Genomic DNA, 144,179 nt, shown 5'->3' with positions numbered 1-144,179 from the left:
AAGACAAATCGAAATGTGTCAGGGAGAAATAAATGCTGTAAGCTCCATACTTGATAAAATTGAACTTTGGATTTCTGAAAGTATTATATGTGTAAACAGTTATGATGCTCATGGTATATTCCATAATGGTTAGAAGGAATTTTGAAATTACAAAAAGAAGACTGCAAGACTACAATTCTGAACTGTACCTAATTTTTTAAGCTCAATGGATTAAGTCAAACATATGCTACTGGGTTTTACTTACTTTTGCCCCTAAATGATAACCCTGGGCCAAAGTGGAGGCAAGGTCCTCACTGGTGGTTCACAAACTCTAAGGTGCATCAAAAACCTCACGGGAGCTTGCCAAAAATATGCCAGAGTGTTAGCTGCATGTATACAAAAAAAAAAAAAAAAAAGGTCATTAGTTCCAACATGTGTAACTACATCAACAAAAGCAAACATAATAATATATTACACACCCTCAGTAGCAAACCAGTACATTAACATATAACTAAAGACTACTATGCCATGCTGTTTAAATGCTACAAAGTTACAATGTGATTAGAATTTACACTGCAACATACACATACACAAAGACAATGAAGTTTTCTGACCGTTTTGTTTACCTGGCACATCACCTCGCCCAGAGCTGAGCAAACAGTCATCCTTTTATTTCCTTTGGTCTGACTAACAGGAACTAGTATTATTCTTTGAGGTAAGTGTACAATTTCTCCTTACTAAAAATAAAAACACAAACAAATACTTGATTTTTCAAAGAAAAACAAAAAGCATACAATTATTTCCTTTTATTGATTGATTTATTTAAAACACAACCCCATCACTTAATTAATCTTGCTTCTTTGGGTACAATTTTACATTTGTTTTTACTGTTCAAAAAAATTTTTTTAAAAGTACAGATTGCTTATTTGTTTTATATTATTTTCTCCCACTGCAAGTTGAGCTGTGCAGCGCCAAGCAAACTGTGATTAAGAAAACGAGTTTTGCTTTTAATCAATTAAATGAAAAAGTTGGCACATGAAGCTTGTAACTCCTTAAAATAATGACTAAATAAAGAAGAGATAGTTTAATATTTAGCACAGTGAGACAATAATCAGAAAGTAATACAAATAGACATCTTTAAATAGATAAAAGTGGCAAACCTATATAATGCATAGAGTTGATTCCAATAACATCCAAAATTAATACCTCATGGAAGAAAGAGTGCAAATCACTGCACCTTATTCAGTGTTCAGATTGAAACTGCCGTCTGACTATAAAGCTATCATTGCAGAGGTATTTATATCCTCAGCAAACAAAGATTATTCAGTGTGAAGATAAACACACATGAAAAAAGCAAACATGTCCATATTTCACATGAAAAAGTATTTATTAAATCAAAAAAATAAAGAAGAGTTCAAATATGTTGAGTCCTATGGTCACTGAAAAATTCCTATCTCAATTCAGATCATTCTTGATCATTCCCAGTGCCTAATTTTCTAGTCAGAGAAGTCTGACCTTGTCTGTAAATTCTACTACTATAGTAATTGGATTATCCTTGACATAAGAATTCCCCTACTCCACCAGGGAACATTGTCTTCTTCAACTACCCAGCATATATTTGAGAAGGAACTTGAGAATCCACCATGGAATTTAGGAATGAATTGTCTCACCCACTCAATATCACATCTGGCTACTTGGGTTCACAATTAGCAACTGATCATGATTCCTTTCCACTAATATTCAAATATCCACACAATCCTAATATAGCTTCATCTTCCAGTTGCCCCATAATCCACCCATTACACATGAACGATGTCAACTGAATCCATGCAGCATACCACAGTGAAATTGTAGAAATTCACTGAGAGTGCTCTTTCAGACTGCAGTGTGGATAAGAAAAAAATCAACAAAATACAAAAAAGTGACCATGGCGGTTGTTGGTTAATGGTGTTGATCTTTATACAGGATCTCATTCCATTTTCAAATAAATGTTCAATAGGGAAGGTACTGGGTCAGTGAATCATGTTCCTCTTCCTGTCTGATGCCACTGCAAAAGTCCAAGAGATAGTGCTTCTTCTGCACTACAGCAGTTAACTCCTGAATGGCTTCTGCTTTCCAGTTTTGCCCCTTTTCTTTTCATCCTCCATACTATTGACAAAATTACCTTCCTAAAAACTTTTAACTTTTGCTAACTCTTTATTGAATACAAAACAAAATCCAAAAACTCCTTTGAAAAGTGTATAGAAAAGAGCCTTAATGATGTGACCCCAACTTCTTGTTCAGACTACTCCTCGCTCCACTGTCTCCTGCTTTTTCATGTGTCTGTACCTCAGAGGAAAAAGCTTGTGTTAAGATGTTCATGATGTTCTACTTGTCCGACACAAAAGCTCTATGTGTCGGCTTTGTCCATCCAGTGATTAACATGGTACCTGACACATACTAGACACTAAAAAACGAGATTCCACATTCAAGATATTTGATGAAAACTTTCAACATCCTTCCGTTCAAAATCACAGGGAGAAAAAAAAATAAAGGTAAAAATAAGTCCGTGGCGGCACTGGAAACACAGGAAGAGTGCAACTGGCAATTGAGCTCAGTAAGCAATTTGAGGAAGATACTATAAACATTGGTGTGTAAAATTCAATACAGCTGAGGAGTCTGTGACTCAATATGTTAAAAGAAAAGCTCCTGTAAATTTTCATGATTTCCAATTATTTAAGAAAAATTTTTTTTAGCATGGATAAAACTGATGAACAAATTAGTGACCTGGAAGATCAATTAAAGTGATTCTCTCATAATTCACTGAAAGGCTGAAGATATGGAAAGTGTGAGGAAACCGTTAGGGAAGCTAAAGAAAAATTCAGAAGTTTCCATTTCTATTTAATAGGAATTCCAGTAAAAGGGAATGAAGAACATGCAAGGTTGAATAATTAAAAAATAATAAAAGAAAATTCCCCTAGCTAGAAAAAAAGGATGCAAATCTTTCATTTGAAAAAGGGTATCAATTGTCAAGCTGGAATGTTCTCTATTTAGTGAAAATTCAGCTTCAAAGATAAAGAGAAAATCATGAAACCTGAAATCACAAAAACATGAAAAGAGTCTCTTCCAGCTTCAAAGGAATGGAGATAAAATGAAAATACAGATATATTATCTGCAAATCTTGGTGCTAGAATGGAAAATTTTTTCTCAGATTCTGAGATTAAATTATTTTGCACTTATAATTCTATATGCAGAAAAATTATTAATCAAGTATTAAAGCAAAACTTTTAGGGGCATAAGAAAACTCAGACAGCTTAAAATCACAAACTCTTTCTATACGAATTACTCAATGTAATACTCAAACAAAGCAAAATATAATGTATATCATAAAAAGAAAAGTATAGGATAAAAGAAAACATAGCAAAAAAGAAAGCAGTTGAACTCTTGATATAGTTTAAGCAATCATTATTAACTAAAACATTTTTAAAAGTGCTGCAATTTTCATACTCTAGAAATTCCTAAAGTCCTAAGTAAAATAGCAACAAAGCAAAAATTTAAAAACAGCAAATGAAAAAACACAAAATAAAAGAATACTATATTATGTACTTCTTTATATCAACATTTTGGTAAATCTAGAAATCTAGACTCTAGAACCCTGTAGTCTAGAGTCTCATAGGTGCATAATCTTGGATGGTAAAATAAATTATATCTTTATGTCCACTAACCTCTAACTGAAATCTAGCATCACCTTTAATTATTACTCTTGGCAATAAACATAATGGTATTAGTAATTCCTTTGACTTTCACCAGTACATATCACAGAAATGTTTCAATTACTTTTCAATTGGTGCACATATGTGAAAATACCACTTATGATAGTCATTAGATCAGCCTGTACATTGCACACACTCTCCCAGTTCCTGTCTATAGATGTTCCTGAAAATGAGGTGACCACTCCCTTAGGCACTCTTGCTTTGGTGATTCCTCCACCCATTTTACTTTCTAATATTCTTATCTACCTCTGTGTATCAGTACTTGAAAAAAGGTGAGCTTTTTCCTTTACTTGTTAAAGGCTTGTGACACTGGACAGCTGAAAGAATTTTTAGCTCTCCATAAGACAGTAGGGTGCTTTGTAATACAGATAACTGAGTGAGCTACAAGTATAAGCCTTGCAAGTTCAAACAAATCACATGATTGAGATAAATGTTGAAGTATTATTTAAAGTAACTTATTAGTATTCAAAGATTGTGCAGTGATACAGGCCATGCATGTTACAAGTTCTGAGTAACAGAGATCTTTTCTTTATTTGGTTTCTTCTTCAATTCCTGTTTTGTACACCGTGTTATAAGGTACAGGCAAGCACGCATTGTATATTACACAAGCAGGTTTTGTGCATTTTTATTCCATAAGAATATTGAGCATATGGAAAATAACATTGTGAGAACACCATAAACATAATCAGGGAAGAAAAAAAAACCCACACACATTGTTCGCAGAAAGGCACAGAAAGTCATGTGACTCCACTCACAATAAGAGTCAAATTCCAGGAAGGACATTTAAAAAAAATAATTCTAAGAAGTGGTCCAATAGACTTCATTAATTGTTAAAGGGGTTCATGAATTGAAAAAAAATAAAATAAAAAAGTAAAGAATCCCTGATCTAGATCAAGTAGATGTTTTCTAAGATAAAAATTATCAGAATTAATTCAGGAAGTGGGAAAAACGGAAATAGACCAATGATTATGAGAAAAACTGAAGGGCAATCGAAGATTTAAAGACATACATACCCCATCACCCTTACCACTATCAAAGACTTCTGTCAAAAATGCTCCTACCAAACTTTCAAAGAACAGATCAGTTATTTAAATCCTTGAACACTTAGAAAAAGGGAAAAAAAAAAAAAAAGCAAGTGCCCTAATTAATACTACAAATCAAGTAAAATAACCCTGATATGAAGACTAAGAAAACTATACAAGGAAAACCATTCAAGCAATATTACTTACAAATATGTACAAAATTCCTAAATGAAATAATATCAAAGCAAATAAATTTTCTCCAGTGTAGCAAGGAAGAAGAAAAGATACGCAGTTGAGGAGGTTTGTAAATTGGTATGTGTGAGTTGAAACTTCAATTTTCTCTAAGTTAGGAGACACCACCACGCTCTGAGAAGAAAGCTGGAGAAAACTTGGAGAATCTGACATCTGAAGGAAATGGAGGGAGTTTAAAATAACTGTGGCAGAAAGTGGGAGGATGATTTTTTAACCAGAGAAATTATTGGAATTGCTAGGTAATGCTGTACATCTATTTGAGAGGGGATATCGCTGTCCTCTGGCAAAATTTTCTTCAGCAGAGTTTGTCTGCTTGGTTACAGGGCATAGAGAGCTGTGGTTTTGCAGATAGGAGCAAAAAAAGAGAAAGAGCCTAATGAAATGATAACTAAGATGAAAAAGGTGAAAAGTGAAGAGCAGAGCAAATCAGTCCATAATCTAGTGATCCTGCTGATGGAACAGAATGGTAAGGTTGAGAGTAATTGATAAGGAAAATTATTACATATTTTTATCATGGACTACTATACAGCAATTTGAAAGGATGAAGTAGATTCACATGCATTAAAATGTAAAACTCCCCAAGATATACTTTTGAATATGTTGAATAAAACTTAACACACGTAAGTTGTGTGTTGTGTGTGTATCTGTGTGTGTTTGTGTGTGTGTGTGTTCTACCAGATGATGCAATTGCAAGGAATAAGGCTTACAATCATTTTCCCCCCTATGGTTTGAGTTTTCTACACCTAATATACATTTGAATTAAAAAAAAAAATTTAAATAAAGCTATTTCCATTTGGAAAAAAAATGGTGTGCATAATTCCATCATGTAGAGCTACTGCTGTTAACATTTCTGTTTGTTTTGATCCAATATTTTTATGGAAATATCTTTTTTTTAACAGAAGGGAATCATATTGTACATACTGTTTTTAATCAGTTTTTTCCACCTTTTCTATGGCATTAAATATTTCTCTAGTATTATTTTTAGTGGCTAAAGAAAGCCTTGTTAAACATTTATGTTTTATTCCCTTCTTGTTTCTACCAAAAACACTTCCATAATAATCTTGTAGCTATAATTTTGCAAACACCTATGACTATTTTCTTAGCATGAATCCCCCAAAGTAAAAATGCTGGTTTAAAGACTTTATGCAAAATTATGAGGAATTCAATACAAATGGCCAAACTGTTTTCCAGAAAGATTTTAAAAATTTACACCCTCACCAATAGCATATGACAATGCCTTTTTCCATGCCATTTTGCCAACACTGAGATTATAATTTTTTTAATCTAGTTTTTAATATCAGTTCCCTAAAACTAGATTTATCGTGAAATTAAAGATTTTCCCATTCTAACTCTATAATAAATTGTATTTTCAAACTCAAATAGCATAGTGATAATGACCTGAAAGCAGTTTGATTCCGTGGCATACAGAAATCAAGACAATTATTTATGTACCTCTTACAGACTGTTTCTTCCTAAGCTTTCCTTCTTTACCAATCAGTTACATGAAAAGATTGAGGACTAAGTTTTGAGAGTCTGATTCTAATTGACTCCAACGAGTAAAATTAAAATTTAAATATAACTTTAAAAACTGTGCACTGGACCTTTGTGCCATTGAAAAAGGTCAAGTTCAAGCCCCTTATTTAAAAACCTCTCCCTGAGAGATCACAAAAAGAAGCCTATTAACATTACATCTTTCTCTTTTCTGTTCCTCTTTGTTCATTTTAAAACAAAGCGAATGCTGACTGAAAGCTAAAATTGGAGAAAACAGTCACGACTTATGCTACATTGATGCGATGCGGCATCAAAATTGAGTATGCTCCCACGGAAATCATGGGACACAATTCCTAGTGGAAATTCTTGGTGAATTATCCCCGTAAACAAAGCCTGGCCTAGCTATTTTGTTTTCTAAACAATACCGTAAAGGACTCATTGCAATTCGCCAACTTAGGCATTTTGTGGTTTTATTTTCAAACAAGAAATTCAGTTTGGTATGGTTGGAGTTTGGTTACTAACCATTTTCTTATTCCTATAAAAGACAGTGATAAGTTTTCCAACAGAAATGCTGTATGAAATGCTTCAACACTAAACTTCAAGACTGTGAAATGGTCTAAAATTTAAAAATGATTTATTTTGGAAAGGAAAGAAGACATTTGCTTGCTGTTGCTGCAGTTGCTGTATCCAAGCAAATAAAATAATAATCTACTGAGAAAAAGATGAAGATGGTCGCAAATGATTTTATTGTGTAGACACAGACATATTCTTCAAATTAATTATAATGACAGTAACTTTTGTTGTTCATTCTCGTATAAAAATTGCAAAAATGCTACAATGCTGAAAAAAAGCATTGATCAAAGAAGATCAAAAACAGTTGAAACCTCTGGTATCTTAACAATTATCAGAGGAAATCCCACACCTCTCAAGACATCCAATATTTATTTATTTCATTAAAAAACATACAGTTGAAGTCAAAAAAGAAAAAAAGATACCATAGTAAAATACTATTATTTTTCTCTGCAGTTTTACTGAGGATCTCTTCGGATATGTGAAAGCCTACACACCTTATTTACAAAATAATAACAAACCCTATAACTAACCTTTTGATGTATCTACTGCTTACCTAACCACTGACCTATTTCTTTCATTGCCAAGCTCCAGTTATAAAAGGTCCACATTAACCATGTCTATTTCATTTATTCCCAGAATAACTTTTTGTAATATAAGTCTCTGATCCCACCCCCCACACAAGAATGCAGGATATGGTGAAGCCAAAAAGGAACACCAAAGGAGCCATGGATAGGGGGTTCATATCATTATAGTCTCGCTGGTGGCTGGGTTGAAGACACAGGAAGCAGGAGCCACACGATCCATAATCTGCTGTCCATTTCTCTGCCAACCAACCAAACTACCAACCCATCAACCTAGCCACGGCAGTTACATAAGTGGCTAATGGCTAACTGGTTACAGCTGATGGCCAACTAGTCATAGCTGATGGCCATATACTACCCGAGCCAGCACCTTTCCACGTGAGGTCAAGAGCCTGGAAACTGCTCTCTGGGACTCTTTCCCCACATATATCATCTCTATCTAAATATTAAATTGGTAATTTCAGTTGAGTTACCACATTAGAATAGCACCATGTGACAAAGGAGGTATTAGACCATATGAAAATTTATAAAAAAGATGTGCTAAAACTTGATTAGAGATTTCCTGGAACCCCTCATTCACCTCAAGGTTATAAAGAGCTCAGGTTTGGGAGATGAAAGAGGAATTTGCTAGGGGGATAATTTTAAAGAGAACTGCTCTTGAGTCCGGTCCACAGAGGACAGAGAGAGACACCACCAGTATACCCTGCCCCAAACTTAATGAGAGGGGCTTCAATAAGACTCCTTAGGCTGCTCCTTGACATGTGTTCCTTGCAAGTAAGGGACACAGAAGACCTTTGCTTATCTCCTAGATGAGAAAGCTAAAGGAGCTTGCGCAGTGCAAAATGAGGGGACATTGCTGTTCTGGGAGGTACTGTGTTTCCCCGAAAATAAGACCTAACTGGAAAATAAGCCCTAGCATGATTTTTCAGGATGACATCCCTTGAACATAAGCCCTAATGTGTCTTTTGGAGCAAAAATGAATATAAGACCCTGTCTTATTTTCGGGAAAACACTGTAATTGCATTTCCTTCTGACAACAGGTAAAAGATGCATAAATCCCAGAGTAGCTGAGTCATATTGGAGAAAAATTCTTCCCAGGAGGACCCCAGAGAGTCTGTGTGAACTGTCAGAGAACCAGGGGCTGCAGCGGGGGAGGGGTGCCACCGAAGGAGATATTACCACATCAAGAGAGTTTCAGTCAGAGAGGTTCAGCAGAGGAAACTCTAAAGAACCTCCCAAAATGTCTGTAAGAGAAAGTGTACAGTTGTAAATGTCTGCCAGGCACAAAGAGGGTATCAACATTCGAAAATGGTAGCAGCTGAGTGGATTTTCTTCTCTTTCTCCTCCTTCAGCCTCATTGCTCCAACTCCTGGCAGGGTCTAAATTGCAATTAGCAAGCTAGAAGAAAAGGAGTGGGGAAAGAAAGAAGAGTTAACTTTAAATTAACTGGATCCGTATCAGAACCAGATACTCTAATTTCTGAGAGGAGATTGTGGCTAAAAGTGACATAGGAATTTTCTGTTATATGAGAATGACCAGAAGAATCAATGAGCCTCTCCAGAACTGCAACCAGGAGCAGAGAAAGGCTACCACCTGCTCTGTTTAAAGGGCATGTGGAAAACAAGCATCAATTGTTTATTGTGGTTTTATCCCATGAGTCCCAAATGCTCTATTGCTCTTTGAAACCATTTTCTTAAAAATTGCCAATAATCTTACAAAGGCTATGTAATATGGTGACAAAATGAATGAATTTGTAATCATGAGATCTGAAATCGAATTCTATTCATAGCTAAAGAGTTTAGAGGCCTTGTGTGGGGACAGAGCCCCAGAGAGCAGTTTCCAGGCTCCCGACCTCATGTTGGGAGGTGGGAGGTGCTGAGTCAGGTAGTAGATGACCATAAGTTGTGGCTAGTTGGCTGTCAGCTGTCACCAGTTAGACAATCGGCCCCTGATATAGCTGCTGCGGCTGTGCTGGTTGGGGAGTCAAGAGTTGAGCTGAGGGGAGTCGTTGGTCAGTTGGCAGAAAAGCAGACAGCAGGTCGCACGTCGTGTGACTCTAGCCTCCAGTGAGACTATAGTGGTCTGACTCCCTTACCTATGGCTCCGTGGGTGTTCCTTTTTGGCCTCACCATATGCTGTGTTCTTGTGTGGGAAGCGGGAGCAGAGACCCCGCAGGCCACCCCGCGTGACACCTTGGCTAAGTCATTTAGCCTTTTTGGACCTCATATGTTTTTAATCTATAAATTTAAGAGGTTGGAATAGTTAATCTCTACACTTCTTTTCTATTCTTGAGGCTGTTTGTCTTGATTTGGGTTCTCCAGAATTAGACCTCTAGACAAACATTCTAGTGCAACTTGGGAGGTAATCCCAGTGTGGGGACAGAGTCCCAGAGAGCAGTTTCCAGGCTCTCAGCCTCACGTGGAAAGGTGCTGGCTCGGTTATTAGATGGCCATCAGCTGTAATCAGATGGCCATCTGCTGCGGCTGGGTGGCCATCAGCTGTTACTGGTTAGCCATTAGCCACTAATATAACTGCCGTGGCTACGCTGGGGATTGGTTGGTTGGTAGAGAAGCGGATGGCAGACTGAGGCTAGCAAATGGGGTTAGCAAGTGCAGATGGCGGATTATGGATTACGTGGCTCCTACTTCTTGTGTCTCTCCTGGCCGCCAGTGAGATTAGGGTGCAGGAAGACCCCTTGTTGGGGTACTGGCAGATGTTTGCTTTTGTGTCTCCACCAGCCGCCATCAAGAGTATAGTGGTATGACTCCCCTATCTACAGCTCCGTTGTTGTTCCTTTTTGGCCTCACCTTGTCCTGTATTCTTGTGCGGAGAGCAGGACCAGAGAACCTGCATTACACCCAGGAAACTCAGTGGAGGAGCAGGAAAATGGAACAGGAAAGGAAGTCAATAAAGTGGGTGTTATCAAGCCAGTTACCCCTGAAGGCAATAGGCGTTCAATCCGTCTATGGGCCCCAGAGAGACTGTAGATTAGCACTATCCAATACAAATGCAACACACGCCAAACCAGAACTTTCAAATTTTCCAGTAGCCACATTAAAAAAGGTAAAAAGAAACAGAAGATATAAATTTTAATAATTTATTCAACCCATTGAATCCAAACTCTTACGGTTCAACATGTAAAAATTATTCATTAGGTATTTAAATTTTTTTTGACTTTTCAAAATCGGGTGATGTTTTATACTTATAGAACAACTCGATTTGGAGACTAAACTGTCGTCTTGATGTGTATTTAGATTTTGTAAAATTGACAGTTGGAAAAGTAGATTCACATACCCAAGTTTTTCCAAATACACTTAAAGGTTTTCCAATAACTGAAGAGTATATTTTTAAAGTTAATTAAAATCACATCAAATGAAAAATTTGGTTCCTCAGTCACGTTAGCCACATTTTATATGCTCAATAGCCACATGTAGCTAGTGGCTATTGTATTAGAGAACATGCCTCAGAGATATTCTACCTGAAAGGCAGAAAAGCTGGGAACTTTACCCATCTCATGGGCCATCATTGGTTAATGGCTGTTTTGAGGGCCGTTGGCAGCTGTGCTCAGGACTGAGCTTGCTTACCACTTGAACAAAGCTTCTTGCAGAGAGATGCAGGTGTTCATAGTAAGAAACCTTCTGCATGTAGAGGTGCATGCCAAGGGGATGTGGGCAGAGACTTCTTGCACTATATAACCTCTATTTTGTCACATATTGTCATTTTAATCAAGTCTCTTCTTGATCTCTTGGAAGACTGTGACAAATCAATTATTTGTTTCAAATGTGTCTCGAAGTCAACTTTTTCCACTGCCGTTAATGGTGTACTGTGTGTCAGAGGCCCAGCATTACCTAACATAGTTGGCCATATTTGCAACAATTCCCTTATAGTTTGTGTGCAGTAATTCAGGCATGAAGGTGGATGATGCCATATTTGGGGGGCTATTATCTTTATTATGTGGCTAGTCCCATCCTAGTCTCCAGAACCAAATCTGATTTTAGGTAGAAAGAACTTAAGATCCAACCTAATACTCTAGAACTTAGCATGTAAATATCTTTACACCTAATTCAGCTAAAAGTTTGATCCTAAGACCTTTGTATCCATGAGACCCATTCAAGCTTGTACCAAAGTTTGCATGTTTGATTCTCTGGTCTCTTCCTGTGAGCCCCGGCTGGCTATTGTCTCTATTTCCTAATCTCAGGCAGAATGCAGTGCAGCCAGCCAATCTCCCTAGTAACTGTGTCCTACCTGCTTGCCACATAGGCCTCTAGAGGCCTTGTGGCTCTGTCTCCTCCCCCTTTATTCCTCAGTGCTCCTTGGTCTCTGTTGCTCAATGCTTTCTGGGTTGCATGAGGTTAAACCTTCTGGAAACTGTGTTCTGTCTGCTAGACTGGATCTCCTCCCACATTCTCCCTCCTAGCCTGTGCCACCTACCTGGCAGAATTTTATTCCAGATCCCTGCCTCTACCACCCTATCCCACAACACTGTACCTAACCAGCTTACATAATATTACAGCCCCCAAACAGGATAACATCTGCCTTTAAGCCTAAATATAAGCTATTATCATTCCTCTTTCTTTCTAATCTATTCTGCACTATTAAGTCAGATTCATTTCTTAAAATTCTGTACTTGACATGCCAAAATTTGCTAAGGAAAATCCATAACTGTCCTAGATAAAATCAGGTGGTGGGAAGACAAAAGAAGTATGTCACAATGTTCCTGACTTCAAGTATTTTTCAAGCAAATTTGAGAGGCAAGATTCATATGTATGACAGCAGAATTAGGAAATAGTGTAGAACAGAGATTGGCAAACTTCATCTGTTTTAAAGGGTCAGAAAGTTAACATTTCAGTTCATTCATTGTGGGCCACATGTTCTTTGTTGCAACTACTCAACTCTATCTTTGTTGCCTGAAAGCAGCCATATATAACATACAAATAAATGGGCATGGCTGTGTTCCAAAACAAATTTATTAGGACTCTGAAGGAGACATTATTGTTTGAATTGCATAAATTTGTCATGCCATGAAATAGTCATCTTTTGATTTTTTCCAACCATTCTTAGCTTATAAAAACAGGCAGTGTGGGCAGGATGTATTTAGCTGTCATAGTTTCCCAACTCTTGGTGTAGAGTATAATTAAGTATTTAGTTAAGTAGTTCAGATTCAGTGATACAGAAATTTAAGGAAGAAAGAGAATCATTGAGATCCCTTTAGAAAAGTCAAAACTTACACTGAATCTAGAAGGTAGTAAAATAATTTGGACAATGAAGAAAGAAGACATTTCCAGTTAGCAACACATACTCCAAGAGAGATAAGTTGAGGGTGGTACTAAATTACAAACTTCATTCTGATTTCAGCAGTTTTCTTTTTTTGTCCTTTCTCCATTCCAAGGTCCAATCCATGATTCCACATGGTATTTAACTGTATCTCCTTCCATGACAGTTCCCCAATTTATCATTATCTTTTATGACATTGACACTCTGGTCAGGTATTTTGTAAAATATCCTCCAATTTGCATTTGTTTTGTGGTTTCTCATGATCAGATTGAGGTTGCGCATTAATGGCAACAATATCACAGAGGTGAAGTGCCCTTCTCAGTGGGTGATATTAGGGATACATGTGTTATTACTGGGGATGTTAATCTTGATCACTTGGCGAAGGTGTTATCTACCATGGTTTTCATTACTGTTACTCCTTCTCCTTTTGTAAATAATAAATATTTTGGAAGCAATACTTAGAGGCCATGAAAATATTCATTTTAAACTTTTGCCCATTGATTTTAGCATTCATAGGTGGATACTTCCTATAGCAATTTTTATTAATGCTCTAACAATGACTTGTTATTTCCTTTTACTTTTATTAGTTGGAATGCTTCTGGAAGAAGAATTTTCCTTTTTTCGTCATTTATTTATTTACTTAATCATTTATTTATATCAGCATGGCCTTTTGAGTATTTATTTTATTGTTTCATAATCTAATATTTTATTTTGTTGATGAAATTGTTCCAGCTTTGGCCATTGAGAGCTCCTTCAGGTTGGCTCTTTTGTCCTTTCAACCTGCCCCGTCCTTAGTACTTCCTTCCTTTTTTGGTACTCCAAAACTTCCAGGCTCATCTTATATTATCCCTGCCCAGCCCTGGAATCCATCACTTCTCCAAGAACCTATCTCGGTGTTTTAAACCATAGGAATGGGTAGTGTAGAACCCTCTACTCACATCCAGGGAAAAAGAACCAAGTCAGAAAAGAAGCTGGAAAGACCTTGGAGAAGCTTCAGAGATTGAGTAGAGAAAGGGATAGGGAGCCAACAAAGGAGACAGAGAGGAACTGTCAGAGAAGTGGGAAGAAACTAGAGCATGGTGTCAGAGAAGCCAAGAAAAGACATTCCTCGGTTTTAACTTTAGGGTCCTCCAGAAAGCCTTCTACCTCTTCCCCACTACCTTACCTAGATATTGCCTCTTCAGAAAGGCAGGAATCTTCCAGCCAGATGTCCTTATTGCCCTGGGCTACCCAAATCCCTGACTCTGACCAAAATTAAGTAAACATAGCCACAACTAACAAATTCAGCCCTGTAGATTTTAGACTTCCATGCCTCTAACTGAAATCCCAAATGCCACTCATTTTAAGTTAGGGCAAGTGGCATCTTTTCGTTGAATCTTTTCCCACTCAGCCTTTTATCATTTGCTTTATATAAATAGCATGCATGGTTCTTCTCCCTTCAGTTAATTTAATGTTTGAATTATATTCTTTTTTTTTTTTTTTCTATTTGTTTCATATTTATTTCCCAACAATACTGTAGCTCCTTTAGGTCAGAGGCCATACCTCATGGTCTGGTCTGCTCAGTAGGTTAGTAATATCTAAATGCCTAATAGACCTTTAATAAATGTATGTCAGTTTAGCACTCATATCAACAAATCAACCACTACAGTGAGTCATCAAAGAAATAGTTGAGCACTGAGAAGATTCCAGGACCTATCTTATCTATGCAGGAATGTTAAAAACTACTCCTTAAGATACAAAGTTAGGATAGCTATGCAAATTGCTTATGGCTTTGATTGTATTCCAAGAAAATGTAACCCTGAGCCAGGGCAATTTTCTTATTTCTCACCAGGAAATAATTCATAAGGATATTTCTGGCTTATTTATTAATAAAGTACATCACTATAATTTTGTACATGACCCTTTCTAGCTTTGTTTTAGAACAACTATCTGATCTAGTTCCATTTTTAAAATCAACTACCTAAAATTGTTAATATTTAAAGCTATCAGATTTTCAAAGGAAAAATGGGAGAGTCAATAGAATTAATTGATATTTTAAAAATATAAATATCATTGTTTTTCCTTATTAAAAACAATACATACTTGTTGGAAAATATAAATAAACAAAAAATAAATAGTCCCATAATCCCAACATCCAGAAACATATACTGTTAACGTATTTTTCCATCTTTATTGAGATATAATTGATTCATTAACACTTTATTATATAACATACCATATGTATATATACATATATGGAAGTTATGTGTGTGTGATCATTTTATATAAATTGTTATCTAACTTTTTTCACTTAAGGTTTCATATTTCTCATATCATTAAATATGTTCTAAATTATGTCTTTGTGACTGTAAATGGAATTTTATAGACTGGTGACTATGTTTGGACATTAGGGTGTTTCTAATTTTCCCCCAATAAATGCCATGCCACAATGCTTAGTTGTGAACTTAAATTTCCTTAGCATAAATTTCTAAAAGTAAATATCTCTGTATGGATTCTTATACACAGTTTAAGTTTTTGTTTCTATTTTTTAAAGGCCATTGCCCAACTATTATACCAGTTTACTATCTCAGTCAGTGGTAGTTAAAGCAACTTTCAAACAATCATTTTATATTTTTAAGGGAACCACGCTCACCTTTAGAGATGATGAAACAAAGCTACATTTTCTTCTTCTTCTTTTTGATCAATTTTTTTAATATTTTGCTTCCTGATATAAAAAAATGCAAAACAACACACATTATTTAGTGAGTTGCAAAGAAAGCACAAGGTCATTTACAATAAAAAAAGTCCAAGGGAACATAGCTGCAGCTAAGAAAAACAACAATGAAACTTATTAATTATGCTCTTATTTTAAAATCGCTTGTCAAGAACAATTATTTTTTTAAGTATGTTCTCTTGCTTTCTTTGGTATTATCAGTATATTTGCATGCAAGATAATATTTTGCACTTTTATTTCAGATTCACCGGTTTCTCTTATTAAAAAAAAAAAAAAAATCAGTCTTAGCCAAAACTTGTGTGTGCACAAACAATTGAAAGTTGTTGTTACATGTAAAATAAATTTCCCAGTAGAATTCTGATCATTAGTTATTTAAATGTACTTACTTATACACTCACTTCTGCTCAAAGAATTTATGAGTATGTTTATATTTTAACGACAAAAATAATAAATAAAATAATAAAATTAAAAACAAGCCAATAGGTCCAAGAAAAAGGGAAATACAAATGTATTAACAGCTCTCCTTGAACTTAAAATTTGGTTTCATGAATTGTTCTTTTCTGTTTAAGACATGTCTTTGTTGTTAAGACACATATCAGATTTATCTCATGTGAAACATTAAAATGACGATTCAGTAATTTCTAATTATTAATATTCATTTCAAGACAAAAATGAATACAAGTACTTAAAGAAGTAGCTGATACATACACTTTCCCATTTCTGAAGGCAAAAATCAGAAGAGCAATGTAGGCTAAGATTACTTTCAAACAATCGAACAGTTTTAAAAAACAGTCCCTTTTCCCCTTCAAAGATCTAAAAGGCAGAGGATAAAATCAACCTACATTTTTTTCTACACACCTAACATCAATCAGGGTGGCTAAATCTCTGCCAAGTTGCTTTAAACGGAATAGTCCTTTAAGCTAATACTGTATTCTTGAAGTATTCTTAAATTAACATTGTATTCTTAAAATATGAGATGAAGTTGGCATGTCTGTTGATCCCCAAAGAGATATTAAGAAAGCCAAAGATCACATAAGCAGTCTGTTTGGCAGTGGCGATAGTGCAAGAAAAGCTATTCCTAAAGAGAACTGTCCCATCAGGATGCAGGAATCACACAGGATCTCATTTTGCTATTTGCAATATTATTTATGTTTTTTGCAAATAGGATAATATATATCAGTAAGACAAGCAACATTGCTTCTTAAACAAAGAAATAGTGGGTAAAAGAACTGATAATTGATTAACAAAGTCAGGTCTACTTCAGTTAAGTATATCGCAATATTTATAAATCACGTGTAAGATTGCCATAGTGCCTAAAGGACGACTGAGCAAGTCTTCTAGAAAAATGCCTCATGGTTTAAAAACTGAGAGAGTGGTGCTGTAAATGCATGTCATACCTTGAAAGCTTCTAATAATGTGGGGGTGAAAACACACACATATATATGCAGCATGCTTGATTCTCATTATAATGTCCCAAATTCTAAAAATGTATGTTTTTCAACTGGCATGAGTTGTCTCTATGATACAAGCAAATTACCTGGTTTTCTAGCTTAAAATTTTGGAAGAGCTTTTTTGTAGGTTAAGAGTAAATAGATTATTTTCCAGAAACCATAATCATTAGAAATTTTTGGAGGAGGAAAGAGATTCATGTAAATCAACACTATATAGCTCAGGAATTCTGAGAGCTTTAGTTCCTGCTTAATAGAAAATGTTGAATTTTTCTTTCTAGTGGAAGAGTATGACTAAATACAGTGACTCTTATTTCGGGCTTCAAGTTAAATTACAAAAACAGCTTCTTCACTTAAAGTCCAGTGAACGCCTGGAAAGTCCATCTTTCACTCCATCTCAATGTGTGCAATGTCATATTTTGATTAATGCATTTCGTCTTTGTTTACCTTGTTTATTAGATTTCCTTTCTTACAAATGTATTGTTGCTTTTCCTATGTGTTTTTAAGCCTCTGGCCAGTAAATACTTTTCTTATGTTTACTATGCTGAGGGAAGAGGAACTACTTCAGAAAGGGCCCTCCACTTTTGCTACTTAGAGACCAGCAGCAAGACATCATCTGGGAACTTGTCAGAAAATCAAAATATGGGTCCCCACCCCAAACCTACTGCATCAGAATCTGCATTTTAACAAGATCCCCAAGAGATGCGAAGACCAATTAAAGTTTAAGAAGCGTTACCCTAAAGCACATTTGCCCTTCCTTATTCATGGGTTCTTCTCCCTGGCTATTCTTCCATTTAGAAAGAGACATAAGTATGTGAACAGTGGCTCATTTTCAGATAGGCATGAAATAAAGGTAATATTTTAAATTTATATTAATCTACTTTGTATGTATATGACCTCCTTCATTGTCTAAAGACATTCACTTTCAGGGTAGGGGAATTAGTTTTGTTAAAGGAAAATTGTAAAGAAAAAGGAAAAGAAAGAATTAATGTTTAGCCTACAACATTCAAAATAAAAGTTTTTATTCTGCAAAAGATAAAAGACTTGAAAAGCCAGGCTTTGTTAGGAGAAAAAGATTTTCTACCATCCCTAGCTTTCCCCTTTTTATCATATTATGAAGCAGATGGATATAGATCATAAGTTTTTTTCCCCATAGAATAGAAAAAATATATATCTATTTCACTTATTACTTAGGCCATGAATTCTTTTCCTTCATTAGTTTTATTTTGAAATAATTGCATATTTACAGAACTGCAAATATAGTTCAGAGAGCTTTTATATAGCCTCGCCTAGCTTCGCAGAATGTTAACATTTTACATAACCATGATACAATAATAGAAATTAAGAAATTAACATCAGTACGGTTCTCAGACTTTATTTGAATATCCTCAGTTTTTCTACTATTTTTCTTTCTTTTCCAAGGTTAAATCCATGATACCCCATCGAATCTAGTGCATTAGTCTCCTCCAAGCTGTGATATTTCTTGGTCTTTCCTTGTCTTTCATGATCTTGATATTTTTGAAGAGGATTGGAAAGATATTTTGTAGAACATTCCTCAATTTGAGTTCATCTCATGTTTCTCATGATTAGACTAAATTTATAGGTTTGGGGGAAGAATATCAGAGGGTGGTATTAGGCCATGAATGTTTATCCTTACTGTATAAAGAAGGATAAGCTGTGGAAGAAATTAAAAGGTAGAGGATTGCTCCTGCTGGTCCCAAGAGATGGTAGAGAGAGAAGGGAGACAGAAGTAGGACAAGATGATATTCAGGCTCTAGTTGTCAATTTACCACACATAACTTTGGAGGGCTAATATTCAGGGATAGGGAAGCTTTGTAACATCTAGATAAGTAAAGGGTGACCAGAGGCTCACTTGGGTTAGTGGCTCACTTTCCCAGATTTAGTCTCTAAGCAGTGGTGTGCTGATAAATGTTTAACAACTCATCTTGGTGAGGTGGAGGTGGAGGAGGATGGAGCCCTGATTTATGTTTGCTTATTTCCATGGTATCAATATTCTTACTGTGGCTCACTTGAAGCTATCAACTGACATCATTGAACAGAGTTGGGAAGAGCTGTGCAGAAGTACACTGTTCTGTAGTATTTACTCCACACAAATATAATAACATAGATAATAGTAACATGTAATAAAATAAATAGCAAGTGATTTGGGGTATTAATTATATTTGCTTTTAATGTAATTCATTTAAATGTATGTTTAAATTATTTTACTTCTAATAATAACTGTGTTTACCAACTGGTATGCAAAATTTCTGAAAAATTAACAATTAGCTAAGTTACGAGCTCCCTCTAGCACTGCACTGCTTCTAGGGGATTCTGACAGTTTAGCTCAGCAGCACCATATCCCATGTGACTCAGAAGCAATGGTACAGAGGCAGCAACAGAAGATGGGTAGATACAGAAGACTCAGAAAGCGTTCCTGTCTCATCATGACCTATGTGTGGGAAGCAGGAGTCTCAGAGTTTCTTACTTCCCCAGTGGGACTGTTGGGGGACTAACTGAGGTCTAGGAGCAGCATGGAATGAGGCCATGGGGGTAGGGGAATTTTTGGTACTAGGGGAAGTATTCAGGGTTATGGCAACAGTAGTGAAGGCCAGCAGACATCCCAAAAGATCAGATGGGACCTAGTAACATTTCAGTGGTCCCAATTCCAGAAAGAAGATGAATCCAGCCCCTCTAAAGGGGAGATCATTGAGTGTCCAGAAGACAGTGCATGATCCAAGGATGGCACAAGGATAAAATAACACACACACACACACACACACACACACACACACACACACACACGCATGCCCATATAACCTAATGCTATCTTGGGAAAGAGAAGGAAAAAGGAGGTAGAGACTCGCAGAAAGATCAAGTTATCTAAAACAATGTTACTCAAAATGTGGTCCCCAGGCCATTGAGAGTCCACAAGCTATTACTGGTCTGAGGTGAGATAAATCGACATTGCTGTGGCATCGTAGCATGTGATCAGTGGACTCGTCTTGTCGAACAGGATATAGACCAGTTTAGGTGTGTTGAACTGGCATGGTGAGTTACTTGGAACACAAGGTGCACACCGGTCATACGCAGGAAGGCCATGTATTTGATCCATGTTTGATTGGGAAAATCAAACAATTTGAGAAACATTAAGAGACTTTTGAAACCATCACATTTGGATGGAAATAAAATGCTGAATAGTTTGAATCAGAAGTTGTCAAAGTGTGTTCCTTGGACCTTGATATCAGCATTCCCTGGAAACTCCTTAGAAATGCAAACTCTAAGTTCCCACCTGATTTCTGATTAATCCTGGGGGGAGGAGGGCAGGACTCTGTGTTTCAACATGTCCCCTAGGTGACTGCTGCGTATTTGAGTTTAAGAACCACTGGTTAGAATGTTTAAAGTGAAAAAATTACATTCAAGCTGAAAGAAAATGAAATACTACTAATTAAGTGCAAATTATCTCTGCTAGACTGCAGAGCTGGAGCCTGTGAAGGTGGACCAGGTAGAGAAAAAGGAGGGAAACAACTTTCTTTGTATATCTCAGTGATATGCAAGCCAGTGAGGCCAAGATGCTCAAGCGAAATACTTTTAGTGGGCTTTACATCATTTTTCATGTTTCCCTACAAGCTTACCCATAGTGCTGTGGCTCCACATTTCCAAGCATAACTCATGTCCCAGCCCACATTAGCCTGTTTTTACTCAAACAGGGTCACAGTAATAGGATCAGAAAAGTATTTCTATAGCTTTACTTTCACCACACAATTGCTGGATTTCTCGTTGCCCTCACATTCCCTACAACTACTACAATTAATACTAGTTCAGGGGGCACCACTTGGCTACTTTATGTCATTTGTCCTTTAATACATAATCTTCCCAGTGCTTCTGTTCCTTTCCAGGCAAGGTTGATATGGTTTTGGCTTAGAGTCTGGCCAACCTGGTCATTAGCCATATCGTAGCCAGAAATTCTCTCTGCTTTCTATCAGTGTTACATTTTCTTACTGAGGGATGCCACCGAGGGCTCATGGGATCTTCTAAGGCCGTCTTTCTCAACCTGATATGTGGACAAATCAGCTGGGGCTCTTGTTCTCCTGCAGGTCTAGGGTGGCCCGATGAGTTACATTTCTAACAAATTCCCAGGTGATGTTCATATCGCCAGTCTGCAGACAATATTTTGAGAATGTTTAGAGCAGTGATTTTTCTGCTTTCACCATATCTTCTCCCCAGGTCTTCAACACAAGTCAGGGAACATAGTCTTAGGGAGACCAACTGTTCTGGTTTGACAGGGATTGTCCTGAATATCCTGTGTTTGGGGAAATTCAGCAGTGCTGGACAAACCCAGTGATTGGTCATCCCAGCAGTCCCAAACTACTCTGAACAGCCCTTATCCTGTTTCCTCCTACTCTATCCCCTACTGGCCCTGTGTCTTTGCTTCTTGACTCTTCTTTCTCTTAATATAAATGTTTTCCACTGAGGGTCTTTATTTCTCCTTCACACAATGCCCTCTCCTTTGGCAGACATGTTTCCACCAGACCTTTGAGACAGCTAAATTTGCCGTCTGTGTAGAGTTAGCCCAGTTTTAGGAAAAGTTGACCATTTAACTAGCTTTGGAAGGTTCCATTTAATGTTTCCCCTCAGTTGGTCAGGACTAAGAGGCCTCTGAGATTGGGTGGGCCCATATTTGACAGTCACTCATGTACTTTCACATAAGCATGAGTGAACTGTCAAATCCCACCAGGTCTCTGCAGACCAAGCAGGTCTCCCCATACCTGGCAGCAATGCCTGCTCTGCTTTGCCTCTTAGGTGGTGATGTGAATATTATATGTAATTAGGAAAAACCAAAATCTTCAACTCTAGGGCTTGGCAAATACAATATGTTTTCCGGTATTTTCAATCGTTCTTCCTATGTTAAAGCCACAAATTCTTGTAGGCACAATTTCATGCCTTATCATCCTAAAAAGTATATCTCTGATTATGTCCATCCATAGCTAAAACCTTCATTGACAGTAAATTTACAGCAGACAATTTCCAAATTCCCCACATTAGTACAGAGTTATGGTTCTCAAAACTTTACTAGGCATCAGAATGTCCCAGAGGGATTGCTAAAACAGATTGCTGGCCCCACCCCTGCGTTTCAGATTCAGTAGATGGGCAGGAGCCCCAATATGTGCATTACTAACAAGTTCCCAGGTAATACTGATGCTGCAGGTCCACAGACCACTCTGAGAACCACTGGCCCACTACATCTAGCCACAGGTTATATTTTTAAAATCAGCTACAGAGCATGTTTTAAAAGACAATCGTTTATTCCCTGTTTCTATGTATTCTTACTCTGTGCTTTTGTTTTGTTTCATTCATGTATTCACTCACTCGTTGTCTTAGTCTGCTCTATCAAAACACCACAGACTGGGTGGATTAAACAATAGACATTTATTTCTCACAGTTCTGGAGGCTGGGAAGTCCAACATCAAGGTGCCAGTAGATTTGGTTCTTGGTGAGGGCCCTCTTCTTGGCTTTTGGATGGCCATCTTCTCATTGTATCCTCACATCGTGGAGAGAGGAAGTGCTGGGTCTCTTCCTCCCCTTGTAAGGGCACTAATTCCATCATGGGGCTCTCATGAGTTCATCTAAACCAAATTACTTCCCAAAGGCCCCACCTCTTAATACTGCCATATTGGGGCTGGGAGCTTCAACATATGAATTTTGGGTAGACAGACATTCAGTTCATACTACTCTGGATTCAGTTATTTGATCAATGGCTCATTATTTCATCAAATTTTGATTCCAGCTTTCTTGAAGTATAATTGACAAAAATTATAAATAATTAAGGTTTACAATGTACTTTTTTAATATACTTCATCGAACTTTTTTTTAAAGACCAACCTAACTGGCTTTGTCAGGTGCCATCATGAAGTTTATAATACAAGGGAGGTGAGAAAAAATTTACCCTTTACATTTACAGATTGGTTTCATGGTTTTCAAATGTTTAAGTTCCTATTGGTCTTCTCCAGAGCCACGAAAAACCAAGAGGGCAGAGATGACAGATATTTTATAGATAAAGAAATTGAAGGCCAGGAAGGAGAAGTGATTCATCCAAGGTAATGTCAACCCAGGTCTTTCCTGTTCCAGGTCAACATTTTTCCCACCCAATCACATTACTTCAGTCTTGGCTCATTGTATCCCCTCTGTCCCTGCTGTCCAAACTGTATCCCTTCTTTGAAACCCAACCCAACACTTCCCCCTTCATGAAGCCTTCCCTGATAACCCAGTTAAAATAATTTCTCCATCTTATAAGCTAAGACAATACCTTATTTTGTCTCTCTACTGGCATTAAAAAAATACACAGCCTCCCTTTCTAGACCCCAATCTCCTTAAGTATAGGATCAATACTTTACTCTCCCTTGTATCCCATGCCACTCAGTTCTTAGCTGGTAGTATATGCACTGAGAAATGAATAATGGAATGAAGGATGGAGAGATGAAAATTTCACCTATTCTGAGTCAATGATTATATTCATAAGATAATCCATGAAGACTATATTCGAAGATGAAAGCAGAGTTGGGTGTTATTTCTGCTTTCTGGCTCTATAAATGGAGGTGGGGAAGACTAATATTAATTAAGTGATTGCTGGGTACCAGGTCTTTTATGTTATGACATTTGCCTTCATAACCTAATAGAAAAATACTATTGCTTTTATTTTTAAGTAGAGATAATGGAGCCCAGAACTGTTTAGAAACTTGCCCAAGTTCAGACATTGATGGCATGTTAGAAAGGAGACCACACCCAATTCTATTTAACTTCATGTGACAAAATGAACACATGAAATCACCTCCAATTATAGTATGACGATAAGAAATTGTCCAGCATTTATCTACATAAGAAATTAGTTCATTGTATAGTAATAATCTTGAGATCATCTTTTAGTAGCGTGGTCTCTCACCTTATTATTGACTTGTCTTTGATTCACTATTTCCTGGTTGAATCCTTTGATCCATTTTTTTCCAAAAGGAGAAATGAATTTTACTATTACCATATTCTTTCCCTACTCTTCATGTGACCAGTCATCACAAATTGTGGAATGCTAGCCTGTGATTTAGGCACTAAGTCTTGTCTTAACAAATGGTATTGTGTTAGAATATGCCTATTAGAAAAGAGACTATGAAAGGTTGCGGGTAAATCCTGGAACAAAGTCGGGATGGGGGTGGATAAACCCAGAAATATTTTCATGGATAACCTCAAAAGAAGTCATAACGTTAGCAAAAATGGAAAACTCAGACATTAAAGTAACTTGTTAGATATTTACCATATTATAGAGCTGAGAATTGTTAGGGAGTTGAACCAAACAACATTGCCAATGAATGTCACAGAACCTTGATAAAGGCAGGTAAGAGATAGACAGTGTTAAGGAAATGGCTAACTCACCAGGAAGGGTTCATGCATTGGTTCTGCAGTTCAAGTCTTACAAGAGCAGAAGCTTGCACCATCCTAAAAACCAAATAGACACATCAAAGGTAACTGTTCTCACAAATGTATGAAATAACAATTTGTATCCTTTCCTCTTATAGGTACTACAATATTCTACCTGGTAAACACCTGTCAATTTAATTGGCAGAGGTTATTACAAGGTCTTATCATGTCATTAGCCATTAAGACAGCTAATAATAAATCTTGGCATCTTAACAGACTTGTTTTTATTTTTACAATTTCAATGAAACTGTTTTAAGTAATGAGGAAATTCTACCCAAATCTTCCAAACTCTTTGGATCTGCCAGGTGGAAAAAAGTAAAGCTTGTTTTCAGGCTTTTTGGGGTGTTCAATTCAGAAAATTAAAATCACAACAAGTACCCTTTCCTTAAACAGCTTTCTGTTGTTATCTAGCCTCTAAGATCAGAGAGCTTGTAAAAAGTCACGCAATTAGAGAAGGGTGAAAATTGGGGAAGTAGATATTTTTTTCTAATTCAGTCCTGATGATGTTAATGTAATATTGGCTTCAGTGGGCATTTTCAATCACTTATGTACATGTCCTCAGAGATGTGACACAAGCAGAGATATTGAGCTTCTGGAAAATAAAAAACATATCAGACCTTTGATTTTTGTCACTGCTTCTCAAAAAGAGTTCAGCAGTGACCCCTCAACCGATGGTAGGTAGGTTTCTAGAAATCTCTGCATTGGGGAATTCATGGGGAGGGGGAGTAAGATCTCTATATAAAAACAAAACTTGTTAATAATGAGTGTCCTATCTGCAGACTTGCTGAAGGGAATTGTCACTTTCTCTGGTCACTAAGGGGCTCGAAAACAATGAAGCTTGTTTGTAAAATAATAACAATACTAGATCATGCTTATATATTTTCTGTGTTACAGACACTGCTCTAAATACACTTTAAGCATATTTAATCCTCAAAGTCCCCTATGAGGTAGGTACTATAATTATACTCATTTTACAGGATAAACTTAGAAACAAAAGTTCAACAACTTGCCCAAGGTCATACACCTAATAAGTGGTGACACAGGCAGTCTGGTTCCAGAGCCCATTCTATTACCCAATATATTCTACTGCTTTTTTATATTTAGATAATGGTTTCTTCAATGTAAGGAACACATATTATTATAATTTTGAGAAAATGAGAAATGGAAGAAAAGAAACTATAGTGCTTCTGACCTCAAATAATTGTTGCTAGTTTTGGGAGATATTTGCTTTCAATCATATTTATATGCATATTTTTCAATTCATTGTAGTTCTATAATTTTGATTTTTTTCTCTGAACATTATATCAGAAGTATTTCTCATGTTGCTAAAAGTGTTCATGATGCTCAATTTTAAAAATGGCTTAACACTAAATAGGTTAGGTATAGTGTACTTACTTAGCAAGTCTCAAGTTGTTGGCTATTTAGGTAGCTTCCTAGAGCAGGTTCAAATGTAGGCTGTGGTGCCCACATCGTGGTTCAAATCCTTGCTCTTCTACTCACCAGCTATATAATCTTGAGTAAGTGATTTGACCTCTCAATGTATCAGCTTTCTCATATGTAAAATGAGGCTATTAATATTAACTACCTCCATCTCATTGGGTTTTTGTGAGGATTAACTGCATTACTCGAGGTAAAGCACTTAAAACATTGTCCGTATGTAGTTATTACTATCTTGTCTGTAGTAAACATCTTCATATATAAAGCAACTCATATAAAAAAAAAAGTATTTCCTTATGATACATTTCCAGGCATGAGATTATTGGGTTAATAGATATACACCTGTGGTTTTTTTCATGTCTACTATCTGATTTATGTTACCAAAGTATTTCAAAAAAGTGTTATATAGATCTACATGCCACCAGTTATACAGGTAGAAATAATTTTTCAATGTACTCTTGCTGACTTTGGGTATTAACATTAAATTTTCCATTGTTTTGTCTTCCAGTTCATCAAACCATTCTTCACGTTTTTTTAAGCTGATCTTAAACCCATCTGTTGAGATTTTAATTTCTCTCGGTTTATTTCTCAGTCCTGGAATTTCCATTTGATTTTTATCATAGTTTCCAATAATCTGCTGAAATTATCTTCTCATCTAAAGTTTGTTACTCCTACATCGAGATCTTCTGTAGGTCTGTTTTTTATCATTTTCTCTTGTCTGCTGGTACGTCTGGTAATTTTATTGAAATGCTAGACATTCTATATAAAAAATTGTAGAGCTAATTTGAGCCTCTGGATGATCATATCCCTGTCAAGTAATATTTTACTTTAGCTTCCGACAGGCAATTAGGATGAGATTTTCTTGGATTTCCTGCTCTCTGGGTTCTTGACCTTTCAAGCCCTCTTCACCTTGAAGCTCTCTGATACCTTTGGACAAATATTTGCTAAATATTTTACAAGCTTTTTTACTTGCTCTCCAGGACTTTATCTAAAGGAAAATAATCTCTAACAGCTGGGGCTGTAAGTCATTGACACTAATTTAAAAATAATGGGTTAAACCTAAATATAACTTATTTTTGTTTTAATATATAGTCATTTGATTATTAGTAAAGCTAAATGCTTATATATGTTTGCAAATGTGTTATATTTCATCTTTTATGAAATGTAATTTTAGTCTTACTCATATGTTGGTTAAATGTGATTCTATTCTTATTTCATGTCTTAGTTCTCAGTTGCAGTGTTATGCGTTTGTATGAGCTTCTGTGTAATAATCAAATTAACCCTTTCTGTTATTATGTCTAAATAATTGTACTTAGGCTACTGTTGCTTGTTTTATTATTATTTTAAGGTAATCAAACCTATTTTATCTTTTATATGTAGTTACAGTATTCTAAGCTTATAAAAACAAGTCCCTTTAGTCTTCTTGAGTTTTGCTAATTTATTATATGTGTATGGTGAGTGTGTAAATTGATTTTTTCTAAACTGTTGATCAGTCCATGTATGGCAAAATGTTTTCCCTCTCCATTGATTTATGTCCTGCTATTATCAAATATTTCATTCATATATAAAATATAATTTATTTTGATCACATATTTTGCCTCATTAATCTATTTTGGTGGCAGTACCACATGGTTTTAATTATTATAATTTTATAATATATCTTAATATTTGATAAGACTAATCTCTCTTGATTACTCTTCTCAAAACTGATTTTTGTTTGCTATTCTTGTATATTTTCTTTTCCAGATTTATGACAAAATCGAATTTCCATCACCATTACCTTAAAATGTGAAAAACAAAAGAGAAATTGTTATTAGACTTCCATTAAATCTATACTCCAGAAAGAAATAACAGTTAAAAAATACAGTTATCTTTTAAAAAGAAGCTAGTCTTTTGATTACTTAACATAACATTTTTATAGCTCCCCAAAAGTTTTTCTTCTACATCCTGATTTCTGTTTCTGCAAAACAAAATTTTCACCTACTGAATTTTTTATTTAGTCACAATCTATTCTTATTTTTTACCTGTTCTTGTTTAATTAAAAACAATATAGTCTGTCCTGCTATATTGTTATAATTGCATTTCTAAGAAACCTCATGTTATCAAAAGGTTATTATAAAAACAACTATTTGAAGAAGAAAAGGGGCTAGGAGCTAAAAAGTTTCAACTATACAATAAGATAATTTTTACTACAATAATTTCAATAATAAATGTGTTTCTATATCTCTATGTTTTTAACTCACATAACTATTAGTCTATCAAAAACAGTAAATACAATTCTCAACATTACCAATCAAGTAATGTAAGACTTACAAAGTGAGTCTTAGACAAAGAGCTTCTAGGACCATAAAATAAATTATATTAGAGTTTGCAATTCTCCAAGGTAAAGAAAAGATTGCATCAATTAAGCAATCAACCAGCCATTCAAACCAATCTATTCCAAATATTTTTTTATGGAATAATTTTGTTTCTGCATGTATAACTTTAGTTCTAAATATGCCGTTATGTTAAAACTAATAATAGCCAGTGCAATGCAAATGATGTATTTCAATGTATCAATGATGTTATTTCCAATTCCAGCTATAATACCATGGAGATAGGAGAAATGGTTGAAGTCTCACGTGCAAGAAACTAGAGTTCATGGTACACTTCATCTTTGGGATATGCTCATTGCTCCATCTCCAAAAACCGCAAGGAGACTCAACAAAATGGGGACCCCCATGCCTTAAATGTACTTGCACAAAATTCCCCTTTTCCTATACGCTTGCAAAGTCAGCGTCTCACACTCACAATGAGAGCAAAGGAAAAAACAAAACAAAACAAAGGAAAGCATTTTTTTTGATGCCCGTATATTTCAAGTCACTGGTGCACAAGGCCTGAGAAGCCATCAAAGGGAAGTTTTTTATGTTTGACCATTAAAATGCAGAAATGCAATTCTGGCCAGGATTAACTTTCATCTACTAGCATAGGAAACAACCAAGGTGTGTCTGGGCCAGTGATATACAAGGCCACACAGACGCCTGTTAGAAAACAAATTGGATTGATGAAGCAGACCCTTCATTCTTTTCAATATCTGGAATATGCTTGTTTCCTATATTTTTTGTTGCTAAATAAAATTCTTTTTCAGGTGGTTCTAAAGCTTTTTAAAAATTAATTCGGTGGAAGTGTTCATGTACTGCAACTCATTTGGTGTCTTCCCAGAAGTCCCCCAAATCGAAATCTGAAAATATGCACACTGGGATGAAAACACAGCTTAAAAACAGTTTTGTTAAATGTCTGTTTTTTTAATTCACTGAATGATTTTAAAAATTAGCTTCATTGTTTTTTAATTTACCATCTGTTAACTCAATAAATATGAGTTCTTAAAGTTAACCTAATTGTCTTGGAATTTGCTGTTTTTGAAGCTGATTGAAGTTATTTAAATTAATTTTATGTATATTCAGACTGGAATAAAGCATGTCTGCATTTGGATAGATATTGGCTAATAATTTACAAATAAATATGTCCATTTTTAAAATGGACTAATTTTGTTTATGGTCCTTAATAATATATCAGTCAACCTGTAAAGAGTTACAGATGCTGATATTAGATAATCAAAGAGGTAGTGTATCAATACATCAAAATTGTAGCCATTAAAACCTGCGACCATGTACAAAATTTTCATCAGCTCCAGTCTAATGAAGAAGAAATGCAGAGTGAACATAAACTGGAATGCAATTTCTTTTCATTCTACATTCTCATTGATAAAAGGAGCTGCTATGTTTCTTTAAATATTGTTCTGTCTCTCGTCACAGTTTATTGGACTAACAGAGGTACCTGGATCCAAGTGGACCAATCAGGTTTTTCCCTGAGAATTGTGAAAGACAGAAAGATGGGTCTTTCTCTGGTGGCTTGACCAGAACAGTTGTGGTTCCACAAAAACTGGCAACCATGATCTGTTACGTAATTAAGGAGATGAGAGAGCTGGACTGCTTTGAAGAAGAAAGACAAAGAAGAGAGATGAAGAGACAGGGTTGATTGGGTTCTCTCTAGCACTTGACTACTACCTTTTTTCCTGAGGCCCCATTGCACTGACTTCGAACCATAAAGCCCCAGTGTGCTCTTCCCTTTTTGCTTAAGCTCACAGAGTCAGCGTCTATCACTCACAAGTCAAAATATCTTGAACTATTGCACAAGAGCGGGAATCCTTCTGGGTGTTAATGATTGTTTAATCAGGGATTTTTTAGGCTTTATTCCTCACTCTGCTTTCCTTTAGATGAGTTTTTAATATTAACATGTAATTTTGTTTGTTTGTTTGTTTGTTTTATGGTTATTGCTTTTATAGCTTTTCTAAGAAACCTTTTTCTATTCTTGAGTTACATTATCCTTTCCTCTAAAAGCTTTATAGTTTTAGCTTCTACATTTAGAACTATAATCCACTTCCAATGACTTTTGTATATGGTGTGAGACAGGGATCAAGTTTTTGTTGTTGTGTTCTTTTGTTTCTATATGATATCTAGTTATTCTAGCACCATTTATTGAAAATACTTTCTTTTGTTCATTGGGTTGTATTGGTGGAGGTGAAAGGGATGGGGGTGGAGAGGCCATCTGAAACTAAACTAATGACTTAATACTAAAATAAAGAGGTATTTTATTACTTTATTAATGAGTTTAAGAAAATGGTAGTAGGTTCTTCACTTAACAAAGGAATGGGTTAATAATTCATTCATCAGGATTCACTTCTTCCATAAACTCCCATGTAATTCACCTAAAACATATTTGGCAACTAGTAGTCAACTCAGTTTTCTGTTTCATGCTGTTGCCAGCTTATCTCTTTCCATTGTCTGTATAATGTGCACCCATTTATGCTCCAAACATTAAAAGGAGCCATGCATGCTGAGATACAGGCTGGGACTGTATACATTGGATGGAACAGACTACGCTGGCCCAAAAATGTTAAATAAAACCAAACTGATAACCAAATCAAAGCAGGATTCAACTGCTGGTCTTGTTTTTTGTCCCACTTTGACCATGATAGGAGCTTCTGTTGTTGTCCTTTAAATTGTATGAACCAGTTTTCAAGTTATCTCATGAAGAACCCAGAGTAATAATATTATTGTATGTTTGAGATGACCTCAAAATATGAATGATTCTCAAAATCCATTGATTCCCAATGCACAAATCACCGATATCTTGCATATAAATCATCTATGTGGCACACATAGAAAATGCCTAATATTTGCCCAAAGCTTTGGGGTAAATGAATGAGGCAACTGGCTCAGGGACTTTGACCATCCTAGGCCCTTCTCAGGCCTTGCTGTGTCACCTTGAAGTCCGAAGGCTCAATATCTTGGCACACTGGCTATCCTTTTGTAACACAGCAGTTGCCTTGTTCACATCTAAGTATGTCTTTAAAAATGTACAGTAATGGGTGAAAATCTATAGTTTTGGCTAATAAACATCCATTTTCCCTATGTCTTGAAAAATTACCTCCAATTTATCGGGAGAACCATTCCTCCCCGACTCCAAATCTAAATGATTTTGGTGGCTGCACTCTGAAATACAAGGTGGGCATTTGACTGAAGCCTGGTGAGTTAAAGAACCACAGCCTTTGACCAGGGAATGAGTGCAGGTATGGGTACATGATAGAATTTGATTTAGTCACAGTCAGGTGTAGTTTTTTTGCTGGAAACTTTGAGAACGAGGAATGCTCTTTTTCTTAGGTTTCTATATCAGTAGAAGCCTGGAAGGACTTACTCTGGTAAAGGGAAAACCAGACTAAGAATGAAGTTAAAACAGAAGTTAGTACAAAGGAAAGCAGAACCAAGAGATAGCTGGTGACATTATTTGAGCAGCTAGATCTCGTTATACCTGAAGTCGTCCTTACACTGTATTTTCCAGTTTATATGTATGTTCGGTTAGGGGTGGAGGAATAACAAGTGAAACAACACCAAAAACAAAACCTTCATTTTTGAGTTGGATTTCTGCCCCTTACAACCCAAGTTCCCCGAATCCATGTGGATTGCTGGATCCCACCTTGTTTCTACTAAACCCGAATTTATGGACATGGAGTCAATGGATCTGTTTTTCTAATAAGCATTCCATTTAATTCTTACTCACACTAAAGTCTGAGGTCTAACGATTTAACCCCCTTATTTTTATAGCCGAGGAAACTGAGACTAATGAAGAGTAGGTGCCTTTCTCAAGGTCATCCAACCATACATATCTATTCTAGGGATGTGGGAATTATAAGTGGAAAGAACTGCTTTCATAGACATCAACAAACTAGCTGGTTAGTTATAGAATCAGAACTAGAATTCAGTTCTGCTCTTGTCTTCTTGGTGACTTGATTTCCCCAAGGTCATGTTGGAATACTTTTCTTCTCGACTCCAACACGTTTGGTCTGAAATGTGAATTTTTACTAAAGGCCAAGATTCTACATTTGGACAGCATTCATAGCATATTAAAATAGGAGGTGGTTTAACAATTTTAAGGTAAATATTACTACTGTGTATGGTCTGGAATTTGAAACATTTCCACCAAAGCAACAGAGGAGAGAAAGCAGCAGAAGGAAGTGAAAGCAGTACCGAGGCTTCCCCTCAAAGTCTCCGGTAGCCACACAGTCTTTGAGGATTTGTTTTTGGTTAAAAAGTCATGCAAAATGTTACATTAAATTCCATTGTATGTATAACCGTTTAAATAGAAAAATAACTTCTTCCAAAATCTTTAACTAAAATATAAATATTCCAGAAATAGAGGCCATAATTATTCTCTGGCTTTGTGTACCCCTGGCACACCAGCAAGTAACTCAGGCGGTACTTGTTTTTACACTACTTACATTCTAGTCAATTCACTTTCTTTTCTTGTGTAGATCCCAGGATTTCTTTACTATTAGAATACTAATGACAACAATAACATTAACAACAACAACAAAAAAACCCAATTGTTCGTCCTTATTGAGTACTATCTCTGTTGAAACACTATGCATCTATTAACACCAGGAGGCGGGTACAACTATTATCCCCACCATATGGATGAGTAAATTGAGGCAGAAAATTAGGAGACTTGCTCAAGGTCATGCAGGTAGTAACTAGTTTAACCAGGATTAGAATCCAGGCAGTCTGACAGCTAAGGTTTCTTTGCCTATATATATTAATTTACTCTGAAGTTCACTTAAAATATTGCAATTTGCCCATGCTGCTCCTTTGTATTCAAAACTCATGGAACACATAAAATGGGTGAATTTTACTGTATATAAATTATACGTCTAGAAAGTTGAATAAAAAATTTATAATTTGTAGAGCCGAGCTATTGAGAATTTCAAGACTTGCTTGTTCAGTGAATTGAATGGCTTTAAAATATGGATGTACCCATGGGAACATAACCTGCAAGAAACCAGGCAGCACACCTTATGAAAGGAGACCTAATGTTTCTACCATTTTATGGGAGTTTATGAGAGAGTGTGGGGTGTTCTTGCAGATCACACAGCCTGTGGAGTGGGTGGCAAGTATGGTTTCAAAGCAAGAGAGGAACTGAGAAGAATTAAGAGTTTAGTGAACTCAGTTTTTTTAAAAATTGAAAAGTTAAACATCATAAAGGCAGTGTTAGGCACGTGGCTATAAGAGAGACTGTGCTATAATATAGTCTGATGGGGAGTCGTAAAGAGTTTGGCCTTTATTAGAAACACACATAAACTATACAAATGGGTCTGGTGTAGTGTGGCAGCCTGAGAGAACAGTGTTTCAGAGCCTGGTACAAGATCCATCTGGTCAGCCAGCATTCCTTTATAACATGGCAGTCAATAAGCTTAGCCCTAGACAATAGATATTCTGATGCTATGAGGATCTTGGTGTCCTGTACTGAATGACTTATGCATTTTTAAAACCAGTAATATTTATCATAGAGAGATACAGAAAAAATATATCTCATTAATAAAAGATCATTGTGCTCTTGAAAAATAACAATCTAGCAAAGGACGAGTATGGCATGAGGAACACTCAAACAAGTGTGCCCTCCTTCTAAAACTTGAGCTTTCTTTTCGTTTATTCTTTAGCTTTGTAAATATTTATCAGGCATCTTCTATATAGTATGTGGAGAGTTGTGTACTATAAAACAGGAGTGTTATAAAGGGTTTTATATCATTCATCAAATGATTAGAGATCAACTCGAGCCTCCTAGGCTCCAGATTTTTCCTGTCTGCTTTACCACCAGAGTGATATCTCTAAAGCAGGGGTGTGCAAACTGTGGCCCGCGGGCCAACTGCAGTCCACAATCCATTGTTAATTGGCCCGCAGCAAATTCCAAAAATATATTTAGTTTACTTAAATAAACCAGGTGAGGCAATATGTACTTCACCTCGAGTGAGTGGCCTGGCTGTTTGTATATTTTACCACATATGGCCCTTGGTAAAAAACGTTGAAAAAAGTTTTGACACCCCGGCTCTAAAGAGATTCGATGGTATTACTTCCATCCTTACAACCTTTAGTGACACCCTATCTCATACATGAGTCTCCTAATATCTCATGTAGGAGACATTGACTGGTGGTCCTTAACCTCATTTGAGCTCTAGACATGTTTCCCCCCAACACATGTACTTTGAAATGTTAGTTCTCAACATTTAATAATTCATTTTTTTCATATACACTGAATTTGCAGCTTCTCTTTAGAAATTAGAAGACCTGACATTTGGCATTATTGGCATTGACCATCCCATTTAGACAGAGAATATATTCTCCAGATTGCCACCGTTTGTAACACGGCTTACAGACTCAACTTGGGATGCGTTGCTAATGTATGCTTGACCCAAGGTACACATAAGAGTTTGCAATCCCTGATGGATGGGATAATGTCTAAACTTCAGAGCATGTCCGCAAGGTCCTTCAGAATTTACAACTGCTTGGTTTCATCCTTCACAATGAGTCCATGTTCCAACCATACTGAATTCCGAGTAGTTCACCAAACAACAAGCTTTGTCCTCCTTGGCGCCCTTACTCGGGCTGGTCTCTCTTCTTGATGTATTCTCCCTCCATCATCCTTTTCTCCCTAAAGAAGTCTCATTTATCCTCAAGACTTAGTTCAGTCCTCTATAGCACTTTCCTAAATCCTGCCAGAGAGAAATTTGCTTCTTCCTAAGTGTTCCCATAGCACTTTATGCATCTATTGGCATTGCAATGACTTTTTCTTTCTGTCTGCCCACCTGGGAAATGTGTTTCTTGAAGGGGAGAATTCTTAATCATCTCTGTATAACCAGTCCTTAATAGAGTACCCGGCATCTAGTAAGTACACATGAATATTTATTAAATGAACAAAAATATGGATAAATAAATGAATACTTCCAAGAAAATTGTTGGTTAAAGGTTTTGAGGTTTAAAATAAAGGAAATAATTACTCCAGACCAAATTTCAAATTTTAATTGTGATCATGACATGTCAGGTAATAGTTCTTAAAAGTTCCTGTTCATTGTACCCTTTCCAGGAAAACAAGTCTTGAGAAAATAAAATGTATGTAATATTAGTAGATATATAAAGTGACGTAAAATTGATAGTGTCACACTTTGGGTGGTGGGGGTGGGATTATAGTATAGCATTCAGAGTGAGTAGATGGTGAAAGAAGTCACAACAAATCTCCCTATAAGCTGGTGGCCTCTGGCAATGTTTACCTGGAAGAATGGAACATTTGGGCCACAAACTGGCAGGGAGGGATCATTAGTGGCAGGCTATCATGTGGACAAGGGTCTCAAAGAGTATGGTAGTCCTTAGAGCTGTACACCATAGCTCTCTACTTTGGGACACAAGGTAGGCTGCACTATCTGGCTTTGTTATGATGATTCCACGGAACTACGCAACTAGTCCTGGTCAATTAGTTTTGAGCCCAAAAGATGTGTGTCGCTTCTGGCTATAGCATTTAAAGGACAGCATCAGCCCCTCCAGAGTGGTCTTAACATTTGCTATAGCCACATGCACCATTCAAGATGGCAACTGTTACATCAGCCTGGGACCTAGGAGACATGCAGGACCGACCAGCTGACCTGCAATGGACTCATGACATGACCAAGAAAACAACTTTTGCCATTATAGGCCACTAAAATTGGAATTGTTTTGTTACTCGGGCATAACATAGCCTATGCTGACTAACACAATGGATGTGTTCTGTTTTGATGCAAATGACGGAACAAAAAGTAATGGTTGGAAGTTTTAGGAAGAACAATTCTGTGCAATTTAAGAGAAATATAGTGAAGTGTACAAAGATGGAATAAATTGCTTAGGATACTACTCATTCATCCACATAATATATATTAAACTCTACTTTGTGGTAAATATTCTGTAGATAAAATCCCTGCCTTTATGAAGGTAAGTGGTGAGTTCCCCTTCACCCAAGATGTTTGTGTTGATGGCCCCTAAAGTTTTGACTGGACAAATAAACTTTAAAAATACCCTCCAACTTGGAGCTTCACGATGTCTATTTTCTCTGATTCAAAAAGAAAAACAAAAAACAAAAAAATTGTTTTCTCAAGCATTCCTTTGATTCAAACCATTGACTGATCTATTGAGTTCTCTTTTCATATTTTAGTTATTTTCCCAGCAAATAAGTTCCTTGAAGGCCAATACTGTTTTATCCCTCCTTTGCATTTTTTTTCATACTATTTAGGAAGGCAATATTTTATTGTCTATTCTCCTGGGAAAATAATCAGTTTTTGACACTAAGCTATTGTTATTGACCATTTGACATGTTTCAGATTTACTTGTCTTTTGACTATTTAAGTTAGATTTTGTTAAAAGAAAAACATCTAGGAGCACAAATGTATTACCCTAATAAGTTTTAGGCAAAATATCTTTTTCTTCTGGTGGAAACAAAAGACGAAAAACACCTTAGCCCCCTACTATTGAATTTGTGGCTAATTACAATATTACATTAATATCTTAATTCACTAGTGTTTAATGTATTCCTACTATGTGCCAGGAGACAAGGTTTACACGAGAGTTTATCAAGATGTTACTTAATGCACTATACCCATTATTACATAATTCTGTATTGTAAAAGAGTCTATGATCTCTCTGTGCAAGCCTATTTGGGGGGAAAAAGCAAATTCGAGGTTGAGACAAAAATGTTCCTTTGATTTAATGCAGGGGAGCATATCACACCTCACTGCCTGGGGGCTTAGTTGGTATCTTGGGGGAGTAGATGCATATGTAAGAGTGTGGAAGGGAGAACAAAACAATTGATTTTTTTTGTATTTCAATTTCTGTTAACCTTCATTTCAGGCTTTCAGAATGGGAGAATCAGCTGCCTGCTACAAGAAATCGCTAATAAGCAGTAATAAAAGACTGATAATTTATTCTTTCCATTCCAAACCTGATGTCATTCCCAGACGGAGATATGGGTACTGGTTAGGCAATTCAGCATTTTGGTAAATTAAGGCAGGAGGATTTGGTTCTCCTGGGTCCTGTGGAGACAGAAAGTCGTCCAGGAGGAAAATCTTGTGTTTTATTTTTTGACCATTGTAATCATTTATACCTGTTTGCTTTGCTTTCCAGAACCAGGAGTTGAGGTGGGCACTTGTGTCTTAAAAAACTAGGGTTAGTTCTCTAAAATAAACTTTTTATATTCTTATGTCTTTGGAATTGTTGTCTCTGCCTAAAATGACAATCAACTGAAAAAGAAGGATACATTCCAGTGAATTCAATACCCATTGATATGAAAGAACTCGCAGATCAGAAAACAGTATGAATACATGGGCTACTCTCCTTTATTAAGAAAAACCACACCAAAATACAGCACAGTTGACGTGTTTGCTACCAGGGCTTGAAAGTAGAATCAACCATTGTGTAAAAAATAAAATAAAACTGCACGGATATCAGGATTTTCCCAGCGTACTTTATTCATAGACATTTGACAGAGAGAACCTAACAGAGCTTTTAGGAAAAACTGAATTCTCAGCTCACAGTCACTTTCCAGGAACTTCACTGCAAATTGTGTTCTAGGTTGGCGGGATGGAGATCATAGCAATCTCCCTCCTGCTTCCATAGTTTCCATCTCTCTAAATACAATTATTTATGGGGACTTAATGAGAGAGCAAGCCTTGTGTGAAAGGAACTCAAGAAAGTGCAGCTTCTAAAAATACACCAAGGCGGTTCTGCAATTCTTGTTACAAACTGACGTTTTGCAGAGCAACCCGCGAACCTAACAACCACACACACACACACACACACACACACACACACACGAAGAGAAAAAGACAGTGTTTTTTTCTTTCTGCAATCCCCTGAACTTTGAGTAAACAGTAGTAATTTTCTGTTGCATACTCAATGCAAATTTCCCCAAGACGACACAACACAAAAACAAAAAACCTGTTAGCTTCCTTAGAGCTGGGGGTGTGTGGGGGGGATAATGGCAAGAGGAGAGGGGCAAATTTGACGAATTTCAGTTTCGCCTTAGCCCGAGGTCCTGAACCCCCAGTCACCCTGATCTTGCAGAGGTTTATGGAGTTTCAGACCCCTTTTGGGAAGCTTCCCTCGCCTCAAGTCCCCTGTCATTAAATCCTCATCACTTGCTTCCAGCTTTTTGGAGAAATTGGACCTCAGTTTAGGCGTGTTTTTCCAGTGGGTAGAAAAGAAGTACAGCTGCTGACAGGAGGATAAATAGTAAACAAATAGGCAGGGGCGTGGCGTGGGTTGTCTGCAACTGGCCCTCTCTTTTCCTTCCGCCACGTGCTCCTCAGTTGGGGTGCAGCGCTCCTGTATGGGGTGCTGAGAGGGGCGAGGGTGGGATGAAGGGAGATGGACAGAGCAGGCTGTAAGGCAAGGAGGCCCTCTGAGAAAGATCGTCTCAACTGAACATTGACGAGAGAAAAAAAAAATTGGTCCACATGCTCCTAGTGGGGAGCGATACACCCCACGCAGGCTAGGTTTGGGGGGGTGCGTCGCGGCCTCTCACCTGACTTCCTTCTCCGCTGGCACACACACTATAATCACCCCCTTACCTCCCTTTCTCAAAAAAAGAGCCCAGCCAAACAACGAACAACAAGAGGAAGCCGCAGGCGGCAAGAGGAGGGGTGCGCGAGGTGGGGGCCCTGGAGAGGTGAGGGGGTAGGGTTGGCGGGCGTCGAGAGCCGCGCCGCGCACCCCCAAGCACACTCCCAGGAGCCCACACTTACCCCTCGCGGCCGAGGGTCCGGTCTTCGGCGCCAGTCCCAGTGCGCGCCCCTCGCCCGCCCTCGTCCCTCCGGCCCGCCGCCCCCCACACCCCGGCCGGCGCGCTGGGAGGAAGCCTGGGAGCGGCGCGCGTCTGCGGCGGCGGCGGCGGCGGCTCGGGCTCGGCTCGGCTCGGGCTCCAGCGCGCTCAGTGTTACCGGCGGCCGCCGAGGCTCCACCGCCAGGGGGAGAAGCCGGGGCGGGAGCTGGGGAGGCGGGCCGGGCCCTGGCCGCCCCGCGGGCCAGCCCGCGCCGCACGAGCTCCGAAGCAGCGGCGACACCGGGTCCGCCGAGCCCTTAGGCGCAGAGTGTCGGGCCGGAGGAGCCGCGGCTGGATGCGCGCCGCGCGTGGCCGCGTGCTCCCGCGGGGGGCGCCCCGGCCGCACCGGTGCGCCTCCAGGCTGCGGGCGCCGCGACCGCCGAGTGGAGAGCAGCTCCCGCCGGCCCCTTCCCCCTCCCGCCCCCGCCTCCGCCCCCTCCCTCTGCCCCCCCCGTTACCATCTCCTCCCTCCCCCTTCTCTTCCTTCCCTCGGCCCCGCGCGCTCGCTCGCTCGCTCCTCGCCTGGCTCTCCCCTTTAAACGCCCACTTCGGATGGGGAAAGAAGACAACTTGAAGTCAAGTTGCAATTAACTTCCGCGGCAGCCGCAGCTCCGGCGGCGGCGGCACAGGAGGCAGAAGCCGCCGCCTCGGAAGTCCGACGCCGGCGCTCCCGCACGGGGAGCCGTTCCTGGTCTTCGGCCCGCACTCGACAGCCACGGCCGCCCTCCACGCCCATGCCTGAGTGAGTTCTGCTCCTTTGCCTCTCCTCCCCCCACCCCACTTTTGCTCTCTTATCTCTCTCTTTTTTCGGAATCGATCCAAACTTCTTTGTAGCACCCACCCACGACGCCCCTTGTTGGGGCGGTTCGGCTCCCCTCTCGTGGGCGCCCGGTGGCAAGGGTCTCCCGAGCCCTTCTCTCTGCGGGCAGCCGGATCCCAGAGGGGAGGGCCGGTGGAGTGAGGGAGAACGCGCGGGATGGGGGACTTGAAGATGCCATTCGCTCCCTCTCGGGGTGTGGACACACCAACACACCTGCCTGACAGACCCTGACTGAACAGACTCCTTCAGGTCAGCAGAGTCACCCCTTTGGGAAGGGGGAGTCGAAAAGACCGAAGGAAGCAAACAGGGAAAGGAAGAGCCTCCTGCGCGCCTCGGAGCCGGGCTGGCAGAAAGGTGCCGGGCGCCGTAGACTAGGGGAGTGGAAACGTTCCCCGGTCGCCTCGCAAGTCAGCTCAGCATCCTTCCCGGGTCCATCTCCGCCTTCCTCCGCCTCCCTCCCCACCCCCGCACCCCCGCCCGCGCGGCTGGTTGGGAGCCACGGCGGAGAGCGGCCTGGGAAGTTTGAGGCAACTTCTCCATCCCGGGAGCGACTCGGGCGCCGGGGCGCCTAAGTTGGAGCCGGGAGTTTGAAAGCCGCGGCACTCCCCGCGTTTCGACCCCTCGCCGGCCGTGTTGAGAACAGTCCTTAATGGGGTCCCGGAGTGAATGTGGGTTTGGAGTTGGGTTGAAGGCAGAAGAGGTGCTGCCCTCTTTGCAGGGACGGAGAATATCACAGAGACGGACCCGGGGTCTCCTTCCTGCGGTCCCGACCCAATCGTGGCGGCCTCCTCCGAGCGCTGCACTGTCGAGGCTCCCGGGGCGGCGGAGCATGGGTTTAGGCAACCACGAGGAGAGGAACGAAGCAGGCAGGTGGCAGGTCCGGGGAGTGACACGCGCTTACCGGGGAAATTCACTGAGCAGGCCTCTTGGGATGACCCCTAAAGACCGAGAGAGACTTAGGGCTCTTCCTGGAGGTTTTGGCTCGGACCTCCACTAGGGCGTTTGCAAATTTAACTCACAAGTGTCAACCACAGGATCGCCTCTCAAAGTGCCCCGGTTGGCAACTTTGACCTCTGCGCCCTTCCTTAGTGAACTTTCTCAGCGGCATTCCGGATTTCCAGGCAAATATTCTACGACTTGTCCTCCATATGGTTGTAAAAGACAGGGAAAACAGAAAGACGTCCTATTCTCAGGAGAAAACCTTTCCACTCTGACTGGCTGTGGTTCCATGCTTGCACCTTGGGAGGCCATGGGACCTACCTGACTTTCCCAAGAGGACAGAGGAAGGGGTAAGAATGAGTAAAACACGACTGACTGCTGCGTGTCAGGTTTTGTCCTAAGCAGTCCCTGAAATCTACAGTATTTGTGCTGTTGACTAACTCATCCCGTTGAAACTTTATTGAAATTTACACCCTGTCTAAAGTGGATTTTTTCTGAGATGTCAGTAATGCAAGATGTATTCTTTAGTCAATTGTAGCTGCAAAAAAAAAAAAAAGAAAACACAAAAAAAACCACCCATATTTTAAGACTGAAGAAAGCCAAGGTTGAGGTGTTTGCTCTACAAACCTTTAATCTGCTGTGTGGTACTAGTGCTATGATTTAGCAGCAGTTCTTTATTTCTATTGCATATTATTTTAGTAGAACAGTAGTACATTCATATACTGGCTGCTCCAGTCTGCTGGCAAACATTAGCATTCAAGCTTACATTTTTGACAAATGTGCAGACAGGAATAGCATGAATAGGCATCTTAAATATTAACAACCTAAGCATCTGTTGTGAAACAAATTTAATATATTTACTCTGTTTTTCTCACATTGTTAGAAAAGGTTATAATAAGTGCATAATTTCAACTTTAGTTAGCAGAAGTAACTGGCTGTATCTTTCACTACCTCTCCAAGTGTTTAACACAATCACCAGACATAAATACTTTAATTAACTTGGTTAGGCACATTATTAAATACACTTTAAACAATGTATATACTGTGCAACAGTAGCAAAATATGTATCCTCTTTGTGCACATTTTAAATGACTATGTATTTTATAAATATACCAAGCATGTTTATTCTTCATCTCCACTTGACACTTATTACTTCATAGTTTTTTTCTAATGGAAACAGTATTTTAAATGCAGTGTTCAGTCATATGTAATATGTAAACAGTAGCTATAAAATACAAAGCATTTTTAAATTTGAGTATGGCTACATGTAGCAAGATTATACAAGAGAAATAAAAATCACTGCTTAGTTTTGTATTCTTTTCTGAATAATGAATACAAATGATGGATGAAAAAGAACAAATAGGGATTGCCCTCCTAAAGTACTAATGCCTTAAAATGTGTGTGGCGTGGCAGAGAGGGAGCCTGGAGGAGAAGGGGAAAAAAAGAGAAAGAAGACCTAAAGAACTTCCAAAAGTCTGAATAGTTGTTTCCAGAATCAATGCATTCCTCATTTTCCCACAAGCTGAAATATGTAATAAATAATAGTTCTTTGTATGTAAAAGTATTCAAAAGGAATGCCTTTTGTTCAGTTGTTGTAATAAATTAATATATTCTTTGGTTGATAATCTACAAAAGTAGTTCTTTTGTCTCCCAGCCTCTTTAACAAGAACAACAACAAAATGAATATTGGCTTATTTCTGCAAAGAAGTCTGTTGCCAGCTATATGAACCTGCAACTGAATAAGATATGATATGCTGCGTGATGGTTAAGAAAGACTACGCTAAATTAGCAAAGACTGAAATATGTGGAGATTTTCAATTATTTTTTTATGTGACAGGTTGTGGATTGTAAATTAGGCCTAAAAGGTCAGGTGACAGGCACCTGTTCCTCATTATTGTAAAAATCTTTTGGTTACAAACACTGTTAAGCCAAACACAACATGGATATACAGTAGGGACTCTGTAAAGCACTCTAGTGTTTTTTCATCTGCTCTGTAAATTTCCAAAAGGGCCATACATAGATATGCCCTTTACGCAAACACATCATTTCTTCCAACATGTGTTATCTTGGATGATGCTTATTATATTAGTACTTGGGATTGATGAAGTCCATAAAATAAGTGCGTACGACTAAATCAATCTTCAGACCATGTCTAGACATGTTGTAGTCGAATGCTAAAATATTTTAAACCCTTCTTTTCCCTTTACAATCCATTGATTATCAGAATTTATGTTTTAAATAGAAACCACCCCAAATTGCCTTTTATACTTTTTAGATAAGATGAGGTCCCATTTTAAATGATGCCATGAAATATTTGCTAACTACTTGTATGTAAGGAGAAATTTAGATGCCACACTCTCATAGCTTTGTGGTACATAGAAAATGGGAAGAAAACCACATTTTGTATAAATGCTTTTAGGAAGGGTATCATCATTTGATCTTCAAACTTGCCACTTCTTTCAGGAGAGTTCAGTAATATTTCTGTTAGAATGAAGGAGTGTGATTTGATTTTTTTGAATGGTTTACCTTTAGATATTTTAGAGAACAGCATAAGCATCCATATTGAACGGACTTAAGCAGCACATAGTTGAGAAATATTGAAGGTGTCAGTTGCTTTTAATTAGCAAAAGAGGACAATTTTGAGTAAATTCTGTAACTCAGATTATTAAATTCTATATTTAAATTTGTTCCTTTTCTGTTTTTGGTTTTGTATAGTTTATGCTTATTATGTTAAGTATTCATTTTTAGCATTTGTGATCAGATTACAGAACAGTCATTACTTTTGCTTTTCAAATTGATTTGGGTTTCAAACTCCGAAACTCTGGGATGATTTTAACAAATTGGTTTACATTTTGACAGAACAGAGTTAAGTTAATTAATAGATCAGGCACGAAAAATCATCCACGGTAGGGTGTACTTTCTGGTAAAATGAAAGTTATGTTTCAGCATGATGAGCATCAGGCTTCAGTAATCTGTTCCTCGTGTGGAATGAACACTTCCTACTTGGAGCTAGCAGGCACCTACTGTTTATTTACGCTGCATTAAACTGACAGCTCAGCAATCAGAGGAAAAATATTACTTACCTTCCTGAAGTAAATACCAGTTTATAGGTTAGTGCACGTATTTATATTCCTGTCACCACTAAATAACAGCTCTGTCTCCATTTTAATATCTACCTGTGCTATAATCCAGGGCTTCAGCTTCCTGGTTGGGGGTAGGGGTCGCAAGGAGTTTTTCTTATCATTTCCCAGAGGCAAAAACTTAAAGAAGAGCAATTTCATCTTTTTCATTTCTGTCATGTGAGAACCAGTTGGAAGAAATGTTACTTTACATACCTCAACTATAACATCAACCCCCCCAAAGAATCTGCATGCCACTTAAAATAGTCATCTTAGAGCAACCTCAGGACAAATACGTTCTAACACATTCAAGTGTGTTTGCTAAATTAACTTTCTACAAAGTTTCAAATAGATTATTTAAATTCTTTGATTACTTAGATAATAACTTTGATAAAGTGTCTTCCTTTCCAAGTCTTGTTTGGAGTATTACAGTTCTTAATGGAGGTCTGCAAATATTAATACAAACTGGGACTCACTGATTGCTTGGTACTGATGGCTTTCCTCTGAAAGTATTCTTACCTCCTTTCTTGTTAATCTGCCAACCTTAAGATAAGGGAGATTTTAACTTTCCTATAATAATAAATATATTTGTGGTTTTCTTTTTAAATTAAAAGTCCCTTCTCTTTCAAACTCCTGGAATCATGAAAATACTGACTGTTACAGTTGAATTCTAAAACTTCTAAAACAATTAACTTTAGAAAATGCTTATTTTCACTTACATTCTATAGATAGCTCTTACACTCATTGTCTACACACAGTTGTCAATCTTGAATCACATATTCCATTGACATCAGAGCAGAATGTGGTCTTAATACAGCATATAAATCAAATCTGTTACACAGGTTCTTCTGCTTCACTATACCAAAGAAAAAGTGTCTACTATGGTCATTTATATGTCGTTCCTAAGTACTATTTTCAATGGTAAGTCTATTTAAACTTGGTGTCTTCATAGGGTGTGATCAACACATTGACACACATTATTTAATACTTTTGAACATATGCCAATGGTACCTTTTGCTGTTTATTTCTTTAAAGTCTTTTTTAAGATCAGATATTTCATTTCTGAGTAAATAGATACAGATTGTGTGTAGATATAGCCAGGGTGAGATGTAGTAGTGTAGCAATTCTCTAACATATTGGCTATTTTTATTCTTTCAAGTTATTCTGTATCACTTCCACAGTTGTTGCTGTCTGAGAGTTCATAATAGGAATTGTAATCACCTGTTTCAGTGGACTTTCAAGGACATAATTTAGTGTATGTAGTGATCTAGTTTAGTTATGAGATATGAAAATTAGTTAACTGGTAACCCAGCATGTATGTCCCTAGATTCTGCTGAAATTTATTCAGTCCAGTTATTTGACATTTGGTAGTGAAGTGTCTTATAATTAGAAATTGAGTTGGTTAGGTTTCCAGTGGAGGAAAGATCTTGTTGGATAAAATATTTAACTGTGCAGTATTTTATTACACTTATCACTCATTTCAGAACCCGCTTATGGTTGCACAAATTTTTTGGTACCTTGGGGTGCAGATGCCCCAAATTAAGCTGAAATGCTTGCAGAAGAAGCAGATATTAGGCTGCACCTGGTTGTGCCTTTACTAGAATGTCAGTGGACCTGCTTTGGCCCTCCTCCTCTGCACCCCTTCCCCCCAGGTGTGCAGGAAGTGGAGGGCGTTGTACAGGGTGAAGTGGGTGGACTCTACCCAGAGCTATGACCTGATTTGTGACGCACCCTCAGAACTGCAGTAATGGTCCAGCTGCTTCACAGGCAACTGGTAACCACCTCATTTGGAGATGCTTCTGCCTTGCTAGCAGTGCCAGAAAGAACTTCGTCATTGTCACCTCATCAAAGACTACTTTTTGAGAGCTCTCCTGTAGGGCTTGATTCAGAGAGCAGCCTCTGATTATTTAGAGGGTAAGTGCCAGCAAAGTTCCTATCAATTCCATATGGAGAATCAGGGCTACAGCCAGGGGGAGAGAGAGGCATTTACTGTCCCAGAAAGGTCTCTGTGTTGGGATGTTGCTTTTTTTCTCAGCTGTAGATGATTTGGGACTAGATACCAACAAAAATTCTTCAATGGGCATTCTTTTTTGGGCAGTAAAATATGGTAAAAAGCTCCCATGGGAAGTTATTAGACCATCTTTCCTTAAGATATTTAAAGAAAAGGGAATTCTTTAGATGCAGTTTTCCAGGAAGCCAGGCATATAGTAAACTTGATTGCTAGAGGTTCCTTTCTAGTCTTACCTCCGTGGTTTCTGATATGCAGTTAAGAGCATGTAAATGAGAATTCGGCCTTTTAATGTTTATAATGTTAAGGACTTTAAGGTGAAAGAGGTTTTATGCTATAAATATTTTATTGTAATAATTACTATAAATAAAATAGAACCCAGTATACACAGATATCTTTTGAAATGGAGATAGTCTTGAATATAGCATATCCATAATTAGCTGTTTGATGTTGAATGCAATTGAGTTTTCCCGTTCCAGTGAACCAGACAATGGAAATCATTGGGGATTAACGACATGGCTATGTGATTCTTGACATAGTTAACGTTTCTTTCCCCATTCAATTAGTTTATCAGTGAATGAGGTACTAAGGTAAAATGCTTATAGTTTTAAATTTTAAAAGAATGTATAGAATTGATAAACTAATCCAAGTTTTATCCCCTTTGTATTTTCGCCAATTAAAATGATACCTAGATATCCTGTTTATGTTAGATTTCTCCAGACTATGGGAGGAAAGAACAATATTTTATAACTGTGCTTCATAAAACCAATCTTAGAGGTGGGCTCTCTTTTGGGTGGTTTAAGGAGACTCAAAACCAATTTAGAACATTATCTTGAAAGTTAAAAAATGAGAGCCTTACTTTGTATGCAGCCATTGTATTTTAATAATACTGTACGCTTATTAGTGTTATTAGAGCAGTAGACAGTTAATTACAGCCTTTTCTGAGACACGTTAACTGTATGTTAACAGTCAATGTTAAAAAAAGAATGATGTATATGCTTACATACAAGCTGCAGCTCGCTAGACTCTTAAGAATATTCTTTTAGAATCGATGGAGTCACATTTTGGTCCAGAATCATCAAAATGTTTTCTATTAAAACAACTTCATTTTAAAACTTTTCACTGGGATATAAAATGTTCAGCCTTTTTTCCGCTTTCATAGTTAGTATTGGCTTGATCACTTTTGCCAGTAGCATTAGAAATTGTTGCCCCTCAGCAGTTTTAGCTCTCCCAGATTGTATTTTGAGAGGCCCACATTTTCTTGTTCTCTGATGATTTTGGCCAGCATAAGCCATTACAAGCTTATTGAGTTGATTTAGCACCTCATCATCCTTCTTTTTTGTGGAATAATTTTAGTCACTGTTCCTTTATCCAACTTACGTTTTCTTAAAATTTCCTATAATCTGCTGTTTAAGATACATTTGAGCAGTTCATCACAGCAGTAGTTCTAAGACAATTTCGTTTTCCAAATTTCAAATCTGGGTTTTTTGCTTTGGCGTTTGGCATGACAGAACGATGGATGATTGAAACTAGAGGAGTTTGAAGCTGAACTCAGCTTTACTTCGACAATTCTATCAAATTAGTTAACTCTTTGAATTCCTTTGGTTAATTTGGGTATGTAGACCTTGTAGCTTTGTAATAAAGCACTTAAAAATGAACAAATATTCCCATTTTATGAATTGTTTAGGTGCTGCTTATATTTATTTCTATAAGGTATTAAATTACAATAAATTCTGCGTCAGGTGCATGTGTCTGTTATATAAAATAAAAGTTCACAATTAGCATTGTGTGCTCCTCAGTAAAAGTCTGCTAAATTAATAATAAAATTGTGAATTTACCTTGTGCTGATAATGATTTAAGGGGGGGAAAAAGACGTTTCTTTATAATTTTCTGTTTTTACTGGGGTTATCTGAATACTTAATCTTCACATGTCCCAGCTTTCTGGGTAATCGAATGTTTTTCTTCTTTAACTATGTGCTCTGTCATTTTTTGACTGTAGCACTGGGGTCTGTTTTATCCTCATTGACTGACCTCAAAGATGAGGTGACTATCTCTGCTCAGGTTCATGGTTCTTTGGTGTTTGGTTGTGGTAACAAACTATATTAGAGTCAAAACAGAGCACTCCCCTAGGTCGTTGCAGTTAGGCCACCATGTAATGGACTTTTTGATATTCTGGGACCAAAATTACTGTGGCCCAGTGGCCCATTGCTGATTGACCTCTTCCTACTCTTTCCTACAATAATGATTTTTTCAGGGTCCCATTGAATACGTGTCAGCCATGATTACTGTATAAGAAGATATTGTTCATTATAGCAATATGTTTTTTAAACGTTTTAAGATTTAGGGTATTTATATTAATGAAGATTCCACTCCATTCCTTGAAATTAATACTAGAGTCCCAATAAGGCTGTGTTAGCTGCATCTAAAACATTCTGAAAAGTTCTGGGCATTCTATGAAAGTTATCTAAAAACATACTTCCTCTTTAAATTTATTTTCTTTTAAAAACATGTATGATGCTATTTACAAGACAGTCATATTTAGTTACAGAAAGGAAAGTATTCTTAAGCGGTACACTGCTGTGTGACCTATCACATTATCATGCACATTCTGTCTCTTTAAAAACAGTCTCCTCTATTTGCCCTATTAATTGTTGATATGTTGCCATCCACGAGACAAAAATTAGAGCTGTAATTAAATAATCATGTGATGCTCCTTAGTGCCAGTGAGAGCAAACTCATTTTTCCAGGCCCTGATGGTCACTGATTATTGTATTACTACTGGCTTGCTTTATTTTTTTTAATGATTCTCTATCTGTAGGTTACCTAACTACTGCCCTTCTTTTCAAAATTAAAGAAAGTAGAGAACATTCAGCCAGTTAATCGGCTAGAGGTCCTCAGGGATGTAAGGTAGACATACCGTTTTTTTTGTTTTGGTCACCTGGTAGGTTCTTTGGGGAGGCTACATCAGTGGTGTGGTTGCCTGCCATTTAATTTACAGTGGTGTTTTGGCGGGGATGGAGGCCTATGGGGAATGCCAGGAGAATTACAAAAGGAGCCGGGTATTAAAATTCAGAAATGATTAAAATTGAAATAAAAGGATGTTGCTTCTTTGCCAGTACTCTGGCAGTCATAATGACACATAGAGATTAGTTTCCACCTTCATCTTTTCCTTCTTTCTCATTTCCTCTTGTTTATTGTTGACACGTTTTCCTTATGTCTGTCTCCTTCTCTGTGTCTTTTTGCACCATTATGCATTCCTACTTCTCCCTCTTTCCTTAAGCATGGAGAAGCCTACTTAACCTTATTATAACAATAACAGAATAGGTTATTAATATTTAATATGCACATGATTAAAATTTCTCTCCCTTAAACATAGGTCAGCTGTATTATTATTAACCACCATGTAATTTTTCATTTAAAATATTCTTATTCTGCCCTTGCTGTTTCTGAAATGTGGTCTACTTTAGTAGTGATTTAATATATAATGTTTAGAAAACTGTGGTCGGCTAGTGAGAAAAGAACTTACCAGTCATGGATAATCAATTATGCATGAATTCAAATGTAACAGATGGAATCTGGTGAGTTAAAGTTTCTCTTTGCCTTAGTGGCTTTTTTTTTTTTTTTTTTTTTTTTACTATTTGTTTGTTTGACACCTGTCTCATATATAGATAAACATCTAATGTAGTATGTGAGAAATGCCCTTATATCTTGACATTCCCTTTAAATTGAACTTGGTTATTTTCATTTAAGGGCAGAGAATTGTTTATGTGGTCTTAAAGATGATCAGATTCTTTTCCCTCACTTTATAGATACTGCTTGACTTATGAAGGTTCACTCAGCCAGCTAGTAGAGGAAGGAGCAAAACCCAAAGCTAGGTTCCCTGTTTGTTTTCTCCACTACTTTTCCCACTGTGTCATTTATCCTCTTCTGTGGGAGTCACTTAATAATAGAGGTACTACACTAACTCTGGGTTTTTAAGAATTTCTAATGAAAAGTGTGATAAACTAGTTTTAAATTGCGTAATATTCTCTTGTATGACATGCAAACAGTATCTGTGAACATACATCATATTATGCTATATGTGTATTATATTCTTGGATGTCAAACAATTGGATTTCCCAAATCTATAGAGAATGCCCCAAGATTTGGTTTATCTCCTCAATGGCAGCATATGCCTTTACACTTGCTTGCAGTGTTGTGAATTCTTAGTGACAAAACCCCTATGTGCAAAGCAAAGTAAAAAGTTATTTTTGAGAGCCTTTTTGTCGTCATGAAGATACAAGTTTAATTTTCATTAACAATAGTGTGAATATGTAGTGTTTTTTCAGGTGTAGCAGTAATAGGACAGAGGGTACTGTCCATCGTTAAAGCAATACAGTCTCAAAATTGTTACAAGTTGGTCCCCATCAGAATTTTTCATAAGTATGTTGTTTGTTTCTCCCCCAAGTGTATTTATGTATACTAAAAAAGACAATACAAATGAAAATAGTCTTTACAGAATAAATAAAAATAAGTGATTACAAAACAGCCTCAAGGCTCACTAGTTCTGTTTTTAAAGATATACAGTAGCATTCATTGTTTCTCAACTTTTTGCTTCATATCAACTGGAAATTTGCATGTATATTTATAATTCATGTCAGTCTTTAATGAATTAAATTCCACAGTAAACACACTAATAATGAAAGAGTCACCTGCAAAATAGGTAACTGGATATGCTCTAGCTACAGCTGTACTATGAAATTATTTTTAAGTATTTTATTCATGCTTTTATATGTAATAAATATGTAATTTTAACTTGGCTTCACTATGTATTCATATTTCTTAGTCATGCACCAGAAAAAATCTACATGTAGTATGAACTTCAGTAAGACATAATTTGTACATGAATATCCAATACATTAAAAACTCCATCGCAAATATAAAAATGTCTAATAAAAATACAAAATCAGTAAGGATAGATGATAGGAAACAGAATATAGGAAATACAGAAAAAGCTGATTACAAACTATTGCATGAAGAAGTAAATATTTTAATCCTAATTGGTATTACTAAAAAGTGACTGATAAATTTGAAAGAGTTTTGGGCTTCGTATAACAAAAAAATTATATATATATTTAAAAACTAGAACCTAAAGTCTCTATACAGATATAATTTATAAATTATTACATTGACTGCATTTATACAGTTTCTTACACATCTTTGGCTGTACTGCATGTAAATGTCCGACACTCTAAGTACTGTTTGATCGAGGGTCTACTATTTCATGAGTATAGTTAATTTTCATTCATTTGAAAAACATTCAAAAAGAATTTTTGGACTTAAGGTATTCTTATTTGTTTTTGTTTCTGCTTCTTTCTCTTCTTTTGCTAAGATACAATAGTATAGAATAAAATCTGAAAAGAGAACCATTTTCCTGCATCAGAGGACCATCAAATTACCTACTTTGGGTGGGATCTTGGTCTCTAATTACCAATCCATGTTAATTATCCTTGGGTCAGGTATTCATCATATGAATTAATCATCTAGCATAGACTGGACTGTGTCTGTTGGCGGATAAGGACAAAGCAATGGACGGTTGGCTGTGAGGACGGAGTTGTTCAGTGTGTTGTAGCTCGTTGTTCTACTTGGCATAATATTTTCATGATAATATGTATCTGCTAATATTAAGAATAGGTGAAAGATTCTTTTCCTTTAGCTTCTTGTTTAAAAAAAAATTATTGTGATAAAGATATATAACAGAAAATATGGCATTTTGACCATTTTAATTGTATAATTCAGTGGCATTAATTACATTCACACTGTTGTGCAATCATCACCACAGTCGGCTTCCACATCTTTTCCACCATCCCAAATAGAATGCGCTTTACTTTTGCATTAAACTTCTCCTTTGCTTCAACACATTTCAAACATTATAGTCATATTTAATCATTGTCCAGGCTTGATGTAGTTGTTGCTGGTGGTGGCTTTTCTTTGCTGATGGACAACTCCTGTCCAGTGCCTGTGGCGATGGACATAGCAGACAATATCAGATATTGCCTATGGCTGATATTCCCCCAAAAGAATCTGGACGGGGATTCAGGTCCACTGTAACCTCAAACTGTTTTTCCCCTCCAATTAAGCCAGGAAAGATTAGCAATAACATTCACAGCACTAAGAAGATTTGGTTGATATGTCCTGGCAAAAGGTTGATTGGGAACGGTTGCTGTTTGACTTTGTTGGAATTAATATTCCCTGAGCTTCCCGAGAGTATTGCAAAGCAGCTCGGGCTGTGAGGCCCTGTCATGGGCTCTTTGGCATGGACAATGTGAATACCTCAGTTCTGCTTACGTGCAGTGACTTAGTCGGGAAATAAGTTGAACAGTTCAACTGTTCAAGGAGGATCCCACTCAAGGTTGAAGTTTTCTGGGAGAAAAATCATGCTCAACTATGTTGACAAAAGAATTAGAGGAAATCAGGATGGTTCTGGCTCCAGTAAGTAATAGACTGGTTTTAGAACTTTACTTCCATGTGTAATTTTGTGGTTAGTTGCTTATGTCTGTGATGATAAATCATTTACCTGCACAGGATTTCTGGCACCCTAGTTAATCTCAAGCAAGTGCCCAAATGCTAATTTATCATGGTTCCTCAAACAGCATACCTTTAATTGACAAATCAATGATCTAATAACTTGTCCTCCACCTTTTTTTTTGTTTGAAACAATGGCTTTCCTGCATATATAATTCTTAAATTTCGGGTGAGTACTGGTTCCTAGAACGGCCTTACCTTTTCCAAGTGACCTCAGTTACTTACTCAGTTAAAAGTAAAATCACTTTTAACCCAAGTGATTGGGTTAAAAACTTTACTTGAAAATGTCCTAGCTTGTACATTTGATTTCCTATATCCAAAACATTGCCTAAACTGGTGTATGCCAAACTTGGCTGTACATTGGAATCACCAAATGTCTGGCTCCCACCCTCAGCCATTCTGATTTAATTGCCGTGGGTTGCAGCCTGGACATCTAGATTGTGGAAGGAGCTCCTCTGGTGATGTTTATATGCAGCACATTTGGGGAGCTAGTGAGTTATCCTCTGATCCCAGCACCTGGCTTTACTTCCTAAGATTGCAAGAATCTTCCTAAAATTTCTTACAAGCACCCACTCATAAAAATAGTTCTTGGGTTCTTTTCCTTTAGAGGGCAGGCACTGTGAGAGACTCCAGGAATACAGACATAAATACACCCTCAAGATGCTTCCAGACTTACAGTTTGGAGGGGCAGACATGCAAATATGGCATACCACACTGAAGAGACAGGTAGTGTGATGGAGCGTCAAGAAGAAAATAACTAACAATTGGAGAAGGCTTTGGACAGAAGGAATTTAATCAAACTGCATATGAAAAGATACAGCAGGTGAGAAGGAGGACAGGTACTCCAGAAACAGTTCGGGGTGGGGGGGTAAAAATGAAGCAACCTGAAACTAAGTGTTTTAGTGGCAATATCTACACTGGAAGACTCAACAGTCATCATAGGAATCCTTCTCCCTCCCCACTCAATTTTTGGATCTAGGTTTAGATAGAGATACCAATTTTGATGGAATTATTGCCATTGTGTATTTTCAAGGTTATGATCTATACTGACATGTATGGAAGAAAAAGGTGGCTTGTAGATTTTTTTTGCCCAATGTATTCTTGCTAAAAAAAAAAAAAAAAAAAAAAAAAAGGTAAAATTTCTGGGTAAAAGGCCTGGATATCCTGTCAGGTTCTAGAAGCCAACTATCGATATTCATTTTCCTTATCCATCTTTCCCCAAACTAGCATCAACATTGGCCTTTCTTTGCTCACCTTTCATAATGACCTTTGTCTATTAAAAGCATGTCACAAATTACCAGTGGGTATTTATAGCCACTCCTATGTAATTAGGAAACAACTTTTGATCATTATCAATCTGGCTATAACTGAAATCCTACTTACTAGGGAAAAAACAAAAACAAAACGCCTTAAGCCCCATATTTAGTTTATTATCATTTCTCCTTTATCTCCCCTGAAACACATTCAAGGCTTTTGTTGTTATTTTGTGCAGTACGCCATTATTTGTTTGGTATCTGGATGCCCTCCCAGTTTGAATAGGTACCTACAGTAAAGCTTCCAAAAGAGCCATTTCTAATGGCAGCTATGCTTATTTAATGTGGAGGTGGGAGAGAGGAGTGGGAATGGCTGGTTTTTAGCTTCACCTATGAGCTATTTAAATGCTTACGGAAAGCACCATTTGGGGTAGATGTGTGTTATTCCAGATTTAATACAGGACCTTTTCAAATACAGACATGTCTAGAAAGTCGTCATAAATTTGTGTGCAGCAGTACGCAAGCCTCGTTGCATGCAACTTTACAGATCTATGGGCTACTTCTAAAATGGAAAATGATTCCAATTTGGACACGCTAAACTGTCTGAAAGCCATTCAGCACCTCTAAGACTCCTGGCCAGGTCTCGGATTTACTTTGTCATCTTTTATTGAAGTTCACTAGATAAGTGCTGTCCAATAGAACTTCCTGCAATGGTGGAAGGGTCCTATAATCTACACTGCCCAATACCCACACAGGGCTATTAAACACTTGAAATGTGACTGAGGAACTCAATTGTAAATTTTATTTCATTTCAATTAATTTAAATTTAACTGATACAACTACTGTTACCTCCTTCTCATTTCTGCAGGCTCTAAAAGGAATTGTCATTGCAATTAGCAGTGGAACTTGGTTGCAAGTGATACTGAGCTTTTTGCTCTCATTTATTTATTCATGATGTAAATATTGCAAGGACAGTGTAGAGAGTCCTGGTAATATGGCAGTGAGAAAGACAGTCTCTGCTCTCATAGGGCTTACAGTCTAGTACGGGCGACATTTATTAAACCAATAATTATCCAATTTGTTAATTGATGACTGTTACAAAAGAGATTCAGGGGTTTATGAGAGTATTAAAATGGTGGCCATACCTTCTCGTAAGATTAGTCAGAAAGTTTAATCAGAGTTTCGTTTATTCACTAAAACAAGAAAAGCATGAAGCAGCTTCCCTTCCCCAAGTTCAAGGCTGGGTCAGGCTGGCTGTAGCTTAGAGTAGGGCAGCTAAGTGTGCTGTGCCATGACCTCCAAAGATGTGGGGTCTGTCAGATTAAGCTGTGTGCAGACACATACTGCAAACTTCTGTACTTGAGCAAGTAGGTTCTCTCCTAAACCATGCAGTTGTGATGATGTCAGTCACAGATAAGATGTGAGAAGAAGGGTGCAAATGTTTACAGGATATTGCATTTCCTCTCCGATATATGTTTTGACAAAAGTTGTTTGGGTTCCAGCCCCAGCTTTTTCCTCTCTGCTCTTAAAAATTTGTATTTGGTTTATTCAAGAATCAGTCCTGACATCTCAGACAGACAAAATGAGACACATGACAGCAAAACATATGGCTCAAATAGGCATCCTTCTATGGCCAACACAGACCATATTCCCAGAAATTCATACATGGAAAACACCACCTGCAGCTAAAGCCAAAAAACAAAGAGTTGACGCGACAGAAAGAGCAAGATGCTACCTAAATTGTGCTGCTTTAAAAGTGTAGAGAGATAGCCAACTGTATTTGAATTTAAAAAGATGGGAAAAAAAATGTCCTTAGAAAGTGCTATGGTGGTAAGCATTGCTTTGCTAACAGTCACTGGCGGAGTTGCCATATCTTAAAAGCGTTTAAATTCTAAATGCTTTCTCTGTTTATTACAAATGTATGTGCTATTCAGAACTCTGAATATGTTTTAATGCTTTCAGATATCTGCCTGCATATTTATCTTAATATGGTGCCATCTAAAACATGCAGTAGTCCTTTCATTATGTTTTTTAAATCTTGTATAACTGTTACAATATTTTATCTTTGCTCCCCTTTTTGTAGCCAGTCTGAATGCCTTCTCATGTGATAAAAGATTGAGGCACTCTGTTTTAACTGTACATCCACATGTTAAATAGTTCATGGATTTGACTTGCAATATTTCATGTTACTGAAGTTTTCTATTTTGATATCTAGATTTATAAAGTTTATTTTAACTTTTTAAAATACTTGCTTGCATCTTTATTGTCAAATATAAGATACCTGTGTAGGATAAATTGATGGTTTTTTTCCCCCCCTTCACCATGCTAGTTTATCCTCACATGTGCTCAGGAAGGTATTTTCCTAATTATCTTTCTTTTCTTTCTTCTATATTTTAACCTGCGTTTACACTGACCAATGCTCAGTGGTTATAATGAGTATTCTAAGGAGCAGGTAATTTATAGTAATTAAGTTTATCAGTGTACTATATGACTTGGAGGGCACAAACCTCTGTGTGCCACTTTACTTATGGCATTTCTTGTAATCATATACCGTAGTTCTGAAATAAAGGATGTGCTTGGGAGAAAATTAGTATGTATATGTGATCAAGATTCATAATTATACTATATCATTAGTCTTTATAATAAAGTCATTGTTAGCTGTCTTTATCTTCATTTATGGTTGATCACTTTCCCGAGGCCATGTCCATACTTATACAGTTTTATGTTTTTTATTTGAGAATTAGTTTGTAATTCCTGGATAAAAGGTGCTGTTCAAATTTAAAAATTACTATTTTAATTCTCACATTATATTAGCATTAGCCCAGTCATTAGGAGGCTAAGGCAATCAGGAAGCTTTTTGTCTTATTTATTTGTGTAAATGAGGACATACACATATTAATATTTTATTCCAGTGTGTTAATATTGATATTTTCAGTAACCCTTTTTTAGTCTTTTTGCTTAAATTTTGTTCTGCCCAACAATTTTCTTTCCTCTTTTTACAAAAACATTCAACTTTAGGTGAAGTTGCATGGATAATTTTTTTTGTAGTCCACTATAATTTTTCTTAATTTTTATATTTTGCTATTTTTGTAAATTTATACAGTGTCACTAGAATACCCAGTCCCTACTGAAAACCGGGCAGGTTTCAGGGAAACATGTCAGGCATCACCAGTTTGAATCAACTATGAAAATATACGTCTTGGAAATTAACCTATCATTGCAAGCATCAGTCATTATAGAGATACTTGATTGCTATCTGTTTTTCTTTTAAATATTTCTTTTTGATTTTATTTCTTATATTTTAAAATATCCTTCTCTATCTTTTGACACATTTCAACTTTTAAAAATGTGATATCGTTTGGATTGCGTCATATTTATTTTCTTGTTTGTGATGGCTGTGTTTTGAGTTCTATTCTCACATGTTCTTTATTTTGCTGAAGGGTTGGGTTTATCTGTGCCAAGATTCATGGCTGCCTTCCTCGATTTTGACTAACCTTTCTGGTTTGTGGGTAAAACCTGGGTGCCATTAGAGTGATATATTTTCATTGTGTCTCTCCTAAACTTGTCATCCCCAGGAGGCCATTATTTCCTATCTTTTATTTTCTGCTTTATCTTCTGCTTTTCTTAGATTTCTAATGTAAACAGTGTCTCTAAGAGTGTATTGGTAGCTTTAAAGAGCTTAATTTGCATATTTCCCTCTTATCTCAGTACTTGTGCTAACTTGTTGCTCTTTTACTTGTAACAAAATGGTTTATCTGACTGATTTTTCTCTTTTCCCTACTAGTAGTGTATTCAGAAAAATAGTTCTTAACTACATTTTTGTTTTTGTTTAATGATAAAGTGCCTTCAGGGACTTAGATGTTAGTAGTAAAAACCTAGGCAATAAACATTGCATCTCTATTTTGGGCGAGACAGTACTGTTCTTTTTTTACAGAAATTACATTTAATAGATTACCTGAATAATAGGATCATACTTCTGTGCTAATGATCATTTGTCTACCCTAGATTACAGAAATACTTATTGCTACAACTGATATATTGACCCAGCGAAACTTTCTCGTCTTTCGCCCGGTGTAAATCAGTTTAAGAATGGTAGCATCTTTTCCTTTTTAGTAAGTTAGGTCTCTTTCAAAGTGACCCAAATCTTGTTTAACTCGGCCACTGTGGGCCACGTATTTCTTCCTCCAACGTGTTCTATGGCTCAGAAGTGAGGGAGTTTTGAACCTACCTCTGACTTGTATAGAAAGCTCTTACTCATCTTTTTTTTTTTTTTTTTTAACGTTGGCTCGAAATAGTTTTGGATTCATCCTCCTTTGAGGGTAAATATTCGCGAGAGCATTTTAAGGATCCTGGCCTTTATTCCTCTGCAAACGTTTCAGCACCCTCCGCGATTCCGGGGAGAGCTCTTCCTCCCGGGTGTCCCCTTCAGCCACTTCCTGAAGTCCCCCTACCTCCGTACTCTGTGCCAGTCACCTGCGTGTCCGGGCCCCTCTCCCGCAGGGCCCGTGCGCCCTCCCCGCCTCGCCTGTCCCTTGGGTGCCCGCCTGCGACGCTCCCGACGTATTCCTTTCTGTGGCTTTTGTGGCGTGGTGGGTGGGTGGGTGGTTAGCTTTCTCCCGGTGCTCGCCCCCTCCTCCCCCTCACTTGCATCCCCGCCGCCCCCCCCTGCAGCCCTGCCCCTCCTCCCTCCCAGCTCACTCTCGCACACCTGCCCCGGCCGCCCGCGCGCCGCGCGCTCCCCTCCCCGCCCGGCGGCCGCTGCCAGGGAAGCCCCCTCTCCTCCTCCTCCCTGCGCCCTCCCCGGCGCGCCCGGCGGCGGCCGGCGCTAACCCTCGCGCTGCGCCCTGTTATTCTGGGTATTGTGTGTCATAAATGTCGGGCCGCCTCACTCTAATCAAGCTCATTACAAATTCTTGCGCGCCCGGGGCCGGAAATCGTGCGCTCCCCCCTCCCCTTCCCTCACTCATTCACTAGTTACTTGTCTTTCTGCTTTTTAACTCGCCGCCCCCGCCCCCTCCCCCGATCCCGGCCCTCCAGCCCGGGTTTTAATCCCCATCCCTCTTCCGCCTTCTCGGTGCACCCGGCCCCCCCGCCCCCCGCCCCCCCGCCGCCTTCCTCCTCCGCTCCGCACCCCCTTCCTTCTCCTCTCGCTCCCCCCTCCTCCGCCGCCGCCGCCGCCGCCGCCGCCACTTTCTCGCTCGCTCCCGCTCCCCGGACGCGGCGGAGGAGCCGGCCCCGCTGGGGAAGGGCTCGGGGCGGCGGCGGGCGGCCGGGAGGAGGCTGCGTGCTCGGGGCTGGGGCTGCGAGCGGGGTGATTTTGTATTAAAATGAGGAGGAGGAAGAAGAGACAGCCACAGCGGCGGCGGCGGCGGCAGCAGCGGCAGCAGGAGCAGCGGCGAACGGGGCTGCAGCCCGGGCGGACGCGCGGAGCCGAGCTGGGCACGGCGGCGGCGGCGACAGCGGCCGGGATGAGTCAACTAATAATTTAATGGGGGCAGAGACGGCAACGAGGGGGAAAGCGAGAGCGAGCGAGCGAGCGAGGGAGAGAGAGAGAGAGCAACAGCCCCGTCCGGGGACTCGCGCTCACACGCACACACACACAAACGCGCGCACACACACACCTCTCCCTGTGCCACCCAGCAACAACCGGCCTCGTCACAACAACAACAGCCACAGCCGCTCCCGAGCTGGCCCGGGGACCGAGCAGAAAGCCCGGGCGACTCCAGAGGACGCTCCCACCCCCCCTCTTTCATTTCGGGAAACTCCTCATCAGTTTTGGGGGGGTTCTGGGTTCCTTCCCTCCACCCCCAAGTCCTGGTGCTATTGTGGTGCCCGTTGTTTACCTCGGACTCGGGCTGAGTGAGAGCGCGGCGACTTTTTGGGGGGAGGGGGCGGGGAGTTGGTCGCTGCCGAGGCAGTGGAGGTGGCTGGGGGTGCCTTCTGCTTCTCTTCCCCCTCCCCTCCCCCCAAACGCGCTCTCTCTCCCTCCTGCACTCACTCGGCTCCCCAGACGCTCGCAGCCCCGCGTCAATGGGTAGGGAGAGGGTCCTCGGGGCTGTCGTCAGCGAGGGCCGAATCAAAAGTGGCATTTTAGTGCTTTTCTGGGGCTTTTTTCGCGACCTTCTGCCCCCCACTCTCGCTGTCCCCCGGTAGATGCCCTCGTTGGGGGTGCGAGGCTGTGGGAAGAAAGTTTAAGGTTTGTTAATATTAGTCGCAATTGTTGGGGAGGGCGGTGGGGGCCATTGGAAGGGAGGAGAGGTGGCCTTCCCCTCACTGCGTTCTCTGGGCTTCTTGGAGAATAATATCGCAAGTGACAGCCAGAAGTAGACTTTCTGTTCTCCCACCGAGGAACCAGAGCGAGCTGAGGGAGGGAGGGAAGCTAGGGGACCTTTCTTTTTCCTTTCTGGAGACCTTGTCCGCAGTGATTTTTTTTTTTTTCCTTTTTAAGAGAATTCTCAGTCACTACCTGGCCTGCCCAGCACCACGACAGTGTATAAGCTCATAACGGGTTTTGCTTTGTTTTTACGATTTCCCCCCCAACGAATCACTTGTCAGATCAATTTTATCTTCGCCCTCCTCCCTACGTCCCACTCTCCTCTCCTCCCCCATCGAAAACCCGTTCTCTGAGGTTAGACATTTTACAAACCATATATGTTGTTTTTCGAATTGTGATTTTTTTTTTTCCACAGCCCCCCACCCCACCCCATGGCTACTCTTGTAGACGTTTATTTCTGCCCTTCCCCCGCTTAGGGGGGCGGGGGTAGGGGAAGAGAAAATAATACAATTTCAGGGGAAGTCGCCTTCAGGTCTGCTGCCTTTTTTTTTTTTTTTTAATTTAAAAAAAAGACAGAAAACATCAGTCTTGAACTTCTCTTCAAGAACCCGGGCTGCAAAGGAAATCTCCTTTGTTTTTGTTATTTATATGCTGTCAAGTTTTGAAGTGGTGAGTTTCAGGTCGGTTTTGCTAATTTCACTCAGTAAAACTGCAGTGTTTCTGTTTCTAGATAGTACTTTGCTTCTTTGTCTCTTTAAAAGGTCACAGTGAAAGCTTGGCCTGGATCATGCCGGCCATATGGAATGGATAAGGGCACAATCTCTTAAAATGTGATTGTGTGGGGGCGAGGGAGGCAATCCAGTAAGGAACTCGTTGAAAAGGATCCCATAATGCAAAAAATAGGTTCTTGAAACCGGATTTTCGTGCTTTTTTTTTCTTCTTTTTAAGGGAAATAATTGCTGTGTTTGAGTTCACTGTTTTAATTCAGTAATTATCACTTATGGACTTAGTTTATGGACAGGGAAATGGGATTTTGAGAAAGTAGCCTGCTTTATGTGTGACAACCAGACGTTACACTAGAATGTATTTTAAAATGTGTAACTCAAAAGAAACTTCAGCCTGGCATCTGTTGAGACCTTAGTTAGTTCCCGTGCTGTCAGTCCAGCAGGCCCCATGGAGACTGCTCTTTGCAATTCCAAACTGAGGTTTGGTGAACTTGAGCCTTGGGCATAGAGTTTAAATGAGTAAATTGGGTGTTTTATGTGCGTGTAATTTTGCTTATAATGTAAAGCTTTTTACAAGATGACTGTGTGTTTAATAGACGCTTAGGTGGGTATTCAAAGGACAATTTTGCATGACCTATATGATGTTTTGATTGTCAATACATTAACTAAATTATAATCTATCATTTTCATTTGCTGTACAGTTTATAATGCTGTTAAGCCTCATGACTACTTAGTATGTTTTGTAGCATTAACTTTGATGCTGTTGTCTACTCACCCCCACCCTCTTTTTTTTCTTAAATTGCCCCACGGGTTAAGTATTTTCTTTTCAAATCATGTTTTAAAATTCATTTTCTGCTCTAGGGTAAGGCAACCAATTTCAGAAAAAGCAGCTTTGTATTATAAATTCACGTGAAACATTATAAAGAGTGCTTTGAATAAGTTAATAATCATCACTCTCTAATTTTGGCTTTAGTTTAATGTAATGGAGAATAGTAATGTTGATAAAAAGTGGTTAAAAGAGGCACATTTATTCTTAATGAACCTCATAACCAAAAACAGATGGGACCTCTATCAACTGCAAACCTTTAGTTCTCAGCGTGCCACCCTAGAGTACAAGGATAAATAGCCATTATTTCTCAAACTTTAGAGTTCTTCAATTGGCATTCTTAAAGTTGCTTTTAAGCCTACAGATGACCAGTGCTCCCTCCTCCCCATTCATTTCTTTTCTTGATTATAATGGACAAAGTAATCTATGGTTAAAGAGAAAAACATGCTTATAGAAAGGCCATGCTGATACAAGCTGGCTTTCAATAAATCGGATCTAAATAGCTTTTCTGGTGTAATATTTTGTTTTTAAAGTACAAGAGATGTCAGATTACTAGGCAGCTGGAAGAATGTAGTAATTATCGTATTCTGATTTTCCTAAATATGATCCCTTCCCCGTTAATATTGGTAAGCTCAATACTTCAAGTACTAGGAAAGTTCATAGAATAATTCTACTCATCCGTTTTTATCAATTCGAGTTTAACATGTATTTTAGAAGTGATTTTGATGTGCTCATTGCTTTATCAGAAACGGTGTGAAAATTGATGTCCATCATATAAGTGAAAATAGTTATCTATTATTTTTTTCTGAAGTTAATTAAGATGTGGTCTTCATTACATACTGAGATTATTTTTGAACACTGGCTTTATCAAAATCATTAAGGTTGTGTTTTTTTTAAAAGCCAGTTTGGCTTTTGAATCTAATGTGTATATCACAAAGTATTTTCAAGTTTTTTGCTATATAAATTGGCATTATATTACTAATGGACTCCTAAATGTTAACTCCAAAATATGTGAGTTATAATGCTTCAGTACCTGGGATATTTGAAATCTTCCACTTCTGTCCATTTACTTAGAGGTGAAATGACCCAATCACACATTTGAGCCAAGACTGGAGATCTATAGCAGGTCACATAACTCTTGAAACTTTGACAGTAGAAAACTTTTTCGACAAATTAACATACAAAGTCAGTGGGGAATTTAAAAAACAATGTTTGCTACCTTCTTTTGAGGTGGTATCTGTGTGTATATTTATTTACATATGCATATTTTTTCTCATAAAAATTAAGCTATACGTAAAAGAATACATCAAATTTAAATAATATTTTGGGGTGTGGTAACTTTTCCATTCTTGATTAAAGTGTTGCTGTTCTGTAATGAGTTTCTAATTTTTAAAAATTGGGACTACATAAATACAATTTGTTATTGTCTTTTCTAGGTATGCTTGCAATAATTCTTGTTTTAAATTAAGCCCATTTCCCCCCACTTAGTTTTGTTGGTGGCTGACAAATTACCTTTTATTCATGTGTGTTGGTACAATTTTCACAAATTATTCAGTTAACTTGAATGAAATGTAACACTGTTATGTAGAAATATAGTAATATCTGCATTATATATCTAGCTAGGTAATCCTACAAATACCTTGTATTTGTGACATATCTCGGGGTAAACCGTTACATTGTGTATGGGGGTGGGGTGGGGTGGGGAGAGAGAAAGAGAGAAAGAGAAGGACTCCACTCACCCAATTGTAACATGTCTTCTTTTTAAATTCTGGCAGGTGATCTTTAGAGGGTAACTGAGTATGGATCATTTGAACGAGGCAACTCAGGGGAAAGAACATTCAGAAATGTCTAACAATGTGAGCGATCCGAAGGGTCCACCAGCCAAGATTGCCCGCCTGGAGCAGAACGGGAGCCCGCTAGGAAGAGGAAGGCTTGGGAGTACAGGTGCAAAAATGCAGGGAGTGCCTTTAAAACACTCGGGCCATCTGATGAAAACCAACCTTAGGAAAGGTAAATACTTTCCAGCCAAATCCTGGAAAGCTGTGAGCCCTGTGTCTACCCAAGGCCACTTTGTGTGGGGGTGGAGATGCAGAACATGTCGTTATATGTTCTTTTCCTTGATTCTCTTTCTGATCTGAAATTAGTTCCATTTCTGGCTGCAGTGGCAGTCCCGTTTTGAAGTGTAGGCTCTGTGCCTGAGTGGAGCATCTTACTCTACTGCACACTGGAATCATTGGACATTTTTGGACGATCAGGGCTGAATTCAGTATAATGGTCTTAGTTATGCCAGGCTTCCATTGAGGAGGTGTTACTGTAGTAGAGAACATGTAGGTGGCTAGTGCTTAAACTCACCCTGATTAAGAATAAGACACTTAGATTGTTTGAGTACCGCCCTAGCTTTTTCATAAGATGACTAGTTGTAATGCAGTTTCAGAGGTAATGGAAATCGTATACGATATGATATAAAAGTTTTGTGATGTCATTTTTTGTGTGTGCTGTGTTTTCTTAAGAGCAAATTTATTATTCAGCAGTGAAAAACCTGACGATTCTAGTTTTTGATTTTGCTGTAATTGGGTATTTTTGATAAAGGAAGGGCATATTTAGGCAAGTTTGTAAGGGGGGTATATGTAACTGACTACTTTCTACCAATTTTACATTGAATTGATGAAGTTGAACATAACTTTGACCATGTTCAACACTGTTGTTTATGTAAGGCAGTGCCTATACTGGGTGTAATGTGTGTGCCTCATAATGGTCTTTATTTTGTCTGTGAAGAACTGTGTATGGGGTTCAGATTTTCCTTACATTTGCTAAGCACAGGATAAAAATGCCATCTTTTAGCAACCAAGAATATTAAGTAGATAAAGTTAGAAGGCAGAGGAATTTCATTGTGTTTGATGCATAACATTTATCATACAATCATTTATTTTTTCCTTGGTTTGGCGAAAACAAAGAATATATTGATCCTGAAATGAACAGACACAGCAGTCCGTATTGTTAGATCTTTATCTATTAAAAATGGAAAAACAGCACTTCAGCAAATTCTTTGGCCTCTACTCATGATTACCCTATTTATTGATTGTTTGCCAAGAATGTATGCATCTTAAGAAAGCCAGGGTAAGAGCATTAAAAATATAATTTATTATGGCTTTTCAAACAGAGTGCATTAATATTGTACTGTGAAGCACTGGGGCTCTATAAAAAAGACTTTCTGACGCCTGCAAACATATAAGTTCCATAAATTCCTAAATAGGAGATTTCAGCTGTCTCTGGTATTATGTGATATTTGCACAGCAAACTTTAATGCCAGGACAGTTTTAGACAAGGATTCTACAGACTTCACTGCTCCTTATGGCAGACGTGCTGTTTACACAGGCTCATAAACCTTCAGCAAAAGCTTCTAAGACTGCCTCCAGGTTTAAATCATGTGGTATTTTTAGCATTCAGCAGTGACCAGTGCACTCCCCTTTTAATGCTGGAAGGTTATGAAGTTGCTGTAGTTGGAAGTCTCGCCAAACACAAGCAAGCACAAATAATCAGACAGTTCAGGGAAGGCTCCTGTTCAGCATTGCTCCCAGTATCAGGAGGACGGCCGTGACAGTTTGCTGGAAGATTTAGCAGCTAGATTTGTACTGAAAGGATACTATTGTCACTTTAGCAATAGCCACCATAATTATCTACAGGGTAAATACATCCAAGTAAAGTCTAAAATATATCCAATATATTTCAACAGTTTGAAAAACCTCCAGTTGTTTCATAGGTCTAAGGAACGGCACATATAGAGCAAGTCTGTAACATCCCATAAGAGGAAAAATCAATGCGTATGTTTTTGTTGTATTAACCCAACTCTTTGAAGACATCAGGACGGGAGGAGGAGAAACCAAAGTACAGTAATTTCACTTCCTGCTCGAATGCGTTTTTTTTTTTTTTTTCTTAAAGCACTGCATTGATAGTGACTTATTTTCAAAATGCAGTTTTTAATTGCAGAGGGTTCTCTGCTTACTTCAATCAACAAAATTACTAAAGCCTTTTAATGTTGGCTTTTTTTTGCTTTTCTCAAACCTTATTTTTTGGGCATGGTTTCTGTTTGACAGGTGCTAGATAAAAATTGTGGCTGAGATGAGGAAGCACTACTCAAGAAAAAGGGGTTGAATGTTTTTGTTTATTTGCTTAGGAGATTTTGCCAAAGTATCTCCAAGCCAAGGAAGAAATCACCAGTTTGCATATTGCTATTTTTGCTGTGGTCTCCCCAAGTCGTCTTCTGATCCCTGACAGGTTCTCTCTCTGGTATAAAAGAGCTGAATGAATGACAAGAATATTGGCAAGCTCTGCGGCTTGTTTTTTAATGCCTAGCCTGTTGGGTACCTCCGAATGAGTTTGCGAGCTTTTCTAAGTAAACCTAAAGGGTTTTTTTGTTGTTGTTGTTTGTTTGTTTTTTGTCAGAGCTAGAATCTCTTGTGAACTGTTCACTAAAGCTTTGGTTAAGATGCACATGTGGAAATATATAGCTGTTTTACCACCAGCTTCTGTTCAGCAGAAACAAGCAAATAGAGCATTTTTAAAGGGCATCTCTGGTGTCAGCAGGAAATCCCGATTTTTTAGCTCCGGTTGGCATGCACTAGACATTTTCAGAAGTTGGTAGGATTCTGCGAGTCCAGAGGGCAGAGCTTATAGAGGCATTAATGTTATAGGACTAATTGGGGATCCTGGGTGCCCTGTTAAAGTAACCCTTGTCATCATTTATGCTAAAGATGATACCCTTCTGGCAGTTTGCCACAGTACAGTTCAGATGCATCTGCTTTTAACCCTTTTCCGTTTGGTATTGGAAGTCTGACAGTACACTGCATAAACACCTTGAGTACTACAGAATTCCATGATTTTAGTTTCTAGAAGCCTCTTTCCTAACAGTGGTATGGCCTGCGCTTATTAATCATCTGACTACTGAGTTATTACATTGAATTAAAGTAAATAAAAAGAGAACACATTTCAAGTCTATGCAGATTCCTTTATCCTAATCTGTCATGATGAGGCCAGCTTCCTTTTTTCGCTCTCATTTTTATCCCATTTACTATAACAAAGATTGTTCATTTTAAAGACACATGGTTACTAGGATATATTTTTAGTCAGGGAGATTAAATGAGTAGCCATAAAAATAAATCTTATTTATCTCCAGTATGCACACATTGAAATCATATATTTCGGGCATCAGTTTGGTTAAGTTTTGTGTTTCTTTTATGGAAGCATTAGAGTACATATCTTTAAAAAGGAAGAAAAATGAATTCCTCAAAGAATTATTATTTGACTAATAATTTTCTAGTCAAAGATAATTTGTTTGGACACCAAAAGGAAAAGTTTAACAGCAAAAGCATGTAGAAAGCATGAAGGTGGTTCTTTTGCAGACAAGTAGAGTGAGTTACGTTTGCACACTGTACATACACCACTCACAGCAGATCAGACAAGACACTTAGTTCTCTCTCGTCAGCATTATTATTTGATCAGAAAGGTAATTCTGCATTGACTGGTTTTAGTTACAGCAGAGCCCAAGTTACCATAGGACCAAGTTATGTTCTATTTAAATATTCCCATTACATCTTAAAAAAATAAAAGACTATATATGTTTGTGCGTGCGTGCCTGTGTTTTTGTGCACTGTCTGCCTTGGAAACACAGTCTCACTGTTGTAAAGATTTATTTTCATGGCTTAGTTTTTCCTCCCTCCAGACTGTATTTCTGAAGACTGTTGGTTTGCATCTCTTTTTCTCTGTCTCTTTGATAGGAACCATGCTACCAGTTTTTTGCGTGGTGGAACATTATGAAAACGCCATTGAATATGATTGCAAGGAGGAGCATGCGGAATTTGTGTTGGTGAGAAAGGATATGCTTTTCAACCAGCTGATCGAAATGGCATTGCTGTCTCTGGGTTATTCGCATAGCTCTGCTGCCCAGGCCAAAGGTAAATAATGCGTATATGGGGCTGGAAAAATTGTTTGGCATCCTTTGTTTACCTTGCAGAAAAAGCACTGGATATTTTTATTCGAAGAACTGTAGCTTAGATATTACATTGGTTCCTTATAGACTATGGTTTAAAAAAATTGCCTTAATTCAGTTTGGTTTAGTTAACACGCATTTTGCTTGTGTGGAATGTCGAGGTAGATTTTTTTTTTTAAATTACTTCAGCTGAATCATTAGTATGCTTATTGACCTTAATAATCTGCTCCACTGAGGACCCACAAGGAAGTGAGGAGCGTATTTGAGCAGATGGACTGTTGAGAGTCAATTTGCATTTATGACTGAATATCTAGTTCTGTTTCTTTTATTCTGTTTCTGATGGTTTTATGGGCTGTAAAGTATTTTTCAATGCTGATTCCCTTTGCAATAGAGAATCTTATCTAAATCGTAAAGCCATTTAGAACCGGTTCAGCTATGTCTTATTAGAACTTCCTGTAAGTTAGGAAAATGGGGCCTATGTATAGGTTTTATTGATGGGGTTTGATTTCCAAAATAATAAACAACCCTACAGTCATTTACATAATTTCACAATTTGGAAAGCTAAGCTGTGAATATTTCCATTGACCTGCCTGTTAGAGAGAAGGGAATCATTCAAACAGAAATAACAATGTTGCTTGTGGTGGGGGCCATGAAAAAAAAAAAAAAAAGAACCACTACTGGATACATTATCTGAAGGGTAAAATATTTGATGATATGTTCTTTTTATCTGGAGTAGGGCTAATCCAGGTTGGAAAGTGGAATCCAGTTCCACTGTCTTACGTGACAGATGCCCCTGATGCTACGGTAGCAGATATGCTTCAAGATGTGTATCATGTGGTCACGTTGAAAATTCAGTTACACAGGTGAGTCAGGACTGCATTCTAGGGCACAGCATTCTGCTTGCCTGATCTTTTGAAATAAAGCCATCTCTGGTCAACCTGTAATTTTTATTTTCTCTGTGTTTCAAAAAGGTTAATTCAAATTGATTTTGTTACCTAACCCTTTCTGCTTTATTTTCCTAACTTCAGTGTAGAATGTAAAAGCAATGCGCCCTCCCCCCATCTGTAGGTTTGTGCAGGTCATCAAAAGACAAGACTTTTTATATTTAGTCAATTAAATGATGCATTGCAAGAAAGCATTTTACATAAAGTTTACTTAAGAGAAAAATATTTTTGCATATCATGAACAGTGCCATCTGTGTACATTTTGTGAAAGAATGGCTTATTCACTACTGCCGCAATCTGATTTATTTATATATATATATATATTTTTTACCATTTTAATTCGTATGAACAGAGTCGTGAAAGGAAAATGGTTAATACGTTAATGCATTTCACGATGGCACATGAGAAAGCAGTACACCTTAAATTGTCTTCCCAAGCGCATCAGAGCAGGAAGGTAGAAGTAACATGAAAAAATCGCCACCACAGGCAGCTGATGTATAATTCATGCATCGATACAGCAGATGTGTTGTATAAAGTAATTAACTAATCGGAACAATCAGGAGACCGAGAGCAATCTCCAGATGCATCTGTTTGATGCGCAAAATGAAATCTGTCTGTCTTAAAGGAATGTTTTGCAGCGGGATGCAATCTTGTAATAATCCCCTTTCTAATCTATGTCTCAAATAGTTGCCCCAAACTAGAAGACTTGCCTCCTGAACAATGGTCGCACACCACAGTAAGGAATGCTCTGAAGGACTTACTGAAAGATATGAATCAGAGTTCGTTGGCCAAGGAGTGTCCCCTTTCACAGGTACTTAGCATAGCATGTAATAAATAATAAGACATCATGGGCAGCCCTGAGTTGAGGTTTGATGGGGCTCTGTAGTCTAAAGCAACTGGTATCTGAATCCAGAATCTGCCAGAAATGCAAAGGGACTTGACCACTGGTGACTTTTTAAAATATGCTTGATTCATTCTGAACAGAGCCTTTACACTTTTTCTCCCTTGGGGAAAAGAGCAAAGGAAAACCAACTTAGCAGAAGCCTCTGCTAGCTTGTTTTTCAGTTCCTTTTCTGAGTGCTCTGAGCATGGAAGCTACATTCTCCTGAGTGCCCTTATTGAAAGGAAGAGTAAGTAGTATAACTTCCAGGAGCCTTTGGTGAGTGGCAGGGTAAGTGTTAACGTAGAAAATTTCGCCATGCTGCCTGAATCAAAAAAGGGTAGAGTTTTCGGAGACTTGGTTCATTACCAAAAAAGTAAATAAGTAAATGTAAAAGAGAGCATTTAGTAAAAACAATTATAAAAGTAAGAACAGAAATCTCTTTCCTGTAACTAAAGGTTGAGTAGTTACTATTCATTAGGATTTTGTCACCAGTTTTAGGGCATTGGTTTACCTTCCCCCAACCCCCCTCCTGAGATGCCTATCATACCATCAGGGATTTTTGAAATGAAACAAAGATTTATTTTTATTGTGCTTGATTTTTTTAGAATGAATTTTGATGGAGGGCAACTGAAACTCTAGATAGAGACTGCTCCTGTTTCTAAATGTAAAACCAAACATCATTTTTGATACTGCTCAGCTGATTTCAAATAAAAAGAAAGGATGCTATGAACCTACTCTTAATGGGCTGCCTGTGTGGTCACTACATAAATGTGTTTATAATGGCCATCCTGTGATATAGTATATATATATAGTATAATTGAAATGCTGATTTGGAGTTTTACTAAATTTTTAGTTTTGCTTTTAATTCAAGTTTAAAATGTAATTCTGAATGTTAGTCTGTCACTCACTTGAACTGTATGACTACTGTACACATTTCTGCAACTGAGATAGTCTCAAAATGTGTTTCTAATGTGATGTTCGTGAAGATACTGGGTACCTTTGGAAGGAAGCTTGTGGGCATTTGTGCTACTGTTTCATGGAAACTCCATGCATTTCAGGTTTGCAGCATTACAGACCATCAGCTTTGATATTTGTTAGCAATTATAGGAACGAAGCAAATGAATTAAGTTTATATTTAATGATGGCTTTCTGTATTCTTTTAAGGTAAGCTATAGCCACAGGTAAAATGTTCTCTGCAGTAAGTACCAATTTCTTGAAATTCAGAGCAAACTCTTTTTGTCATTTTAGCTTATCTCCTTTTATCCTCCCTCTCTCACCCTTGGAGTAGAGAGGATGTGAATTTATAACCATCCAATAAAGTAATTTAAATTAATTAAACACAGTTAAATCAATAGGATGATATAATGAAGCAGGTGACTCTTACCTCTGGGACTTTGGGTTTTACAGACAACTTCAGATAATATGTTACTTGGTTACTAGAAAATTTGAAATTAACTTTTTAAATTTTTTATTCAGAGTTAAAATATATGTGTAAACACCCAGGATAGGAATCTCATGTATTCTTGTGTTACTAAATGTCCCATTGATTAGGAAGTGAATTCAGGCATTTACTGTGAGCTGGAGAAGAGGGTGCTAGTACAAGTATTTATTGATATAGGCAGTGAGAACTAATTGTTAAATGACATCAACAGTCAGCCAAAAAACTCCACCTCACTGTAGCTTATAAATATAATTGTGAATTTACTTAATGTTATCATGGGAAATGAATTGAATACAGGCAATTATAGCATTAAACAGAATGACAAAATGAAATTCAGGACTTGGTTTTGGAGTCATACATTGGTGAATTTCTTTAGAGAAGCCTTTAGGAGAATACGTGGCTGGGTGTAGCTGGAGACCCCTCTGTAATCATTCAGTGGTGAAACTCATCTGTAACTTCAACATCAGTTGTAATTACAGCCGTCTTACCTTTAAAAAAATCTTTTGAAAATATTACGCATATTTTAGTGGTAGCATCAAATATTAGAAATTAATTTAATATTTAATATCATGAAAAAAGTGCAACCTAGACTCTAAATGAGGGACTTATTTTATATTCTGCTTCATCATTTTCTGTTTCTTTTTGTAGAATGACTCCGTGAATCTGATACTCAATTTGGAATGGCTTACTAATGAACTATTTTCTATTTGTTCTTTATTTGCCTTTCTGTCATAAGTTATTAGTCTTTAACTAATAACTTGAAATGCATTTTACTAATAACATGAAATGCAGGCTCTCAAAGGTCTAAGCCCAAAATATATGCTGAGCTCTTTCTTTCTCCAGTGGCTGAGATTTGGTGGTGAAAATGCTCTGGTGAAAAATACCTAGTGAATAAATATTATACAAAATGGGACCTAACACTAAGAAATGCTAAGAGTTCAGACTTTTTTTTTACCCCCATGGAGTTTTGATACATTCACTTGAGAACTTTCAGCATACAAGTCAATGCACACATTTTACTTTATATTAATGGTTTTGTGTTGTTTAATATGATAAAAGAGCTCAGTAGCAATTATAGCTCCAGGGTCCCTTAGTACTATGCTCAGAAGAATGTCCACCCTGTGGGCAGTAGACTCCCTTTATAGAACAGGGGCCAAGAAGGCTGGGGGGATGGGAAGCCAGCAGGAATTTGCCTGTGATGTCTGACAAGCCTTAACCTCTTGGGAGGTTTGTCCCACACTTGGTAAGCAGATGTCTAGTTCAGGCTTGGAATCTTAGAACTAGAAGATGTTATCTTTCCCTGGTTTTTCCTTGGACAGAAGGAACCAGTGTCCCTAGAGATTGAAGTCAAAATGCTGGTTAGTGATGGAACCCAAAGGTCCCTTCGCAATGATAAATTTTAATGTAAGTGTTGATTTTAAAATGAATACTTACATTTTGGTGTAATAATGTTTTCTTTGATAATATTTTTAAGATTTTCTTAATCTGCAGGAATTCCAGTGTGCATGTGGTTTGATTTAGAACTCATACCTTTATTTCTGGTACTGCTTTGCTATCATATTTGGCCCAAATAGACTGACATCCATTTGTGAAGTTTTTGTACCACATGTTTGTTTATTTTGTAAAATGTCCTAAGTCATAAGAAACGCTTAGCTCAGTAGATCTGAGGTTGGGTATTGTGTTGTTGCTTGCTTTTTTCAGTGGATGTGGTTAGATAAGTTGGGTGTTTGTTGTATTCTGAACTGCAAGTAATGAGAACAGAACAAAATCTGACTTGGGGACAAGAAAACTTGTGATCCTAAGAACTTTGCGAATATGGATTCGGGAGGTAAATTGGGAGTTAAAAAAAGGAACATTTTTGATTTACCATAAAACATTTCTTTTTGATACTACTTTTCCCAGAAGTTTTAGAAACTGAACTTAAACACTGGTTAAAAATATATATACATTCACAACCAGGATGGATTTATTTTAAGTGAAAGGTCAGTTATTACTTCTATCAGCCTAATGTCTGCCTTCTAAAAATGTTTAGGTCAGATATTCCTGTGAGATTTTAATCTGATATGTGCATTTTTACTACCTGTCCCTATCATGCATGCACACACACACTCACACTCATCACAACTTTCACATTTTGAAGGGACTGGATTGTTTTCTATTTCATTGTTTTCTATTTCTCACCTGGGGAAAAGTAACTCCTAGCCCAAGTCCTACATAAAGTAAGTACAAATTGTCATTTTCATTTCTGTGATAGAAAAAACTGTATAAAATGAATTTGAATTAGAACATTCCATTAGAAGTAATATTGAGAAAAATGATTTTTTGGTTTTCCTTTTCTTGCCAGCATTTCAGGATCTAATAGATGTCAGATTTTTTATTATGCATTGGCCAAACAAATAAAGGAAACAATCCTGCCCTCCTGAAGCTTAGCATTTAACCAGGCTGATTCTCTGAAATTTGACATTCATTTCCATAGACCTTTAATAAATCTCTGTATTCACTTCGTTTTCAGTCTGATTATAGATAATATTGGAGCAACAATTTTAAAAGCCCTGTTATGTTATAGGTATATATTGTTTTAACTGCACTTTGTGCCATCATTCATAATTTTTGGACTGAAATGACATTTTTAAAAGTTTTTTAGTAAGCATTAATAATCACATTTTCAAGGCAATATGCAGCATCAATGTTCACATATTGTATTTCTCATGAAAATCTAGCATGACATTTATTCACATATTCACATATTTATTCATTAAAAAATATGTATTGACAGTCTGCTGTGTGACTGCAGACTCCTATTTCCAATATAGTAATAAGTATGCTACATCTTAATAGTTGAAGTAATAATAGTTAACTTTCATTTAGTGCTTTTGGTGTATCAAGAGCATTTCTCTGACCCTAAGTGTTATATAGTTTTATATCCCCATTTTCAGTTCAGGAACCTGAGACATTGAATGTTCAAGTGAGTGCCCACATTTAACATAGCTAGTAAAGTAGAGGGGCAAGAGTTCATACCTGGAGCCTGAGAGCTTAACCAAGTACCCTACTTGGCCACATATATAGATAAAGGAACTGTTTTTAAAGGCATTCTCAAACTAATTCGATGCGCTTTATAAAATACTTATGTTTCTCTGAACTACTGATAAATACTTACAATTTACTATTCTCACTACTGACGTTTTTCTTTCACATTTGTGTTTTGTTTTTGTGTCTTTTATTGTGTATTTTGTACACTGACCTGCTTTAACAGTACCGTCATCTCATGTCCCTAATGTAGAGCACGAGAGGGTGCGTTGTAGACCATGGGAACTGACTTCTGGAATAATCTGGTATTTGGGAGGTTCCAAAAGGTTTGAATGGAACAGCTCTGTGGCAGTTACTTGTATCCCCCATCCTCACATCCTTCTGGATCAGTAGGTATTAGGTTGGTGCAAAAGTAATTGCGGTTTTTGCAATTATTTTTAACCTTTTAAACCACAATAACTTTTGTACCAACCTAAAATAATTGAGCTAATAACTCAGTGTTTTGAATCCACAAGAAAGTGTTAGGCATTTGCATTGGAAACAATGGGAAGTTGAATTTCTTGAGTCTATTTGAAAGTGTAGACCTTAGTCATCCCCTACCCTGATATGATGGATGAGGACATAACTGGCAGCTCCATTTAAAAATAGGAAGTTTCCTGTTTGAGGTGTGCTAGTATGATTTTGTACTTGCCCCTTCTTTCCTCGTCTAATATTATAAATCTTGTTAATTATCATGTATTTTGAGGAATATCATGTATTCTTTCTTTTTTTTAAATTACAATGCTTTTCCTACTCCTTACCCTACTGACCATGAGAATACCAGGTTATGAATGTCCACTTTCCCAGGCACTGAAATGCTTGATACTAATTGGATTTTATTATCACTTTCCAACAATTGTATTAATGGTGAGATACATAAAGGAAATGGAAAAAACAGTCTTATGTGGGTAGTTGTGTGAATTGCTCAACTTAGGCCAAGTAATGTTTTTCTGCCTCCTTTTTTGAACCATTTTACTTCATTCTAGTTCCTTTTTCAACTTAGTGAGATAATCTGCTCCGTGTTAATGTTGTAATATATAGAATCTACCATAGAATTGTTCTCTAAATTGCAGGTTTTTCTTTTTGAATTTCATATATCAGGCTAATTTTTAGCCAATTTAGATACACAAAAATTTTACTGTAGCTTGACATTAGTTTTCTATAATCTTTTAGCTACTTTAAATCAAAAAAGCCAAACTTAACAAAGCATCTAACTTAAAATAGATTGATTTCAAATATTTTATGGCCACTATCTTTTCACAGTAGTACAACATAAAAGAGTTTAAGCCATGCCAATTTAAGGAGTGTTGAACACCGTGTAAGTACTTCATTTTCACTTAATAGATTTTTACCTATGCTTTGTTTTAGATATGAACAAGTTTCCTTTGACCTCAGAAATCACTAATGCAAGGAAAATTAACATATCATGAGAGCATTTCCCCTATTTTTTTCTGATTTTCAGAATAATAAATACTGCCACGGCTTAGGAGTAGACATGGCCTGGACAAAAGCCTATTCAAATGCTATTTTCTAAATTTTTTTTAAGTTAACCAAATCATGCTAATCAATCTGATTTTCTTGCTAAAACAGGGCTAGTTTTAGAGTGCTTTTTCAGTGTCTTTTTTAATTAAACTTATTGGGGTGACAATGGTCAGTGTCTTTTTTCACAATTACTATTTAAGTTTCAAGTTGGGCTCTATCCGGCATTGCTTTTTAAAATCTGTTTTATCTCATGTCAGGTTTGGGCCACATACAAACTCATAAACAAAAAAAACCCTAAATTCAGAATAATCAAAACAAACAGATAGAGGCACCCATTTTTCCCCCCTTTCATTGGAATCTGCTTGATCATAACATGCTCTGAGCATAAAAAACATAAGAGAGCCTTTAACATATCAGGAGAGAGCCTCAGCCCGGGGCTCTGCAGCTCATTGCCAATTGAAGTAAGGAACGCTCTGGCTGTTGGGACTTTTAAATCTAGACTTAAAAGTTATTTGTTCTGTTTAGCATTTTTAAAATGATTCTATTAGGAATTGTATGTGCTTCAGTTTTAATTTTAACTCATAATGATTGTAAAGCACCCTGGGATGCTTGTATGAGGGGCGCTACAGAAATATAAGATTGTATTGTGTTCTAATATACAATATTATTATGGGGTGCTGGAGTTTCCTCATGGACAATTCATAAGGTTGCAGAATTCCTCATTGCAGAGAGGGTGGCTGACTTCCTTTAATAGTCTCTTTCTTTCTCTCATTTTTACTCTCAAACTTTTTTTTTAAATATTTTGTATTGCAATATTTTCCAAAACTGGTAATCTAATTTAGTTTACTCAGAGAGGTTAAAGATGCAAATCAGATGACATGTTGAAAGTTAAGAAAGAGTAAAGCTTTAATTGTTAACATCATTTGAGATCACATTCTTATCTAGATGACAAGGCAGGTTACTCCATCATTGGGTATCACCAGCTGTCCTAGGCTTGTCCCATTTTACTGTCAATCAGCAAATGTGGAGCTAACTGAAACAAGTATTCACTATTTGAAACTTCACAAATAGGTATTTTCCAAAATGTATTGAAACTCCTGAGTTATGTTAACATAGGACAGAGCTTTGTTTTCTTTTTATTTCTTAATGGAACTATTTCTTGAAGCAATATATTTTTTCAGCAATTTCATTTTGTTACTTTTTATGTGAGTGTTTATGTGTCATTGCTCTTTGCCATCACTTTGAGTAGTGAACTACCATAGTAGCATTCATTACCTAAGGGTCAAGAATGTGAGCTGTCACCAGCAGCTCTGTGAGCTCGGGCCCTGACTGTCCATGTCTCAGTTTCCTCATCTGTAAAGTAAGAAGATAATAGTACCACTTTTTCAGGGTTGTTATTAGAATTATGGGAGTTAATACTTGCAAAACATTTAGAATAGCATTCAGTTCTAAAATGTAATGTAACTTTAGTTGTTTTTCTAAGATGTGGGCATCAAGAGTTTGAAGTTGTACTTGTGGGTGCTGTATGATCTAAGAAACTTTGCTGCTACACAGAAGATTTTGATGTAAGTTTCACTTTTTATGGAAATAACCCAAAACTTTTCATTTGGGAAAAAAAATAGAGGATTGTGTTATAACTCGTTCTCACCTTTAAGAGACACCTTTAACACTGCCCACAGAATCATTACAAAGTTCGGATGTATTTTAAAATGGAAGTAGGGGAAGGCTCAAGCCTTATGCTTTAAATACGCACATTTGTAAGTTAAGCGTCTATAGGACCTTAGACTAGACAGTGTTGAAGAGGATAAAGATGCCTTATGAGACTGTCGTTTGATGTGAGTTTTTCCCAGTGTCCTTTCCTTTAACTTCCCTCTGACTCCCACTCCTCACACTCAAGGCTCTGTTCTCCCTTTATGCACCCATCATAGTACTTTCCACATTGTTTTGAAATTATCTGTGGACTAACTAGGCTCTCCATGTACTCTGTAATTGACTGGAGCAAAGGGACTAAGTTTTATTCATCATCATAGTCAGAAATGCTGGCACACAGAGTAGGATCTCAGGAATATTTGTAAAATTGAAATATCCTCATAGGATTTTCATCATGTTAATTTTATGAACCAATAAACTATGCCAGTGGTTTTATTAGTAACATTTTATATATACTCTTATCTATAGTATCTTACCTTACAAAATATTTTTCCTATTAAACTTAATTCTGAATTTTTAATTTGCCTAATCAAGAGCAAATGATTTCTGAATTTTTTTCTAAGATACAAACTGTTTCATAGTTTTAGTTATATTTTAATGTTCTTGAATATATGTGTAAAACTTATGTTTGTAAGCAGAATAATAGTCTTGGGGATATAAGGGACCCAGAGATCTAAAAGAAAGAAAGCTATAAAAGACCTAATTATGCATCACTATTAAGCACAATCTTTAGCAACATATTTCTATGCACATTTAAAATTTTTCTTCCATAATCGAACATATATTTCAGTGTGGCTAATCCTGTTCATTTTTGTCTCAATTGTGTTATATTTGAAATTCACATTTTATTTTATTTTTTTACTGAATCTCAAATCCCTTTTAGTTAGTAAAAATATCTTTACTAACTTTTCTTAGTTCCATTTGTCTATTTCTCATATTTAAAAATAAAATAAAGAGGGGAAGTTTCAATAACAGGGTCAAATGGTGCATAGACAAAGATACTAATGCTGCCAACACAGAGATGCTAATAGTACCAGTCCATGTGAGCTCACAGTGTCCATTCCTCAATTGATGTTCTGAAGTCTCCATTTGGCACTGGAGACTGTTTAGGGCTATAAACATATAATGTGTAAAAGTCAGCTGTGTAAAGGTTCAGAATCACCTTTATTTAGAGAGAGCTGCAAGTGTAGATAACTGTTCAGCCATTCCAGAATGGGCTTCAGGGACTTGGTGTGTCCACCCTTTTCTGCATGAGCGCAGCCCAGCTTGGAGCACAAACCTCCACTTATGTAAGGGGCTCATTATTTCATGACATATAACCTGTTCAATACATTTTTACCATTTCACCATAACTTCTAAAGATTTTACTCACCAGTATATGGCATTTTCCTAAACTGTGAAGCCATTTCATAATATTGATAGAGATGAGTCAGATTAATTTGGTTTTTCTCTATAACCTAGGAGTTTAGAGGTAACAATGATTTATATTTAAATCATTGGGAAGTCTTGACTAACAGATAATAATAAAACTTAGAAATCAAGGACATGATTTATCCTCCTTAGTCTCCTGTGAAATCTTGGATCAGACCTGAGTGGGGTCCACAAAACCTGTGGCTTCTATGGGTTTGTGCAGACCCTGAAATTATAAGTCACTTTGGGGAGCATATGTGAGTCGAGTTTCCATAGGTTTATGAGATTCCAAAAGAGAGTTCTGTGATCCCATCAAAAGCTAAAAACCAGACTTTTTCTCCCCAATTTTTAGGCAGTATGGCTTAAAATCTAATAGTGTTCATGTAAAGAAGGGATGCAAATAAGGAATATATAATCTGTGAAGAGTTATAGATCCTAATTCTAGAATATACTTTTGGAAAAACAGATTGTTCAAACTACTCCAGTTTTTTTTTTTTTTTTTCCCACTCTGTCGCTTAAAAAATTTTTAATAGGCTCTAGTTAGGACCCCTAGAATTTGATACAAACTTGGTATCTTTTTTTTTGCTGTTTCTAAGCAGATACTAGAAATTTTAATCTCCGTGGAGGATGGGAGATTTAACCCCAGAAAGGCCATCAGAAAAAGAGTAGGCAAACATTCTCCAAGTTGATACAGATTTAGAATTTTAGGAAACAATTTTGTTATAAAATCAAAATCACTGGATTTCAATTTACCTAATAAAAAACTTGTGAAAATCCTATGTGGAGTAGCATAATGTTTAACTTAATGATGAGTATATTTTTAATAATCATAAGCAAGATACCAAGGGACTTGAACCATCCTAAAAATATAGTTCGGGACGTTTACACAATGAGTGCCTGAGAATGGATGATGTGTATCACAACGGAATCTTTTTTAGTCACTAAAAGAGACCCTGTAGGACCTCTTTTTGGGAAGACATATAGATTTCATAGAATGTTAAAGCTATTAGAAGGGACTTTGGAGATTATCTAGTTCAATTCCCTTCATATTGCAAATGAACCAATGTAAGCTTCTATGTGTAGTTAATTTGAAATAGTACATACTCTTAGTACTACTACACCTTTTAACTAATATTTTCTAATTTAAGGTCTTTATTAACATACTCAATTAGTTTGAGCAAGAGGGTTTCAGTGTAGTAAGAAGGATCTAGATAGGTATTTATACAAAAGGACTAGATAGAGAATCTGGTCAAAAGATATTATCTAGCTCTTACATAAAATTACTTTAATTATGTGGAAAAGTCATATGAACTGTAAACCAACATTTTCTTTAAAAACTATGAATTGCATATTTAAATAATTAAATAAAATTTGTGTTTGAAATGATCACATTTGCATTTTTAGGAGATGTACTAAGACAATTAAAACCAAATTGGATGTATTCTCTTTGTGCTTCCTTTTGTATTCCTTTAGAGCTTTGTACTGAGTTTCCATTTTTAGCACATTTTAGTAACCCTTATAGGGTTACTTTGTGTGAAAAATGCCGTTTTCAGTCACTGAGATTGATCAAGATGGCAAGAGCTATAACTATGACAATTGGAGTTTAAGTAAAATTTAGAAGTGATTAGTCTCTTCTCAACAAATTGGGATTCTGAATATGCCCCAGTTGTATCTCCCAAGAGAATAGCTTAGAAAGCAATAGAGGATCCAGAGGGAAAGATTTGGGAACATAAGCTAGCATGCACAAACAGAATATTACACTTAGAAATCCTGCCATTTGCTTCTCATAAATTGAAGCCCATTTCCCTTCCTTCCCACCCCCAAAATACCAGATGGGAACTACCTGTTAATTTTCAACAAATTCCTTCCATGTCACCATCTCATATGACGCCTTTTAGAGCTTGTTTGTAGTAGTTGATATCCTTTGGGATTAAAAGAAAACCCCAGTTCCTGAAAATCCCTATTAAAATTGTATTTGAATGTGTAGTTGATTTCATCTGATCTGAAATTAAAGTTTGACCTTTGAGTTTTCCATATGCATACAAAAAAACTGCTGTAAAAATTCAGGCCATAGGCAGATAGAATGTGGAGAAAGACATCAGAGTGTATGAAGTTGCACTTCCCAAAAAATAAAAATGTAAAAGAATAGAGAGCCAGCAGTTTGACAGATTGTTCAGTAAATGCTCATTTTATTGAAAATTACAAAAAGGTGCTTAATGCTTCTGTGCCATTAATACAATACATAAAAAGGTTACTGTCAAGATTAGTGTTCCAGTTCTGAAAATTAACTCTAAGGCTTTATGCATCACTCTGCATCAACTGAGAAGTTAAAGGTTTCTGTGTATATGTTTTGCATGTGCGGACATTTATTTCCGAAAAGAGTTATTTTAGACTTTATGTCAAAGACATTAGAAGTGATGTGCTTTCATTTAAAGCAGGGTATAACCGACACATATATTACAGACAAGCTAGAACTATGAAAATCACCCTATAGAATTAAACCTGTGCAAGATTATTTCTCTTGCTGCCTCTCTAGAGTATTTCAATTCAAAACATATATTTCTTCCTACAGAAAAAGATATTCAGATTCCTTAGTTGAAATTAATTAGCATTCAGAAACCAGATAGCATGTTTTTGGGTATTCATGAGATCTCTGTTTGAAAAAAAATGTTTTTAACTTGTAGAAATGTGTTGCAACACACAGATGGGAAGAAAAAGAAAAAAAAAATCTCTTTAGCAAGCACTGTGTGTAAAAGGAATATTACATTTTGCACGCTCCTGATTGCTCTGTGTAAACAGTTTTTGACATCTGTCTTTATAGTTTTCGAGGAGAGGAAGACTTTGTTAAAAGAATCATTTTTATACAGCAGTCACCATTTCAGTCTTGCTTTACCTGTATTATGAAAGCAGATGGTCTGCATGTCTTTTGAATATTTATAACTATCAAAAACAATCTCTTGCTATTCACCCTTAGGCTTATGAGATGTCAGGACTGTTCTGGTTGAAAAAAATCATCTTGGGTGTTTACAGAAAGAGGATTACATTAAGCTGAAATGACTATACATTTTCCAGTTTAATATTTGTCCATCAGCTGTTTAATCGTATTTAGATAATTGTGTAAATAAGATGTTGTAGCCTTTGCCCTCTCTGCTGATGGAGCCTGAAAGCTTTAAACATGGGTGAACCACCATTTTGTAGATTTTCTTAGTACCTTCTCCCACCTCAGTTAAACCAACAGCAAGTCTTTAGTAAGTTTGGATCATGGTATCACAGTTTGGTTTAAAAAAAAAAAAAAATAGTGCACAAAATGCTAGTTTGGAGATTCCATGAAATGCTAGGTAGCTGCTAGCTTCCGGTACAGGCTGTTTAGTTTATTAGAGTGTATTGTAATATGCAAATATGGTACCGAACTCCAGTTGCCCTTTAAAGATGACATGGCTTTCTCTTTATTCCCCATGAGCTTGCAGAGCATTGAGGGTATTTGGGAAAACTTTTGGTATAGTGGGGGTTAACTGTTTTTTGACTGGAAGCTGAGCAATCAGAGATAACAGATTTTGCTGTGGTTGGTTGATTTGGCAGAAAAGCATGAACAGTTTTGGTTTAAATGATTGAATAACCTGATTAGCATTGTTTTGGGGTGGGTTTTTTTTTGTTGTTGTTAAAGGCGCAACAAAGCAATTTTAAGGTAATCAGATCACTGCCTTTTCCCAATTGATGAACCTTTTTTTCAGAAGGCCTCACCTCTCTCCAAACCTCTTCGTTGGCCACTAAGATGACCAGATAGAAAAATAAAACCATCTTTCTTTAGTTTCTGAATCTGTTATAAATATATACCTACAGAGTATGTCCTATTCTAGCAGAGGTTTGAAAGGATATAACATTTTGAAAAATTATGTAACCTCCACCGATTCCTTCTGGGATTTTTTGTTTTTTGTTTTTCAGATTTAAAGACCTGCAGTATTTTAGAGCAAAGGTTCAGAATGTTCTAACTACATCTAAGTCAGGATTTAGAAAAATTCCACCCTTACCTTTTCACAATTAGAAAGGTTATAAATAATGTATTTGGCTGAAAAGGAAGCTCAGCCTGTGGCAGATGGTATTCTAGAGTGCCGGGGTTTCTGTGAAGATGGCATTCTTTCAGATCGGAACTTCAGCAGACTCCCAGAAAGAACCAAAGCTCCTCATAGGGAGCAGACATGTGCTTTATGGATCTTAGAAAAGCTTACAACTTGGCTCCTAGGATGAGAGTACTGTGTCACACTGGGGTTATGGGACCCATAGCCAATTTCTGCCGTCTTTCAAATTCTATTTCCCAGCGCTGGGAGCTGTGGCCTATTCAATGTTTGGTGTGCGTAGCATTTGAACTTGCGATTTAAACTGACTGAGTTTTGATAGCCTGATTACTTTATTCCCTGAACATTGATGTTTTACACAGACTGGCCACTAAGTAGGAAAACTTGTGATACCAGTTGTGTCTTTCTGAAGTGCTTTGGAGAGCTCAAATAAACAGGCACCAACAAGAGAACTGGAATGACATAACTACTGAGCAACTGCGACTTCTGAGACATCTGTGTGGATGCATTTTGAAAAACCTGGGAAGGGATCTCTTGCAAATTAATAGGATTTTTAAATTATGAGTTTTATTGTGACAACTAAAAGAGATGGATTTAAAAGCATTGACAATTAAGCTGCCATTTACCTTTTGACCTTTAAGAGAAAAAAAGAAAGGGTTTTTTGGTAGCCTCAGTAATGGCTTATTTTAGTGCCCTTTTATTGGTCATCTAATATGTGCCCAGCGCTGTGATGAGTGGCAACTATTTGGAGATAAGACCCAAGGTTCACTGTCCAGTAAAAAATCAACAGCATGACGAGTGCCATAGTGGTACTATATGTGAGATGTTTGGGAAGTCAGGAAAGGCAGAAGTAGAGATATCTGAAATATATCCTCAGAGATGAGCAGCTGTTAGCTAGGGATGGGAGAGGACACTGTTCAATCATCCAAGTGAGGGAAGTGATGTGTGTCATCTTGATGTCAGCTACCAAATACAGGCCAACTTTAGAAGATAGCCACCAGATTGGAATATTGCAACAAATAGAAATACTCTTTTTCCTTGGTGTTTTCCCTCGTTACCACTTGACCTGACTTGTAACTTAATAATTTAATTAGTACACTTTTCATTCTTCAGAAGAAAATGTATTTGACTTAAAATATATCATTTGAGAACTTTATCTGATACCTCTCTCTTATTTACAGTGTAGTCTTTTGATCTGAATAGTGATCATACAGTTAAAGCCCAATGAGTAGATGGTAGCAGAGAGTTGGGTTCTCATAGTAATTAACATCTCTTAGGTGCACACGTGGTATGTTCCAGGTACTGTGAAGATTGCCTCACACTCATTATTTTACTTACTGTCTGTCCAAGGGCAGATAGTATGTCTCATTAAGTCATTTTTGTAGTGACTTCCCCAGTGCGTGGCACATAGTAGGAGTTCAGTAAATACCTGCTGAATGAGTGAAAAAATAATGCTGGAATGAATAGATTCTCAGAATAACCCCATGGGGTGAGTGCCACTATCTTTTCCATTTAGGATGGGAGTTGTGATAGAATAGGCAATTTGACCAGGGTTACATGACCAGTCTTGGCACATCTTAGACATAAATGCAGATTTAGCTGATTCTGTTCATCGAATGAACATTTAGTGTTTATTTAATGTATGCCAGGCATTTGGGCTGGAAAAGAATATGGAATCGAGACCTGCATGAACTCACAGCCATGTGTAATCTTTTTAAATTCATGTCTCCCTTTGATTGACATAAGAATCCCAAGCTTGTGTCCTTAAAAACGTATATCTCTGTACATCCCTGCCACCGAGGAAAATATTACCAACTTTGACTTTTTGTCATTTGTACTATCAAAACAATAGGTGTTTCTTTATGATTTTCCAAATTTAAGATCACAACATTGAATATTATTTTTTCAAATGCCACAGGCCCCATAGGATTCTGAGACCTCTCTTCCCTGCCCTTGAAATTCACTAGTCTAGTCAGATGCCATGCCTAAGATTTCAATAAGGATTTTATCCCAGGAGGAAGAAAAGAAAGCATCTTGCAGTGGCTACATATGAAATTTATTGCATATTATTCCAAAAAAAGTTGAAGTGGCCCCAAGTTACCTGAATTATAGAATATTTACTAGACCCCCAAAAGTACAGAAAGATAGATAATCTAAAAAGTTGCTTTGGCATGCAACATAACCTGTAGGGTTAGCCTTTTTATTTATGTCTTGCTTAGGCTAGTATTTACATTCATCAGAGTTGTCCAAGCACACACCGCTTAACAGAGTAGAGAGCATCCAGAAAGACACTTAAGGACAGAGCCTACCAATTTAGGATTAAACAAGGGCAAGGGAAACTTTGATGATGCACATATGGATATTATTTTTCACGTATGGATGATAATGAACTACATAGCACTATTACATATGGGCTCTAGTTTTATGAAAATATTTCAGACTTTTGTTTCCTACACTATGTATTCTCCCTCCTACCCCCATATATTTTGCTCACTGTTGGTGTACTGATTCACATTAAATTGAGATGATCTGTTTACATATTTGTCTTCCTAATAGATGGTAAATTTCCTATAGGCAGAGGCTGTGTTTTATCAGCCTTAGTATTCCTAGTACCAACCAGGCACATAGTAGGTGTGCAACAAAGAGCAAATATGATACATAGAACTAATGGCAAACTGAAGTAGACTGGATGTTTGTCAGAAACCTCAGCAAAATTTAGATATTCCAAACATTTCAGAAAATTAAGACTTAAGCTACATCTAAAATTTATATGTACTATTATATTAACATTTAAGAAACTGCCAGAATGTCTAGGTGTAAGAGTAATAATTTTTAAAAAATTGGACCAAAGTGGAAGAACATCAACTGTCATCCATTTTCAGAATCACCGTTATCCATCAGCAATCTCAATAGTTTTATTAGTGTCTGACTTTATTGATCCATTATTACAATAGAGTAAGGGTGATTGAAGCTGACAGATTGTTAACTGGATCAGGTAATCTTCTGGCTCTGGTTCTGGCAACCTTGCTAAGTATCTTTTTGTACTCTGGACTGAGAAAGAAGGCTCTTAGTAAAATTGCAAGCTACTGGATTAATGGCAGGGCATCATGAGCCCATTAAGAATGTCTTTTTAGAGAAATAAAGTGGGAAAAGGACTATAAAGTAGAAAGTGTCAAAAAAAATAGATGTCACAACTCCTCTTAGGAAAGATAGCCGTGTTTTACATAAATAATGCAACTCTAGCTTATCTTTCACTGGAACTTCTTCAAGGTTTACATATTATGGGAATGTATTCATATTACAAAAATTAACACTGATAGTAGATGTCAGAGGAATCCGTAATAACCAAACGGGACTTAAATTAGAAGTAGCTAAAAGAAGATAATGTCTACAAATATTTTTGTCCCCAAACTGGCTTTTCTGGTTGTTCACTGCCTACCAAGCAATGCTGCCTTCTGTAAACTATTTCACCCTCGACCAACGGGAAGTCTGAAATGTAAGTTCTGAGGTTTCTATACCATAGGAATAGGGGATCGATTAGAGCTCCAAAGATGAATTGTTCCTAAGACTCAGTTGGAAATTAATTTAGCCGCTACTAGAGAATATGGGTGGTATGGTTCAAAATAACTGTGAATTAAGTCACTGAAATTACCATAACCAAAATTTGCTAGGAAGAAAACACTTTTCTTTGTTGAAAATTGAGTTTAAAAAAATTTGTAGTAATACATGAAAATCATTGTCATTTTTGTCTTTTTTGTATGTTAAACTGTTGACTGCTTTCAGGGCTTTTATTAGAAGCAGGATGAAGACAAGAGACAAAATAGGTCATTTTCTATTTTGCCGTATCTGTGAGAAATTTAGTAAGCATGAAAAGTATATATTTAAAATTTTTATGGTTTGAAATTCACAACTCAAGCTTTACTGTAGATGAAGCTAGCTATAAGATTATAGAATGTTTTTTTGGTCTGCAGAGAATCTCTGTGAATAGTTTGTTTTCTCCTTAAGGTCAACCTTTGAACAGTGTTAAAGCAGTTAATGCATTTCCAATTGAAATCCAAACAATAGGTGTGGTGGAAAGTGCAAGTGGTGTTTCTCAAACTTTAATGCAAAGGCAAATACCCTCGGGATTTTGGTAAAATGCAGGTGCGGTTGACTAGGTCTGGGGTGGTGCTGAAGATTATGCATTTCGAAGAAGCTTCCAGGTGATGCTGATGTTGTTGGTCCCTGGGCCATACTTTGAGCAGCAAGGATGGTAGAGTAGAGTCACTAAACCTCAAAGTAGCACTTACTTATGAATTACAATCATCGAATTGTCTTCACGTTGTCAGCCTAGGAATAGATGACACTGATGGAGGTTCCATAAATACTAGAGCAAAGCCTGGGGTTTGATAGCTTGATAGTCATCTCAGTGGCCAGTTGCTTTCTACTTAAATAAGCATTTGATGATCTACTTAATGAATTTTAAGAAGTCGAAGCTTTAGATTAAGTGTGAAACAAAAATGTATTAGTACTCAGTTAATTAAAAAAAAATACAGTTTCCACAATTGAAATCTTTTCTGTGTTCTGTCTTGTGCTGCTATGTATTACAAATGTTTCTCCCCTCTTCATGCAGAGTATGATTTCTTCCATTGTGAACAGCACTTACTATGCAAATGTCTCAGCAGCAAAATGTCAAGAATTTGGAAGGTGGTACAAACATTTCAAGAAGACAAAAGATATGATGGGTAAGCAAAACCGTTGCAGTGGTGGCTACATACCATTACGTGTCATTTGGAAGTTTATAAAAGTCACATCTAAAGCCAGGTCTTTTGATTGCCCAATTAGAGATCAATTTAGGATGTTTCTTTGAGGGTGGGGAGTGGGTATGAGTATAATGAGATAATTAAATTCAATAAATGTTTGTGTTTAAATCAGCCAAACTGACTTGGTTGTCAGACGTGCAGGAAATCGAGGCGTGAGGAAGGGAGCTGTCACTTTTTAACATCTCAGTGAAGACCTAACCAGGCCTTGAATAACTAATATTAGCTGTGATTTCTCTCAGAGATAAATCATGCTTTTATGTTTTTTGTTTCTGTTCCATAGAAAAATAAAGTGTCTGTTTCTACATCCAGTTTTTAAGGATATTAAATTGTATTTATAGTTTCCACAATTGAGATCCAGTGATTTTTATATCCCTAATCCCCGGCCCCCCATGTAGGCACTTTAGTGAGCATACTGCTTTACCATACATGCCAGAAAAAATCATTGCATCATTTCTAAATTTTTAATTCCAACATAGCATCCTATCGTAACATGTAACTTTACGTCAATATTTGTTACTCAAAAAATACATTAAAATTATCTACAGTGTAAAATGACAGATAAAAGTTGTGTATTGTACTTTAGCATTTAGATTATGACATTTTCTCCCTATTGAGTTTGTTAGTGTTCACAAAAGCAAACACTGTGGTTAAGGTTAATGTTTTAATTTCTATTAATGTTTTTTTCACATGCTTGTACCTTCCAAATAATATATTTTAAAATAATATAGGAATGGGATGTTTAATATGCATAGCATTATGCCCTGCTTTAAATCTATTTCTGTTTACTTCTATTAACCTTCATTTAATAGCAACAACTTCTAAAGATTTTAAGAAACAAGAGAACCTGAATTTTGAGCATGTTTTAGCTTTTAATATTTGAAGCAAAACCATCCATCTACCAAAACAGATTCTTCGCCTTTTATAGCTTAGAGCTATAATGAAGACAATGCATCATTTTTGGAATAATTGCTTGAATTACTATTTCCTGTGAATAGCCCACTTGGGCTGATATCACTGGTAGAAATGGAAGGTTTCTTCCCCAATTCTTAGTTATATTTTGCATACATCAGTGATCATAGCAATATGATAAGTTCCTCTAAATGTAAAATCTGAATATGTAGTGAAAAGAGAATTGATGATTAAAATCCAGTCTATACATGGGAAGTATGGTGTGCTATTTGGAAAGGCTCACCTGTTTCCATACAGCAAGCACCACGCTCAGTTTTTCCAGTCAAGAGCATCAAACCAGTCTCCTCCTTGCAGCAGCTAAGCATTTGACACACTTAGCACTGACTCTCAGCCAGAGCACTGAGAAATCTAGCCAAGGGAGAGGCATTCATCTTGGGTAGGTGGTAATAAATTGCAAAATCGTGACAGTATCACAATTGTACCAGAACAACTCCCTGCCCCTTCCTTGAAAGATTGTGTTTATCATCTGGTGATAGCCATAGCTTCTTCAAGAAACATTTGGGTCTTAGCAACACTGGGTAGACTGGATTCTAATCCAATGAATTACATGCTTCATTCTAAGAAATATTTGCAGATCTATCTGCTGCCCATGATGGTTAGAATTAAATGAAGCCAGCCATATAAGATACTAAGTCTGGTGTTCGATATGCACTCAGATATCATTACTTATCATTATGACCACTTTCATTATTTATTATATTGATTACTTTTTTTATATTCATGTCTGGGTAAAAATTGAACGTACATAATAACATTTATATCATCTTTTTTTCTTCCAAACCTTTTGCCTAGAGTAATAATAGTTAATATATATCATGAGAAAATACTTGTATATTTCTTTTTTACTTTAGTTGCATATGATGTGTTTTCTTAGCTCAGTTCATTTTTTCTTTTTGCCCTAGCTGCCAATAAGTAAATGGCATTCTTTTAGAAGCTATCTTTAAGTAAACATTGCTTATAAGCCTTCTTTGGGGTAATGAGAATGAATAATAGTTTGACCCCAAAACTAGTACATAGGATTTGAAAATAATAGATGTATTTCATGCCTTAAATCTAAACCACATTATAAAATTAGATCAGAAGCACTGTCCCACTTTTAAAATTTGTGGATTTGTGCAGAAGGGGAAAGGAACACAGTGGGTTGAGTTCCATCTTGAAATTTTCTTAGTTTAATTGGATCTTAGATGTGTCCTGTGCCTACTGTTTCTATTTAAAAAATGATCAGAAATCCCATCAATACCCATCATTGTTGGCTTAACGTAATTTTTCTTTCTGTCTATTTTAGTTGAGATGGATAGTCTTTCTGAACTTTCCCAGCAAGGTGCCAACCATGTCAACTTTGGCCCGCAGCCGGTTCCAGGGAACACAGCCGAGCAGCCTCCATCCCCTGCGCAGCTCTCCCATGGCAGCCAGCCCTCTGTCCGGACCCCTCTTCCAAATCTGCACCCTGGGCTTGTGTCAACGCCCATCAGTCCTCAATTGGTCAACCAGCAGCTGGTGATGGCTCAGCTGCTGAACCAGCAGTATGCAGTGAATAGACTTTTAGCCCAGCAGTCCTTAAACCAACAATACTTGAACCACCCTCCCCCTGTCAGTAGATCTATGAATAAGCCTTTGGAGCAACAGGTTTCAACCAACACAGAGGTGTCTTCCGAAATCTACCAGTGGGTACGTGATGAACTGAAACGAGCAGGAATCTCCCAGGCAGTATTTGCACGTGTGGCTTTTAACAGAACTCAGGTTAGTTTTGTTTTATTTGTTAATGGTACTTTTGTGTCTTTCTTTGGTACTGTCTATACTAATGTTTATTCTTTTACTTTGTGCTAACATCCTTCGTTCTCTTCATGTGATCAGATTTTTCCTGGTGGTGCCTAAGTTTTATCATGCCTTTCTCTGTCATAAACCTCCTCTACTAAGAGGAAGCTGTGTACAAACTGATTCTAAGTTAGGGGCTTTGAAAGATAAATATCAAAAATGTTTCAAACTGGCATTACCTGTGCTTTTACATAATGGAAACAGACTGTTAGTAGTGGCAGGTTGAGAAAAGTTGCATGACTTGGTGTCATGCAGGGTCTCTGGTCCCACTCCCTGCACAAGAACGCAGGACATGGTGAGGCCAAAAAGGAACAACGGAGCCATAAATAGGGGGAGTCACACCGCTATATTCTCTCTGGCGGCTGAGTTGGAGACACAGGGAGCAGGAGCCACACGATGCAGAATCCGCCATCCATTTCTCTGCCAACCAACACCCCAGCGTAGCCACAGCAGTTATATTAGTGGCTAATGGCTAACCAGTAACAGCTGATGGCCACCCAGCCACAGAGGATGGCCATCTGATTACAGCTGATGGCCGTCTAATAACCAAGCCAGCACCTTTCCATGTGAGGCTGAGAGCCTGGAAACTGCACTCCTGGACTCTGTCCCCATACTTGGTCAAGACCAATGGTAGGATTCCAGGCTTCTAACCTACTTTTTTTCCCATGTTGGTACCTACATCAAATGTGCGTATATAAATGTGCCCTACTGAATTCCTCTACAACTTGAAAAAAAAAAAAATTCTTGGGACTCAATAGCAATTTCTGCCATTTAATTCCAAGTAGCCATTTAGAACAAAATATCTGACTTACTAGATAAAATGTTTCTTAGCTTTGTCCTCTCCCCTCTTTACAGTATTGTTAGTGTTTTTCCCAACCTCAGGAAGAGGCCCTGGGGTAAGTTTGATCTGCAGGCCTTACTCTGCAGACTTTTCATCATTGAGATCTGCATGTACCCCTCGGGTCCACACCTTTGTCCTCCTGGGCAAATTCCTGTGAAGATGTTATCATCCTAGAAGAGGCTGGAGGGACAAGGAGAAAGGAGAAAGGCTGATAAGAGATGATAGCCCTGAGAGAAAGATAGTTGAAAAGTCCTGAACAAATTCTGTTCAACTGTGAATGAGAAGGTTTCTAATTTCTTTTTTTGGAAACTAGTATGGTATATGTGGTGTTTATTTTTGGCCCAGGCACACACGCAAAAACCCCCAAAGAACATGTAACTTTGATTAGAATGAGGACATTATGTACTTTCAACTTACTTGTTTTTTTACCACTGTTCTTTCTTTTGTCAATTTTTTGGGGGGACCTGACACATACTTTCCTCTCATATATAAGTCATTTTGCTTATTACATGATTAAAAGAATAAAATTCTGGTACAAAAATTCCTTGTTGGCATAGCTTCCATACCTGCGAGAATCCCAGCTGTGACTTATTTTTGGCTTCCCTTAACTGGATTGAAATTTAGGCAGCCTAACAAAGCCTTTAACTCAGTGTTTATTTTCAGTTTCTTTATCTGTTTTTTTTACATAATTTGCCTATTAAAAAAAAAAAAACGGTTGCAGAACGTTATGTAAAAATTGTATGATTTTTACCTAGTTCTGCATTTTCACAACTTTGAAAAAAAATGTGTTCATTATTAGCTGGTAAATTTAATATGGTACCAAATTCAGCTGGGGGGGAGTGATAATTATTTTAAAAAATCAAGTGAATGAAGGGCTGGATGAATGAATGAATCAAAAGTCAACCTTCTAGATACTCCTGTTTCTGGCAGCATTCTTTTTTTTTGTAAGAAGCAGTCAGTGCTAGTAGTTCTCAGTACTGGGCAAAAAACAGGTCTGTACATAAAAGTTCAATAAAATGCTTGTTGAATTGAATTTTAAAAACCCACAGACAAAGACAATGTTGATATAGACACAAATGACATATAGATTTACTGATAAGCATTTTAAAAACTGAGCAAATTATTTCTTAACGCATTGAGGGAAGTATATTTTGTATGGTGAAGAATGACACGAGTCCAGCTGAGGTGTATGAGGGTGACATTGCCACCCCTTGGTACTGTTTTTCTTCTCTTGGGTTATGATGTCACAGCCATTACTCTAAAGAGCTGACCATTTGTTCTGCCTTTCTCACACTGACAAATTCCACAGATATGTATAGGATTTGTTACTAGATAAAAGGCCAAATTCTCTTTTTATGCCATATTAATCTCTTTGAAAAGACAGTCATCTCTGGTTAACATCAAAAACAGTAATGTTATTTTTCAGAGGATGAGAGGAGAATGAAAACCTGGTACAGCTTGATATCAATCTCTGTTTATTAATAATAGCCAATTAAAAAGAAGTCATTACCAAAATACTGTTTGGAACCCTGGGTGATAGAGGAGTTTGGTTTTAAACCTTTATGTTGATAAACGGTACCTCCTCAGTGGAAGTGGATGTTGAGCCGTATTTGAAGCTGTTTAAGTAATTTTCCATGTACATTGAATTGTTCACTGTTGGGGAACTATGTTTTGAACATTCAAGTGTGCATGTATTTTAGCTGGTCATACTAAAAACCACACACATGCATGTGCGTGCACACACACAGCTGCATTTATTTTAATGATTATACATTCATATGAATGCATGTAGTGTGTTTATTTGAAAGTGTATGCGTTTCGGTAAAAGCAGGTGCAGAGTGAGAGTGTATGGTGTGAGTATGGAGTACGAAAATACGCATGCTAATGCGTATGTATAGACAAGGAGCTCTGCAGAGTTCAATCGCACATTGTGTGCACTTATTACAATGTGCAATTCCAATTCCAAGTTTAAAAAAATTAATGTAAAATACATACATACCAATGCAGTTATCTATGGGCAGGTAAAGACATTGGTGCCCTATAAACAGTGTGGTAAAACATAAGAATAATACATAATGATGTTATGATGAGAAAATTTGGTCGTTGACAGCTCTATATAACTTTAAAATCCTCGATTTCATGTTTTAACTCTTAATTGGAGAATTTTCTCATCATCTTAATTGGGTGTCCTAAATTAAATCATAACCCCCCTCTTAAGACTTTCACACATGACTATTAAAGAAAAAAGTCTACCTTTCTGAAAATTTATAGTGAAATTTATATTATTACTTGTTTTAAGGACTTTTTCCCCTTTTGAATTGATGGGCATATGTTCTTTAATTGCTACTGAAGACACCAGCTTTTAGTATGTATCATTCATTCAGTTCTGCCTACTTGATATCTTTTTAATGGAAACCTGTGGCTAAAAATAATTGCCAAAGCTCTCAGATTTATACTTTGCTATATATGCCAATTCACTTCTCTGTATTATTGCTATTAAAGGTTGTGATAGAAGAAAATATATTCTTTAGTGCCTTTAAAAAAGTAAAACCCAGAGTTTAACTCTAATCCCATTCTGTGGCTTTTTTCCTCCCCCGCCCCCTTGTCTTTGGCACACTTTATTTTCCAGTAAAATGAAGAATGAAGATGGATTATTCAAAACTGATAACAGTAATGGACCATCATGTAATGTTTTATTGAATTTGAGTTCTGTAAATTATGTGGTGGAGAGAAATTTGCCTGCTTAAGTATAACAGAAATTGCTACTGTGTTTCTATAATTCTTCACAGTGTAATTTAAGAAAAGTCCACTATCCATATCACTATTGAATAAAAGGTAAAAAGGTGCTATTACCCCAATGTGACAGCTCTCGTTTAGCCTCCCAAATGACAGAGATAAATGTGTCTGCTTATAACATATTTGGCATGAGTCCAGCCTAGTAGGTGGAGTTTGAAAATAGTCTTTCACCTGGACATGTGATTAAAAATTCACCAAACGACAGAGGCAGGTAGCCTTGAAGAATATTCTACATATTTTCTTTTTAGATGGGAGGTTTTATCAAATCATATTTTCCTTCTGAGGGCTTTGAAGTTCCATGAAACTGATAAAATCTATTTGAATCAGTGATTATGTTCAAAGAGGAGACAAACGGGAGGCCAGACAGGCTTTTTGTTCAGATTGGCAGTCTCTCTTGCTTATCTGCTGTTTTAAAGAATTCATAATTAGCAGTTGGAAGTACTGATAATATTTATTGAAAGTTTTTTTTTCTTTCTTTTATAATTACTAATGAATTTTACTTGTAATAACTTGTAAACTCTTTTTGGAACGTAAAAAAGCTTTAGGAATTCATCAGTAAGTTCACTTTTTAATGGAAAAATAAGAATTCTCAACCACCATGTGATGACAATGCAGAATCATTTTTTATTTCCATATGTAGAGCACCTATCGAATTATTTGAAGCTGTGAAGTCCCAATGAAAAGCAGCTTCTCATTTCCAATAAAAATATTCATGAGGAGCTGGTAACTTACTACAGAACAAATATACAAATTCTCAAGTTCTTCTCAGAAACAAGATGGCTAATGATTTTAATTTCATTGAACAAATTTATTGAATACCTATGGTGCACAATATTGATGACTTGTTTTAGTCCTGGTGTTTTAGCATATTCTCTGAATTAGCAAGTAGGTACATGATGACCTTGACATATTATTTTTTAGCACAAAAAAGAATTTTTGGTAAGAGATCCCTCCTACTATCCTCCATGAGGGATTACTACAAATGACCTTGACCTAACTTGGCAAGTCTGAACTGTATTTTCGACTATGGAAAATGGGAAACAGGGGCCACATACATCTTGAATCCATAAATGCAACTGTTCCGGTAACAGTAACCTCAACAGGACCAAAACATTCATTCCCGTATCCAGATTCTAATAGCAGTCATTTTGCATCCAGAATTTTTCTCAAGTGACATGGTTTGTTTGTTTTTTTTTTGTAATTAACACATTCTAATCAAAACATTTTTTAACAATATTTTCAAGCATTTCCACCAGGGGGCACTCCCCTCATTGAAAGCCTGGGCCAAAAAATAAAATAAAATTTAAAAAACCCCGAAGATTTCTAAACCACCTGAGATGTCTACACTGGCTGCCTTAGAGCTCTTTGAGTGTTACAGGGTTTAAGGTACCACTTTAGACCTTAAACATATTACAAGCAGAAAAACTGCACTTGCTCCAATTGAATAATTAAGTGGAAATAATGTTTGGCCCTAAACCACTTTATATGCTCAAATGGGAAATCATGCCAACATCAAAATATGGGTAAAGAAATTTCTAAATTCTCTCCCAAGTGACTGACCTACTGTCTTCTACGTTATGCCATTTACAAATGTCTTATTAGCAAGACTTGATAGAGAATATTATTATATATATTTTCACATTTGTTTTTCTCACTATAGTTCTCTGCTGTCTCAGGAAATATTTTTCAAGAAAGAGATGATATGTTATTATTTTGTTATTTGAAATTTATAAATGTCTAATTTCAAATCTCCCAAATATTATTTATTCTAAGTGTTGATAGACTCTCTTTTGACCTAAGCTATTTTTTAAATTATTGAACACTTAATGTAGATAAACATCTTAGAGTGCCACATAACTTTTCATTGAAAGCTCACCTTCAGTAAATTAATAATTACCAATAGAATTTACCCATGGGTGTAGCATATCTTGTTTTTAAGTTTCTATCACCTATTTGCAGTTTTTTTCCTTTTGTGATCTGAATACACATAATTAATCCACTTAGTAAATATTTATCACTTAAATGGTAGACATTGTGCTGGGATGACAAAAATGAATATTAGATTATTATACTCAAGAAATTTGTACCATTCTATTTCTGTATATTGTATGTTTCTATCTCTCTACTTCTGTTTGGTTAATACACATTACTTTGCCAAGCACACTTTTTGCTGCATAACATTTGGTGAGGATGAGTGGAGATCGAAGATTGTTTTTTTACACCTATTTTCAAACATTTTTTTGAGACCTGTATTTTTTGGTTTCGATGTGACACATCAAAAACACAGTCAATTTAATTAGTTGGCCTTGTGAAAATTAAATAGCTGGGTGACTGCCTGTTTTACTGAATTTTAGTTAAATTGACTGGATATTTTGTCTTGTCTTGTATAAACACAGTTGCAACATTAGTTATCAGTATTAAGAATGAAAGGTTACATATACTTCATTCTTTAGTTACATTAAAGTTTGTGTCCAGTTTCCAGACTTCACTTGCATACACCAAGTGAGAGATTAAAATTTACTCTTAAACTCCCTGAGCCTATTGCAGGTTCTTTTTTAATAGCCAATAAATCATTTTTAAAGTGGACAGTGTGTTTCTACTGTCTGCACCCAACTGTTAAATTTGGGTAATATGGTACATTATCCCTGAGGAATTGGGGACAAAACTAGGTTTGCACTTCTAGAAAACCATGAAAAAACCCAAATGTCATAATCTTGGGGCTTGATTATTTTGACATGACATTTTACCTTTCCTTCTCCAAATACACCCTTTCACTCTTTCTGCAGGTTTATTGGAAAGTAAAATTTGCAAACTGTATAGAAATCTTGACAACATTTTATTCTTAGCTATATTGTGATAAACAGATATTCTCCCAATTGCAGAAAGCAAATATGTCTTGGTGTTCCAGGCATTATTTCATGTACAGGATTGAAGAGGTAAGTGCTGCCAGCCCTTATCAAATGGACAGAAAAAATTTCTAATCCTTTTGTTTTATATAATCCCTTAAACAAAATTGGGGAAAACCACCCATTTCTTGAAAGCATTTTTCCAAAAATTTTTAAAAAAATGCTGTTTTATATGGGGAGAGAGACACCTTAAAGGAGTTTACTGATGGTTTGTAAATTTCTTTTGTCACTAATAAGTATTTTTATGCCTCAAGAAATTCGACAATTACAGAATTTGATAATATTCTTTTCCTTGGCATGCTATGATGGATTTTTGTAATGTGGAAAAAGGGGTTATGTATTTCAAATTTAATCTATGGTTTCTGAAGTTCAAAATTGCAACCTGTTACCTGGAGTAATCAGTATATAGTTTCTTTAAATGGTAAATAGAAAGAATCACTTGCCATTGATGCTAGTAATTTGAAAATTACAGAATAACTTAAAATATTTTTGTTGGTAAAAACAGCATAAGTCTTAGATGATGCTTTACTTAAATTCTTTTTTCTAATATGTTGCAGTTCATTTTCTATTAAAGTTCTGTTTTCTAGAATTGGCTTTGTATCTTTACATATTGGGCTGTTGGCATTCACTGCCTTTGTGTAGGCAGCTTGAGAACTATACAGTTCAATGCTGTTGTATTATGAGCATTTCATTTATCCTTAACTTCCCTCCATCGTCTCTCTGTGAAAGATTTCATGGCATGTTAAGCTACTCAAAGGAAGGAGATCAATTAGGCAGTTTCAGTTTATGTTATATGTAAAGCAGATGCTTAATAAAATTAAGAATACAATTGAGGCTCTCTTCTCTACCACTTCAATTGTAACTAATATATTCGTATGTAGAATTAATGCTTCTGACTGTTCATTTTCTAACCAGAGTGGAGAAGAAAAGGCAAGGATCACTGCTAGCTGGGCCGAGAATGGGAGCAAGCTCACTCATCCAGTGTCTTTCATTCCCTGCAGGGCTTGCTTTCAGAAATTCTTCGAAAGGAAGAGGACCCCAAGACTGCATCCCAGTCTTTGCTGGTAAACCTTCGGGCTATGCAGAATTTCTTGCAGTTACCGGAGGCTGAACGAGATCGCATTTACCAGGATGAAAGAGAAAGGAGCTTGAATGCTGCCTCAGCTATGGGTCCTGCCCCCCTGATAAGCACACCACCCAGCCGCCCTCCCCAGGTGAAGTCTACTTTTCCACATTGCCCTTCTTCTTTTGCTTTTTAAAAAAATATCTAATGAAGAATCTTGACAAGAAATTAGAAAGAGAGATGGATAGAGATTTTAAAAAATAAAATGCAGGTTGTTGCTTGAGGAGAATTTGGTCTCAAATCACTAATTATGATATAAAAACAATAAGCTACTAATTAAGGGAAAGAAAATTGCTTTGTGTTGCTTCATCTTTGGGGTTCTTTGTGGGTGAAAAGTAGTCTTTAAATGGATATTTGTCTCTCCTACTATTAAGTATAGAAGTATTTTAAACTCAATGGGAAAAAAGTAGTAAAGTCAATTTTATCCCTATGAGTTCTAGAACTGCCATTTGAATCATAAATAAATAAAAATAAATAAATAATTCCATTTGTATTTATGCTTTCCGATACGAACTGCAGCTGGTACCAATTACACATCATCTCGTTTGTAATCTTTCATAATTAAGTTTAATACAATCCTTGAAGGCAGCTTTAAATGAGGCTGATAAGGAATTCTATCCATATTCCCAGAAATGGGCACATTTTCTATTTTCCAAATTTTTACACTTTTTAGGAAGGACCATTCACCGGCCTGGTAACTGTGTATAGTATGTTCATCTGTATTGTTATTTTTTTTTAAATCAAGTTTGAAAGGTAACCTCATAACTATTATGAGAATTGAAGAAGTTAATTTTCAATACAAACTATTAGATAAAAGTTTGATAGTTAGCGGATTAGACTTATAACCCGCAAGCGAATATATTTCTTACACATTTAATTTACAGTATGTACAACTCTTAAAAATAAGGGCAGCTTAGACTAAATAAAAATTGAACATGGAATATAAACTTAAACTATTTTGTAAGCTAATGTGATAATGAAATTATATCTTGATGTTATAGTAAAATAGTAAAAAATAATAATACATTTATAGAAGTATAGAAATATGGGAAAAGCTCATTCAACACTAAAAACGAAACTGCTACTGATAGTCGATAAATAAGGAAGAGACATAATCTTTAGCCACTGTTAAGGATCTTAACTTGCATATTATAATATTCCGAAATGATTATTTTTTAGGAATGTCACAAAGTTCATTTTCACCATTTTATTTAAGGAAAATCAATTAGGTCGTGATTTCTATAGGAGCAGACTGTAAGGAAGTCATTATGAATAAGAAAGACATGTTTCTCCAGCAGAAAAGAAAGGCATCTGTATACATGCATACATATCTACCTGCCTACACACACACACACACACACACACACACACACACACACACAATTATTGAATTTGATCTATAAAGCTTTCTATGAAAAATTTCTTAAGGAAAAGGATGAGGAACTCTTTATACAGATGTAATTTTTGCAAGAGTGATTAAACAAAAAATACTGTACTTGGACTTGGTTTAATACTTAGTATGGTGTTTAGAGTTAACACACCATTTTTACTTAACTTTGCTCCTATCGTCATCACTGAAAGGCCTCTGGTCAGACAGTTGTCCGATTTATCACCTAATCTGCAATACTAACAAAAGGTTGGCTTACTTAAGACCAGAACGAACTTTAGCATTGAGTGGCTCCTTTTTTTACCTTTTTTCACATTATCCAAATATTTGACTTAGCAATTCTGAATACAGCTTTTGTTTCTAATTTTGCTGGGATTTTACTGTTTTTGTTTTCCAAATGTGATTCTGCTATTCTTAGGTATCAAGTTCTTTTCTTTAGCCAAAGGTACATTAATTCTTAAGCTATATTTGTTTTCATTTACTATTAAGATCCTTTTGAGTAGCTTTCATATATATATATATATATATATATATGCAGTATACATATATATACATATATATATGTATATATATAGGTCTAAAGACTATAACTGCTGATATGTTGCAATAGACAATATAGTTTATTTTGGCTTGAATTATTGATTAACTGATTAAGCAGGCCATCCTTAGCTGTATTTGGTCTTTAGAAGAATTGAGAACCAGCCATTAGCTAGGATATTCAGCCAATGATGAACATTTGAACTATGTAGATACTATAGGTTCTTAGTGAATGTCTTTCAAAGAAAAAAATTGTTTCTATTAATGTGATATTATTAGCTATCTAACCAAACTCTGAAGTGATTATCTGATATATGTGTATAATTTTATTTCACTGCTATAATATATATCTGTACGGTATCTTATTTGCCTCACTGAGAATCCCTTTGCATTATTTAATATTATAACAGAGCTCACAGTCAGTTTGTTGACCTTTTGTCTTTTAAGAATGATTTAATGAATTAACTGTTTAAGAAATTTTTAATGTATTAAACGCATATCAATGTCAAATGAGTCCTTTAGATTTGGCAAAATGTGTTATAGAGCAGTGGAATTACTACTGTTTTGTGCAGTTGAAATCTGTTGCTTAAACTGGAACCCGTACACCACACACACGTCCATAAGGATTTAATATGCTTATTACAAATAATGAAAATAGAAGGGGGGTGGGGAAAGATGATACCATGAATATAAAAGCAAACTGCAAAATTTTGTCTTTTTTAATTGTATGTTTTGCCGGAGAGGAGTCTATGTGAAATCACTGTGCATTTCATTCCTCCCCCCACACCCGCAAATGAAGAGATAAGTCTTGGGCTTGCTTGGGTTAGACCCGAACCCTGATTTCTTTCTGAAGATTCACATGTTGCTGGCTCACAGAAGACCCCGCTTGTCTTTGGGTGTGAGAGACTGGATTCTTTTCCAGCTCCTTCTGTAGAATTTAGGTCACAGTGAAGATGATTTGGATGTCCTTGGTTCACACCAGACCACGGACCTATAACAATTGAGGGACTCAGGTTCTGCATCATCTTCCAGAAGGGACTTCCTGGTTTTAGTAAGCCCCTGGTTTTATTCTTAGGAATACCTCCCCTGGAAAAACCCAGACTAGCCTCAGGAATTACCAAAACTCTTGGCTGGCCCTGACTAGGCGAGATGCCTCCTCTACAGACCTGTCCCTTGTGCTTCAGTTGGGGCCGCCATACTGTGAGCTTCGTCTTCTCACTGGGGTGGTAGGCTCTGGGCAGATCTGTTTACTGACAGCGTATTTTCACAACTTTACATGCTCTCATTCAAGAAATAAGAATACCTTGCCCTTGATAATAGTTCACAGTTTTCTCAACATCTTCACGTACTCCTCAGACCAACATTTTTGTAGGAGAAAAAAATGAGAAAACCAAGTCTAAGGTGTTGTCAAAGTTTTTTCATCCCTGGTTAAATCTGTTGCTCTTTCCCCTACCTCAAGCCATCTCCTGAAAATACACACGGACATTTTAGAAAAGGGAAAATGAAACTTGGGGACTTTTTCTGTTTCTCCTAGAAGATGGGAAGGTTTATTGTTGGGTTAGGAAGAGGAAAGCATATGAGAATATTCTCCTGATATGTTTAACATATTATCCATAGGTATTTCTGAGACTGTGTAGAAAGTTGCCCCTTCCAAACTTTGGTTGTATGAAAATACCTGGGAGAACTCAACCCTTTCAAAGCCCCCTGGTTTTAAAGGTTTCTTTTCTGACTGTGCTTACTAAATTTTCCAGATAAGCTTATTAGAGGAACTTTATTAATAATAATTAATGATTATTTTTCTGGAATTGTCTCTTCCGTAGAACAAATCAGTTTTAAGTTGATGACTTCTGTCTAGGTGTTTATTCTGGTTTTATTTGTGTTTTAATATATGTGACTTTTGGAGTTAAATTAGCAATTTCTGTTTTCACAAGGACTGTTTGAAAGCCTATAATTGTCAAGTTAAAACTTTTGTATTTGTTATATAATTATTTTTTTTCATTATTCTTTAAATCTCATGTAATAGTTTAGTTTCTTCTAAAGGAAGACGTGATATTTTATAACAATGCTTTAGAAAATGTACGAAGTTCATATAAACAATATACAATTAGTTTAATCTGGTAGCTGCACCCTTCTGTCTCTTAACACCAAATTCTACAATATAATGAAACAGGTCTAGTTATGGGCAGGAACTTAATACGTGATTAAAAGTTTGTTTGTTAGGAATCCAGCATTATTTTAAGATCTTAGTTATGTGCTTGTGAAAGGCTTCCCGTTAGTAGTCATCTTTAGAAAGGTAGAGCATTTTTAAAAGGCTAGATTTGGAAAATAATACTGTATCTACAAAAGGAAGAAAAGAGTAAAAAGATAGAACCATGATACTCAAGACAGAGTTAATATATAGACATTTGAGAATGTGGACTGTGTAGACATCACCAATAAGAGTGCCTTAGAATAGCACATTTCTTACATAACACTTCTAAGAAAACATTTATAGTTTGCATACCTTGAAAATTAAATTCAGATTGGATTTGTAAAATTAATGATAAAGCCATTCACTACTAAAAATTAGAGATTAATGACCTAAATTTAGCAAAGGACTACCAGCATGTCTTTAAAAAGAATTTTTCCAAATAAAGAAGCTCCCTATAACATCAGTATAGTTGCAGTGGTTTCTGAGGTAAGCATTAATTAGCATCAGACAAACGTTAAATTTAGTTCTCAGCCTTGCCAAGGGACAAATTACTTAACCTTTTTGTTTTAAGAGCATCTTCTGAATTTTTAAATGAGGCGATAATCGTACCTACTGAGGGTTACTGTACAGGTTAGAGTTAATGTCTGTTAACACGATGCCCAGCACATCATAAGCAACTAATGAATGTCAGCATTTATTATCATGATTATTATTAAAACTGCATCAAACTTTGTGTGTGTACATGCACACACGCGTGTGCTATGTGCTTGCAGGTAATTGTTCCTGCCTCAAGGAATAGTATAATCACCAATCAGGACCCTGGTACAGTTCATATAGTACAGTGTGCATGTAGTATGTAGTGCCTATGTAGTATGTTCATTTTGTAAAATGATTTAATGCGTACTGCAATACATGGAGAAACAAAATTGATTTTGCACGGAAAATGTGTGCTTACATCACACTTTTAGTAAAATAAAATGCAGGCCTTAGTTCTGCACCTTTTCCCCACGTGGGAAGGTTAATAGTAGAAGCTTCAATTCTTAACTACTTCCTCGGCGCCACCGTAATGATGGAGTAGCACACCCTACCTTGATAAAAGCTATTCAGAAAGCAACTGCATTTATTTTACCTCCTGTGCTATTTGCGGAGAAGAGCTGAAGAGTAGTTTGTTTTGCCTGGAATGAACTACTTTATGAATTTTAATGTGTGATATAATATTAAAAGCTAAACCAGGATTAAAGAAGATTTTTTTTGTACTAAGCTAAAATAGTACTTAGTAGAGTGAGGTATAAAAGATTTTTGTTTCCATTTTTACCTGGGGAAAAATTCAGCTTTCATATTTTTGAAAAGCTGTCCAAGTCAGTTCCCCTTAAGCAATAGCTTGTGTTTAGGAAAAAATGTGATTCCAGAATTCTAATAGCTTATCTATGATAAGATGCATATCTGAGCCAACAAGATGATAAAAGAGAGCTTTTCTAAATCTTTTTAAAATGAGTAATACAGTTTCTTTCTTTATATTTTTAAAAATTGTTGCTCTCACTTTAAAAAAAATTTTTTTTTAATGTTTCATGTGTACTTCTTTTCCACTTTTTATTTTGATTGTGTTGGCTACTAAGAAACAGTTTTTTAATTTTGTTTTCCTAATTTAAAATTCTTGCTTTTTGGTTCAAGTGGTAGTTGCTTTAAAAAAATATTTAACCAAAGAAATTTTTAGAACCAAAATCAAGGGTTGTGACAAATGGTTATAGCCCACCTGGAAGATAAATTCTTAAACATAATTTTTACAGAAGAATGCAAATTATTTCAGAAACATAAAACGCCATGTTTCCAAAGCCTGTTCTCTTAACTATTGCTAAGCAGATTGCTACCAAGGAACTGTTTCTTCCAATGCACTGGACTTCATGCCCCCATTTCCATAACATTCAATTTTCAAAGCGATTGACATGGCTTTTCTTTTCTCTTTCATTTAAGCAGTGAGAAAAATAGGTATTAAAGGGGACCCCGTGGGGTGATCAAATCTATCCTTCTGCCTCAAAGCAAGACCACCCCAGAGCAAAGTTGCGAATCTCACCAAAGCAACTTTCTGGGCAATTTATGGTAATGCGTTAACTCTTCTGGCTCCTAAAGTGGTGTTTAGCAGATTATTGCTTCAAAGCCCTGTGTTGGTTCTTAGTGGCCTCGAGTTGTTAATATACCTCTGTGAGTGCCCTTGCTTACTGGAGTCACAGAACTAGAAGGGAAATTCTGGAAACCTAGCCTACACTCTTGCCACTCTTATCTCCAGTTTATAGTTTATAAATGGGACCCAGCCCATTGGTCACTTGTCCTGTCTCATTGGCTGTGTTCTCACTCTGGGCCTGTCCTGTAACCATTTCACAGCATGTTCCTTTCAGTGCTTAGGTACTGTCAAGGTGGAAGACTCTAGCTGCCTTTTCAAGACAAGCCAGAGGTGAATTATTTTGCTAACTGGCTAGAAGTTTGAAGCATTAGGAGGCAGCTTTTAAAGGGTCTCATATTTACTCTCTAAGTACAAAGCCTAGGGTAATCTCTGTCCCACTTTTGATGCCAAATATTTTGGGACAGGGTGAATGAAATAAACGTGGAAGACTTGCAATATGATTAGGAGGGTATGTCATTTAATGCCCCCAAATCATTCATTTATCCTAAAATACATCTCCTTTTCTAGTACTTATAGTGTAAGTGAGAAATGGTCCAAGATGGTAAACTTCTAGAGAACCAAAAAACCTGGGTTTTGTAAAAGCCCCTAAGAAATTAGGTCTTGAATGAATCCCTCTGCTGGGAAAAACATGGTCCTGTATCTGTGGTAACTTTTCATTCACATTTTCATCAGTTCTTCAGTAAAACAGCAGCTGCATGGTTCATATGTAAATTTACCAGACTGGTTAATATAACTGTATAATAAAAATTAAATTTGGAGTTTTAAAGGTTAATAATAGTATTAATAAATTTTGAGGATGTGGTTTAATTTTCCCCCTAAAATTTTATGCGGTTTTCTGCTGATAGCTGCTTATCATTATTACCAAAGACTTTGATACCAATTTTTCACTCAAGATTATACATTTTGAATATATTTTTAAAGTCACTGGTAATATATTTTGTGTAACTTGCAGCAGTGTTCTATTAAATATTGTGGAACATTGTCTTATAGTCTGGTTCCATAAGTCAAAAAGAAATAGTTATATACAGGGGTGCCAGGAAAAGATGAAATAATTATACAGAACAGCTTGGACAAGCACGTGTAAAATGCAACCAGCCTTTATGATAATTAAGCAAGGCACTCTACCTGTTTCATGGATGGGTAGAAGATTTAAATATGCAGCTCTGCAAATGGCTTTGTTATGGAAGATTTTTAAAATGAAACATAAAAGGGAAAAGCATTAAAAAAAAGTCTAAAATTACAAAGGCCATAGTATGTAATAACTATTAGTGATGCAATTGTCTAATAGTCACCAGGCACCCAGTGAAGATACAGCACTGTGTGCATTTTGATTTTAATTGTAGATTTTCTTTGTTAGAATTGCAATGGAAGGTAATTGGGAAACAATTAGTTTAGGGTTTGCAAGTCTTTGAAACTATTCCGTTTTCCAGAAAACTTACTTTATAGCATTATAATTCCTGGTTGTCAGCTGGCAGTTGCTGTCATATTACAGATGCTATCACCTGTGACAATGGAACTTCCTTAACTTAAGCAATCTGATCTCGGGGTAATAACTAATGTTGAATGACTGCACTGTTGATCACCTTGATCATAAAAAGAGCAACAATGTCCAGTTTGGATGCTGAGCCTGAGAAGCTTTAAAACATTTTGACCAATGAAAAATGATAGTCATGTTCAAAATGTTTCGTAGGTGAAAACAGCTACTATTGCCACTGAGAGGAATGGGAAACCAGAGAACAATACCATGAACATTAATGCTTCCATTTATGATGAGATTCAGCAGGAAATGAAGCGCGCTAAAGTGTCCCAAGCACTATTTGCAAAGGTTGCAGCAACCAAAAGCCAGGTAAGAGCCTCTGTTAGGCGTTGAGAATGTTTATCTGCGATGTCTGTGAAAATTTCATTCAGAGAGGTGTCTATCTTCCATATGAACTTGCATCACTGAGAGGTCACAGTCTTCAGGATTGTTTACAGAGTTCTAGGATGAAACAAAATGTTCTGATTCAGATAATAGACACTTGGTTTTGTTTCCTTCAACAGCCAGTCTCCACACCATTTCTTAGTAAAACCCTGAGTCAATTCATAGTTAATTTGCAGAAGAAGAATATTATAATATATAGGAAGTTTCTCAATCTGGTCTATTGTAATAGAACAAATAACTTGAGTTACTATTGTTACGTTGTTACTTAGATCACCTTGATTTCCACCCTAAAATACTACAAACGTAGTTTCTTCTGTTCCAACTCAGGCATCTATAGCTATTAGGCACATTTATTAAAACAAACTGACACAAACATACATATATCTTTGCGTATTAATGATTTTAATTTTTCTATAGATATATGACACAGAAATTGAATTACAATTAGAAAAAGTATCTTTCTGATGAATTATAAATGAAAAGAATTGAATTGGAGAAGTTACAAATCTTACAAAACAAAATAAAAACGTAAAGGATAGATAATGCAGTTATTTATCTGTATAATTGTCATAGATTGATAATTTATCAAAAGTAGAGTCATCTATATGAACAGGCTCACAATTATCTATAAACCTTTGTTCAAAGCCAAGAATACTTCTTAATGGACCAGAAGAATACTAAACTCTCGTGCAAAAAGATTTGATAACACTATTGAGCTGAGAATTTAGGGACCTCAAGGGCTTGGGTGAGATTTTTCACAACTTGAAATTTTAAACACATAATATTTTTATTGTCATTAATGAACCCTCCTTTATAAGACAGCCTGGTTGCTGTCAACTTCTGATAAAAATATACAATGCTGAGAGTATTTACAGTATACTACTTTTTTTAACTTTTCCTAAAATTCACTCTGTCAACATTAATAGTGGTACTTGACGGGAGTTTTGCTTTAGAAAAGGTTGTTCTTGTTTAAGTTATAGGCTGGTTGAAATACTTAAGGGATATCTTGGAAATGTTATATAAAAATGATTAAACTCAAGCTGTGGACTGTAAAAATTATAGCTTTATAGGCCACATGCCTGCCTACCCTTCAATCACTGTCAAAGTGATAATTTCTACAATAATATGTTTCTTTTATTGTGAGATTCTAAACATCCAGTGCTGTTTAAACATTAAACTGAATTGTTTATGTTAGAGCTGTACTCAGCGTGTCATACATCAGGCCACCGTAATCTCTCATGGAATGTAAAATTCTGTCATGAATCATGGCTTGTATATCGGAAATTACTGTAATTTTGATTGGAAATTACAGGGCTCTTGAAATGTTTCTAATTATGATAGAATGTTAGAGCCGCTTCAAACCTGTGTGCTTCTTCAGATGTCTTCATTTACATGCCAAGACTATGCATTAAGGAGAAATGTCCTGGTCTCACTTTACCCCACACCCACCCACCCTGCACATTCTTGTTTTGGCTCTTCACTCTACTGATGATGAGGAGCTCATATTTAAATGTATATTATTTTGCTTTTCTGATCCTACATCTTTTCTGACCTATCCAGTTTATCAAGAATAACAGACTATGTTTTTACCAGGCCAAACACTTTCCCCAAATTTCCCAAGATAGATACGCAGAGAAACTAAACATGTATTATTCTATTTAGGGTCAGCCTTAAGCAAACAAAAATAAATATTAAAACTTTCTGATAACTGTCATGTAGGTGCTGGTCATCTGTCATTTAATCTACCCCCCCTTTCCCTTCTGACTACATAGCTCCTTAGCAACCCCTTTGCTACCTTCTTGTTTTCAAAAGATATCCAAAATTCTCCCCACCTGGGCTGAGTTACTCATTTTGAACCTATTCAGACAGTGGCTGCTATGGGTTGATGATGTCATGTGAGTGATATTTTGGGAGGTTTTAAATATCATTGCTCTTTGAACCCCTGTCCTATGAAGCTCCCCATGAGTCTCTTTCAACAATGTCCATTGGCAGCTTTTATGTGTCTGCCATGATGGTGGTTCCCAAAAACCCTAACACTCTTAGCTAACCTCCTTAGCTTGAGAGAGAATCCAAGGGGCTGGTTGATGGCTATGGGGTCCAGCAAACGGTTAACTTCATTCCTTCAGATGGTTATTCCTAACTCCTGATTTACTATAACTCCCTTATTTGTAGTTTTCTCTTAGTTATTCAATTTAGATGTTAGCAGTACCCTCTTTATGAAAATAGGGAGCAATATTGATGGTTATTTAAAAACAGGACAGTACAAAAAGTGTATGTATCATTAAAAGAGGAAATAGGACAAGGGAAAGTAATCATTGACTTCTGTTTCCTGCCATGGTTTTTGTAAAAGCAGAAAACCCCCCAAACTAGCAAACAAACCAAAGTAAGTAAGTAAATGAATAAATAATCAGTCTTCAGGCTTTATCATGATCAAAATTCCTAACTTCTACAAGACTTATTTACACCTTTTAGATGTGTGCCAAAGCATGTCAGAATGAGGCAGAGGTCCCTGAAAATGGAGCATGGATAAAGAGGGAAGCACTTAGTCACTTCTGTCTCAGCCCGTCCTCTCCATCTGCGTCTGTGTCTTGCCCTGATTCTCCAAGTTGACTTACCATCCATTACGTTTTTTGTGCTAGACCTCATTGTGCAATACACGTATATTAATCTAGTTTTCATTCTCAGAATAACCCTGTGAGCTAGTGTTGGTTTCCTCATTGTATACACCCGAGGGTCACTTGACTAATAGATAAGAGAGCCAACCCCCAATTCTCGGCATCTGCCCTCCTATGTTGGTTTCTCCTCAGGCTTCCAGGAAGCGTCAGTACTGAAGTTATATACCCTGCTCCAGGAAAGAGGAATTGGGGATACTGCACTAATTGATGTTGGAAACAGTGGTGGCTTTCCTTTCTTCATTGACTTATTCATGGGACACGGGTTCTTACTAACATATAAGGCTCTTGGAGTCTCTGCTTTTTCTTGCCTAGGGGAGACGTTGTAGGGCACTCAGGAGGCTGTGGTCCAGTCTGTGTCTCTGGTATGATAATATTGCAAAATTGTGTAACCTGTTTGAGCCCAAGATTCTTTTAACATGGGAGAAGGTCACAAGCTATCATGTATACAGAAAAACTTTTAAATTATACAGCCCTATACACAAATGGCTAATACCATAATGTGTCAAGCAAGAGGCTTAGCCCTGTACAAGAGACTTTTATTATCTCTTCATATATCTCAAATACCTTTCATTTTAAAAGGTAAAGCTTTAGGTCATTACCCTGAATTACAGGCAGAGTAATTATTTTAAAGTTACTATAGTTCCAGAATGTTATGGAACCAGACACATCATAGTTGTGCTATGCAGTGAGTAATGCACAAAATATTTTCAGTAAAAGAAACCAACTCTGTAGATTCCACCATTTCACATGTATTATATTATCTCTTCTCTTTGATGGGTAATAGAAATGAGATTGTTTTTAACTCTAATAGGAATGCGTGAATAAAATATGCATGTACAAACTGAAGGTAGGCTACCTTTTGTGCTTGGATAGGAAAGCAGGCTAATGCAAACTTTAAAAAGATGATATGCTTTAAACATAATGTGAATAGCTACAAATGAATACACTTTATATTCTGGGTATTTAAATAAGCAGCAGTTTTTTCAAGTGAATCATATTGGAATTTTATCAAACATTTAGTCTGATAACATTCAAATAATTATGAGAGCAGAATTCGCTAATTTTACTGTTTTAAAAAAAATAGTTGATTTGGGTAATAACCATTACAGTATCAAGGTTCAGTTACTGTTCATTGGTTATAGTGTTTTCATATGGGAGATGGAAATGGAATTTTTTCTTTAATGGTGGCAGATGTTGGAATCTAATTTTATTCCACAGCAAACCCCCTGAGAGCTCTGAGACTTAAGGTGTATGTCCAGCAAGGGGACATTAGCAGCGCTGTAGGCCTTGCTTTGTACATCGGATTGTTACATTGATTTTCATGTTGGCAGAGGTGGAGCTTGCAGATACAGTAATGCAGTAAGAGTGAAGGGCTTTTACAGAGCGGCACTGTATCTCCACTTGTGTTTAGAAAATGATTTCTCTCGTGCTTTATTGAACAGGGTATTTCTTTCAGGTAAAGCTACTAGATGATGAAAATTGTATTTGACTGAACATGCTTTCAATATAATCTTTTATATAATCGCAACCCACCAGTCCTCCAGAGTTAGAGGGCTCTGTGGCTGCTACAACTTCAGCTGGTTGATAGGTGTGGTTTTTAAAAAGTAGAAAAAGAGGGAGGATTCTGCCTCTCTGAAGATAGCACAACCAGTTAAAGAGATGAAGTAATTTAAAGACTTTCACTTTCTTCCATCTCCTTTTGTGATATTTTTATCATTGACATTGGAGACCTCTAGGATGAGAGAGGAAAGGGAGGGGGGAAGAAAGAGAAAAGAAAACTTTAGTGCCCCTTGGGTTCGTAGGTGAAAAAAAAAATCGTCTTTTTGACCTCTGGATTTGACCATTCTTAGATGGTGATTGGAATTCTTAAATAGAAGTAAGATATATCATAAAATGGATTGGAAGTAGGTTTAAAAATGTAATTTTCATTGCTGGGAATAGGAATCTGTAGTGATAAAATCCAGGGAAAAAAATCATGGAACTGTGATTGCATTCTGTATTCTAGCATATGAGTGAAAACATCTTTTCTTTGGTTAGAATTAAATTACACTTCATAGAAACTACACTTTGAAGCTCTATGCTGATTCATTCTTTTGGAATGTTCATGTGACAGACTGCTACAACGTGATTGCACCTGTGTAGTCTCCGATTTAAGATGCACAGGAGGCCCCTGATGATTTGAGAATCATGGTTTCTGTTATTTCTGGTGCCACACCCTTTTCTAGCAGTCTGTGGGAAGAGCTTCACATTGTGTCCTATTCGTAGCACTTTCTCTTGGCAAATAGAGTTTGTTTTTTCCCCACCAGTGTCTGAGGAGAAAACAGCCTCTTTACACGTTCTCCTTCTCGTGCTTTATTTTATTTATTATTTACTCTTTACTGGGTAGAGGAGACTCTGGGGAGATACAACTTAGGTTTCCCTACAACTTAGGTTTCCCTGGAGGAGGAAGGGACAAGAGGAGTACTTACAGGAGAGCGGGGAGAAAAGTAAGACACTCAGGGTGCAGCCATCTCAGCCATCTGCTGTGGCCCTGTTTGACACACATTTTTGGCAGCCCCTCCTGTGATGCATTCTTGAGTAAAAAGGATATGGAGTTCCATTGGTCTCCTATTTAAGGTGTTCTGTGCTAGCCGGTCGCTAAAAGTCTCTTCTAAATATCGGGAATCCATATTGGATTTAGTTGCAGACCTCTTTTTATATCTCTATCTAGTTGTTTGCTATAAACAGGACTATTGGAATTAATGACTTTAATAAATACATAATAAATACATAAATATGGACATACTCGAACAGTTAAGGTACATGATTGTATGTCATATGATGTAAGCTAGTTAAATTGTGCATTTGAATATGAGCCCTTTTCACATTTTTACATTATAAAAACAATCATGTTTTAGTAAATCTGGGGTTTGATCAAGGAGGTCCAGTATTATCGTACGGAGTACTTACTTAGTTGCTCATTGTATTTTTGGCTAAAAAAGTCACATAAAGGAGTGATTCCCCCCCCCCCCCAGACACTTGATGTTACCTATTTAAACAAGTTGGACAGAAGATTTTTGGCTATCTTATTGCCTCTTTCAAATCATTTAAGTTTCACTCTTTTCCCCTAAATTAAAAATCAGTTAACTAGAGTCATGTAAATACATTTTACTCATTGACCCACTTAATAAGTTAACTGTTACGAATATAGTCATAACTCATTAAGCCCAGTTTCTCCATCTTTAGAAAATGTCATAAGAAAATTTTAGACAAGATTTGAAAAGAATCAATTTATAAATATTGGGCCAACTCTTTAAAGAAGATCATGATGTGAGGAAGTCCAAGGACGGTCCCCACAGGCGTGGTCTACTTTAAAGCAGGTCAGTGTGTACTCACTAAAGCATGAGTGTACCAATTCTGTATTTGTAGACTGCATTACTAGAGGCCACCTTTTGTCTTAAAATGTTTAGTATAAGTTGAAAAGTGTGGGCTAAGAATATTTTGTGCAAGTTCCTCTTTTTGGACGCTCCTCTATAATCAGCTTTCGACAGTTGAAGAGTTAGCACTTTAAGGACAGGATCAGCTAGCTACAAAATGGGAGTAGGGAAGAGACTAAACCACTGGGGTTTAACTCTTAATAGGCATTAATCTTCAAACTGAATGTCATTCAATTAAACTTAGCACATAACGATAATACTGATACAATCCTTTAATAAGGACCAACTTAAAAGACAAAGAGTTTTCTCAGAAGTTTCAACAGTTGTCTTTTATGTTTTTGGTAGTAAAGGTAGGTTTTATTTTAGCTTTAGCTCCTTTTTCCCTTGTATGAGAAATGAAAATAAAGGCCCTGTGAAATGAATGAGCTATGAAAATGCATTTATGCAAAATGACAATAGAAAAATAGCTCTGAAAGAAACTGCACCATTAAAATTTCACATCAATAAAAGGTGCTCAGAGAGGGATAGAAGAACTTACGTTGGTAATACGAACCTAATGTAGATTTTTTTCTGCCCTTCCAAAAGAATACCTTTAGTATATTAAAAGGAACCTTTGAGATTACTCATTTTTTTAACTATAGTTAAGCTTTTACACATTCAGTTCTTTTGCATGACAAAATGACACAGCTAAATCATAGACCATCCATTAAAAATATATATAGTACATACTTTAGAGATTAGTAGAAATATAGCCATTCTAGAATTTATCATGAAATACCTTGTAAAAACAGAAGCTCCAGACTGCTTGTGGAGTTGCCATACAATTGTTAAACTGATGAAGTTGTCTTCTTTCTAAGTCTTAATCTAATTCTGCTGTATGTTAATAGAGAATCTGTTTTCCTTTGATTTCTTGATTCAACAATTCCAGTTGTCTTTGTGTATTTTTTTTTTTTTTTAATAATTCCCTCTTCAACCAGTGTGCTTGAGGAATTGGGTTTAAACACACTGTTTCATAAACTGCCAGCCTCCTCGGCCGCCTCGGTGCCTCTGATTCTGCAAATCAGATCATAGGCAGCATGCTGTCATATAATAAGGTGTCTGATCCTTATTACCAGTTTGTTGATGCACAGACTCCTTCAAATTGACCATTGCAACACATGGTTTCCCCTGAAACTAGCTGTGATAATTAGCGTGGTTCTAATGAGACAGAATGTCACTGATCTTGTGCTGAACTGTCGAGTATCCATGCTACGGATGGGAACTGTCAGAGCCTGCCATCTGTGACAGCGCTTGGCATATTCCAGCGGCAAGGTAGAGCATGCTCAATAGAGTGTTTTCAAACAAATGGCCCTTTTCTTGATGAGGGCTCTGTGTTCTGTTCCACTGGAAGAATGTTTGCCCCAACTTTGCCCTACGCTAAATCCATTTTGAGATCCAAATGCAAATCAATACTTAAATCTCTGTTAGGTGTTCCATAAGAAAAGAATCTTTTGTTTAGCAGGTGAATTTTAAGTGGCATTTCTACCTCCCCCCCGCCTTTTTTTGGCCTCTCCTAATTGCCCCATGTTGTCAGTTAACAGTAAAGCCGTCATTTAAGATACTTTACCCCAATTTTAAAATTGCCTTGTTTAAAAGAGATTTGCTGGGACGTTGGGATGGCTCGTGGTGATAAAGCAGTCTAATTTAACAGAGAGAAAGGGGAAACGAGAGAAATAGTTTCAAATGTGTATAGGAATACACAAGTTGAATAGAAGAATTAAAATGGACAGGAGAGTTAGAGCTGTAGACTCCAGAGAGAAGGAGAGATTTTTTGCTGGAGTAAAAGTCCAGCGCTGCTTATCATTCCAAAATATGCTTTGTTGCTTTTTATTTCCTCCTCTCTGGCAGACCACACAGGGCTTGTTCTGAAGAACATTTTCACTAATCTGATCAGGCAGCCAAATACGCCGGGAAAACTGCTTTAATGATCCCACTAATTACCTCAAGTCAATATGAACTGTATTATTAGACTGAGGGAAAATATTCCATTAGGTCTCCCCCTTGGGAGTTTCTCCGCTTTGTGATGTCACTGAAGCCTTCACCCTCTCGCTTGTAATTAATTTTATTTACACACGCAGGCACGCACAAGGTCACACCTGCACAACCGGCGCTGGCCAGGGAGCTTGTGGCACTCGGGCTTAATCAGATCTGTCATAATTACCATTCTGCATGTTTCTGACACACGCTGTGAAATATTTCAATTTAACTGCCGCTACCAGCACAACCAGATGTAGTGCGAGTGTGGCTGCATTGGAAATATTATTCCTCAGGATAAACTCTCTCCTCCTTCCCTCCCCCTCCCCCTTTACAGCTAATGTGGCACAGAAGCTGATGTATCCTGTAAATCTTGAATGCAGCGCTAGATTGATAACAGGCGATTAGACAGTTTAACCACAAACAGCTTGTTCATTTTTCACAAATGAAAACCACATGTGGTGTAACTAAAATTTCAGGCCCTTTAAAAAAAAAAAAAAGAGTTGGGGTATGTATATGTGTGTGTGTTGACGATGTACTTAAATAAAAGTAAAATGCAATGAAAAGAAGTTGTGTCTAGAAAAATGGAGTTTCCATGTTATTTTATCAAAATCTTCATTAAATCCCTTTTTCCCACTTGCACCAAAATTCGAATAGGAAAAAGATTGTATTTTCCATTGGGCTTTCCATTTTTTCTGTAAGGTGTTTTTTTTGTTTGTTTGTTTGTTTTGGTTTTTGTATTTTATGTTTGTTTGGTTTTTTTTAAATGGGAAGGATACTAGCCTTTTGAGCTACGCCTTTTTATTTTTTCGGTGTTAAACCTTTCATTGGAACATACATTTTGAAAGAATTTCTACGGTTGAGCGTATGTAGTTTTTTAAAAGACAGTTTACCTTATTATTATTACTATTTTTTTTTAAGTGGGAAGTCGTTAGTGTAGGCTTTACGGTCATATCTCAGACAATCCAAAGACAATCAAGAAATTTATTTCATACAGAAATTTATGGATTTGCAGAATCATTTTGAAAGGTAGAGTCGAAAACCAGTGAATTCTGTTTCTGTAGAAATATTGGTGATAACCTGGCAGAAAGTGCAGGCATAGTAGGTAATCATATAAGACCAAAGTTATCACCAGATTCAGAAGAATCCAGCAATAAAAACATTAAGGTATTGGAGCCATAAGAAGGCAAATAAGCTGGTGAGAAACTGAAATTAAGAGAGGAGAAGGAAATAGGAGCAGTGCTGATTTAGACTCATACCTCTGGAGAAGGTTCACAACAATCCATATTAGAGAACATTTAAAACATAGAGGTAGCCTATTTAAATGTCTTTTAATGCCAAATAAAATACATTCTTTTTATCTTTGTTTTACGTTTTACTTTGTCATAACTTCAGTTATGAATCTCACTTGGAAGCCTCTTAGGATTCTGTGATGATTCCTGTTATCTAATTGATAAGAGGTGCCATTTCCGATAGAATAGTGGGTGTCCCCCCTTTTGTTCCCTTATTTTATCCATCTTCCTTCTTCCTTAGTTATTTTTCTTACCTTTAAAAAAAATCTTTACAGTTTTTCACTGGAACTTGCTTCCTTCTTACCCTGGCTATTTTCTGTGTGTTTTGCGTTTGCTCCATAATATCTTCCAACTTTGAAATCCAGTATTTCTAAACGGTCTCTTCATACTTTCTTCTGGCCTAACTATTACTTGAGAGGGGGGAAAAAAAGTATTTGCATTTTAGTTAGAACCAATTTTCCATCTCCGCTGCTAAGCAGCTCACATGGTTAATACCAAATCATTAGGTCAGTTTCTTCACAGTGTTAATCTGCCTTTATAGTCATTTTGCGAGATGCAGTCCTTGTGGAAGATTTGTTTCAATCCCCACATGATCTATCTGGCACAACATCATTTCCCATGGAGTGTTTAACAGAGGTGAAAGCACCCATTACTGATTAGTGAGATCAACCAATGCTTCTACAGTCACTTGCATTTTAGGATGGGTTTAGGAAGGAAGAAAAGTAGAGGCTGAACAATACAGCTGGTGACTTCATTGCTACTTGCTTCGATAACCCTGAAGTTTTTGCACAGCTACTTCAAGATATGTGAGTGATAAGCCAGTGTGCAACTTGAATCACATTTTGCAGTCACTGGTAGAGCTTGCCACTTACAGGAACTTTGACTTGTTCCTTTACGAATGTAACATTTCATTTACCACCTGAAAAACCTTCCCTAGTTTTCCCTGTTTGTGAACTTTAGTTTTTGTGTGAGGATTTCTTTGTGCCTAGCACACCTGTTGACACAAAAGGGAACAGGAAAGAGAGCAAAGAGTTGTTGAGAGATGCTGTGATATGTATGGAATTTGAGAATATTCAGTATTTTGGGTGTGAGGGAAGAACATGTCTTTCCATTCAATGTAGATTACAGGAACCCCATTGTTAAAGGAAAACATAATTAATTTTCATTATGGACCCTGCTCAGCCCCTGTCTCAAAAAAGGACAGTTTTCATGTATCTGTTGTTAGTAAGTCACAGTTGAAGATTGAGTAGAAATACAGTTCACGAACTTTATCCTGCCCCCACTCTGTTCACCTTCCTCAGACATTCTGCAGTTACTCTTCTTCATTGCTTTCATCCTCATGAAAATGTACAGGAAGGAGAACTGGTTCCTTTTAATATTCTGTCCTGTTTTCTTGTGGACCCACTGTCTGCATTTTTCATCATCATGGTTGAATTCATCAGTATCGCATTCAGTGTAGCTCATGGTTTTATTCTGAGCTGAAAGGAATGAGAGGGCATGGTTCCTGATTATCTACGTCAGATAGAAATAGTGTTCATTTGCAAACTAACAGATGGCTTATATAACTTGTACATAAAATTCATCTTTCAGAGAAAGCACTGAGGATTGCAGTGTTAGGCTCAGTTCCACTGCTGCTGAGCTGTGTAGCCCCAGGCAAGTTACTTAACCTCTCAGGCTTTGAACTTCCCTTTCAGGAAGGAAAAATAGGTTGGGTCAGATTATGTCTCCTGTCCCTTGCAGTTCCAGATTCTGTGAGTTTGTTGCTGAAACAGGCGCACAAGTGTGAAAAAGGGTGCTGTTTTCATTGAAGGTACTGCCAACAGGTGTGTTAGCCTGGGAATGAGTCACAGAGGAGGTGAGATTTTGAATAATGGAAGGGCTCAGTTCGGGGGAACGAAGTGCTTTTTTGGGGTCTGTGGCCAAAAAGGATTGTTCATGAATGTCATATAGTGAGAAGAATGGAATTGTTTGGAATCCATTGTATGAACTCCGTGTTTTATAGTGTGAGATGAGCTCAAGATTGATATAATCTCATCCAAGACTGGCTATTAGAAAACTGGAAGATCTTCCTCTTATTATCAAGGACCTAGCAGAGTCAGTAGAGTGTAGAGATGAGATGAGCTCAGTTTGTTTGGGGAGTGGGCTTGGCTTAGTATGGGTAGTGGTTGCCAACACGATATGACTTGACGTTTGCTGAAGAGTTTCCTCCTTTAAACGTATATTTTTAACTGATGCCTAAAAGTCTAACTTCTCTGCCCCTGCCCTTCTCTCTCTCTCTTTGGTGTGATATAAGTTCTTCTGGGAAAAATAGCACAGTCAAGAGGACAAAATGTACTCAGTCCATGAGAAATCGCAGGTTTAGAAGACGTTTAGTGAAATAGGGAGTAAACAAGGAAAAAGGGGCAGGGAATGACAGCTGATCTGAGGGCATAGCTTGAAGCCCACATTTGCAAATTCATAAATTGGTGCCTGTAGCATTTAATAGCTGCTGAGGGGTGCCCATCCCCAAATGTCTATTTTAAATGTTTACCCATTTTACTTATGGTACCAACAGGAGTGCTACTTGTCATGGGTGCTACTTAGCTGATTCATTGATGGAGTATTTGGTAGTTTATATGAAATGCAGATTAGGTAAAAATAAATTACTTTCAGTGAGGTCAAAGAAGTGAAGGCTGTAAATAAAATATACATTCACAAACAGACAAATGCTGTTAGGAAACCCAGCTCAGTCCATGCCAAGCTGTTACTGTCTAAATTGCCTTTTTTCTTGCTGGATTGCAATTAATTTTTGCTTGTGTGTTTGCAGATTGGGGGAAGGGTAGCAGCCTAATGGGTAATAATTTTATTTTAGTATTTTGATTAAAGAGACTAAATAACTTGGACCCTGGCTAACCATAAGGACTCTAAAGCCTTATCCATCAAGCATATTTCTAGACAGAAAGTTATATTTATATTTCTGGATAAATTTAGCATTCAGTTACATACAGTATAAAGTTATGAGACAGTTACATGCTCAGTTATTTTCTACCTATTCTCCCTACCCCCCACCTTTTACTATCTTTCCTTCTCACTTTCTTTTTTTTAATTTATTGGGGAATATTGGGGAACTGTGTGTTTCTCCAGGGCCCATCTGCTCCAAGTCGTTGTCCTTCAATCTAGTTATGGAGGGCGCAGCTCACTGGCCCATGTGGGAATCGAACTGGCAACCATATTGTTCAGAGCTCGCGCTCTAACCAGCTGAGCCATCCGGCTGCCCCTCTTTTCTTTCTTTATTCCTCTATTTGACTAGCTTCATTCCGCCGTGTCCTCAAATCTTAAAGGCAAATACTTTATAACCTTTGTTCTTTTAAAAAGTGGTAAAAGGGACCTTTTTTAAAAAGGGCAAAGACCATTATTTCATTACTCTGGTTTCCTAGTATTTGCATAGCTTCCCCCTCCTCACCCATCCCCAATAGCATGCCCATGCCACTATTCCATTCCTTTCTCTGTCTCCATCCCATACCTGCCTGGCTTATCCCCTTCTATTTGGGAATGCAGGTCTTTTTAGGAAAGCTTGTTAGTGTTCCTCTCCTGGCACATAGATATTTCTCAGAGGATACTCTGCTAGTATTCTTTAACTTGATAGTCATTTTTCTGAATATTTTTCTGAGTTTGTAAAATGACCAAGAAAAAAACAGTGATGTATATATGTACTGGTGTGATTGTCAATCAAAAAATTTTAAGTTGGATAACTGTTGTTTTATGACTGAAATCTCATCCAGAACTGAAATGTATATATCAGATAAAAATCTTCCCCCATTTTGATTGACTTCAAGATTGGGTGGGGGCAGGGCCTTCTCATCAACACCCCACCTTCATGAACACAGCCAGGGTACTGCTGAAACACTCCTGATGGAAACCTGGGACACTGTCTGGGAACAATTGTACTAGTGACTACCTGCTTCCCTCCAACTCATCGCTAAGAGGCATAGTTCTTTAGTGGCCAAACACAGCCCCACAAGAAGCATGATAAGGAAATCTGTTTTGAATCTATCAATGCCAAAGTTTTCTAGCCTACTAGGTGCTTTTATATAAGGTAGTTCTGGAAAAATGTTTGAAATACGTAAATATTTACATTCAGTATATATATGTATCTATATGTACACATACGTATGGAGTGGCACCCTATTCAAGATTTCTTAATCTATGCCCCCCAGGGGATCCATGAATTTGGATAGAAAAAAAAATTTCATTAACATATTACTGAAATTTGACATTTTATTCAATTATCAATATAGGAAACAAATCACAATAGTGTTAGCAATACCGATGAATTTATCACCAATAAAAATCACAAATATTTTCATATATTAAGTTATACAGTATCTCAAAATATTATTGTTCCTCATCACTATAAAATTACAGTAGTTATTAGATCTGTTGCTAGATCTTATTTAGTATGTTAATAAAGAAGCACGTATATTACTGTATCACAAATTTTTGATAATTGTATTTCTTAATCAATTTGATAATTGGTTTCTTCATAATCTTATGTATTTTATTTCAGGCACATAAAAACATTATTCTGGGAAAGTGTCATCCATGGGCTTTACCAGGTTGCTAGAGAGTCCATGACACAAAAAAGATGACATCAGTGATTAGATAAATTTTTGTATAGGAAAAGTAATTATGTTTTTTAAATACTTAGCTGAGGAATTCTTGACCTTACCTAGGAAACATTTGTTTGTTATTTATTACTTTTCAGTATGCTTCTTTTCCAAGCTCCCTTCACTCCCCGAGCACGTACGCAGGGGTTATGAGCATTGCAATAACATTTAGAACGACAACCAAAACCAAACCTTATGCGCAGTCTTTTCTTCTTCAACGTTCTAATGCCACATAAAGTGCAGGATTTTGTGAGAGACTGCCTTTGACCTTAGACTAGAATTTTTTTTTTGCCCATTGAACGACACCTTTAATATCAACTTACGCCTGAAGTTGAAGCTGTTCTTACTTTGCTGGACAGTGTGTTTTGGGAGAAATGGCTCCCCATGTATCTGTCCTCAAATCTCCTGGTACCCTGCACACAGTGAGTGGCCCTTAGATGACAGTGTAATTGTTTGTAGAAGGATGGAATGATTCAAAAGCAGAACTTCATCTGCTCACAATTGTGCCCTTACAAAAGGCAGCACATTCCTCAGGGAGTCCAGGTGAGAGGAGAGGGGGCTCTGAGCTCAGAAAGGCAGAGTCTGGTCAGATGCCACTGCTGTTCTCCTGTTCTCCCCCACCCTGGGGTCCTCTCTGAGCTTGCTTCCCCCACCCTCTCTGGTATAAAACAGGATCAGTGGTTGTGAGGAGTAACTGAGATGGCCCACGCAGAGAGCCCCAGCCTCCCTTGTCTCCTTTCACTGGTAAAATTATAAACTGGCCATTGTCAGTGGGATCCACCTGATCTCTCCAGAAGTATTTATGTGTTTTGTTTTGTTTTAAATGCCTACTTGTGAATCATAAGATGTGATCCCTCAGTTAAGCCCTGATTCGTAGCTTTGCATAATGGATAAAATGATATGGTTTTTGGCTACAAAATAGGTGTTAGTTTATTAGCAAAATCATAAGCAACTTGGGAGTTCATAATGACCCAATTGATTGTTCCTCTTAGGATGTGACTCCCATAACTTTTACAATCCCAACTTACCTTTCTCTAGTTTTAATTTTTTTTTTGTTTTGTTATTTCTCCTAGACTATCATAGAGGGGAGATTTAACATTTTAATTCCCAGACGCTAAATATGCATAATTGGGTGTATAGCTCATTTTAGGAGCTATCTGCAATGTTGAAAAGTTTTATATAAATCAATTAAAATGCAGTGGCAGAAATATGTGTTGAAAATAGCATGGTAGTAAATCATTTTTCTAAGCAAACAAACCACTGTATCAGATAAATCATCACCTAAACATTATTCATTTTGTAAGTACATATTTTTACAGTTTTTTCACACATGGCATGTATGGGTATTCAGCCACGTGTTTTTCTTGGTGAGCTTCATAATTTTGAACAGAAAAAGAAATATTGTAAAATTTAATAATGATTTTAGGATGCGGCATGATAAGAAATTTGCTTCATAACATTACAGGATAAGAGCACATACATATTTGGGTTGAGGGGTTTGGAAAAAGAGAAGTTTCCCATTAAGCTGCTTCTTTAAATAATCAAATGTATTTGCCTGTGATACACACCTTCAGTAGTGTTTCCCTGCCTCCTTAAAGCTAGTAAGCTGAGCTCACTTTGCATCTCAGTTCTTGAAATGCAACATCTTTATGAATACTGTAAGTAAGTCATTGGACTTTGCTACCATACATGATGCCCTCAAGAATTTCAGAGGGGTATACGGTTTCTTGCCACTAAATGGCCCAAATTGTGCCATTTTTATGTCTTTCTCTGTCCGTTCCCTCCCCCGTCTCCCCAATTTCCTGCCCCTTCAGTGTGTTGCAAGAAATCCTTTGCTACAATTTTACATTCATTCATTGAAGTGTGAGCCTCAGTGTGGCTCCAGCTCCTTGGGTGAAGGAAAGTGAAGAGTATGCCATTCAGAGGGCTATTTGTGTTGACATTTGTTTATGATAAATGTAACTCAGCACAGATGGGGATGGACTGGAATAAAGAAACCCATCACTGTTAGTTGTGGAGGAAATGCTGAGGCCCTGAACCAGAGCAGTTAGAATGGAAAGGAAGTAACAAATTCAAGAGACATCCTAAAGGGGTGCAATGGACAGGAATTCATGATTGTTCACTTATAGAGGAAACAGACAAGAAAAATCAGATTTTTAATTTAATCTCTTTGCTAGTTTTTAATTTAAAAAAACAACAACAGTGCATAGCCACTATAGAAAAAAATTAAATTATTTTAAATTTGCAAGCATAAGGAAGAATATAAAAATATACATAATTCAAGTTAACTAGAGATAGCCTGATTTATGTTCTTTATATAACACACACACACATAGGTATATAATATATGTATGTATATAAATATATCTCAAAGATGGGTAAAGGGATTCATGTAATCTTAAACCTCTATATTTCCCTATCGGGAAATTCCATAGGCTAAATTAGACATGTATACATATCTATGTGAGTATATGCATATATATCTTATATTCATTCATTCATATTATACATACCTTTGAGTTCCCTATTAAGATATATTTAAGTTATAGTCAACTTTTGCTATCACAAATAATGCTAATGTGTACATTATTATAATTAAATGTTTGTATACATCTTTATTGATCATTTCCTTAGGATGAATTCTCAGAAGTAGAATTATTGGATCAAAAAAGGCATTTGTGTTTTAAAGGTGATTGCTAGACATTTCTGCATTCAACATTTTCACATTGCCCTTCAGAAAGATTATACCAATTTATACCTCAAATAACAGCCTTACAGCACAGGTGACTGAGTGGGTGGTGATGCTATTAATTGAGTTAAACTACATAGGAGGAAAATCTAGTTTGTGGGAGGAAAATACTGGGTTCAGGTTGGGATATGGTAACTGAATTATTTTTATTAACTCCCTAGATATTCAAATTCCTTTAGATTATCTTTGTGATAATGATAACAATACTAAAACTAATAATAGCTGACATCCATCACACTGGGTGCTAAGCCCCTTGCACTTAATTCTCATAACCTTATTGCTGGTGGTAAAATTACCCCCATTTTATAGAAGAGAAAATTGAAGTCTGGAGCACTTGAGTTATTTGACCAAGGTTACAGGGCTAGTAAGTAGTACAACAGGAATTCAAATTAATACCCAGGTTTTCTTAACAAATACATCTTAGAAGTACAGTATATATAGGGGATGAGGTCACAGTAAGCTGTATTCTCAGGAATTTATAGTAAAGAGCAATAGCAGAAAAGTGGTAGGCATAGTCAGTTAGAAAGTAACTGGTCTACCTAGTTTTCCTAGTATATTGCTAATTCTCCCCACTTTAAATATTGCCCATTCTTCAAAGCCAAGCCAACTAAGGTCACTCTTCATCAGTAAAGACTTTCTTGACCATCCCAGCACATTTCTTTTTCCTCTCCCTCCACTTGGGTCCCATTTGATGCCTGCCCACCACTGACCTTTATCACATATTGCCTTATGCCAGTAGGTGTTTTTGAATATCAAATCTTCCCCAGTATTCTGTGAGTCATCTAAGGCAAATACTTTCAGTTAAGTTCATCAGCTCTTTTTGTAGTCACTGGGCCGAATATAGTCTATATTATTTGTACCAGCCTCAATCCTGTGAAATTAATCCTATTGTTATCTGTACTTTGTAGAGGAGGATCTAAGTCTCAGAAGGGTAATTCACTCAAGTTCACATACATAAATACCTATACAGGATATAACCCTTTATTGGTATACTGAGGTGATTGAGCATGACTTGAAGGAGAATTAGTATTTGGATGGGCAGGAAAAAAAGGAGAAAGGGCTTTCCTGCTAGAACAGTGGAATGGAGACCAGAATATGAGGGAATATGGGGTAACAGCTAATAAATAGTCCCGTGAATTAGGACATGAGTGTGACTGGGGGGGGGCCTTTAGTGCAGCTCTGGCGGGTGTGGACTTTTTCTCTGCCGTGGGAAGCCTTTGAAGGTCATTTTGAGCAGTAGGATATCTTTGGGCAATTTAACAGCAGAAGACCAGAACAATGATTTTCATAGCATCCTTTTTCCAAGGGCATCTCAAAGATGGCTAAGGGGATTCAAGAAAGCTTGATTAAACCTGTATGTTTACCTATCGGGAAGTTCCATATAGGCTAAATCAGACATCGTATTTATGTGCTTTTTGTAGGAATCACAACTCTATATGATAGCAGTTGTTCTCTCATTCCTCACCAAAGCTCTAGTCATCACTGGTGTACTTATATTAAGAAAGGAAAAGGAATGAGGGCTTAGAAGTTCTTTTGTTCAGAAGTCAAAATAATTGTCCATGGGAAGTAATTAAAAAGACTGGTGCTTAAGAACCTAATTCAAGGTAAAGGTGCCCCAGTACTGAGAAGTCAGTGGTGAGCAGAATGGAAAGAAAACAATCTTTATGTGATAGAAGCAGAGGCTAAAATTGATGAAAAGTATTATAGCATGAACCTTGGGAGGGAGTATTGAGTTTTCCAGTGACACTAGCTATGAACAATGAGGAGAGAGTAAAAATTTAAGTAAATTTTTAAGGCAGAGTATATAAATGTTAAATAGGAGTCAAATCATATCACTGACATTTATGTAATGTCAAAAAGACATCTTAGATCAAGGGGAAAAAACATAAGCAATTCTTTTGCAGAGTCAGGTACTGTTATCAGACTGATAAGCCAGAATTTTATTAATTTTGGTTAAGCTTTGAAGAAACCATCTTGAAAGCAGACTTGAAGTACATGAAAAAAATAAACTTTTAAATTAGATATTTTCAAAAGCAAATGTTTTAAAAATAAAATTGAGGCTATTTTTGAAATTCTCTATTTTAGTCAAATTAAGAGATCATCTTTTTGCTAGCTAGTTTTAATAAGTTGTTTAGGATTTCATGCTTTTATCTTCATTTCTCCTGCATGCCCCTTCTCAGATTCTCCCTCCTGAAAATTCTCTTTAAAATGTGAGATCACCTTGCCTGACCTTTTTAAGTGAAAAACATTTTTATCTACTCTGGCCAGAATGTCATCTGATTGTTATAGACCAAACAATCTATAGCAAAAAAAAAAAAAAACAAAAAAAACCCACACACCATATTTATGTGTTCCCTAAAGTCAGTGGCTATGAGAAGGTAGAAAAGGGGTGAACAAAAAAAATATAAAAAAAAACCCAATTATTTTCAACTTTTTGCTTGATTAATTTTTAAACAAAATTGAAAAATAAATGATTTACTAAGGATTCTTAATATGCCTTTTAAATTCACTAAATTTTAATGGGAACTTGCCCCCAGATTGTATAAACTTTTTTTTTTTTTAAATAATAACAAACTTCCAGAAACTCGGCTATATGTGTTTAACCTCTTAAAGACAAAATGGCAAAAATTTACAAATGAGAAATTTATAGATAGCTTTTTTATGTCCTCTTAAGCACAATATGGAAACCCACAGGTTTTGGGCTAAGATATTTAGTGCCTTAAACTGTAGAGTCTGGAGAGAGTTTAAAAGAGAAATAGTTTAGAAGTTTAAAAATAGTCATAATTTAAGAGTATCTTTTTATTTTTATGTTTAGCATATACAAGTATCATAAGCCACACCTTGAAAATAAATATATTTGGGAATATATATTTAAAACCCATCTTTAAGTAAAATGGATGTGATATGATACTGTTAGAGTGGAAAATGCATATCCTGGTACGTCTCTGTTCAACTTTATTTCCCATGTTTTCTTTAATAAGACCAATGTTAACTTAGCAGGAAAAGTTATCCGCAGACCTGCTGAGATTCTGTTCACTCTACACAATGCAGATGTTATTAAACTGGGGAGATAGATTAATGTATTTCCTGCTAATTCCATAGAGGAGAACATGTATCTTTATTGATGTTAATGGGCAGCCTCTCATTATGTTATAGAATAATCTGCTGTAGCAAAGGCTTTTCTTCTAAAGAACTTCATAACATTTAAAGGTTAATATGCGAGGTAAAGAACAATATCTTAAGATAAGCGTTTTTATTACAGGACCTGATGGGGTGGTTTTTATTAAATTACATGATGATTTGAATGGGGAAGAAGAAAAAGTGCATCGCTTCTTGCCCTCAACTTTAATGCCTTTAATCAAATAATGATCTTCTGGAAAATAGTTAATTTTAAGCATTTGGAAAGATCAATACCACTTTGCCACCAAAAAATGGCCTAGATGATGAAATTTGATGTATTTAAAGTATCATTTCACCCTTCTAACCTAGTAAATAATTTAAAATGCTTTTAGTGTTGCTTTGCCACTATTTTGTTTCTCACTGTTTAAAGTGTTATGATTATTCTCGACAAAAGGTTAGAAGTTGCTTTGTGAAGCACCCAGGTCTGGGGTTGGTTGTACTTCCATTAGGCCTCTCTGTGTTGGAGCCCTGGAAAAAGTAGTATTATTTAATGCCATATTTGAGGTAGAGTGTAGATGAAGCATGGAAAGTATGAAAATGCAACCCTTTGGAATGTTAAAGGGATTGTTTAAAACATTATTAGTCACTTTGTATCTTTTGTGGTATCTTTAAACCTTTATGCTAAAGGTAAAAGAATCAGTAGCTCTGACAATTAGAACCCATTTCCCCCATCCCCAGCTTATAGAACATTGATATGAAATTACCCTTGAGTGCTGACAGCTTTGTAAATAAAAAAAAAATTGCCCTCTATTAGCATGTTTGTGGGCAGATTAAAAACTGTCTTCATTAGCATAAGTAACACTTACAGATTCTTTTAAAAGTAGAAAATTATTTGCTGAATGATAAATTGCTAGCTTTATAGTTAGTTGTTGTTCAAAATGTACTCATTCAAAATGCCTAGTGTAGTTTAGTCTACAATACTGAATTTTTTGTGTTAGAAGTACTATTTAATGGATTATGTACTTAATCCTTGTTCCTACTACTTGCTAAAATGTAATTCATGCTTTTCCTCAAAATGTTTGTATCAAATACCTCCCTATTTAGATTGATTTCTTTTAATATCATATATTATTATACTATATGCTTCAGAGATTGGAGGAAAATACTCCTGCAAATAACACATAAAAGACGGGGCAGGGGGGGAGGAGAATAAATACAGACTATAAAATGTTTTGCTTGTTAGAACTCAAATTACCATTCTGTTTTTTAAAATGTATTTTTCCTTCTTAGTTGCAGCAAGAATTATTTGTCATTTTCTTTCTTTTTTATAGCTCTTGGGTTTAAAATGTATTTGTCTATAACGGTAATATATACGTATCTATGTATTGTATTAAAAGACTTTTTTTCTCAGAGAATACTGGTCTATTTTCCCCTGGAAAACTAATTGTGTTACATGCTCCCGTCTCTGTCACAAACTTGGCCCTGTAAGAGTTCTCTTTTTATGTGTGTGAGACTATATAGGTACAATAAATCCATTCATAAAATGAGGTTACTTTCTTGACTATTAAAATCATTGTGCACCCCTTATCTGTTAAAATGTTAGAAGTGAATTGACTTGAATTAACTGTGTAAAAAGAGCGGAGTTGAAATCAGAGATCGAATTTGGTTGGAAATTAGCAGCTGAGAGATGAAGGAAGGTGCCAGGATTTTTATTTAAATGTGGTACAACAAGATTCTGTCAGTAAAGCACAGCATTAGAATATTGAGTTTAGAACTGCTAATTTTTCCTTTAAAATGAGCATACAGTCATGTGTTTCATGGACCATAATAAATTGCCATTGTTTTGTCATTGAGTTTGTTTTGCTTTTTTTTTTTTTCAGTACTGGTTTGGCAGTCATTCTGCATTTTCTCGTTTCCTTTTTTTCCCCCAGATCTTACATTTCTTTAATAGATCCCTAACCAAAACCAGTCAAAAGAATGTTATTTATTTCATGCAGTCTTGGGTTTAGCATCTTTTGCACCATTTTCTTGCTTACAGTGGCAAGATATTTGCAGATGGTTCTTGGTTAGTCCAAAGTACATAACAGTATTTCCTTTGTGGCAGATGGATTTAAGACTTTTAGTTCTCAATAAATGTAGGTTTACAATACATAACTTTACAGGATTTGTGTTGTATATAACAGGTTTGAACATATTATCTCAGAATTCATCTGCATGGCATTTTCAGCTTATTCAGGGTCCATGCCAGTTTTTTTAAGTAATAGGGGGAGCGTTGTGATTGATAGCAACAGCTCAAGGCGTGATTTTGAATAGAAACAAAGGGTTTAGAACAGAAGGTGTCAAATTAAACTTTGTCAGTTTGAAAAGTAGTAACATCCTGAAAGTTTTACTAATTTATTTACATGTGGCTACTGTTTATATTTTACCCTCTTTATATGCAGTGTAATGTTGCTTGGCAAATTTACTACATTTAAAGTTTAGGTTGTTCCTTGTACCATTTTAGTTTACTGAGAATGGATCCGTCTAATTATTTTGACGCTGTTAGTCTCCTGTCTTTTCTACCATTCAGAACAGTTGTGATCCAATTTTAATGTTGGGAGTAGGTCCCTACTCCTGCCTGTGTTTTTACAATATTTCAAGTCCCAGAGACCTCTCTCAAAAATGTAATTATGTTCACATTTTGCAACAGAGTGTTGCGTTTCATTCCTCTTTTCTCCTCTACCCAGTAGATCTATAAATTTATCATTTAAAAACCAACATAGTACTTAGGGGTTTCATTATTTTTTATTTGTTAAATGTTACAAATATTCTGACATGTTCGTCTTCCCAAATTTATATGCTCTAACAGTATCTATCACTTATGCAAAAGTAACCTAGAAAATGGTATTGGGGAATTAGAAAGCATTTGGCTTTTTCAGTAACTTTCTGGAAGACATAGATCAGATTACTGTCATCATTAATAGAGTTTCAATCGATAGAATTTTGAGGTAGTCACAATATTCCAAGGCATTGAAATAGTATTAGAATAAATTAATCTTATTTTTGCCAGTGTAAATTGGGACTAAGCCAATTTATTTCACTGCTGACAAAGAACTGACATGTCAAAATATCTGTTCTGCATTAATTTTTAAGAGATACGCACATCAAGTAAAGCAATCCTCCACCCCCACATTTTTTGTCTTTTTTGGAATACCCTTGTAGAACTAACAGTTCCCAGCTGCACCGTTAAATATTTTTCTAAGAAGCATCTGATTTCAGTCTCTTAAAATCATCGTGTTTCTTGAAAGGCTAGCAGAGACATGCTTCAAACTTATAATTCATCAACTTATTTTTAGATAAGGAATTAGAAGTATTATTTAAGGGCAGAGGTTAATAGCAAACTACTGGAAATGTTATGTTAGTCGTGGGCAATTAATAAAAATAAGGATCTATCTCATAAGTATAGAGACACAGAAGTGACAATATGAACAAAATATTTGTTGAATGAGTCAGGGCTCTTTTCCTGAAATATTTGTTAAACCAGAGTGAGTGTGATTGTTTAGGAATTAGCTATCATTATTAGCGATTTTAAAAGAACTAATGATTTTCTTTTCCAAAGAACATCTGTGATCCACATGTTTTTTTCACATATATCCAAGCACTAACTGATCTTTGCATTAAAAAGTTTCTAAAGGATTTGAAAATTATTGGAGTTTTCAGCTTTCTCCAAGAAGCTTTTCTTACATGAATCGTTCTTAATTTAACTTTTAGCAGTTTTTAGTTACAAGCATTTATTTCTAAAAAAAATTCTTAGATGCTCCATGTTTAGCACTTATTGCAATAGTAGAAGACTAGCTAAATTAAAAAAATAAAAAGGTTCTGTTATGAACCTTCTAACATCTCTTGAAAGGTAAATAAAATTGCAGTATTTATTATGTTTAGGCATGGGGGCCTGTCAATTGCCATAACTGATAAATGGAGACAAAGGGAGAGGAAGAAAATAATCTTAACCATGGTTAATATTCAAGCCTATAGGCTTTTAAATATATAGCTAAAACCCTCACAGCATCAAAACTTAGAGGTCAAGTGTAAAGAAATAGCTTAGACCTAGGAAAATATGAAGTATTTTTGTGGCTTAATCTAAATAACTAAATATTTGCCAATAAGAGCTAAATAACCATCTTCAGGGCACCAATGCAAGTGGGTCTCACATATTTCAAATACTCAAATACAGTTTTGTAGTTAATTTTATACTCGTAAATAGATCTTAAATATGACATATTATTCTGGAAATAGAAATGCTTTGGTTAGAAGAGAAGCATGTTCGATGACATTGTAATCACAATAATTATTATGTTTTATTTAGATCATAGTCTTTCAGGTAAACCTTCAATTTACTGCCTGCTCTCTAAGCCTTGAATTATGTGTTAAGTGACATTGAATATGTACATGATTGTGTGACCATCCCCTTGTACATATTCATGTAATGAAAAGACCTGTTCAGTAGAGAATCAAAGCATTCTTAGAAAAATTGGTAGCTCTCAGGGTTAGCAGCAGTGACCGTTGGCTGGTTAGTAGCTGGGCCGTGGGAAGCTTGTATATCAGTCCTCCATCTTTTCTTTTAAAATCTCTCAACTAGACCATTTTGGGGAGAACAGGCCTTGCTACTGCCCATTGTATGTTGGAGTTGGAAGGAGAATTTTCTCTCCAGTGGTTCAGTTGAAAAGAAGGTGAGGAAAATTATACCATTCTCAACCCAGAGGTAACATTGCAAGCAAAAACAAAAAACAAAACCTTCTCCTTGGCGAGTTCTGAAAATCAGATAAATAAGAAACTGTATTCTTTCCATTCACATCTAACTAATTTACTTGGAATTTTCAAGAAGCCCCTTTGTCTTAGGTCGAGTTCCCTGAAGTAGACCCTAAAATGGGGAATCAGATGCTCCTGATTTAGTGAGGGGACCTGGAAGGAGCAAGGGAGGATAGGGACGAAGGGGTCCAGTAAAAATGTGGTCTTCAGGTAAAGTATCTGTTGATGGGCGGCGGGAGCAGGAAGAATGGGGGAGCCATCTCTAGAGAGTAAATTGAAGGGTAGACTGAGTTGATATTTTGGGACAAGAGGGCAGAGACTTTGTACCACTGGGTCAGCCAGTTACTGGCCACCCGGGTGAGGGGGTCAGTGAGGAAGTAGAGTAACTGTTGAGGTATCTCTAGGTAAGATGGTCCCAAGACACTTCTCCAGAGAAGAGTGTGGCTGTAAGCTAGTAGCAGGCAGCCCAGCAGCTGGGGGTGGTAGCCTTGGCTGATGAAGGAGGTCTGAATGGATTCCCCTCCCTTCCTCTCCATCCGATTACTTAGCATCCTCATGGCAGCCAAGATGAAGAAGGTCTGAGGTGGTGATTAGAAAATGTTAGACCATGTACTGTGTTGAACCACGCAGTTCTTAATCAATAATCTGAGGAACAAAAACGGGGCCTTAGGAGGCATCAGAGAAGTTCAGATTTTGTCATTCATTGGGCATTTCCTTCTCTCTTTGCTTTGGAAATCTATTAAGATGATTGCCTGACAAATCATATGTGTACACTGCAGTGGGCAGAAAAACAGGACTCCAAGGTGTCTTTTAGGAAAGTTCTTTCTTGGAGAGTTTTCCTGACGCCTATGCTAATCATGATGCCATGCATTGGACAGTATTCTTGCTCACAGAACTGCCCATGTCCTTTCTTTCTCTTTCATACACACAGTGACACACATATATACACACAAATATCCACACACAGTTTTCTTTCCAATACAAAAACTACAAACTTAGGGAATCCTTTTAGAAAAACATTATTCTAAAATCCTATTGTATCTCTTCTTAAATACTTTTAGGACTTCAGGTGGCCACTCATCAGACAAGAAAGTTGGGCAAGACTCGAAGGACATAGCTTTACTTTTCTCCTGTTCTTCTGTGTCACCTATTGCAGAGTCCGTGGGACATGTGTCTTGCTGTTGGAATCTGAAAAATATGACCCTTCTTTAAGATGCAAGTCAGAGTGTTTATTAGAAACACAGCCTGCCTCCTCGACAGCCACAGCTATTCTCTTGTTAACACGTTATTAAAAAAGAAAAAGAAAAAAGAAAGAAATTGTGAAGTGGAGTGTTTTGAGTTTATAAAAAAAGTTAACTTCCCAGGGTCTTTCCTTTTCAAGCTCCTAATGGAAGCTGTCTGTCTGCCCCCCATAGGCATGAATTGACCTATAATTCTCTTTTCTCTAAGGGGTGGTTGTGTGAGCTGTTACGTTGGAAAGAAGATCCTTCTCCAGAAAACAGGACCCTGTGGGAGAACCTCTCCATGATCCGAAGGTTCCTCAGCCTTCCGCAGCCAGAACGTGACGCCATATATGAGCAGGAGAGCAATGCAGTGCATCACCATGGTGACAGGCCGCCCCACATCATCCACGTTCCAGCAGAGCAGATTCAGGTTCGTTTACCTTGGCCAATTCAGTACAGCACTAAGTCAACAGAGCTTTAAACTTAGCAGGGAAATTAATGTTTCTTCTTCCCAGCAGTTCTAAAGATAGGCTTTTAAAGCAAGAGATAGCAATGCACTGCCATCTTGCTCAGGGGGATAAAAGGAAAATGAACCCACTTTTTCCATCATGTGTTTTGTGTTCCTCTCTCCTCATCTCCTCACCCCCAAAATGGCAGGAACCCTTTTTACACTTCATGGTTTGGCGAGTCTGTCTCTGTTAGAATTTGGTTATTTGCGTGTGAGAGCTTAAACATTTTTTTTAAATCAGAATTTAAAATACACCACCTATTTTTTAACTAATACCAACATTGCCCCCAAGGAAAGGAATTACTGTTGCTTCTGTAGAGGAATTGTGTAGAATCACAGTTTTGTGCCTTGGATTCTATCCAGAAGGAGGAGGGGAGGGAAACCTGATTGGAATTGTTCTTCTGACTCCTTGGCCCTTCCTTCACCTTGTACCTATCTCCCTACACCCTCACAGAACACATTAGGCGTGAGTCATGTCTGTTTGTCTTTCCTTTAGAGCCCCTCTCCCACCACCCTTGGGAAAGGAGAGTCTAGAGGCGTTTTCTTACCAGGCCTGCTGACGCCTGCACCATGGCTCGGTGCTGCTCCTCAGGTGAGCGGGCACAAGTTCCCTTTGCCAGCAAGAGAGGGAGACAGAGAGGGTGGCGTCAAGACCTACTCCCTTGGTCAGGATATTCAGTCCTTCAGAGGGCACGCTAACCATGGTGGTGTCCAGAGAGCCTTGTGCCAGCAGATTCAGCCTTGTGCTTAGCTTGTCCTGTCAGTGGACTTGTCCCCATGCATCCTTTGAGGGCACTCCCCTAGGCATTAGATTGTTAAGCTCTGGGATCAGGTAGTTTGTGGCTGCTCGTAAAGCCTCAATTGCTTAGGAAGTTTCTATTAAATCTACGGGGCTGCTTTTACCTTTCCCCTTTAAGGGAAAACGCCATTGCCTTCCATTGTCCTAAAAGTCTATCTTTGGTGAATCACCTGCATTATTTCTGAGTAATGCTGTTTAAAAAAAAAAGGATAGATAGATAGATAGATAGATAGATATCTACATATATATGTGTGTGTGTGTATACACATATATACATATGTATGTATACACAGACACATATATACACACATACATAGCCAAAAACAATAATCGCGTTATCCATCCACTAGGGAAAAAAAAATGCTTGAGTGTGTATTGAAGATAAATTGCAAAAGAGCATCCCTTAGGATGTCAAGCACTAAAATAATCTTGAAAGCCTGAGAAACTTACTGTTTAGCAAAAACAAAAAGAGAAAGATACACCTTAATAAAAATAGTACTTGTTTGAAAATGTAAATCGTTTTTAGTAAAATTGCTTCTTAGGGGGATAAAAGGAAATGCTTAGGCGCAGTGTAAATGTTCTACTGTTTTGCCGCTGCCTCAAGTTGATTTGCTGGTAAGAATTATGGGTATCGAGGACAGGATGTGCATGTGTTGCCGTTTGTTATGTGTCATTATGTATGGAAATTACAGCACATATACAGATACTAATTATGAAAACGTGTCTGTATACACTAAATTTAAATCCTAATCACATCTGAGTTTACTATAGACAAAACAATTCGCTAGCCATTGTGCAGCGGATTGAACCTTTATTTTTCAGTAAGAAAAAAACTTGCGGTGTCAGCCTGGTACAATTTGGTAAGAAACTGTGTGTGTGTTAAATCGGAACTGTCTGGTAGGAAATTCACAAATGTAAGAATCTCAAAAGTCCTCTGGACTCCTAAGAGATCTTGCTGAAGAAGAGCAGAGGCTTATCCGTTTCATGGGGACTTTAAATAAAACTGGCTGTTCTTGTTCCATGTTTTAGCCATCCGATGACATGGGGCATAACACATCGCTTTGCCGGCTCTGTAGCTCGCCTTTCTAAAATGCCTTTGACATCCTCCTCGATCTTGCTTTTAAATCTTTGTTAATTATTGATGTCATAATTTGCTTAGCTGTCTGCACCTTTGATGCGCAACCTATGGGTGAAGTTGATGGCTCACTTTTGCAGAGCGCGGAGTTATCACTTCCCAGGAGGCAGACTGAAAATCGAGGGTAGGGAGGCTCCCCTGACCCGTAGCCTCCCCAGACTCTATTCATGTCTCCTGTTTTTAGTTCTTATCACTTTAACTTTTGCCCTGATGCTGTGGGCCACTCTGCGGGCCTGCCACTGGGGCCTGAGCCCATGTCCCCATCCAGGAAGCTGTCTGTGGGATTCATAAGCACATGCTGGCTAATTCTAGCCGGCTTCGCGCGCCCCTGTACGAAGGAGAACGCAGAGCTGATTGTCCGCTTGTTCCTTTCCAGCAGCAGCCGCCTCAGCAGCAGCAGCAGCCGGCCCCCCCAACCCCGCAGCCGCAGGCACAGCAGCCGGCAGGCCCCCGGCTTCCCCCGCGGCAGCCCACCGTGGCCTCGCCCGCCGAGGCTGAGGATGACAACCGCCAAAAGACCCGGCCACGAACGAAGATTTCCGTGGAGGCCCTGGGAATCCTGCAGAGTTTCATCCAAGACGTAGGCCTGTACCCGGACGAAGAGGCCATCCAGACTCTGTCTGCCCAACTTGACCTTCCCAAGTACACCATCATCAAGTTCTTTCAGAACCAGCGGTATTATCTCAAGCACCACGGCAAACTGAAGGACAACTCCGGGTTAGAGGTGGATGTGGCCGAATACAAAGAAGAGGAATTGCTTAAGGATTTGGAAGAGAGTGTCCAGGATAAAAATACTAACACCCTTTTCTCCGTGAAACTAGAAGACGAGCTAGCAGTGGAAGGGAACACAGACATTAACTCGGACTTGAAAGACTGAACTAAAAGTGTTATTTTCATTCAACAGTGCCACTGGTATTTACAACAAAATGAAAAGTCCACCTGTATTCTCTCAGAAAAACCTTTGTTGTTCATGGTTTGGCCAATGAATCTTCAGAAACTTGCACAAACAGGAAAGTTAAGAAAGATAGTACAGACTGCACTAAATGTTTTACTCTGTTTTACAAACTGCTTGGCAGCCCCAGGTGAAGCATCGAGGATTGTTTGGTATTAAAAATTCAAATTTCTGTTCACGGGACGCACCCAGGTGTGTACCCCATAAGCATGATACCAGTGATTTTTTTTTTTTAATTATTATTATTCTGGAGCCTCAAACAAGCATTATAACTTCTGTGATTATTTCCTTCCTTTAATTATTTCTGTAACACTCCACACTGATCTTGGAAACTCGCCCCTTATTTTAAAAAAAAAAAGAAAAAAAAGAGTTTGTTACTCTATGTATGTTACAAAAGAACTATAGACTGTGGAATGCAGTTTAAAGATGACATATGCCAACAAATGCCTTGTATTATATGGCACTGCCGTAATTCAAATTTGTTTTTATTTTGGAAATAAAAGTTCACTGTAATTTTTTTTCATTCTCATTGTTCCAATGATTTTTTTTTTAAATGAAAAGAAAATGTGAAACACAATTTAGTCCTCATTATTTATTTGTAGATCCTGCAGCATCACGTTGTAATTAATTTTTTGGAAGTTTCCGTTAAATGTAATATTGCTTCTCTTGTTACCATACTGATTCTTTTCTATTTATAAATGTATTTTGATGGGCAGTAAAACAAAGTGTCTTAAAAGTTTTAAATAGAGAAAATGTGCTTTACACAGTTGCCTATAAAAAGTGCTCTATGTTATCCAAGCAATTCATACTATAAGCTTCACTCTTATTGTTGTATGCAATTTTTACTCTCATGCAAATAAGCTTAGGTAAATAAAACTAATAGATCACCTTAGAAAATTATGCAATTAATGTGAAAATAATTGATGTTTGCAATGTGTCTTCCTTTGGTTTACAATCAATTTTAAAGCTACATCTGTATAAAATTTCTGTATAAAGGTGTATTTCTTTTTTATGAGTTTCTGGCTATGAAAACACCAGCTATTTTGTTACAGCTGGCTGTTTTTATAAGTGTATCGCAATTTTCTTTATGCAGAAATGTTCTGATTAGGAGTGGTTATTGACTGTAACTACACAATTAAAATTGTTTGTATGGTATGACATGGTAGGGTTTGTCTGCTTATGTGAAGTAACTTGGAAGAGTCAAAGATGGCCCTCTCAGTTAGGTGCATGTTAATACTTCCTTGATGATATTTTACTGATTTGGAAAAGAACAATTGAAAGGTCCCTTGAAACACTATAAATTTAAATCACAAACACATGCTCATTTTTAAAGCTTCTGAGGATGATAACTTGCTTTTGGTTAACATTTTGCTTAATAAACAGAGATAGCACGATAGTCTAAAGACTCTCCAACAAAAACAGAAACCCAGTCTCTAGCAGTTATGTGCTTGGAATGGCTTCATCTGCATTTATTTCTCAATACTTCAATTATGGCAAGACTTTTTTTAAAGCTAATGTATAAATATTTTTAAAGGCCATTAATACTAACAAAATAAGTAAGGAAAAAAATGGGCCATCTATTAAAAACTCCTTAATAAGCAAAGTATTTTTTTAAAGTTATAAATGGAATGTAAGTTAATAACTAGTTCAGTTGGTTGTGTATGTCATAACTAGAAGAACTACATGAAGAAAATAAGAACACACCTGGAATTGAAACAGTCGTCAAAATTCTTGCAACATAAATTAAACTCCGTCAACTCCAAAATACAAAATGAGGTGTGCTAATGGTCATAAAAAGGATTGAGGCCATGGTGCAGGTTTTGATGATGATTTTCTTTGCCTTCACTTTATCTTTTGCTTCTTCCTCTTAAGGTTTCCTAGACGTTAATAAGGGTATCTGGGTTCCTTCATACTTGGGTCAGAAATTGTCCATTCTCTTCCTGTCATTATCCCAGGCCCTGCTAAGCTCATTGGTAGGCAACTGTGCTGCTTTAGTGTTCAACTTTTACTTAGGAAACCGAAACGGGGTCAATGAAACTCCCAATTCAGCTTTAAAAGTACTATTTACTTCTGAAGCACAGCTGTAGTACTCTGAAGGCAGCTGGTTTGCTGTGAACTTAAAATTGATTGAAAAAGTTTTAAATCCTTTTAAGTGAGAAAACAACTTTTAAACATTCTGGCTCACTGGAGCTCAGACTTTCATTTGAGCAAAAGGAATTTGAATTAATAAAATAAAAATTAAATGTCATGTATTTAAAAAGTGAAATAAATAGAAACTAGTATGCCATGAAGTATTTTAGAAAACCCTATTCCTCTTTTCTCTGAGTTTAAGGAAAAGGCTACAGCAGAGAGAAGACTTTTTCTTTAACCAGCCCAACTCTTAACATTAAGGCGTCAGGTATGAAATTTAATATATTTTTTTTTTGTAAGGAGAAATTGGTTTGCAAATAAGATTTTCCCATTCCCCATAACCTCCTAACTTTTGCAGTAACATTCTCAATGAATTGATGAGTCTCTGTAAGGAATCAGCATAACAATACTAACAGAATTCTTGCTTATACCCTATAACTTAAGCAGCATAATTCTGCTAATAGGATATTTTAAACCAAAAAAAAAAAAAAAGCACATGTCATTAAACAATCATGGAGTGAGCAAAATTATTTTCAGGAAAGATGACATATTTTGGAAAAGATTTGTCTGGGTAATTTAACACATAGCTCCCCCAATGTCATTTATCGCTCACACAAGTCCTCTGGTTGCCAGTGGTGATGGTACAGTTCCTTGAACAAGTTTCATTGTGTCCAAGTATTTCAGAGACTTTTAAAAGCTGGGCATGACATAGCGCTTCGTGCTGTTAAGACCTTAGCAGAGTCAGGTAGTTTACGGGTAATATTCAACCTTGTACATCTGAATGTGTCATGGATTCCTTCCCTCAGCACTTTGCCACTAATTTGTATTACACTCTGTGGCCATATAATACTTGCACATTATGCAAAAAATAATGTTGATAATATCTCCTTGGCACAAAATATGCAGAGTTGACACATAACCTTTGAAAACCAAGGTAACTAATATGTTTGTGTGTGCCCTAGTTGTGTGGCATTTGGTTACAAAGTCTGTACATATTATGTATAAAATGTGTATAGATTAACATTTAGTCCTAATGAATTCTGAGCTTAAACGAAGTGTTTTTTTCAAGTAGTGATATCTATATCTGTGCTTATTTAAAATATATAGCTTGAGTAGAAAACATTTCAAATGGTTCGATTAAAAATGACAATCCCATACATTCCATTATTAAATTCTGCCCTATTCCCTCATGTTATCAGCTGATATTAAGCTCCTTGATTGTCAACGATATTATCAATAAATGAGGTATTCTAAACTGCCTGGTGATATTTTCAAAAACCAATTAAAATGTACATACCCTATTAAACAGCCTATAGAAATAGGACTGTTTTGTTAAGCTGGAAATTTGCATGATAGTGTGGAAACCAATGGCGGTCCAAAAATATTAATCATATCTAGAATATCAGAAGATACTAATGCTATAGTCTACCTTACAAATAAATATTTTTGACTCTTTAAGGGAGTGTATTACGGATTCAGTGTTTCTTCTGAGATAATCCTTTTAATGTAAATACTACTTGCATGTCTTTTTGACAAAAGCTAAGCTACAATCTATTAACATACACATTTTTGATATAAAAGTACTCTTATTAAAGAAATGTGGTGAAGGTGTATGTCCAGAATACTATACCTGTTTACACTACCAAATGTTAAATAAAAATAGTTTGGAATTAACGTTTAAAATGACAAGCAACATTTTTAAGCCTTTCTTATATTACCCTACTTATGTGGGTCATATATATTTCCAAATTTAATTTGATCAAAAATAATTCTACAATAATTCCATTATGGCTTCTTGCTTTATACCAAGGTTGTGTATTGTCACTTTCTTCCATCAACTGTTCTCAACTGCTAATATTCCTACTGTTATTAAAAGCACAAGACTTGAGCTGTGTTCTCTGGGAATGCCTTAGAGGAGTAGGTTATATTTGTTGCCTTGCAACATAAACACTCGCAAAGGAACTAAAATGACATATTTTGCACTAAGTTAAATGCCGAAGACTTCTTTGATTCTTTTGCTAGTGGAATCTTTTTACTGTTATTGAGTATTTGCTCTCTATGGTATTTAAAATTTTTTTCATTCCAGTGACGGTCTATGATTCATACCCTTATGCCCCCCAAAAGAAACGATCGATTTGCCACTCACAAAAGAACCAACAGTGCCTGATAGATGACAATGTTAACAACTTTCAAATATGTGTGTCCATTAATTTGTTCAGTCTGTGGCAATGTGATGCAAAAGGAGCATTTGTCCAGAGCACAACCTGTCCAACAACATCTTAATATGGGGACAGGTTTCACATACTCCACCTTTGTTTCCTATTTTAATTTCCAAATATTTGTTTTACCAGATCTCTCATAAAAAGCCTTCCCACCCTCTGAGGTTCCCTTCCTAACATCACCCTCAAATATGCTTAAAATTATAATAGCAACAACATTTGTGGAATGCTTCATTTGAAAAGGCAGTGCCACAAACATACCTCCATTCCACTACGAGGCATATGTAAGGCACCGAAATTCCTACTTTAAAGACAAAGGAGGGGAAACGGTAACTGACGTGTTCAGCTAAGTGGCCACATTGGTCTTAAACCCAACCAAAGTCTTCTATCTACAGATTTCTATCTCTGCTTTCTCCTTAAAAACCTTTCAATGAAGAAAATACAGAAAAAAAATTGCAATTCAAAATTTTCAGAACTATAATATGCATTTTGCTAATATAAAAAGTTCATCACTGAAGTAACTGAAATGTATGAAATGTTTCATCATGAAATAGTAATCCCCAAACTCTGCTGTCGTGGTGTAAGCTCCATATACACAAAATTTTTTAAAAAGCAAAATAAAAAATATTATAGGAATTTTCAAATACACATGAAAAAGTAAAGATAATAAAATAATGAACCCCTAAGGATTCATCACCTAGTTCAAGAATGTAACATTTCCCACTAATAAATTATAAAACTTACTAAAATTACGATGAAACTTTCATGAAAATATTCATCCTGTTCAATGGTTTTGGTGCATAGTGATGTTATGACTAAATCTTACTTTTTGAAAAGTAATGAACTTTTGGTTTTCTAGGAAAAAAAATTAAAAATTGAGTTTTTCTCAGAGTCCTCTGGGAATTTGCAAAAAGTCAATTTTAGAAGAAGAACCTGTGAGAATTCCACAAATATTTGTAACATGAAAAACAAAGACAAACCAGCCTCTCTTTATTTATAAACAATACATGCGCTTTCATATCATTGTTGAAACTAAAGTACATAATTTTCAGTTATGCATAATAAAATATGTAATTAAGCAACATTCCATGGTGGATTAAAGAATTAAACGCTTCAGGTGCAGAAAAGAATTTGTTGGCATTTTCTTTTTCAAGGTGGTATTTTGAGGTGTTACTTTTCATTTTCCTTTGACATCTTGTACACAAATAAATAGACAGAAACAGGTGAGAAGCACAGAAATGAAGAATTGGCTCTACGACAAAAGACCTGAAAAACATAGTGAAGTAGAATATCTGCAACATGCCCAGGAAGGCTAAATTAAAAAGGACAGAAATATTTTTACCCTGGGGAGAAAAAAACAATTTCTAAACAAAGGGGTGTGCTTCAAGAAATAGCAATAACATCATAAAAAGTTAACTGCATTCAGTAATGCTTATATTTTAAACTACATTAAATTCACACTTCAATTGGTACAGTCCAATAAATTTATTTTTCAAACGAAGAACTAAATTTAATCAATAATTCTGTACTATAAACCCTGAGGTTCATAAAGGCATTTGCCATTTCTCCTATTTTTTTTTCTTTTAGAAAGGGTAATACTTCAAATAAAATCCAACCACTCAAATGTCAGAATGTGGAAGGACAAGTCTGAAAATGAATTGTTCTGAACATCTAAGAAAACAAGAACATTGTAGATAATGAAACTCTGAATCTAACACGAGTGTAACTTTCATCTATAGTTTTCCGTGATGCTTAAACCATAGTTCTAATCACCATAGAAGATCAGTTCAAATATCATGTATTTTTATTACTCAAATTTTACCACAGAAATATATGTTTGATAAATGAATGAATGAATAAATGAGATCAGGCAATTGAGAAGAAATGTTGGATGTATAGTATGAACCCATATCCAGTGGAAGTCCTCTTAGTAGTGCATTTTAAATTGACATATGTAAATAGGCTTTTGTTAGCCTTGAACATCTCATGGTCCTGATGAAATATGACACTGTTGTATTTGTTTGTGTGTTTGTATACCCCATCTTACTACACAAAGAATTTGCTAAGACTTTCTCATATAACATAGGACAGAAAAGAAAAAAGAAAATGTATGCAAAATGTGATTGGAAAATAATACAAAATGAAACATAGTTGACAGAAATGCATATCATGAGATTCTATACATTTTATTTAAGTAGGCTACCAAAATTTCAGAGCCTTGTTGAGGTATAATTGACATATAATAAATGGTACATAGTTAAAGTACACAACTTCATAACTTTGACACATATGTTAAACACAAATACACACACACACAACTGGAAACATAATGAACATATCCATCATTTCAGTTGTTTCCTTGTGCCTTTTTTTAATATTGCCTCCCTCCCACCATTCCTATCTTTATCTATGACTATCCCCGTGAAACCACTGATTTGCTTTCTGTCACTATAGATTAGTTTGCATATTCTAGAATTTTGTATAAACAGAATAATCCAGAACACACTCACTTTTGTTGGCTCCTTTCACTAAACCTAATTATTTTAAGAGTCATCTATGTTCATTTCATTTATTATTGAGAAATACTACCTTTCATATGGAAATAGTGTTATTTGTTTATCTATTAAGTGGTTGAATGTTTATTTGGATTGTTTCCAGCTTGGGGCTGTTACAAATAAAGAACGTATAAGCCTTTATATGCATACCTTTGCATGGAAATACTTCATTTATCTTGGGTAAATTCCTAGGAGTAAAATAACTTTTCATATCATAGGTATTAGTTTAACTTTTTAAGAAGATGACCAACAGTTTTCCAAAGTAGTTGTACTAAGTTCCTGTTGCTTCACATTCTTGCCAAGACTAGATATGGTCAGTCTTTTTAAATTTTGAACATTCTAGTAGATGTGTGGTGATATCTCATCATGATTTTAATTGGCATTTCCATAACGAATTGCATTTTCTTAATTGAATATCTATTCCTATGATTTGCTAGCCATATATCTTCTCTTATAAAGTCTCTATTCTTTTGACTATTTTTTATTGGGTTGTTTGTTTTCTTATTATTGAGTTTTGAGGGTCTTTTATGTATTATGGTTACAAAGTCCTTTGTCAGATATGTGATGTGCAAGTATTTCCTTTCAGTCTATGACTTGTATTTTCATTCTCTTAACAGTGTCTTTTAAAGAACAGAAAGAATTTATTTGATTTTGGTGAAGTCCAATTTAACCTTTTTCCCCTTGTTAAGGGCCTTGTTTTCAGTGCTGTGTGTATGTGATATTTGCCTCATCCAAGATCACAAAATTTTCTCCTATCTTTTCTTTTAGAACTTTTATAGTGTTAGAATTTACGTTTGAATCTGTGATCCGTATTGAGTTAATTTTTGTATATGGCACAAAGTATCAAGATATGGATCAAAATGTTTTTCTTTTTCTTTTTTTTTTGCATATATATGTTCAAGTTTTCCAGTAGCTTTTTTAAAAGACTATTCTATCTCCATTGAATTGCCTTTGCCTCATTGTCAAAATTCAGCTGATCAAATGTATGTGTGTCACTTATGGACGTTTTATTTTATTGTATTGCTCTATCAGACTTTCCACCAAGACCATGCAGTCTCAATTACAATTGCTTCATAATAATCTACAGGTGGTCCACATCTTCAAACTTTATTCTTCTTCTTAAAAGTTATTTTGTTGCTTCTGGGTCTTTTCACTTCCCTATGAATTTTAGATTCAGCTCATCAATTTATACCCCCAAAAATCTGGATTTTGATTGGGGTTGCTTTAACTAGAGCATTTGGGGAAGAATTGGCATTTTAACAATATTCAGCCTTTGGATCCAGGAACATGATATATCTTTTTGTTTATTTAGGTCTTCTTTCGTTTCTCTCAGTGATGTTTTATGGGTTTCAGGGTACAGTTGTAGCACGTTTGTCAAATTTATCTCTAAATTATTTCATATTTTTTATTTCATTACAAATGTTATTTTAAAAAAAATTTATTTCCAATTGTTTGTTCCTAGTATTTTTTTTGTATGTTGATCTTGTATCCTGCAACCTAGCCTAAACTCACAATAGTTCTATCAGCTTTTTTATAAATATCATCATATTTTATAGATAATTATATCATCTGCAAATGTAGCTTTATTTCTTCTTTCCAATACAAATGCCTTCTTTCTTTCCTTTATTTTATTTTCTAGAATGTCCAGTACAATGTTAAATAGAAATGGTGAAAGCCGTATCTTTGCCTTGTTCCTGAACTTATGTGCTAGCACTGTTCTAAGCCCTTTACACTATAAATTCATTTAATCAAAATAACAATCATTTAAGGT

The 144,179-nt window shown here is 36.8% G+C and overlaps 1 protein-coding gene across 7 annotated transcripts; it reads left to right on the top strand.

The window, feature by feature from the left end:
- Window positions 1-39,742: 39,742 nt before the first annotated feature.
- On the top strand, window positions 39,743-138,111 carry SATB1 (SATB homeobox 1). Of its 7 annotated transcripts, none has more exons than XM_081071871.1 (12): window positions 39,762-39,940; window positions 63,502-63,736; window positions 67,501-67,677; window positions 68,449-68,575; window positions 69,344-69,467; window positions 87,334-87,445; window positions 89,778-90,232; window positions 97,852-98,064; window positions 105,958-106,113; window positions 132,337-132,540; window positions 133,115-133,210; window positions 134,929-136,655. In XM_081071871.1, exons 2-12 carry the CDS (start codon window positions 63,526-63,528, stop codon window positions 135,427-135,429), a joined length of 2,376 nt encoding a protein of 791 aa, XP_080927997.1. In that variant the 5' UTR covers window positions 39,762-39,940; window positions 63,502-63,525; the 3' UTR covers window positions 135,430-136,655. The 7 variants fall into 7 exon arrangements, with proteins under 7 accessions (XP_080928002.1, XP_080927997.1, XP_080927999.1 ...); XM_081071873.1 differs by lacking the exon at window positions 39,762-39,940 and adding an exon at window positions 45,972-45,990; XM_081071870.1 differs by lacking the exon at window positions 39,762-39,940 and adding an exon at window positions 60,146-60,844.
- Window positions 138,112-144,179: the final 6,068 nt, after the last annotated feature.

Source organism: Rhinolophus hipposideros, assembly GCF_964194185.1.
Source record: "Rhinolophus hipposideros genome assembly, chromosome: 14".
In the NCBI taxonomy this organism is placed as follows: Eukaryota; Metazoa; Chordata; class Mammalia; order Chiroptera; family Rhinolophidae; genus Rhinolophus; species Rhinolophus hipposideros.
Note: the sequence above shows the minus strand (reverse complement) of the source record. Positions and strands in the feature narration are given on the sequence as shown.

What these genes read in the sequence shown, in the direction of transcription:
- SATB1 (XM_081071871.1), top strand. Translation starts at nt 63,526, where the DNA reads ATGGATCATTTGAACGAGGCAACTCAGGGGAAAGAACATTCAGAAATG. An exon ending in CTCTGCTGCCCAGGCCAAAG is followed by an intron (nt 67,678 to 68,448) that starts GTAAATAATGCG and finishes TATCTGGAGTAG; the next exon opens with GGCTAATCCAGGTTGGAAAG. An exon ending in TTGAAAATTCAGTTACACAG is followed by an intron (nt 68,576 to 69,343) that starts GTGAGTCAGGAC and finishes TGTCTCAAATAG; the next exon opens with TTGCCCCAAACTAGAAGACT.